Source organism: Catharus ustulatus, chromosome 1 (genome assembly GCF_009819885.2).
Source record: "Catharus ustulatus isolate bCatUst1 chromosome 1, bCatUst1.pri.v2, whole genome shotgun sequence".
Lineage (NCBI taxonomy): Eukaryota > Metazoa > Chordata > Aves > Passeriformes > Turdidae > Catharus > Catharus ustulatus.
In genome coordinates, this window is record NC_046221.1 from 2,021,996 (window position 1) to 2,165,620 (window position 143,625).

A 143,625-nucleotide genomic window follows, 5' to 3' on the forward strand; every position below is an offset into this window, starting at 1 on the left:
GTCCTGGGAGGTTCTGCAGCAGCTAAAGGAGAAAAAAAAAAAAAAACTTTTTGGTGGGTCCCACTGCAGCTCCAGGATTTAACCCTTGCCTGGGTAAATAAAGGAGTTTTTCAGACTCTGCACCTTGGTGTGACAGCACAGGGGTGACCCAGTGCCCTGGGAAAACCCAAGCACTTTTTCTACCTGCAGAAAAAGAGTATAATCCTTTTTTTTTCCCTTTTTAAAAATTTAAAAAAAATAATTTACAGCTGCCAATGAGGCCAAGCCCTGCAGATTTTACTCCCTCCTTACTCCACGGAGCCAGCAGGATTTCTGGGCAGGATCAAAGCCAAGTAGGGCTGTTAAGAGGCAAAGTTCATCAAGCCCTGTGATTTCCTTGCCATTCCCATGAAAAAAACCAACTCCAGCAGAGCCCAGCTCTGCTCCTTTGCAGGCTGCAGCCAAATCCAACCCACATTAAGGGAGTTGCTCCACATTCATATTGAAAAGCGGGCGCTTGCCAACCTTAAACTCCTCGTTTTCAACTGCTGAGCGCTGGCCTGGGGAAAGGATTGTGTGCAGGAATATGTTGGTGCAGTGCCTGGCACTGGGGGTTCTGGCTCATGACTGGGATTTGGAAGCAGCTCCTGCAAGACTTGTGAAGCATTTGAAGTCTGGTTTCCTTGGGAAACTCGGTTGAGCTGATTATGTTGAGCTTCTCCATCCGCTCGTTTCCTCCCCTCCAACTTCTGAACCCCTCGGCCAATCCCAGCCCACGCTGGCAGGAAGATAAAAGTTTCAAGGAGATTAAGTTGTATGAAAATAAGGGCACAGGTAGGGGAGGGGGGAAAAAAAAAACCAACTTATTACTGTATTTGCCTCCTTTCCCCCGGGAGAAAAGGGAGCTCAGCCCTTATCAGGGAGCCCGCAGAGGAAGGGGGAAGGTGCACTGAGCATCATTAGCTGCATTTCCCACTGAATTTCTTGCTGCTAAAGCCACGTTGCTTCATGCCCAGGGCTTGGAAGCAGCTTTTTCAAACAGTGGGAAGGATGGGAGGATGTGGGCTTGACTTTGGTTCTGTAAACACGAGGCTGAGAGCAAAACAGAGAGAGGCACCCCCAGATTTTGCTTCCAAATGCTCCAAATTCCCTCAATCAGATCATATGAAAATAGATGGAATGGAATGGAATGGAATGGAATGGAATGGAATGGAATGGAATGGAATGGAATGGAATGGAATGGAGTGGAGTGGAATGGGATGGAGTGGGATGGGATGGAATGGAATGGAATGGAATGGAATGGAGTGGGATGGGATGGGATGGAATGGAGTGGAGTGGGATGGGAATGGGATGGGATGGGATGGGATGGGATGGAATGGAATGGAATGGAATGGAATGGAATGGAATGGAATGGAATAGAACTAGAATAGAATAGAATAGAATAGAATAGAATAGAATAGAATAGAATAGAATAGAATGGAATAGATCATAGGATGGTTTGGGTTGGAGAAGATCTTTAAGATGATCTGATTTCAGCCCTCCTGCCATGGCAGGGACAGCTCCCACTGTCCCAGGGTGCTCCAAGCCCCATCCAGCCCTGGACACTTCCCAGGGATGCAGGGCTTGGATTCTTGGACATTTCCATTCTCTGGCCACCCTGTGCCAGGACCCTCACAGCCAAAATTTCCCCCTAATACCATACCTAACCCTTCTCTGAGCACAAACCCATCAGTGCCCCTGGGAGCTCAGCCCTTCCCCAAATCCCCCCCTGGGCTGTGCAGATGCAGGCACCGAGCTCCCTCACACCTCACACAGAACCTGCTCCGAGCTATTTTGGGATGCTGGGCCAGAAACCATCTGCAGGTGTCACTCCTGCACACGGATCAGGGCAGCAGGAGGGAGCTGGGGACAGGTGGCCACCCGGCAAGCGCATTAAGACATCATAACTTTGACTAATTTGTAAACAGGCTGAAAGAACATCCACCCTCCCTGCGAGGGGGAGAAGTGGCTCTGGAAACCCTGGGGATATGACCTCTTGTCCTCTCTGTTTATAAGAGGGAGGGGAAGGAGGGGGGAGGAAAAAGGAAAAAAAAAAAAAAAAAAGGAGGGAGAAAGGGAGAGAAAGTCAGACTTGTTGCCGTGTTAAAACCTGCCCCCTCACCATCAGCTTTTGTGATGAAAATGGTGAGGGACACTCTGCAGCTCCTGCTTCTCGCTCTTTGTCATTCAGGCTTTGCAAGGGAGAGCTCCTTTCTGTTTATTTATCAACTGGGAGCCCTTGTCAACACCTCGCCTGACTGAGGTTTTAGCACCTTGGTGGGGTTTTGTGGGTTTTTTTAACTGCCTCAGCCAAATCTCTCTGCTCTTTTCCTCCCCTGGCTGCAGGCAGATCTTTCCTTCCACTCATTTTGCAAGAACTCTTTTTTTCTCTTGGAATGAGATTGTCCTGCAGCAAACACCTGGCAATTTTGGGGAGCACGGGAGATATTCCATCATTCTTTATTTATTTTTTCATTCGTTATTTCTCCACTATATAAATTATTTATTTCATTATTTCTTATCTCACCGTTTCTTAGCTCCCCTTTCCCCACACCACCACAACTTTGCCATAGTGATATTTCCCATTTAACTTGCTTTTAAATTTTTTTTTTAAACAAACCTAATTTAAAAAATAAAAAAAAAAATTCAAATGGACATTCTGCACTTTTAAAACACATTTGAAAGTTTGGACACCTTGACCCAGTGCAGTATCAGGCAGTAACTGTGGATGCTCCTGTGCTCTCAAACCGTGCCCTGTGCTCCTATTAGTGGTTTTAATGTATCTTAATTAACTCGCTCTGTGGCTGGAGAGAAGACACTCCAGTCTGGGCAGTTTTTCAGTCCAGTGCTTGTCAGCAGCCCAGAGTAATCCCTGTTTAAAATGCATATTGATTTGCAAACACGAGGCTGAATCCCAACATTCATCTCCAGCGATGCTATCACTTGAGTTTCAAAGAGGGGGGTGAGGAGCGAGTTCACAAAGGGATCAAATTCTGGTTTAAATTTTAAATTTGTTTTTTCCTTTGTTTGCACCTGCAGCAGGAGTGTGGCCAGCCCTTTGAAAAGGAGTGATTTGAATGGGGTGTTAGAAAGGGATTAGAAAATTTCGACATCAGTGCATCCATGATTTAATAAATGATTGTTCATCTTATTGTTCTTTCTGTCTGGCAAACACTTGGCTTTCCTCTCTTTTTTCTTCCCTTAATCCAGCGTGTATCTCCACCCTCTAAATAAATAAAGAGAAATCAGATGGAGCAGAGTAAAGAAACTGCAATTTTAAAGCCAGTCCTTACTCTAAGTGTGAGTTTGGAGGAAATCTTCATAAAATCACAGAATATTTTTGGTAGGAAGGGACATTAAAAATCACCTAATTCCAATTAATGCTGGACTTCAGCTTTCTTGATTTTGGGCTTTTAGGTGAAGGTAGATAACGAAGCAGTTAATGAAAGAGGGGCAAAAAACAAGGATTTATTCAAGGTTTTATTCCACTCACCAAAGCCTCTTCACTTCCAGGAATTGAACCCTTTTGGAGGTAAAAGCTGCCATCCCTTCAGAGGCTGAAATGGGGAAATGTCCAAAAAGGGGGAGCAGGATTTGCCCCAGGAGCCAAAATACCTGACCCTCAAATGCTTCTCTCAAAGCAAGCAGGCCATGAATATTATTATTATTATTATTATTATTATTATTATTATTATTATTATTATTATTATCAATAATAATATTGTTAATATTATTTTTTATTTTTATTTTTATTTTTATTTTTATTGTTCTCTTTTTTCATTGAAATATTGCAAACTAAATATTTCATTTCCTCAGTCAGGGGCACCCAGCCTCCTTTGAATGGTTGTTTCTGCACTTCCCAGCAGGTTTGGGGCCATGAAGGTTATCAGCTTGCACTGCTGATTAATGGGTTTTTAATCTGGATCTGGCCTGGAGAAGTTCCACAGGAGCAAACACACACTGCACACACAGGGCTCAGGTCATGTCCACGTTTATTGGATTTCCTGAGGGACTGGGCAGGGTTCTCAGCTGAGATTTTGGGTTATTTTCTCTGTGCTTCTGGAGTTCATGTGCCAGAAAAGCAGCACTGCTCCTTATGGGCTCAAATGGACGGTTTGCCTTTGAAATAAATCATTTTCCCCAAATCTCATCCTCTAAGGAACCCCCAAATATCCTGCACAGCTCTGCCTTTCAGAGAGAGATCACAAAGTGACTTCAGCCATCAGCCTGGCTCTGATTCCCCTTGCTGTGACCCCAGGAGGTTGTGGAACATTCTGGAGAGTCACAGAATATAGAAGGAATTGAAGGAACCTCAAAAATCCCCTTGCCATGGGCAGGGACACATCCCACTGTCCCAGGGTGCTCCCAGCCCTGCTCTGGGACAGGAAGGAGCAGCCTGGTGACACCAGCCCAGAGGAGGGGCAGCACCCACCATCCATCCTCATCCCTGGAGCAGCGCTGGGAGTGTGCACCACTTTATTTGTTGTTTGTCTCAGTCTCTTCTGCCTTCACTCAGAGCCAGGATTAAAAAGCACATGAAGGAAATGGATTTTCTCCTGTTTGGGCTTGGTTATTTATTAAAATTTATCTAAAGTACAGAAAGTTCTGCAACACTCCCAGCTACCTGCTAGAAGTGATAAAAAGGAGAGAGATCCAGCTGCTCCAAGGTCTCCTAAAGCTGAGCAGTCCAATAGAGCATTAACACCTATATTATTGATACTTTTAACCCAATATCCAAATTCCCTCAGTGTGACACTGACTGACCAACCAGAAATTACTGCCTGAAACCATGGAGAAGGAGGGAGGTGAACACTGAAAGAGACACTACCCAAAATCCTCCATCCTGTCCCACACCTATTACTCTATTATAAAACCTCAAATTCCAAACCCTTCACCATGTGAAATCACACACTTCTATTTAACTACACACCTGTGATTTTAACTCCATCACCCAAATTTGGAGCCTTCTCCAAGGCCTCAAAGCAGTATTCTCCTGGAAAGGAGAAAGCACAAAAAGCTCAAAAACCCCCAGGTTTGTGGGATCCAACACACCATCACCTCCCAGGGCAGGTTCCTGCAATCCCTCCCAGCATCTCTCTGAGCCCTGTGTCCCCACCAGGGGCTGGGACACATCCCCTCCTTTGGTCCCTGCCAGGTGGGCAAAGGAAAGCAGAGCCCTGGTGCTGCAGATCCCCGAGCTCTGGGTGCGTTTTCCTTGCAGCCTTTTCCCTCTCCAGGTTTGTTCTCCTGCTGTACCACTAGGTGGGCCAGAGCTACACCGGTGACAGGGCAGGTGGCTCTGCCTCACCCCTTGGCCAGGCACGGGGGATGGAGAAAAGGAGCAGGGAGAGGGGGCAGAGAGCCCCAAGTTCCTCCTTGAGTCTGGCTGGAGAAATGTCCTGTCCTAGAGCAGGGACAAAGCCACATCCCAGCGTGGTGACAAGGCAGAGCAGAGCCACCACCCCCTGTTTGTCACCTCCTGCCCTCCTGAAGCAGCTCCTTGGTGGCCTGGATGTTTGTCAGAGCCTGGCATGGAAGGAAGAGCCAGCACTGACACCTGGGGAAAACTGGGGGCACAAAAAACACGAGAGGGAACCCTCCTCAAAAATCACATTTTTGTCACTCAAGGTGGGGTGGCAGAAAGATGAAAGTCTGTGTCTCGAATTCCAAAGGAAGGGATCACCAGCCATGGCAGAGCTGCTCTGCTCTGATTTCCTCTGTTTTGATTTCCTCTATTCTGATTTCCTCTGTTTTGCTCTGATTTCCTCTGCTCTGTTCTGATTTCTTCTGATTTCCTCTGCTCTGATTTCCTCTGTTCTGTTCTGCTTTGTTCTGCTCCATCCCAATGCAGCTCTTTGGCTGCTCTGCCTCCATCCAACCCCTCCTGCTCTCCTGGGCTCATTCCACCACTTCATTTTACACTTCTTGCCACCCTCCGTTTCCCTGAGATCGGAACATAACACAGTTGTACAGAAATTTCTAACCTGGAATCCAGGAGCAGCCGGAATTCCAGTGACACCCGGGATAACCTGGGCACATCCCAGCAATGTCAAAGCTTTGCTGCTCCCTTTCATGTCTGCTCAGGACATCTCTTTGAAGCCTGAAGAGCTGACAAACACACCCAAATGTGATTTGCTCAGTGCTATCAGTGCCCTGTGGGCATCTCGGGCAGCTCCAGCTCCCTGGAGATGGGTCCGGAGCAGAGCCCAGGCACAGGAATGCAGCTCCAGGAGCAGCTCACCCACCTCCCCAGGAGCTGCTCAGGTCCCCCCTGACCCCTGCAAGGTTGGACAGGGCGAGGAGAAAAGGTGGAATCATTGTAGGAAAAAAAAAACTTCCTCTGCAGCATGGAGAAACCTCCAATTCTGGGCAGCAGCTGCAGCCAGACCAGCTGGGGATGTGAATTTTGGTGAATTTAGCACCAGAATCCCCTTGCTCAGCAGTTCTGCCATTGAGTGTCCTCACCAGCCACGTGTTGCCTCCTTCCCCACACAATTTGGGCCAAATTTTTTTTTTTTTTTTTTTTTTTTGGCCCAAATTGTCACTTTTGGTGCTGCTGTGACTCCTGGATGTGGGGATGGCATGGCTGAGATGGATCTCAGTCTTTAGGGACATTAAAAGTGGAATATTAAAAATGGCACAAGCCAACAGCCCGTGGCAAACCCTTCACCCCAGCACCCAGAAATGCAGAATTCTGGCATCTGGATCATTTCATATAAATAAGAGAGGAGAGGTTTAGTTGTATTTTGATATCTGGGTCTGCCACGTGCTCTGGGGGTTCCACAGCAGGGCAGGGTTGCAGTGGGGATTTCCTGGTGCTCCCAGTGCTCCCAGTGCTCCCAGTGCTCCCAGTGCTCCCAAAGAGCCAGTTTGGGCTCCTGGGCACAGCAGGAAAACCAGGCTGTGGCATTCTCCACTGCCAGGGTGGCTGTGCATCCCTGGAGAGCAGAGGGTGACAGAATGAGCAAGTTGTGAGTGGGGAAGATCAACCACAGCCCAGCCAGAGCCAAGTCCAGCTGAAATTTGCAGAAGCAGAAAAATGATCAGAGTTTACCACTGGGGATTCAGATAGGGAAGGAGAGAATCACACTGGTGTTCTCTGCTAAAATTAAATAAAACCTTCTTCCCCAGCAGCCCTCCCTGGTTCTGGTGGGCTCTCCTTGAGGGTGATCTTCCCATCCTGCAGACCAAGCTCTTCCAAGGAGGGCAGAAGTGACTCAGGGGGTATTTGGGAAGTGTGACCAGCCTGGATCCTTCCAGAGCTTCTCAGGCTGTGCCTTTTCCGAGCGTGGGTGAGCTCAGCTGCTCCCTGTGCTGGCTGCCTGCTCTGGGACTCTCTCTCATTTCTAAATGCAGCTCTCCTGACACACTGCAGTGGCCCCTGGAGATGCCAGCTGGGCCATCAGGGTGAGTAAGCAGCACAGAATCAGCCCTGTGACCAGTCCCTGTCCTCCCATCCCCTTTTCCCTCCTGGGTCACTGCACTTGTTCAGCGCTGGTTCTCGTGGAATTACAGAATCCTGCAATGGTTTGGGGTGGAAGGGACCTTCAAGAGCATCCCATCACACTGTCCAGGACACTTCCCAGGGGCTTCTCAGGGCAGTTTCTCCCTTTAGAAATTCCCCCAAAGCTCCCTGGATGTCCATGAGCAAACCCAGGAGAGAAGCAGCCAAAGCCACGCTGCTGTCCCTGCTCTGGGGGCCAGGTCCTGCCCATCCCAGCCTGGGGGACAATGGATCAGCCTGGCCCTGAATCATCCCCTGGGCCCGTGGCAGCTCCTTTACCCGCTCCAATGTCCTGCAAAAGGTGCAAAACCTGCCCCTGGGAGCTTCGGAAGCAATACGAATTAAATATGAATTAAGTCGAACTAATATTAATTAAAATTACTAATAGATAACCGATCACCAGGAGCATTCCTGGGGCTGGGAATAAGCACTGCACAGCCCAGAACTCTTTTCTCAGCATCACTGGAAGCCTGAGCGTGTGAGTGCCCCTGACAAAGTGGATTATCTCCATCCTCCCCACGGCAGCTGCTCGGCACGGAGGGGGAAAAGGGAGAGTGCCTGAATTTGTACCTGCAGGTAAAGCCTGGTGCTTCCTGCAGGGAGGGGCAGAAGCTTTGGGGGATGTTTGGAAGATTCCCCCAGGGACAAAAGGAGTCGGGATTAGAGAGGGGAGCGTGTCCTGCCCGGTGCTGTGAGTGTGAGTGTGAGTGTGAGTGAGTGTGTGAGTGTGTGTGTGTGTTCCAGTCTGCAGCGTGAGCAATTCCACTTGAAAAGACGGAGAAATCCCCTCCTTTGAAAGCCGCAGTGTTTGCTTCTTTCCAGTAATGCTATAATTGGATGGGATTTTCTCTAATACACAGGGAAAGTCCTTAAGATGATTTTTCACACACCACCCCTCCTCCTTTCCCCTCATCCCACCTTATGCAATAAAAACTCCCTCCTCCAGCCCCTTGGGCTGCTCGGGGAGGAGAGGGGGGATGGATTTAATACCCTGGCTGTAATTGCAGCATCAACACGGCGGGGATTTGCTGCGAGAGCATCCGCTCCCCCTCTGGAAGCCGCCGGGATCAGCCCCAGCTCGGCTCCGATTAAATCTCGCAGCACTTGCCAGGGCTCACATTTGCAATCGCTTGTCATCCAACCCGAGAGAAAAAATAATCAGGGCCCGACCCCTGCCAAATTGCCGGTGATTTAAATATCCCCGAATGAACTGCATTTCTAGTATAATTTCACTAGAATGAGGATATCTCTCCATCTCGCTCCACACAAACATATCTTTATATATATGCATGTAAAGCCCTGTGTGTGTAAATAGAAATATTCCCTACTAAGGGAAAATATAAATGCGGCTCTTAATGAGGATGAAAGCGCATTTTGATTTGAGCTAATGCGGGGTTGCAAGGCTTCCCCCAACAAAGTCATTAAAAATTGTACCTCTCTTTGTTCCCTGCGAGCCACAGAAATTTTCTGATTCACAGATAAAATAAGAGCGAGTCCAAGAAATAAATAAAATCTCCTCCAGCTCGCTGAATCCTTTAAAAAAAATAATAAATTAAAAAGGTGGCAAAACCCAGAAAAAAAATTAACAAGCAGCAAGCAGCCACAACCATAAAAAAAAAACCAAATAAAAAATTAAAAAATAAAAAATAAAACCGTGGAAAAGAGGATCGTGGTTGTTATTCCTCGCTGCTGCAGAGCCTCCATCCCCTCTTTTCGCCTCTCCAGCCCCTTTTCAAATGAGCCAGGGGAAGGGGACGCCTGTCAGCTCTGGGTGACACTTGCTCCCAGCCCCAGCCAGCTTTAACCAAATGTTCCAGAGGAGCAGCAAATCCCACCACGGACCACGAACCGAGGAGCTACATCTTCATAATGATATTAATAATTATTCCCCCCTCCCTTTCTTTCTTTCTTTTTTTTTTTATGGAAAAAAAAAAAAGAAGGAAAAAAAAAAAATCCGAATTTTTGGGAGCGCAGAAATCACCCCCCTCCACCGGCACTGAAAAGAGAGAAATGGGGACAATGTGTAGAGAGAGAAATTAAAAAAGAGCTCAAGGACTGGTGCCCTGTGGGGTGGATCTGTGGATGAAGTCGTTCGCAGCAGCGCCTTCCCAATGTCCGGGGCTGGAATTCCTGGAAATTGGGATGATCTGAAGGAGATTTGCACATTTGCATGGAAGAAGTGGATTTTTTAGCAGATGTCTTCAGTGGAGCTCCTGGATCTGCGGCTGCTTGGGCTCCTGGGGCAGGGGGGTGCCTGCGTGCCTGGGTGGAAATCCTCTTTTTTTTCCCATGAAAAAAGGAGGAAAAAAAGCCCCCAAAAAGAGAGCAGCCGAAAGTTTCTAGAAAGTTGGTTCAAATGCATCCCAAGCGTCCCCGTGAGGAAATGGGGCTTTGAGAAGAGGACAGAATGGCAAGAAGGAGAAAATCGAGAAAATAATAATTTTTAAAAGAAGAAGAAGAAGAGAAAAAAAAAAAAACTTTCACACTTTTTTTTTTTTTACTTTTTTTTTTCTTTTTTTTTTTTTTTTTTTTTTTTTTTGCATTTTAGTAGCTTCGACCCAGGGAGTGAAATCCGGGCAGGTTGTTATAGCTACCCAAATCCACAGGGGTCCCCCCTGTCTATTTAAACCCCCTAAATCTTCCTTCCCCTTTTTAAAACTACATTTTATCCCTTGGCTTGTGGGCCAACGTGCCCCCTAATGAGTATTAAAACACTATCTCCTTGCAATTAGCTCATTCCTGACTTCACGCTCCTGATTGACAGAACAAGCCAAAGCATCAGAATTCTCCCTTTGGCAATAAGTGCTGATTGGGTCCTTTTTAAGAGAGCTACTTCAAACTTTTTTTTTTTTTTTTTTAATATTTGCCTTCAGTGTCTTGGCTGAGAGAAGAGTTTTTTACCTCTCTGAGATTTTTTTTTTCCTTGAGAGTAGTAGAGGAAGCAAGAGAGGATTTACCTGGTCGGGTTGAGTTCACTTCATTTGACTTTTTTTTTTTTTTTTAATTATTGTTATTATTATTATTATTAAAATAATCATCCTGCCTCAGAAGAAAGGAAGGTTTTTGGCAACTCTGGTTAAAAAAAAAAAAAAAAAGAAAGACAACTTTTCATCAATGGCCTCTTTTGGATATTTCCTGTTTCTTTGTGGGTTGAGTCAGGCTCTGTCAAGTTACCCAATCTGGTGGTAAGTTTTATTCTTCTTCTTTTTTTTTTTTTTTCGCTCATTTTCATTTATTTTTCCCCTCCTCTGTTTTCTCTGCAACCCCTGCGCTTAAGATGACTTGAAATTCTCCTTTCGTTGCCACTCAGCTAAAGAGGTGGGATTGTTCCAGCGCCAGCAAGTTCTTAGAACCTGCATTTCACCTCTTTTATTTATGCATTCACTTTGTTTATTTTGACTGGGTTATACCTGATCTCTCCTTCTCCTACTGTAAAAGAGAGAGAGCGAGAGGGAGCGATCGGAAAGTTATTTTTTTTTTTTTTTTTCTGAGTGCTTTGATCCTCTCCTGTGAAGAACAAAAGGCGCTGCCTGAATTAAAGAGATAATGATACAAGTTGACATGAGCATTTCAAGGTGATTTCGAGCTAGTCAGGTGGAAGGAAGGGGGGGAAAGGAGGAAAAACTTTTGCGTGTTTATTATTTTTTTTTTCCTTTTCCCCGCGCGCTTTCGCTTTAAGAAATATTGAGGGGTAAATTAAAAATGAAAAAATAAATATAAAATAGAGGGGAGGAAAGAGCAGAGGAAGGAGGGGAAGGCTGGGGAGGCAGAGCAGGGATGGGTTGGGGATGCTCCCGGCGCGGCTCCCGCTCCCCTTGGGGGATGCGGCGATTTTTGGGGGGCTCGCCGCTTTTTCCCCCTCTCCTCGCTTGGCTCCCTACGCCTTTAAGAGCCTTTTTCTCGCTCGGCGCTCCCCCACGAAAAAAGCAAATGGTGCTGGGCAAGGCATGTAACTGCACGATCTGCTCTAATTACCCCGCCGAGCTAATTGGGCTCGGGGAAGCCCTAACGCAGGGAGGCTCCGCGGGATGAACGGGGGGGGGAACAGCTCCAGAGCACCCCCTTTTATCTAAAAAAATAGATATAATAATGATAACCGTGATCGCCGCGCCGCTAATTAATTTTTAAAGCGCTCGGTCCCCGCTCCCCCCGCCGCGGTGCGCGGTGCGCGATCCCCCTGTCCGGCCGTGCAGAGGTGAGGGTGTTGAAGGCAGCAGCCTCTCCAACTATTTCAGGTATGTCTGAAAGCAGGGAATTCGTTGGGATGGGAGAAAGAAAGAAAAAAAAAAAAAAAAAAAAAGAAGAAGCGGAAAAAAAAAAAAAAAAGCAATAAAATGCAAATGTGTTCTTGGGAAGACAGGCAGCGAGAGCACCTGGACGGGAGTCATTAAAAAGCAATCTTTTATTCCCAGCCACCATCTAACTTATAATTAGAAACTCTGCTCGCATTCCTGATTGGAGAAGGGAACGCATTCCTCTAATACCGACATAAATATTCGCTTGTCACCCGGCGAGGGGAGCGCCCCGGTCCCCCCTGTCCCCGGAGCTGCGGAAAAAGGGGGGAAAAACTGGGAAAAAGGAGCTGGGGAGAGGGGCAGGAGGTGCCTCCCGAGCCGGGACATCGCGGGGGACACTCCGGGGTTCGGGGGTGGATTCTGCCCCGTCCTTCCCCGGTGCCCAGCAGCGCGTTCAGACTTTTCTTTCGCAAGGAGAAACCCCCCTGAGGCCATGGAAATGCAAAGGAGCCTTTGCTTGGGGAGGGGGAGTCTCGGGAGATGGTGCTTTGGCTGCCTAAATTCCCCCTCGCCCTCCCCATCCCTTTCCCTGTCTCTTTATTTGCCCCCAACCTTTCCCTCTATATTTATTTACCCCCATCCCTTTCCCTGTATATTTATTTGCCCCCAACCTTTCCCTCTATATTTATTTGCCCCCAACCTTTCCCTCTTTATTTCTTTACCCCCAAACCAGATCTGAGCCCTCGATCAGCCCTGGGAATTTGGGAATGTGGGGATGGGGTCCCTGGGATGCACATCCCACCAGCAGCAGGGAATTCCTTCCCTCCTAGGCCAGCCCAGCCATCCCCAAATTCAGCAAATCGTCCTCTGCTTCATTTGATTTTAATTTAATTTTGTTCTTTTATTTTGTTGTTGTTGTTGTTTTGTTTTGTTTTTTTTTTAAGATAATATTTTTATTCTTTGAACACCCCATCCCAACCATCTCCCCTCTATCAGCTCAGTGATTTGGGTGTCTGGAGCAGAAAATTTGTCATTTCCCACCCCCAAATCGTGCTCCCCCTCCCCACTAATCGTTCCTAATTAAAGCATCCACTCATCCCAAAGCACACGGGGCTGTGGATATTTGCACTTTGAGAAAATCGCTGCAAAAAAAAAAAAGCAGGGACTGAGAAATTCTATTTTCCTGTGGGTTTTGGTTAATTGTTGTCCCAAAATTAGGGGGAATGTGAATTTGTCAGGGGGATCAAGTTGCTGTAAGTTCTGTCTCCCTCTCACTGCTGCTTTTTTGGCTGAGCTGTTGAAGTTGCTGCTCCCACCACGGCTCAGGGCACCTGTTTAAATCAGACCCAGCAGATCCCCAATTCCTGGCAGCTTTGGGAAGAGTTCAGGGCAGGAAAAGGGAAAGGATCCCCATGCTCCATCCCTGCTGATGTTCCCTAAAACCAGCAAATAATGGATTTACAGACTGGGATAAAAGAAGAAATTATGGTGTGGAAATAATCAGAGGAGAGGGACAGGTTTCCACTGGGATTGATGAGTTTTAGGGGTGTGCTGGTGGGGTTTGTTGTGCCACAGGAACCCCAAAGGACTTTCCCCAGTGGAGCTGCTCAACCTGGGAGCAGCAACTTCCACACCCAGGGGGCCAGATTAGCAGCAAAAATCAGAGAGTTTGCAGGATTTGCTGCTTTTTTTTTTTTTTTTTTATATTAGTGCTGTTCATTTTTTGGCTTGTTTAAAAAAATAATAATAATAAAAAAGGAGAGATTGGAATGAGTGAAGGAAGGCTGAGGGAGTTCTGAAGCAAAATTTGTGGTTAAGGGAGGATTAAATGTAACCTGTTCCTTGTCCTGGGGGAGTCTGGGGTCTGTGGGGAGTCACAGGAGCAGCATGCACAGAATTTAAACTTTTCCCAGCTGACTTGCACTGCCTTGACCAACTCCACATGAAATGGAGAAAAAAACCCTTTAATTTTATTCAGTTTATTTTTAAATCCATGCTAAGTGGCCTGGCTTGATCTGAACACAGCCAGTGGGCAGAAATGATTCAGGAGGGGGGAAAAAAAGTCAATAAAAATGAGCACAGAGCTCCCATGATGGGAATCTCAATCTGCTGCTCCTGGGGGAGATGGACCCAGGAGAGGCTGAACTGGAAGTACAGGGAGACCCCTTTGCTGCAGGAAAAATGAACTGGCATCGTTCTCCTGGGTGTGAGGCAGCTTTGGGATGTGTGGGGGTGAATTCTGTGCCTGGAGAGGGAAGAGGAGCTGTGATGGAGCCCCAGGGATGGGATGTGGTGGCAGCAGTGTCTGTCCCCTCTGTCCTGGTGGGGCTCTGTCCCCTTGCTGCTCCCACACCTCTGTCACACCCAGAGTGGTATGGGATGGGCTCAGCCCCGTGAAAAACTGGGAAAAATCAGAGTGAGCAGCGCTGCTGGGGTGCCAGGCCTTTGGGAGAGGATGGAGGGTGTGGGGATGTGTGTGCAGAGATTTCCCTGCCTGGGGCTGGCTTTGCAGCTCCAGCATTTCCCCATCCGTGCAGGATGGAGCTGGGCTGTGCTGCAGGATGGAGCTGGGCTGTGCTGCAGGTTCCCCTTTCCCTGGGAGCTGGGGAAAGGGATCTGACAGCCCTTCCCAGCTGCACTTTGGGCAGTTCAGGAAATGTAAGTTCGAGGGAGCCCTGCCAACAGTGCTGACATCACCCCAGCCATGCTCAGGTGCAGCAGCTGAGCCTGTCCCTGCTCTGTGGCACTGTGAGGGATGAACTCCTGCCCTGTGCTCTCTGTTCTTTCCTGGGATCTCTTTCTTCCCCTCATGGTGGGTGGAGCAGCCCCATTTTAAAGTGAGTGAGATCCAGGCCAGGTTCTGGCTCCCGTTTGAAACCCAATGCCAAGCAAAGCCTGGTTTGGCAGAGAGAGGGGTGAGCATCCCTCCTCAGGCAGAGCCCTGGGAGGTCACCTGAGGGACAGCCTGAGCTGGCACCAGGCTCCTGCAGCAATCTCTAGAGCTCACAAGTATGAATTGCATCTCCCCACTTCTCTGCTCGATTGGCTGGGCTGAGCTGCTGGAATTCATCTTCATCTTCATCTCCTCCCCTGCTGCAGCAGGCTGTGGTGAGGTCTTAAAATCCAGCAGTGTGGCAGTGAAGTCACTCTGAATTCCATCCATCCCTCCATCCATCCCTCCATCCATCCATGGTCCATCCATGATCCATCCATCCATCCATCCATCCATCCATCCATCCCTCCATCCGTCCATCCATCATCCCTCCATCCACCCCTCCATCTCTCCATCCCTCCACCCATCCATCCATCCATCATCCATCCATCATCCCTCCATCCATCCCCTCCATCCCTTCCATCCTTCCCACTCTCCCTCCCTCCATCCATCCATCCCATCCCTCCATCCATCCATCCATCCATCCATCCATCCCTCCATCCATCCCATCCCTCCATCCATCCATCCATCCATCCATCCATCCCTCCATCCATCCCATCCCTCCATCCATCCATCCACACACCCATCCCTCCATCCCTCCATCCATGCATCCTTCCATCCCTCCATCCATCCATCCATCCATCCATCCATCCATCCATCCCTCCCACAGTGACAGTCTGGGTTTGAGCAGCAGTGGAGCAGAGGGAAAAGGGTCCAGGGGATCTTTCTGTGCAGGTCTAAGTGGTTAAAATCAGCTCTAGCCCGTTCTGTCCAGAGGATGCTGTGAGAAAAAGAGAAGGGAAATCATTTCCCATCTCCATCTTCTCGGTGGGAGTGAAGAAACAAACCCTGATGGTGTTTGTGCTGTTCCTGGCATAGTCCAGTTGTGGTGGAGGTTTTTTCTCAGCAGGAACTGAAAATTTTGCAAGGATTTAGCGAGAAGTCCCTGTTTGAAATATGGGGAGGGCTCGGACTTTCCCAGAGACCCAGTGTGTGCCAAAGAAAATTCCAAAATCCCTCATCTACTCAGCTTTCAGGCTCATTTTATCAAATTGTGTTGTTCTGCTATGTATTAATTAATTTTTTCTTTCCATTTTAAGAGGACTTTATTAGATAAATTGACCTGAAAACCAGCAAGTTGATATTCAAAGCATTGGCTGCAGGAATTGCATCCAATAAAAAGCCTTTCCTAACCAAGAGAGAGAAAAGTGAATCCTTTTGCTCCCCAGCTGTTTCCAGGTTACCCTGGAGGTGCAACCTGCCCTTTGCAGACGTTTGAACACCTCTGAAAATTCTCACTGGAAAAGTCTGGAGCACTTGGGGTAGTTGGGGTTGGAAGGAACCTTGTAAAGGTCCTGCAGTGACAGGGACAGCTTCAACCAGGGTAGCTGGGATTGAGGGAAGGGAATTGCATTGCAAAAAACACTTTGGGACTATTCTTTCTAAAATGTTCAGCTGGAGGAGCCTTGATTTTTTATTGTGATGCCTCCTGGAACAGCAAGCCAAGGATTGGTGATTCCAGCAGGGCAAATGAGGCTGGTACACGAGTTCCTCCATCCCAAACCTGTGGGATCCCTTTCCTGCTCACACCCCTCTTCCTCCCTGCCCATCTCCACCCATGCAGCAATTCCTGCATGGCCTGGGCTCAGTGTGGGCACAAAGCAGCAGCAGAATGAGATTATTCCATGTTAGACCTCACAGGGAACAAACATTTTTCCTTTTTGTGCGCAGGAGAATCCCAGCAGGAGCAGCACCCTTGCTCAGGGTTGAAACTCAGGCTTCAAAGGGTTAAATGGGGCATAATGACAGCGGCTGGGGGGGAATCCTGGATATTCCTGTGGGGCTGGAGCACAGGGCTGCTCCTGGCTGTGCCTGGAACCCCATCCCACAGTGGAATTCCTGTCCCAGAGCAGGGCTGGCTCCCAGAGGAGCCCCTGTGGGGCTGGGAAGAGGGGAGGAGGAGGAGCAGGTCCTGGGGGGCACAGCTGGGATGGAGAAGGTTCTGAAGAGCACCCACTTGGTGATTTGTGCCCAGCCAGGTGGCACTGGGGTGGCACTGGGGTGGCACTGCCAGCTAAACCCACTGGGATATGGGGGAAATGCAGGGGACAAACACACAGGTCTTGTCCAAGCCCCAAAGCTGTCCCCAGCCCTAAAGGTCTCTCCAAACCCATCTCTGCTTTGCTGTCACCACCCAGAGACAAAGCCCAGAGCCAGGACAGCTCAGAGAGGCTTAACCATGAAATGGGGGTATCCATCAGGGCTTTGCTGGGTCAGGTCTAGGGCTCATGGAGCTGTCCATGCCAACTGTTTCCATCCATCCTGTGCCATTCATGATGCCCTTTTGTCCCTTTAAAAGTGGCAGGAATTATTTCAAGTCCTGCTGTCGTCTGTAAAAATCCACCAGTTCCTGAGTTCGCTCCAAATTCCACCAGAACTCACAAAAAACAAGGGGAGGGAGGGAGAGCTGATACATTAACTGCCTTGCTCTGAACTCCTAACATAGGGCACGGCTTTTAAAAGCAACCTGGGAGCCAGGGGAGAGCAGCTGTGCATCACAAAGGTGTTGTTTGTCCCTCTTCCTGGTTTGTCACCTGCATATTCACAATCCCCTCCCCACCTGGGTGCTGCTGCTGCCCAGAGGGAGCTTTGCATTTGTAGAGACTGGGCCATCAAAGGAGCTCAAGGTGCCTTTGGTCTCCTCCTCAGCAGTTTCTGGGTGGTGTTAAACCAGCCAGGTACTCCTCCATGGGTACAGTGATAATTATTAGCAGGGATGCTGATGCTCCTGCCCAAGGTGGATATTCCCTCATGCTCTTGGTGTGAAATTCTTTTCTCCTGTTGCACCTCTGCACTCTCAGGCTTCACCAGCAAAGTCCCATCAGAGCCCTGGGCTGTTCCCTTCTCCCATTCCAGGGATTCCAGGGGCCTGGGATGGTCATTTCTCCTCTCCCACGGGGCTCTGCAGGCTCAGAGTGCCTCAATCTCAGGGCATGGCAGACCCTCACATTTCCTGGGGTTCACCACAGCTCTGGGAGCTTCCCTGCTTTCCAGACCCCATTCCCAGTGTTCCCAGTTTAATCTTGCCTCCCTGGAATTGCATCCAGCCCACACACAGGCATGCCTGGGTTCCCAAAGGGAGCCCCAGCCAGGTTAAGGTGCTTGGTGACACCTCAGAGACCTGGCAGGGATTGTGCACAACCCACTGGAGAGCAGTCTGGAAAATCCCAGAGCATCTCAGCATCGCTCCTCATCCCTCTGCAGGCAGCTGAGCAGAGCCCTGGGCTGGAATTCACTTCACCCACCACCCATCTGCAATTTGTCAGAGGTGCCCCCATGAACATCATCCAGGTTTAGTCAGAATACACCCAAAACCAAATCTTTGCACACTTGCCTATTTCCCAGTTGTTAAAATCCATCATTCCTGTTGCCAGGTAAAAATTCAAATGTGTCACATCACAACATTGACTTTTTATCCATCATTTCCCTGTATTTTGTCATCTCTTTAGTGCTCTTGGGGGTATTGGATGGGCGCAGGAGCATTCATGACATCCAGGCTGGTACTAAAAACCTCTAGACCCCTCCTCTCCTCAGGAAATTCATGTTTTGTCCTGTCTCAGCCCAGCTGCTGGAAGCCTCAGCAGATTGAGGGTTTTGAATCTTCCTCTATAATATATTTAATCCTGCCTTTAACCCAGGACACTCCAGAGAACAAATGCATCTTCCTTGAGCTCTCAGACACACCCAGAGCCTCCCACCACCCCCCAATCACACCCACAGACAAGACTGTGACAGAACTTTATCTCAAACCTTCTTAAAGAGAGATTTGAAATGGTTTCCCTGTGGCCCTGCCCTGGCAGGGGGACAGAGTCACAGATGTTTCTGCATTTTGAGAGTTCCTCTGACTTTGCTTTGCTTTTTTTGAAATCAAAGCCTTTTCCCTTTCCCTTTTCTTTTCCCTTTTCCCAGTCTATGCCTCTTAACTTCACTTCCCAGGTTTGTATTTCCTCCACATTTCTGCTGGAAGATGCATTTTCAGGGAAGTCAGCATTATCCAACAGAATCCACACCATGGGATGGAGCAGGGAGGAAAGGCAGAGCCCAGCTCTGCTGAGCCTGTCAGACAAATCCAAACTGCTCTGGGCAGGGCAGGAGCTCCTTGTGCTTCCAGAGGGGTGCACCTTGTCTAATAGAGACATTTCCAGAGGGTGGGAAGGCAGGAATGAGGCTCCTTGAACAGTTGCCAAGCCTTCCATTCAGTCTGTCCCTCTGCCCCCACGAGAACAACAATGGAGCCTGTTGCTAGACAGGGCTGTGTGGGATGACAGAAAACAGCTCTAAATCCTCAGCAGGGAGAAATTCCCTTTTTTTCCCTGAGGCTGCTGTAGCTGGGAGGAAATGGGGCAGTCTGGACAGGTAGGAGTTCATCCAAAACTCAGTGAATGCCAGGGAAATACCACTGGGCATCAGATAAGGTTTGCAGAATTTATTGGGATAAATTTACTGGGATACCCACAGCTCGTCCAGAGACACAAAAATCTGATTAATGCTGTTTTTTGGGAGATCTGTGATTGGTTTTTATCCTTCCTGAACAATTTGCAGTGAAGTTTCATTGGCAGTCAGTGGTGATAGGTGAGACACAGCTCATTGACATCTGTCAGAAATTCACTTTGGGATGAGATGGATCCCATGCCAGCCTCCCAACCCTAGCCTGGAAGAGGATCTGGATGTGTGGGACACAGATATCTCCCTTTAGACAGGTCAGGTTTGGCTTTGAAACACTCCTAAAAGTTAGGAGCACCTGGGCATTTTATGTCTACATAGAGATGTGGAGTGCTGAATGAGGATGTTTCCATTGGAGATCCCTTCAAAATTTTCTTTTAAAAACTCTTCACTTGAAGTCCTGGTGTTGCCTTCCCCACGTGCAGAAGAATTGAACAGAAATCCCATATCTCAGGAGGGCATTTGAAGGGAATTCTTGTGGAGTTTCAGTTTCTTGCAGGTTCTGGGAACAGCCCTGGAGATGAATTTGATGTGGAATAAGTTTCATTAGTGATCCAGAGCACATTTGGGATGGTGAGGAGCCATCCTGAAGGCTCTGAGGACAGATCCTCCTGTGGATCACAGAATCCCAGAATGGTTTGGGTTGGAAGGGACTTCAGAGCCCACCCAGCTCCATCCCATGCCATGGCAGGGACACCTCCCACCATCCCAGGGGTTCACCCATCCTTGTGATATATTCTCTTCTTTTCCTACAGCCAAGGGAATCCCAGCCCAGCCTTTCCCCTTTCCCAACTGTTCTGATTTTGTAAATCTATAAGGAAAAGAACTGGCAGGGCAATCTGCAGGCCCTGGGAGCTGCTCTATGCTTGGGTTATCCCCTGGAAAGATTTGCTGCTGGAAGTGCTCAGACAAAACCAGAGTGGGGAAGGACAGGAGGGAAGTGTGGAGCTGCTTTGGCACAGTTTGTGCTTTATGCCTCATTGCTGCAGTGTGAGCAATTAGCTGATTTTATTGAGCTGCCCCTTGCCGGTGGCTGCTCCATGAATACTCTCAGCTCATTCTCAGGGTGAGGAAAGCTGGATTAGCTCTGTTGCTTTTTTTGAAGTGCTTATTTCCTCTCACACGCTGCGGAGACAGCAGCACAGATTTAGCTGCCTAACTCTCAAACACCTTGGGTTAACTGAGATCCATCCCCCTGCAGAATGAGGCATAACCACTTCCACCACCATTAAATCCAGCAATCACCTCATCCATCCTCACGTGCTCCAGGCTGGATTAAATCTGCCTAACTCAGAGCTCTGGAGAAGTCATGGATATAAGCACTCAGTGAACACTGAGTCATTGCTCACAGGAATATCATCTGCAGGAGGAAGGAGCTCACTGCATCACTGCTTTTTCCTAGCAGGATGGCTCATGGATATTAGTGGATTGATTGCAAAACCTCAAAGTCCCTTGCAACAGAGGGCTGAGGGCACGGTGGGTTTTTCCTGGGAGAGTACATGGCCCAGACAGATGGGGCAAACAGCGAGTTGAAAGAGAATAGATAAGACACATTAGCAGGAGATTGGGGATCAGACAGGGAAATGCTAATTCGTGGCCACTGAAAGCTCGGTGTGAGTTGCCCAGGGGCATGAGGGAAGTCTGTGATCCCAAGGAGCACCGAGTCCATTTGTCCTGCTGACTCAGGGCAGTCTCAGTCTCCTGGGGAAGGAAAGGTCAGGCTCAGCCTAACACAAGGCAGGTGTTCCCAGCACAGCTTCCAGTAAAGCTGCAATTGTCCTGTTGGCCAGAAGAGTCTGAATTCTAACAGAGAAAATCAGGGTTTGTATAGACTGGCTCAAATGTACAGGTGGTGCTGGCTGCTGCTGCTCCCTGACACTGGCACTCGGAATAAACTGAGGAATTCTGTCCTGCAGACTGGCTCCAGAAATCGGGGAAACCAGGCTTGTGTTGGGCAGGGAACATGCAAAACCTTGACTATCTAATGAGCTGCAGACTTTGTGATTAACCAGGGACAAGGTAATTCAGGAGCTAAAACACATCCTGGGGACAAGGGACCTCTGGCCATATTTCTTCTCTGCCCTTCACAAATAGCTGGGTGTCCTGGACAGAGGAGAATCAGAAAGGTGGAAAATGAGAGTTTCCTACAGGTGGAAAATGAGAGTTTCCTATAGATTCTGGCAGGAGCAGCTGCCCAAATCCCACTCCAAGGGACATGTGGGGTCACTGAGCAGAGCCAGGAGGAGAAGCTGGCCCAGACTTACCTTTGACTCACTGTTTAAAAAAAAAACCCGACAATTTTGGGTGAGGATAAAGAGCCAGGGCAGCTGGATATGTGTGAGCCAGCGTGGCAGGGACCAGAGTGAGGAGCTGAGGGATGTTCTGTGTGCTGTGAGGAGCTCAGGGATGTTTGTTCTCTGCTGTGAGGTGCTCTGGGATGCTCTCTCTGTTGCAGAGCTGGGCTCAGGCAGTGCTGACACACATCAGCCCAGCTGAGCTGGGCTCAGCACCCTCCACCTAGAGCTGCACATCCCATCCCATCCCATCCCATCCCATCCCATCCCATCCCATCCCATCCCATCCCATCCCATCCCATCCCATCCCATCCCATCCCATCCCAGGGACTCATCCAAGCTCCTTGGCAGCCCAGCAGTGAGGGCTGGCCCTTCCTGGCTGTGACTCACCAGCCCTATCAGTGCCAGTCTCGGGAGGAAAGGATCTCTCTGTGCTGGGCATCAGCAGGACTGAGATGTCCAGTCGGGAGCCTGGCTCCTACACGAGCAAGGTGATTTCATTCCATCATGCCCAAATCCTTAAGCTCATCCTGCTCTTGGCTCCCATGGACAAGGATTTTGTATTTCTGCAGAAATCCCTCATTTTTGGTTCTGTGGTGTTTCAGTGCAGAGCTGATTCAAGAAAAGTGCTCTTGCAAAGGCATCATTTGTCAAAGATTTAATCATTTGGGCTGATTTTTGTCACCAGTAGTGGAAGCACATTGGCAGAGACCACTCTCAAAACCAATAATGATTCTGATCCTGAAATCCCTCACCAGCTCCTGTTGTCTTCTCAGTTTCACATTTTCATGGTTCTGCTGACCTTGCTGATAAGATCTGAACAAATTTATTCATACGCTTGTGCTGTCTGGTCCTCGAATTCCCAGACTGTTTCTGTTGCTGTGAATGAGGAAGAGTTGGGTTTATCTCAAATTTCCTTGATCTCAGAGATGCCAGGAAAGGTGCCTGGGATTTTCTTTGATGCCAGAAGAACACAGTGGCATCAATATGATGGAAGAGTGAGGGAAGTGATGTGAACTCTAAACTGACTAAACTTCAGGTCTCTACGCAGGTTTTGCTATTAAATCTGTCTGGGTGCTAAGTTAGGCATGAACTTAGCCTTGGGCATTGCTGTGCTGAGTTAGACTTTATTATTAATCTTAGGAAAGAATAGGCAGAGACATCTCAGGTGTAATTTGTGCAATTTTCAGCCATGTTAACCCTTTTTCTGTGAAATTCAGGCCTTCCCAAAGGGTTTTTATGCAGACCTGTAGTTGCCTGTGCAAAGGGACTGATGTCCCAGAGGGGGAGCCAGGCTGGGGGCAAGGAGGAGCTCATGGAAGGGCTCTCAGACCCACTGCTGCTCTAATCCATCTCTCAGAACTAGCTCCTACATGATCCAAGGCTTAAGCAACCCTGCTGCCTCTCTGTCCCCATAATGACATTTCAACCTCTTGGCCCCACGAGCTTCATTTGGCAGAGGTTCTGAAAACTTTAAATATCCACAGATCTCACCAAAATGGGCAGTTAAATGGGGTAGAAATGTGATCAGTGTGAATAATTGATTTGGTGGTTCTGGGCAATGGCATAGTCCATTGGGGAGGGCGTGCTGCTGAGATTTGGGAAACTTGGGCTCCAAACCCTGCTGTGGATGGGCTGAAGGGTGTGAGCATGTGTGTGTGTGTGCATCCATGTTCCCTGGACATCCCAAATGCAGACAGAAATCAGTGCTCAGCAGTTTCAGTGCCCACAGAACTCCTTGTGCTGATTTTTGTTTTCTTCTATCAGCTTTAGTGTCATGGAATTACAGAGCACGGAATGGTTTGGGCTGGAAAGGACCTTGGAGGTCATCCAGTGCCAATCCCCTGTGATGGGCAGGGATGTCACTCACTGCTGGGATGTCACTCCCTGCTTCAGGTGTCAGGGCCCCATCCAGCTTGGCCTTGGACACTCCAGGGATGGGCATCCACGAGCTGATCCAATGCTTCACCACCCTCTGAGTAAAGAACTTCCCCTAACATCTCATTTAAATCTTTTCTCATTTAGTTGAAACTATTTCTGTTTTCTAATCCCTCTCTGGCCATTGTAAAAAATCCCTCTCCCTCTTTTTTATAAGCCCCCTTTAATTACTGTGAGACCCCAATGAGGTCTTCCAGGCTGAACAATTCCTTCCTTCCTTCCTTCCTTCCTTCCTTCCTTCCTTCCTTCCTTCCTTCCTTCCTTCCTTCCTTCCTTCCTTCCTTCCTTCCTTCCTTCCTTCCTTCCTTCCTTCCTTCCTTCCTTCCTTCCTTCCTTCCTTCCTTCCTTCCTTCCTTCCTTCCTTTCCTTCCTCTTCCTTCCTGCTGCTCCAAAGACAGCTGAAAATCTTCCTTTGACTGTCACCAACTTTGGGACAACCTATTTGCCTTGTGTCTCGGACTCTGAGATCCTTCAGGAACCTACAAAGTTGCTTCACGCCTTGATTGTGGGCCAGGAAAGCGCTGCTTTGGAGCAATTCCTTTGTCTCATGTCTTAAGACTCTGAGCTCCTTTAGGTCTTGATCCTTGCAGTTGCTTCACCCTTTGATTGTGGGCCAGGAAAGCGCCGCGTTTGCTTTGTGTTTATCCTTAAATACCATTTCTGCTCGTTTTCTGTGCTTGGGCACACGGGTTGAGATGAAGCCTGGGAGCAGGGAGAGTTTTCCTGTGCTGGGCTGATCCACAGCTCGTTATTATCCATGCTATCAGGGACATCCAGTTAATAATGTATGGAAATTACAGGCATATCTCAGTCCCATCTCCCCTATCCCAGTGCAGGGCAGAGAAGGAGCCCGGTTAAGGCTTGTACATATCTGACAACGTGCAGCAAAACTTGGCTGGGAGCTGGATGGGGTTTTGGGGCATGCAAAGGCAGAATTGCAGAGCTCTGGTGTGTGTCCTTCAGAGCTCCCAAAACCCATCCTGACCTGCAGCCAGCTCTCAGCTGTGATGGAGCTCTGAGCTCCACAGCTCCTGGCTGAATCCAAGCCTCAATAATTGATTTGGTGCTTCTGGGCAATGGCACAATCCACTGGGGAGGGCGTGCTGCTGAGATTTGGGAAACTTGGGCTCCAAGCCCTGCTGTGGATGGAGCAGAGGAAGCTTGTGAAGCTCCTTTTCCCATTTTCCATAACCACCGAGCTGCTGACTCGGAGAGTGAAGGGGACATTGTGTCCTCCAACTTCACGTTGGGAATGGCACCCCAGGGGCTGGGCACCTGAACAAATCACCACCAGCTAAGTCAGGGTGTGAACTCAGCAGATGCCAGTTTTTCTGTGGTAACTGCCCGTGTGAATGCTCTTTCCCTGCAATAAACACGAGGTGGTTCATATTTACCAGGGGGTAAGAACGTTCACATGGGTGTTCACAGGGCTCACACCCTGCTTTAACTCCCAGTAACTTGGGCCTGTGCCTCTAACCTCAGTACCCTTGAAAAGCCATCCCAAAAAAAGAAAAAAAAAAAAATCCAACTCTTCTGCTTTACATAAACCACAATTTTGCCATTTCTTCATTTCAAATTGCAATTATTTCAGTTCATCCTTGGTTTGCCAGGAAGGATTTGCTGAGATTGGCTCCAGTGCTCTGTTTTGGCAGGGAGCTCGAGGTCCTTGAGGTGGCCAGGATCAGCCAACAAGGGCAGATAATCCTACAGACACCACACCAGCTCTTCTTGCCTCATAGTCAGAGACCTTGTGGGCACTGACAGAATATTAATATTCCTGTTTCTCACAGCCAGCTCCCGAGCCCTGAAGAGATTTAAACATGTGGAGATATGAAGTCAGGCACATGAAACACTCTGCAGCCAGTGGAGAAAGGCTGGTGTGATGAGCAGTGCTCCCAGCTTGCCTTGAGGTCACCAGGTGCTTTTCCAAGTGCTTTCCATAGACCTGGGAAAAGGTCACAAAGTGCTCTGAAAGGAAAAACCTCGATTTGCTGAAGGAACAGTGCTCTGTGAGTCTTCCAGTTGATAGAAAGCCTGCCTAGGAGCAGGCACAGCAAAAACGCCTTTAAAATATTCCAAGAACTGGACTGAATGTTCCAGTCAAATAAAAATACCCACAGAACTAACAACCCACTTGCTTAGGGGCTGGGACTTCGTCTCATGATGATCCCAAAGGCTGACTCAAGTTATCTGAGGCATCTCCTCTCAGGTGAGATGGGGAAGATCCAGTTCATCCTGGAGGAAGCCTTCCTCCGACTCTGCTTTGGGAGCAGGGTTTTCTCGGAATGTCCCAGCACACCTCCAGTCTCCAGGCACACAGGAGTGATATCTGTGCTCTGCTGGGTGACAGAGCCCTCCCTGAGAGATCTCTGGACCAGATGGACTCAATTTTAGCCATGAAATGCTCAGCTATCTGAGCCTGCCATCTTGGAAAGCTGGGCACCTTCTGAGGGCGATTCATCCTTCCTGAGATTGGGATCTCCCTAGGGGATGTGATGAATCACTGTCTGGAGTTGTCTATCTTTCTCCATCCACTCTAGAAACAGCCTAAACACCTCCCTTTTAGACAGGCAAAGTTGGGAGGGATGACTGGGTGCCTGAGCACCCCACAAATATCATTGATGTGATGCCAGTTGGTGTCTGGGAGGTTTTTATCCCTATTTTAAGAGAGGCTGATGAGAAACCTGAAGTGTTTGTCAGGTCCTTGACCTTCCTTGTTGATTTGGCCTGGAGAAAAGAGGTGAAAGACCCAAATCTTCTTCAAACTCTTCTGATTTTAACACAGCATTTTTCAATACAATTTTTTTCCAGGCAATATTTGCAGAGTTGTTGCAGAAAATTCTGGACTGTTGTAGTTAATAACAAGGAGTATTTTGGGAGTTTTGTTTCTGGGCTTAAAGTGACATCTGGCTAATGAAGACCAGAATAAGATTTTTGCATGGAGATGATGTTCAATGAAAATCCTATGCAGAATACTTATATATATATATTTTTTTTTTCTGGAGCAGCTGGTTCTGGCCACTCTAGGAAAGGGTTGCTGACCTCATGTCTGCAAATTTACATTTTTCTTTAGGAATGGGGCATTGTTACCAGCCTGGTGTAACCATTTATGGCTGTGCTGGGGACAGCCAAGGCCTTGCAGAGAAAACAGAAGCAATTTTTTCATCACTGCACCCTTCAGAGGGCAGCTCATGGCTGATGGCTTGGTAGAACTTTGACAGTGCCTTGGAGAAATATTGAGCTGTTGACAGTGTTTGTTAATTACAAAATCACTGAAATAATAGAAACAGAAGGGGTTTAATTGGAAGGGACCTTGAAAATCATCTCATTCCAACCCCCTGCCATGGCAGGGACAAGTTCCATGATCCCAGCTTGCTCCAAGCCATGTCCAACCTGGTCTTGGACATTTCCAGGGATCCTGGGGCAGCCACAGCTCTCTGGAAACCTGTGCCAGAGCCTCCCCACCCTCACAGCCAAGAATTTCTTCCAATATCTAATCTAAATCCCTTCTCTTTTAGTTTAAAACCAAGCTGAGAGTTGATTTTAAAAGCTCTCCCGCTGAACTCCCTGTTGGATATTTTATGTGTGTCTATGGTTCAGGAGGAGGCAATTCATTGTGTCAAGCTTTTGTCACCCAGAATGAAACATCTGGTTTATAATTTCCACGTAGAACCCATTTTTAGGGACTAACTCCCCCAGAGGGCATTTCAACCCCACCTATCCTACCCATCTATCTTAGGACAGAGCAAGATGCTCTTCTGTGGCCCTGATGGATGATTCTGTTCAAGGTCAGAGAGGTTTTGGCTGATATCATTAACTGAATTCCTAACTTGAAGGTGTTCCAGAGAGATTAGATGGACTCCATTGAACATTGATTTCTGCCATGAGCATGTGTGAAATTCCAATGAATCCAGAAGGTTTTTTTTTTTTTTTGGTTGATATCTATGGAAGTCCTACAGCCTTGAGAACCTGTTTAGAGGTGGAATGGTGTGAACTGGCAGAGCTCCATAGCCTGGAGGATGGGGACAGCAGGTGACAAAAGTCACACTGACAATGTTACAGGGCAGAGGTGGAAGCTGCAGGAGCTGCTGCTTGCACAGAGTCAAGAAGAGAAGTTTGCTAGTAGCTACACGTCCTCCCAAAATCTAATTGTGCTGCTCCTCCAGCAGCCCTGACTCCAGGGAACTTTCTAACCATGCTCTGGAAGCTTCCTTCTTGCTCTTCTCTGCTGCAAACCTCTCCAGTGAGAAAGTCTCTGTCTCCAGGCTGGTTTCATAAGAGCAGGGTGTTATTTCCATCAGGCTTTTGTGGATGTGTGCTCAGAGGAGGCAGCCTGGACACGGGGAGGGTTCCCCAGAACATCCTAAGCCATTGAGGGATGTCCTCACAACCCAGAGGGTGGCTCTGGTCCCCAGTGACCTCCAGAGTTCCATGGCAACTCGGTTTTTAGGATGGATTTCCCACTCTTACCTTTATGGCAAAAGTGATTACAATTGAATTTAGTACAAAGTTTCAGCTCTGCAAAATTAAAACTGAATTGACCTCAATTTTCTGCAATTGAAACAAATCCATCTGCTTTCCTGTAACTCCACAATGTCTGAACGCTTTTCCTTTTGCTTTCCTGTTCTTTGCATCAGGTTTTCCCTAGGATTTAAGAAACTCTTTCATTTCTTGGTGCAGTGCAATCCATGCCTTGTTTAGGACATCAGAGGGAGTGGTGGGAGCAGCAAGCTCAGCTCTAACATAAAACAGGTTCATATTTCGAGGGCTTTCTTATAAATACTGAGAGCTTGATCCCACAGGTGACTGCAGTCCTGGATGGATAAGGTTTAATTGCCAAATATTCTGTGTACAGTGGATTTAGTACAGGCAGAATTAGTCCTGCTGGACACTTTTGTATCCATACAAAATGATGACCTGAGTCCCATCCCTGGAAATCCCAGCATTAGTGATTGATAGTTCGACCCATTTGAAAGTGGATCTGGGGTGTAAAGGTCTGTGGGCTCATTTTTTAGGATTGCAGTGAGGATCCCACCACATTTTCCCCTATTCACCCAAACAAGCTGAGCTGAAAGGCATTTTTTGGGAAGAGCTTTGAGCTGAGATCTTGAAGATGTTAGCAGGTTGGGAGAATCCATCCTTTCTCTTGAGGGATTTGAATCCAGCTGGGGATTCACTGAGTTCAGCTCTGCTTCTGAGCTGAGCCTGGCTGGTTTGAGTGAACCATCACTGGCTCCCATTTCACTTCCAAATTGGAAAAAATGCCTCATCTAATCCAAGTAAAAATGCCTCATCTAATCCAAGTATCTATTGGGAGTTTGTCATTCCAAGAGCAGTTGGAGTAGGGAATTTCAGGAGTGTCCTTGCAGCCTCTGGATCACTGGGGGTCTGGGAGTGAAGCATTCCTGTGCTCTGTCCCAGGCTGGTCAGGGGAGCAGGACTCTGCTTGTGCTCATAACACCAAAATCACACCTGTCTTGGGAGCAGAGAGCAGAGCTGGGGTGGGAGGGGAAAATTCTCAGTGACTGTCTTGAAAGTTGTGTCTTCTAGCTATAAAGAGGTTGAGTTTGTGACTTAGACCTGACTAGACCTGACTGGACTATCCTGGTACCCATGACTTTGGTGCCATTCATTTGTTGTTTCCTACCTCAGAAGCAAAACCTATCTAAAAACTGATTTATTTGTGAGAAATAAATGCCTTTTACTGTTTTCCTGCTCAGCACAGCTCTGTTACGAGGGATGCTGTCTGCCTCTGGTGCGACATTTGCTGCTCTTTGATACAAGCAGCTCTTAATGCTTCAAGCTGGAAATAGATGAAGGAATTTAAGGGCATTTTTTATCGTCAGATTTGTACAAAATGGAAGGATTTGGAGTCCACCATGTCCCAGCACCTCCCAGCACGGAAGGGCATCGCCGTGACCTCTCTCCCTCTCCTCCACACAACTTTCAGTCAGTTTTGTACCGCCCCAGGCTCGGGGAGAAATTAGAACCCAGGTCTAAGGGTTTGCCTGCATGTGGAAGTTCTAGCAAATTAAACTCCTGATGGAGTTTGTGCTGTGCAACAAGTTACCACACATCAGCTGACCCTTGGTGCCTGGCTGTGCGCTCGCGGCTCGCCTGCAGCAAGGCGGGTAATTAGACTGTGCTTACCCACAATAAAAAAGGGTTAATTTAAATCACATTCACCAGCACTTGCTGTAGGCTAGGGATTCACATGTGTAGCATTGCTGTGGGTCAGCTAGCACCAGGGAGTAATTTGAGCTCGGCTTGCTTGACCATGAGATTGAGCCCTAAGTGGAGGCGGGGGTTTGTCGTGAGCGGTGTCTGAGCTCTGGTTCCTCCAGGACATCCACGCTCAGACATCTGCAGCAGAGACATCTTGTCCTGTCTGCTCTGTGGTCGATAAGGAGGAGAAATGGGTGGTTGTAGTGAGACATGATTGTCACCCTAAAAAAAAATGGAGTGAAAACACCTTGAACTGTGCCCTTAATTCTGTTAATTGCTGAGAGGGAAAGCTGGATGGAGACCACTCCATGCCTACTGGAGTCATCAGAAAATAGATATCACCTCCCATTACAATTTTATCAATTAATTTTGTCTGGATGAGGAGGATCTTGTGCCATCCAAGGAGCCTCCACCTTCTTCCCCAAAGATCTCACACCTGCTGATGTCTCAGACACTGTGGCCTAAACATGGAGCACCTGTCAGAGGAGGAAGAGTTTCTTTGAGACATTCTGGTGCAGATTATTCAGTTGCTGCTGCCTGTTTGTGTTCCAGGGTTTGTGAGGAGCAGGCAGGAATGAATGCACCTCCACCCCTGTTGCTCTGCCGTGGTGTGCAGTGTAGGTAAATCATTAGTGATTTCTATAGGTTTTATAGGTGCTCACAATGACTCAGAGAACTGGAAATTCTCTGCAGGGTGCGATTCCTGCCTTCATGTGAGCCAAAATCGTAGAACTGGTCAAGTTCCAAGGTATTGAGTGCACAGGAGATGAATGAAGAGGCTTTGAGCTCAGAAATAATGACCTGAGCACTTATTTTCTCTTTTAATAGTCTGTACAATGCTGCAGGTTTCCTTTCCCTAACACAGATAACCTTTTCCAAATTTCCTTCCCTAATACAGATAATCCTTTCCATAATCTCACTTTTGGGATTCCTAATTTCTTGCACAATCCTAAGCAGGGAAAAGGACTAAAAGACTTTAGTGCTGTGGAAATAGTGAATTTCCAAAGAGAACAACCTGCTGTGAAAACCCTCCCTGAGAGTTTGATACATTTGGCTCGATGTAGGTGATTAAAGGCATTTGAGATTTCCCTGGAGTCCTTGTGCAGCTTTCCCTCAGGTCCTTCATGATCTTGTCTAGTGTAAGAATCTCACAGAGGGTTTTTCACATGGATATTCAATATTTAGAAAATATTTAGCTAACTGAATTGATTCCTGAGCTTGAGACCCAGATATTTTGATTTGGCTTTCTGCACTACCAGTGCCTAGTGAGTGATTCCAGTCAGTTGTGTATTCAGGAGTGTGCAGGGTCATCCAAACGGATGCTTTGTGTCACCCCAGGGATCCACATGATCTGGGGAGGCAGGCTGGAGCCAGGTGGATGCTGAAAAGCACCTCAAATGGTACTCAACACACCTGTGCTCAAGCAGTTGAATTCCAGCCTGAGAATTCAGCATGTGATAAACTATGGAGGGGGGAAAAATAAAAAAATATCCCGAGAATTTCAAGCAGGCGAGTACAATTTCTCCCAAAAGGCAGCTGTTGGGAGGTTTGCTTTGGAATGTCTCCTTCCTGATTAAAAGTGGTGTTATGTAAAGTGAGGTCAGCTCACTTCTGTGCAGCAATGGGGGTTTGTCCTGGGAATAATGGGAATTGTGGCTGAGAGCTCTGCCAGCCTGGCATGGAGCTCCTGACCATCACAAGCTGTTGATCGTGGAGACAGGGGGATGAAACACAGAATTAGGGAATTCTAGAATGCTGAGGGGTTGGAATGGATCTGAAGGGTTATCCTCCAGTCCCAGTTTCCCCCACCAAGGGCAGGTTGCTCAAGACCTTTCCAACCCAGCCTGGAGAACTTCCAGGGCTGGGGCATCAACAACTTCCGAGGGCAACCTGAAAATATGAAAGAAAAGAATGAACTGTGCTTTGGTTCAGCTGACTTGGATCAGGCTGAGCCAATGTTCAGGGAAGTGGAAGATGTGTGGAGGTGAAGGAAGCCCACAGCTCCCAGACACTGGTGGCTGCCACTGAGCCTAAATTCACTCTGAGTAGTTCTCACTTTCAAGAGTAATCGAGCAGTGCTGATTTGGATCTGGCTCTGGTTATTGTTGGAGAAGAAAATTAAGATGTTTGTCTTGCCTAGAAGGATAAGTGCTGGTGTTACACTGGATAATCTTCCATTCACTACCAGAAGCAGCTGCACTAAAGGCAGGCAGGTTATCAAAGCACTGAGCTTCCTTTGGGATAGAAAAATGCATCATGCTCAGATGGCTGAGTGCAGCAGAGCTGCTGTGGCTTGACACGTTCACAGCCCTCAGCAGCTCTGCAACACCTGTGCATGACCTCAGCTTAATCCAAAGTCAAGGGCAAAGGCAGAGTTTAGGGCTGGCAGTCTCGGTGGAGGCTGCAGCGCACGCATGGACACTTGCAGCAGCTCTGCTGGCAGGCAGCAACTTGTGAATGGCTCGATCCCATTCATTGTGTGCCAATAGCTCGCTTCTCGTCACCTTGGTGAGCAAACAGAGGCAGGCAGAGCCCCGAGTTGCCATGCCTACACACACACAACTGCACAGGAGCCACGGGAGGGGATGGGCTCTGCACGGGCATGCACCCCTAGCCCGGTGTGCAGGGAGAGGTGACAGCCCAGCAAAAGCACCCAGCCACGGCTGGCAGCCCTGGGATGGGGCTGTGGGGTGGCACAGCTCAGGGAGAGCACACCTGGAGTGCCAGGCTGCATCCCTGCTGCTGCCAGGAGGGTGCTGACAAACTGGAGGGGAGTCAAAGAGCCACAGGGCTGGAAGGACTGATGCTGATGAGCAGAGATTGGCTCCAAGTGCTGATCTGGGCCAAGGAAAGGGAGGATAATAGCTCTCAAACTTTGTCAGGTGTATGCAGTAGAGGAAAGCGAGGCAGGATCCAGGGTACAGGAGCATAACTTGGAGAAGGAAAGGAAAAAAAGGGGGGTTAAAGTGAAATATCAGAGAAAATTTGCCAGGATGCTGTAGAATGACAGTGTAGAGTGGTGATGTTAAAACAATGGAAGTACCATAATTTGATTTATTCAATGGAAGTATCATCATTTAATTTATTCAATATGATCCCAAGCAAGATACAGGAATGGGTGATGGAGGTTTCTGTTTCATGGCTGGGTGGTACCAAACAAGGGATGTTTGACTGGGATTCAGTGAGGGTTTTTCTTCTCCAGAGGTGCCCTGACTCCCGTGAAACTGCTGGGAGAGGCAGTGGAAGGGTTGGAATTCAGGATGTGACTGGATGGACTCTCCAGGCATTTATCTGTGCCTCATCCTCACGACCTGGACATTCACTTGTTTAGATACAAAATGGTGAAATTGCCAATTGGCATCCACAGGGACCTGGACAAGCTCCAGAGGTTCAATAGGACCAGGACAAGTTCCTAGAGCTGGGCAAACCCCGGGATCAATCCAGGCTGGGGTTAAAGGGATTGAGAGCAGCCCTGGGGAGCTGAATTTGGGTGAGAGGCTGTAAAATCCAGGGCTGCATCCCCAGAGGTGAGGGAGGTGATGTTCCTCTCTACTCTGCCCCTGGAATGCTGCATCCAGCTCTGGAATCCTTAGGGTCCCTTCCAGTGCCTGGAGGGGTTTGTAAAGAAGATGGGGACAAACATTTCAGCAGGACCAGCTGAGATACGACACATTTTAACGTTTTTAAACTAAGGAAACATTGATTCAGATTAGATATAAGGAATATATTTTTTATTATGAAAGTGGTGATGGCACAGGATGCCCAGAGATGTGGATAACCCATCCCTGGGAACTATTCAAGGTTAACCTGGGCTCTGAACAGCCCCATGTGCTTGAAGATGTCCCTGCTCATGGCAGAGGGGTTGGACAGAGGAGCTTTGAAGATCCCTTCCACCCCAAACTATCCTGTGATTCCACAAATGGGAATTCTCCACTGGGTTGTCATAACTGAGATATGAATGAGTTGCTGCTAATCAGTTACATTTAGGTAAATACATTTTAAGTGGTTTATATTTGGTGAGATGGGTCCTACCTGAGCTGCAAATGAGCTTTGGAGAAGCTCCTGAGTGCATGAAAACAGATAATTCTTTGTCAGAGCCCCTGTGCTCAGTGCTTTCCTTTGGATTTTCCTGAGTGGGGATGAGGTGAGGAACTGACCTTGTGCCACTCAGAGGAGCAGGACACAGACATTCCCCCCTCTGGGCACACCCTCGGTGTGTGAGGTGGTCATTTCTCAACTCCCCACTATTAAAGGGTGTGAAAGGGCTGTACCTACAGCAGAGGTAAAAAGACTCTCAGGATCATCATTGTTCAAGGGCTGTGCTGCTTCTCTCTTTAGCACCCTGCTGATAAGGAACCAGCATGTTCCTTAATCAAAGATTTGGTGTTTGACAAGAGGCTCCTCACAGAAAATGGCCAAAAATGCACATAAATGCAGCAGCCGGGGTTTATTGATTGACCTGACAAGATACTGAGAGCAGGAGGGCATATGGAACTTGCAAAATTTCTGGGGTCTCCACGAGTGTGGTGTCACAGCAAGGTGGGGTTGGTATCTTTAGGGACACACTGGCTGCTAAATGCTGTTAAGGACCTGAGCCCTGGCTCTGTGAGAGCCCAGGAGTGCTGTGTGACCCCACCACAGGGCCTGTCATCCCAGAGATCCCTGGATCCCAGCAGCCTTGTCCTGGCACGGTCTGCACTGCTCCAAAGTGCCTTGGGGTTAGATTTGTACAGAAAGGACAGAGCTGGGGTGAGTTATGGTGAGTTCCAGCTGAGACAAGCTCATGCCACACTTCCCATCCAGAAATCCTCTCCATCCCTGTCCCAGCCCTGGCTGGACCCTGTGGCTCAGAGCACAGGGACCCTCGTGGTCCTCAGGCAGCAGCTCCACAGGGTGGTCAAAAAATGGATTCTCCACCCTCTGGCCAGCTGTGCTGAACTTGTGTCAGCTGGAAGTCACTGTGTGAATGTTCTCCCATCACCTCTGGGATCTGTTCAATTCCAGGCAGCTGGAATTCATGTTTGCATGTTCCCCCATCACTGCTGGGATCTGTTTGACTCTAGGCAGCTGGAAGTCACTGTTTGCATGTTCTCCCATCACTGCTGGGATCTGTTTGATTCCAGGCAGCTGGAAGTCACTGTTTGCATGTTCTCCCATCACCTCTGGGATCTGATCCCAGGCAGCTGGAATTCATGTTTGCATGTTCTCCCATCTCTGCTGGGATCTGTTTGATTCCAGGCAGCTGGAATTCATGTTTGCATGTTCTCCCATCTCTGCTGGGATCTGTTCAATCCCAGGCAGCTGGAATTCATGTTTGCATGTTCTCCCATCACCTCTGGGATCTGTTTGAGGTGTGACACACAGCTCCTCCATGGGAGCTCTCCCAGCTGCTGAATTATCCAAGACAGACTCACTTTTCACCTCCATGGTGTGGTATCCCAGCACTGGGGGTGCATGAGGAGTTAAGATCTCAGCCATGCAACATTTGGGGCTGGAGTTATCCTTTTGCAGGGTGTTGAGCCAATACCTCCTGTCACAGCCCCAGGTAGGAGCGGTGTCAGGCACACGGCAGGAGCTCTGCCATGCATTCCCCAGATTCCTGGGTCATTAAACAGCTCTGAGAAGATCCAAGGTTATTATCAATTATGCTGGTATCTAGATTAGTCCCTGCTCTGCCACCTTATCAGTAGCAGAGCCATAAAGTTGGCCTTTGGGAATCTTATCTCCTCACTCAGATCAAATCCCAAATCTCGGTTGGGCTGAGTTGATCTCGTCTGCACTGGGTACCCAAAAACTGCCAGCAGCTCTGCACAGGGTTCAGGGTGTAAAAACATGACCAGAATCCTGATTTATTTTTTCCAAAGCCCTCTGAAGCCAGCTCTTTCCAGGAAACACTGAAATGCTGCACTTCCAGGGATGGGAACAGGCAAAATGCCTTTTGATTTCCAGCCCTCAGGTGGGGACAGCCTGCTCTCCCAAGGAGCACAGCCTGACACAGTTCCTGATCTGTCTCTGTGAAAAAGAGGAGAAATAGCAGAAAAAACAACTTGAAAAATTATATTCTCAAAAATTAGACATTCGACTTGGCTGCCCCAGTGGTTTTTTCCCACCTATCCTAAAAAAAAACTCCAAACAGAAGCTTCCAAGTGATTTTAAAGGGGAGCTGATAAAAGTAGACACAATAATGTACAAACCACATGCAACAGTGAATTAATTCAACAGTTTAAAGTGAATGTGAGGCTCAGGGATCTAATCTGGGCCATGTTGGTGTGATTCTCTTCAAAGCAAATCTGTTCAAGGCTTTTGTGAGCACCAAATCTTGGACAATTGTTGTCTGAGTCTTCCCTGGGTTCATCTGAGCTTTCTCCTGGATTTTTCCTGTTGGACACCATTTAAGAAGATGCTGGAATAGAAAGAATAGGTGAAAATATGTTAAATATTCACACAGTGCAAAGGCACAACTGTGTCACCTCCCTGCTCTCATTTCCTACCTCAGGGTATTTTTTGTCCTCCTGTTTTGGGCTCCTCTTGGAGTCAGCTCCATCCAGCTGGACAGGAGATCTTTTTATTGGGAATCTCTTACTCTGGAATAGATTTTGGATTAAACTATGGACCAAGCCTTCCTTCTGCATGCCCAATTTTGTCTGCTATTGCTAAAGCATCTCTATAGATCTTGGTCAATTTAGCAGCTGATAGGAATAAATAATACCCTCAGTAAAGAAGTTTTGAATGAAATCTCTCAGTGGATAATTATGGTTGGTAAAGTAGAGCTGAATTTATTGGAAGTTTCACCTGAGAGGGGTTGTGTTGGTTTTGGTTCTGGTTTGCTTATTTATTTATTAAAATTCTTGGAGATTTTCGTGCTTTTAAATGCTGGAAATCTTAAAACACTTGGAGCAGCCATTTCCTCAGAGTAGGGTCCAATGTGACAGCATCTAACAGGGAAACCTGGGTCATGCGTGGGATTACTCATTTTCCTTGCATTAAATCTAATCCTTGTGAAAACTTTGCTTGAGCCAAACACTTAACCACATGTTTAAGCACGTGGGACATCCTGTCCTTAAATTCTTGCTTGTGTCTCATTGATCCATCTCTCAGCTGGGGCATTGGTGAATCAGCAACCAATGGAATGGACCCAGGAGGGAGAAAAGGAAATTTCCAGTTTCTCACCACCTGACCTGTTTAGTAGGGTGAGTTTTTAAAGCTGAAAATCTAAAAATCCCTCAGTGATCAGACAAGACTTGAGAGGAAATGCAGGAAACAACAGAGTTTGGTGTTGTTCCAAGGATTAAAAGGAGAAAATTTATGGATGTAGTGGGGAGGTTCCTACATAGAATTGAAGCCTCCCTCACCCAAAATTGTGATTATAGGTGCCACAGTGGCTTGGAAGGGAGGTTTTCATAAGCACTGACAAATCTCTGGTTATAGGCAGAGACAGGATGTGCAGCTCTTCTCAAGAACATCCACCCAGTGATCCATCAGCAGCTCTCCACTGCCATACAGCTCATTCATTAATAATCCACCAGCTACGTGTCAACAGCTCTGTCCCTCATTCCCTGATGGATGGCTGTTTCCATGGGATATTGTTCCCAATTCCCAGCTAGGAAATTGAGGCAGACCAAAATGCCCCCAGTGCCATGCTCACACCTTAATAACTACATCACCTTCTCTCCTAATTAAAGTAATTTCCTGATAGAATTGATCCATGTGCTGGGATGATTATTATCTCAAATCTAGCGCTGGGACAGTTTCGTAACCCACCCAATCTGTCAGTGCTGAAGGTTCTCCATCCCCAAGAGAGGGATGAGAATTTTTGTTACTGAGGTTGCTTCATCCAGAGCTGAATAATTGAAATTATCACTCTTAAGGTAAAAAACACACAAAAAAAAAAGAAGAAAAAAAAAAAGAAAAAATTCTGGGGAAAATCTGCTGCAGTTCTGATTGGCAGTGTTTGATGATTAAAAACATGATTCATCCCAAAACAACCCACGCCTTTCAGTCTGTTCCCAGAGCTCTGGCGCCAACCAAATTCTGGGTACCCAAGAGACATTTCTGTCCTGTCACAGCAAGCAGCATGGGGATTGCAGCAAGGAATTCCTTCCCTGTGCTGGCACGGGGTGTCTTTCACAACGGGGACCCAAAGTGAGTCCAGCCTGGCTTACAGGAAAGTGCCAAAGCCTTTGTTGAGCAGGATGCTGCTGGACAATGAATGAAAGATGTCCCCAAAGGGCGTTTTTAGTTGAAGACCCTTGCTGATAAGTGATTAGATGCTCCCAACAAAAAGCTGGTGCTAAAAGGATCAAGGAGGAAAGTCGGTGCTGAGTGGGAGCAATTTGCTGGTGAGAATCAACATCCTTATTCCTGTAAGGCTGGAGAAGCCTGGCAATTCCAAGGCATAAATCCCTTTGAGGCTTGCCACATCCCGGTTTCAGCCAACGCTGGGATGGGTTAAAAGCAGGAGGGGCAGCATTGTAAAGCCATGATCTTATCCAAGCCTCATCCAACTCGCTGTTTATAGGGTTGTAGATATATTGCATCCCATTGTCTGCGGCAGGAGCTGGTGCTCAGCCCTTTGAGGGCTTGTGGGGAGCTCTCCTCTGATCAGGGAATTTTACAGCACTCGGTGATAGGGGACTTTGTGACCTGGAGCCGTGCATCAGCTCGGGCCTGATCGTGTCAGATTCCTTCCTGCGAACAATGAGCTGCTTGAGTCACTACTTGGGTGGGAAAGCTCCGAGGAAATCTTGGGATGCCTCTGTATCTTCAGGACCATTAGGAGCAGAGGGCTACACCTTTGTCAGGTCTAACAACCTCTGTTTGAGTTAGAGCATTCAAAAAGCTGCCCCAGGTGGCATTTCCTAAAATTCCTGTTGCTCACATTTAGACCTTAAACATCAGAGGAATTTATTGGAACATCAACAATCCAGAGAGGAATGAATAATTCAATTTAAAACTCTGGTTCTGAGCACCAAGAGAGAAGCTTGGTGACATTCAGAGTATCTCTGTGTGACTTGTTCAGTCCCATGCCCAGTATCCTCCTCTGAGAAGGGAAGGATGATGTGATGCTGTGAACCAGTCATTCCTCTCAGACCTGGGTGTCCTTCTGCTTTTCCAGCCTTTTCCAGGCCTTCAGAACATCTGCCTGTGGCATTTTGGGCCCTGGGTGCTGGGTTGTTCCCCCTGCTTTGGGCTCTCCAGCCCTGCTGTGCTCAGTGTTCCCATCCTGGGGTCAGTCCCCAAACCCCAAACACCAAATCCCAAACCCCAAAATCCTCCTGGAGCCTTGACTTGGCACCTGGGCCATGGCTGGTGCCATCCTGAGCCTGTCTGTGTCCTTCTCTCCTCCCCCTCCAATGTTTCCACATCTTCAGATTTTTCAGTAATATGTGGTGGAGTTTTTTGGGTTGTTGGTGAGAAAGTTCAACAGCACTGAGATGATCTCAGGGAGTTCTAGTTAAAACCAGCCTGGTTTGAATCTCAGCACAGGGACACTGGGGAGTTGTTGACTCCCCTTGTATTTCTTTTTTAGGATCTATGCTGATCCTAAACGTGACCACTTTGAATTCTTTATTCACTTTTTTTCTTTCTATTCTGACTGAAAATGCTGTACCAACATCACTTTTATCACCTCTGTGTAACAATCTCATTTAAAAATTGCATGAAATTAGTTTTCCATAGAACTGTGGTTGCTACCACTAATTATATTAAAACTTTTCCACCCTCTGTGGGTTCTTGTATCACCCATTTCCCTTTTGGGCCAGATAACAGATTTACAGTTATCCATTTGCTCTTTAACAACTCAGTGGATTCCTAACCTATTTGGCATTCTCTTGTTTTCCATCATCACTTGGAGATTTATTACAAATGTTAACAGTAGTTATCCAGAAATATCCGAGATTCCCTTCCTTCTTTATCTCCTTGTTTATCTACAGGAGGTTAATGTATTATTAGGGACTACAAATGTGTGTGTGAATATTCTGCATGTTCTCTAACAACACATTGAACAATTATTTATTGGTCATCCTCGTGTTCTTCACACCACTAACCATGGATTATCCACAATGGGCTTTCCTTATCACTTATCTGCCTTATTGTGTCCTAATTTATATTCACAATTTCCCACTCTTCTCACCTGGAATGGGGTGGGTGAGGTTCATCAGCAGTGCTGGGAGCTGATGGATGACTTAAACCACACAGTGGGATTTCACCTACATTTATTTCCTTTTTTTTCGGTAAGAGTAAAGGTGAATTAGGGAATTGCATTCACTTTTCTTAAACTTTTCATGCTCTGCCTGGACTTTTTTTTTTTTTACCCTCCCACTGTAGTTCAGTGCTCCTGTATCACAATCCCAGTAGAATCATTGATTTTTTAGAACCAGGAAATATGTCCCTTTTTTTTTAATCATTTACCAAACCAAAAAAAAATCTTTCAAAACTTTTCTAGGACCCTCCCAGCCCCTCTCAGCCAGCCTGTTGTCATTTTGCACCTCACCTTTCAAGATCTCCCCTATTATTTATTAATTTGCCTCAGCAGTTGCCAGTTCCAGGGAAGTGGAAAGGTTCCTTGTCCTGAGCACCGTGTGTGCACATAGCAGGAGACAGTCCCTGCCCTGCAGCACTTCAAATCTAATCTAAAGAGACAGAAAAAAAGGTGGGTGAAATGAAGAATTATTAGTATGGCACGATGTTAGCAACTCCTTACCCCGGATCCCTGGCAGCTTTCCAGCCCCAAAAAAAGGACAGGAGTGCAGGTATTTCTTTTCAAGGTAAGAGTAGTGCAGGGGGTTTTGTGGTGGAAAGTTCTCCACCCTGATTTTGCCACTGAGAAAGGGGTTTTTTTATTCAGGGCATTGCACATGTTTGAAGCAGGGGTCTACCAGAGAATGGCTGGGAGCAGCTGCTGAAGGATCTCGTGCTACTGTGTCAAAATAAAATGAAAAAAAAAAAATAGAATCCACATTTCTGCAGCTGGGAAACTCAAGGGAGCATTCCCCTTCTCCCTGTCGAGATTTGACATGTGTGGACACAGACAAGGAGCGGGGTTTGCTTAGGCAAAGCACCAGTGCTGACTCCTGCTATTCTGCTAACTGCTCTTCATTTTCTACTTACTGCTGCCTCCCATCCTACCTCATTCCTGGCCCCTTCTCCCTTTCTTTCACCCCTTCATGTCCTGCCTGAATGCAGAAAATGTGCTTTTTACAGCAGGAATCATCTCCCTGACTCTTCTCCACCGAGCTCTTAACACAATGGGAGCTCTAATCTCAGACTCAGGTTCAAGGCATAATAGTAATAATTATTGTTGTTATCGTTGTAATAACAATGATGGAGAGATTTAGAGAAAGCAGGGGGGAAAAAAATGTTGCTAACAGCAAGGGAAGATTACCCTGATCCTGGAAAGAGGTGTGTATCAGCAACTTTTAATCACCAGATAGGCTTCCTCTTCCAGGGTGGGGTGATGCTGGAGTCTGGGAGCTCTGGTTGTGTTCCCTGGGAGCTGTGTGAGTGGGTCAGGGAGGGTGCCAGAAGGGGTTTTCCTAAATTCAGGTGCTCAGAAAGATGGGGAATGGACTGCAGGCTTCTGTCCAGATCCATCAGCAGACCTCATGGCCAGAGAGGTCAATGTGGGGTTTGGAGTTGGGGTTAACAGCCAACGTGGGCATGTGGGGCTTTCTCCCCGTCTCCTTTCTTTGGAGCACAGCAGATAAATAGCTCCAGGTGAAGGCCTGCACATTCTTTATGAAGCAAAACGTGCTGTCGGTGTAAGGAGGCGAATGTGTGGCCCGGGGCACCATGTGCAATGTAATGTGTCTGAGTCCCTTGCACGGGCTTGTTTGAAATATGTGTCAATAACAGCAGCAGTGTGCTGCTCCGAGAGGAGAAGGAGCTGAGCGTGCTGGGGAGAGAGGGGAGAGCAGTGTGGGGTGGAGGGCAGGTCCCCATCCTCCCCACCAGCCTCCTTAAAAACCCCAAACCTTCCCCTCCACCCTGCTCCTCCTGAGATCACCCTCATTGCAGTGAGCACCCAGCCCAGGACAGGGCCAATGTGTTCCTGACAAACCCATTTTTACAGCAGAAGCACCAAATGATCTCTTGCAGGGAGAGGGTGAAGCCTCTAATTATTCTTTTTAAAGGTGTAAACCAAACACAGGTTAAAAATTATGGGGGACTGGCTGTCTTCCTCTTCTCACTTCCTGTTCTAGACAGGATTTAGTGATTTCAGCAGAGTCCAAATTAGCACCTGCAAGTGCCATGTGTGGGGAGCCACAGTCCTGCTGCACAAACCTCTTTGCCACCACTGCCACAGGAGATTGGCATCAGCAGCTCCTGCAGGGAGGATGGGTCAGCACATCCCTGGGGAACTGGGAGATTCCCCATCTCTCGATATCTCTGGATATCTCTGGATATCTCTGGATCAAGAGTGGGCACCCCTCTGGAGGAGGTGATTCAGCCACGGCCATGGTGTAGAGGAGATGAGCTAATGGGTGGTCTGACTTGGTAATTATGTTTGTTGATGAATCCATAAGATTACAGTGTTGTTGGAAGGGAGCTCAGCAGAATTCCGAAGCTTTTGGGGCTGCCTCTCACCAGTTCCCCTGCCCCAGATGAGGAAAACCATCTCACAAAGAGGCAAGTTAGTAGAATGGGGCTGAACCTTCAGTGCAGAATTTCGTGTTTTAATGACAATGTCCCCGCCTTGGTCTACAGTGGGAATTGCTGGGTTTGGGGCTTTGCTCCTGTATTTGTTATAATTCCCATGGAGGGGGTTTCTACCCCACTGCAGCCCCCCCTTGTCCTCTCAGCAAATCTCCCTGGAGCTCAGAACCAGCCCTTTGGCCAAAGGGTTTGGTACAGTGAACAGTTCTGGGCTCCTCAGCTCAGGAAGGACATGGAGGGGCTGGAGAACATCCAGAGGAGGAACGAGGCTGGTGAGGGTCTGGAACACAAACCTGTGAGGGGTTTGGAACACAAACCTGTGAGGGGCTGGAACACAAACCTGTGAGGGTCTGGAACACAAACCTGTGAGGAGCTGGAGCACAAACCTGTGAGGGTCTGGAACACAAACCCTGTGAGTGCTGGAACACAAACCTGTGAGTGCAGGAACACAAACCTGTGAGGGGTCTGGAACACAAACCTGTGAGGGGCTGGAACACAAACCCTGTGAGGGGCTGGAACACAAACCTGTGAGGAGTCTGGAACACAAACCTGTGATGGTCTGGAACACAAACCTGTGAGAGGGCTGGAACACAAACCTGTGAGTGCTGGAACACAAACCTGTGAGGGGCTGGAACACAAACCCTGTGAGAGGCTGGAACACAAACCTGTGAGGGGCTGGAACACAAACATGTGAGGGTCTGGAACACAAACCTGTGAGGGGCTGGAACACAAACCTGTGAGGGGCTGGAACACAAACCTGTGAGGAAGGGATCTGGGGTTATTTATCCTGGAGAAAAGGAGGCTCAGGGATGAACTCATCACTCTCTACATTCCCTGAAAGGTGATTGTGCTCAGGGCAGGTTGGTCTCTATCAGGCAGCACTGACAGAATCAGAGGACACAGCCTTAAACCTGTGCCAATATATAGGTTGGATATAAGGAAATATAGGTTGGATATAAGGAAAAAGTTTTTTTATGGAAAGAGTCATGAAGTACTGGAATGTCCTGCCCAGGGAGGTGTTGGAGTGACCATCCCTGGATGTGTTTAAAAAAAGCCTGGATGTGGCACTGGGTGCCATGGTCTATTTGAGGTGTTAGGGATGGGTTGGATTTGATGATCTTGGAGGTCTCTTCCAACCCAGTGACTCTGTGGTTCCGTGAATTCTGTGATTCTGTGAATTCTGTGATTTTATGATTCTGTGAATTCTGTGAATACAAACCTCTTGTTCATCACCTGACTAAATAATCTTGAGGTCAAGTGGGATTCCTCCCGCTGGACATCTGCACTGCCAATAACTCACACCTGAGGTGTCACAGAATCACAGAAAGCTTTGGGTTGGTGTGGGACCTTAAAGCTCATCCCATTCCACCCCCTGCCATGGCCAGGGACATTTCCACCATCCCAGGTTCCTCCAAGCCCCATCCAGCCTGGCCTTGGACACTGCCAGGGATGCACAGGCAGCATTACGCTTTCATGGCCAGAGGAGCTCAGCACTAAACTGGACTTAACTCCATGGCTTAACCTCTAATTGAAACTGGTATCAAGGGCAAATTCCTTGTCTCCTAATTGTGTCCAGTTCTTCCCACTGGACACGTGGGACATGTGGGATGGCTGGCTCAGCTCTCTGTTGAATCCCACATCAAGGCTCCCAATCCTGCTGTAGATTCCCAGTGAGACACCCAGGCAGGGCTGGAAGCCACTGCACAGGTCCTGCAGAAAACCTGTGGTGCTTGGGAGCCAGGTTTGATCCCCAAGTGCAGCTGGAAGGGTGTGAGATGTCCCTGTGCACTCACCAAAATGATCCTCCTGAGATATCCCACCAGCTTTTGGAGACTTCACCCACCTTGTCCTGAGCTTCTGATTTCCCAATGTTTTAGTCAGTATTAGTAGGAAAGGAGGTGTAAGAAGGAGTTTCTTGAGGGCACTCTCCATGTTTCTGGTCAATGCTTGGGTGCACCAGAAATGTTCAACCAAGCCTCCAAACACAGAGCTGTGTCCATAGGTGTGTCCCTGCGTGGGTACACCAGGAAGGGAAGGGAGCAGAAGGCAGAGAACATCTGATGGTGGCATCAGGGCTAAACATGTTCCTGTGCTCATGGCTTTGCTTCCACTGCCATTTCCAGCCTTGCAGTTGAGCAATTCCTTCCAGGGAAAGCGTCCTCTGTGCCCTCCTGGCTGGTGATGGATGGGGTGATGGATGGGGTGATGTTGTGGAGGTGAGGAGCTCAGAGACCTTCAAACCCCTGCTGTCTTTGTGCTGTCAAATCTCCAGGGGTTCCTGCTTGGTGTTAAACAACTGAGCCCTTCTTACTGCTGCTAAATCCCCTTCTGTTCCTCTGAACCCCAGTGATAATTTGTGAACTGGGTTCCATTAATTAATTAGTTCAGCATTGTACTGAGCCCCAGAGTTGTGCTCCAAGACAGTAGTTATAGAGCCTCTACACCATTTAGTTATATCTGTAAAATTCCTTTAAAAACTCTCTCTTTTCCAGGCAGTATGACCAGTTGAAAATTCCTATATTACATGACCCAAAAAAAAAAAAGTTGCTAAAATCTTGAGTGATTTGTTCAGTTAAATATTTCTGGCCAGTCAAAATATCTCCTTCAGATTCCTGCTTTTGCACATCCTGCTGCATTTTCACTGGCACAGGCTGGCTGGAGAGGTGGTGGCTCCCATCCCTGGAAATGTCCATGGTCAGGTTGGCTGGTTGAAAACATTCCCAGCCCAACCATTCTTACCCAAGCCATTCCATGATTGTCTAACTGTGTGTGTAGGGTCTGTGAGCACGGGAAATCTGAACAGCAGGGAGTGAGCAGCCTCTCTGATCGCTGTTTGGTGAGACAGAGCTGCCCTGTGGCCACTCAGGCTGCTCAGACCCCACATGGCATCCATGGATGGATCTGCTTGCCTCCCTTCCCACAGCATGGCTTTGTCACTGCTCACATCTCCTGTGAAACCCAATTATGAACGTTGCATAATCCCCCAGATCCAGCAGAAATCCAAGCTGGAAGGAATCCATCTGCTAAGCTGAGTGACCCTGAAGCTTTATTATTATTATGATGATGATGGTGATGAAGAGGAGGGCTCGTCTCTGGTTTCTAAAGTAAACACAGGAGGTATCTTGGCAGAGGAACATGCAGCAGAGAGCTGGGATTGCTTTCCCAAATTCTTGGCCGCTTCCCCTGCTGCATGTCAAAGCTGGTATCTTTGCCTAATAGTGATCACCCCTCCACGAGCTGATCACTATCTGGCAGCCTGTCTGCAGCTCCCCAGCCACTCTCAGAAAGAAATCATTAAGGCTGGGATGCTGCTCGGGGAGATGTGCAGGTGCTGCTCCTGCTGCCTGATCCCCAAATCCGTGGAGGCTCCCTGTCCCAGCACTGAGGAGTTGTTTTCTCTTCACCCAAAATCTTATTCCATCCCCCCTGTCAGATATTTGGGGTAGCTCATGCTGCTCCCAAGGACAATCCCAACCCACTTTCCTCAAAATCTTTCCCCTACTACCTGCAGTGGAAATGGCTCAACCTGGACAAGGGAAGGGTTCAGGGTGATTTAGCTGAAGGGAGCTACAAGAAAGATGGAGATAAATTATTTACAAGGGCCTGGAGTGACAGGACAAGGGAGAATGGTTTCAGACTGACAGAGAGTAGGGCTGGATTAGGTATTAGGAAGGATTTTTTCCCTGGGAGGGTGGCACAGGGTGGTCAGAGCAGCTGTGGCTGCCCCTGGATCCCTGGCAGTGTCCAAGGCCAGGTTGGACAGGGCTTGGATCACCCTGGGATAGTGGGAGGTGTCCTGCCATGGATGGAATGAGATGATTTTTGAGGTCCCTTCCAGCCCAGGCCATTCTGGGTTTCTGTGATTCCATAGTTCTTCCTCTTTCCCCAGTTTCTTTGCCATTCCTCAGCCTGACCCCTTCCAGATGTTTTCCATCCAGGCAAGAAGTTTCCACCCTGGAGAACAATTCTGTTCCTCTGAGGAACATCAAGGAAAAACTCTTCTGCAGCCCCCAGCAGGTTTGGGGAGAGGAGCCTGGAGAGGAAAGCTTGGTCCTGCTCTGAGCTGTGGTGGTACCAAAATGCTCTGGCTGCTTTTTTGGAATTCAGACCAGGTCTGGAGGAACCTGTCACAGAAATCACCTTTTTTCACCCACGAGATTTGGAGAGTGGGTGGCCTCTTATTTGAGAGTCATGAAATCATGGAATGGTTTGGGTTGGGAGGGACCTTAAAGCTCATCCCATCCCATGGGCAGGGACACCTTCCACTGTCCCAGGCTGCTCCAACCTGGCCTTGGACACTTCCAGGGATCCAGGGGCAGCCACAGCTGCTCTGGGAATTCCATTCCAGCCCTTCCCCACCCTCACAGGGAAGAATTCCTTTGTAACACTTATTCTAATTTATATAAATATAAATCTATGGCTTGCTTTTCCAAAACAGATTCTAAAACCTTGACTTCACTTTAGGTCGTTGTCACTGTTCAGGAGTTGCCAAATGGAGGTGATTGTGCTTAGCAACCCAAGAAAATCATTTCAGCCTTGTGGTGAAAGCTCCCTGCCTGTTCCCCTCACAGCAGAATGAATTTGGGGCTGCAGGAGATGCAGCCCATGCATTTCAGTCAACAGGAGGGATCTGCACACAGGGATAGAAGTCAGTGCTGTGAACCAAATTAAAGCTTTCCCTCCTTTCTCTGCACCAGGTTTTATTGCGGTTGTTATTCTTTCTGTTGGGAGAGATGATCTCTGAGAGAGAATTTTTCCCTCTCTCAAGGTGTATACAAATGCCAGGACATCCACTGGCATTTTTCCTGTACCTCTGAGCGACTCATCAGTCTGTACCTCTTTAATTTTACTGAGATCTAGCTGAAACATGTCAAGGAGCCATGAGGATTTTTTCCCATGCAAAGCAGTTTCTTTGCAAAAAAAAAAAAAAAAAGAAAATCCAGTTGTTCTGTTGCAGCAGAAATTGCACTTTCATTTGAGAAAAAAAAAATCCTTTTAAAAGCAGTAAAAAAAGTTTGAGCTTTGGTTTCACAGCAGTCTTGTTGATGTTTTAGTGCTAAATAAGATTTGTTTTCTTTATGGCTCTGATGTTGTTCATGTCCTTCTCCATGTGGAATTTTTATTCTCTGATCCCAGGTCATCTTTTGCTGCAGCTCTTCCCAAAGAGAGGGAAGGAGAGGATAAGGAGCTCTGCCTTCTGCTGCTGCTTCCCACATTTCTCTAAAATTTCTCTAGAATACCGACCTGAAATGCATTTCTGGAGGAAAGTTTGTCTTTCCTGCCCTGCTCTCATGTTCCTTTCCCAGACAAATATTCCCCTTAGTCCACTCTGTGACAGAAATGCTCCTCAAAGAAGGTGCAGGATGTGTTTGTGTCTGTTTCTGGCTCTGGAACAGCTGATTCTCCATTGATCAGCCTTGAATGAGAGAATTGTGACATTTCAGACCAAAGGAGGAGCAGATTCCATGATGAATGAATGATATGAAAGGAAGCACAAGCATAATTTATTGCAAAGTACTTAGAAGGTATTTTGATGGATAGTGCAGGTAGATGAAAAGGCCTTTTGGGTTTGGGACTTTTTTTTTTCAGTTCATTAGTTCAAAGTGAAGCAACTTTTTCACGGTAGCAAAATCAGGCATGTGATCAGAAATCCTTTTTTGTAAAAAATCAAAACATTTCATTTCACTTTTGAGGTTCTGAGTATTTTGAGATAAACATAAAAGATTTTTACACAAAATAATTTTTTTTTTTGCAAATCCGCCCTCCATAAAAATGTTATTTTTACATTGGTCAGAAAAAATTAAGCTTATTGTGAGTGCTTGAAAAATGTGCCAAACTCAGAAGATTTCAGGGTGGATTTTTTTTGTAATGTAAATAAATTGTGCCCAGTCCTAGCTGGCAGTTTCAGTGGAGTTGATAAAGCAATGTAGGAGTTTGCCCTTCCTCAGGTGTTGAAGATTGGGACCCAGTGACAATGAGAAATGGCAAAATTCCCACTGCAACTGGAGCTGTGCTGTGGGTCTGCAAAAGAAACAATCCCTGAGGTTGCCCAATCCAAAATTCTAATTTGGTATCGATAATTAAATTATTAAAAAAAAAAAAAAAAGAAAGCACGTACAAGTGTGACAACAAGTTCCTTATTGACTGTGTGGGTGCAATAAAAGTCCTTTAACACATGCTCACTTTTAAATATGTGCTCAAGCCTTGATTCCAGTGAGGCACTGGCTGAGGTGCTTCTCTAAATCAAGGCTTTCTGCATTTTCCTTAGGAGGATTTTATGACCAGAACAAAAAGTAGTTGTAGGATTCATTAGAGGGGAAAAGAAAAAAAAAAAAAAATAGAGAGAGAGAGTGCAAAAGCAAAAGGAAGGAAAAACAAAGAGGAGGAAACTTTATGGCTCCGTAAACAGCTGTAAGCAATGTCTCTGGTCGGGTCAGACCGGTCTGAGTTGACAAGGCAGTGTCTCCAATTATACAGCATGCTGTAGCCTGTAAAAATGAAATCAATTTGTTATTTTTCTGGGAGAACATTATAGCGTGAGTTCACACATTTGGTGAGCCTGATGAGTCAGTGAAGCCGGAGCAGGAGCTGGAGGGCTCTGTGTGTGTGCCCAGCTGGGGCTCTGAGTGTGCCCAGCACTGCCCAGTGCACATTCACAGCCTGAGAAATTGGAGAAATTTGCTTTATTGGAGCAGTGGACAGTGAAAATCCTGCTGTCCTCCACCTCAACGTGACAGAACTTTCCACCCGTGGCTCTCATTTCAAAACTGCCTTCATCACCGAGGAGTTTCAGGATAAAATTCCCCCAAGCACTTAAGCACTTAAGCAATTTAGAAGTCCAAATCCAATCTTTGCAGGGATCTGAGGTCTTTGAGCCCAGTCCTCCGAGGTATTTAGCACTGACATAGCCCAGACCAGACCTCAGCGCAGGGGGATGAGCCTTAATGAGAGGTTTGAAACCACAATATGTACTTTATATTGCTGATCATTTAAAAAAAGTTCAAGTTGGGATGCTTTAGGGGTGTTGGGGGGGGGAGCTGGGAGCATTAGGATTTAGCCACAGTCCTAATTATTATTGAAATTCAAAGTAGGAATCTAAATATCTTTACATTGTGTAGGCATTTTTCATTGCCTAATATGTTGCTTTATCCCTTCCCTCCATTCCCCTAATTTAGCACACCTGACCCAGAAAATTAGAGCTATTTTCACCCAAAACTTCATTCCAGTGCCCAAGTTATATAAGCATCGTGCTGGGGAGAAGGAGGCAGGTTCTTTTCCAGGCCAGCCAGTCGTTGCCTCACAAACACACATTCTTTCCATTTGTCATGAAACCCTGAGAGGGGTTAGGCTGGGAGAAGTCAGAAGTAAGGCAGCAAAGGTGTTTACATGAAACTTTAAATTGCTCCCCTTTCATTTGCAAGTAACTGTTGTTCCTCGTCCCAGGTAAATTTATCCATCAGCAATATCATTAGATGAGTTCATTATAACCACGAGATTTACAGCGCTCATAAACTGCAGTGTAGGTGGCAGATTAAAATGTTAAGGCTTATACATCTCTAAAACCCTGCACTGCCATCCTGGCACGTTTGATGGAGCTGGATGGAGGCAGATCCCAGCTGGGGAGACCTCCAGGGAGAAGTCCCAGATGTAGGATGTGGTCTGGGAGCAGCACCAGGGTCACTGGGACCTGCACCCAGGCTCGAAAACGTGGTTTGAGGGGCCATTATTCTGCTGCCTGGGTTGTTTTTCAGATGACATGTGTAGCAAAGGAGTTAATTGCCTTGGGTAATTAAAGAGTTCCAAAGGCTTTTTCCAAGGAACCGGGTTGTTAATACTTGTATTCTCTCCTCCTCTGTTCTGTAGATCCTAAGGGAAGACAAAGTCAAAGCAACATCTCTTGCACTTAGAGTGGAAGGTGCTGAGTGTTGTGGTGTGCCTTAGTTCCTGTGGGAATTCTCTGTCCTGGCCAAACCTCAGCTCAGGGAATTTTGCTTTCTTAGCACCCATTTGAAGCTACCATTGAGCTTATTGTTTATCAAATCCGACCTCAAACTATCCAAATAAGCTGTCGTGGTCCAGGTTAGAGATAGCAAAGATTTCCTTGGCCTCCTCTTCCAGCCCTCCAAGGATCTCTGAGATTCTGCCAAAAAAAAAAAAAAAAGGGTGAAATTCCCGAAATTCCCAGCTCCTCCTTTTAGCTTGGGAAAAAAAAGGTGTCCAGTTTATGCTCTTCATTTTTACCCAGCCAGTGCTGCCTCCTGGGCATCTGCAGTGATTCAGCCCACCTATCTGAGGCATCTCTCCCAGCATGGGCAGAGCTGCCCTCTGGAGATGCTGATCTTGCTCCATGGGCTCCGGTAGACAGCGAGCTTGGCCGAGATTCCCAACTTTTAAATGGTCAAAGTCGGGTGAGGTGAGTCCCACGCTCAGAGCTCCTCTGATGAAAGGTGCTGGAGAAAACACAATGCTGCTGCCTCATCACCAGCACCGTGGTTGTTATTAATGCAGGGCAAGGGTGAGGGAATTATTATGGGAGAAAAGTCACCTCCGTGCCTCCGTGTTTGCAGGATTGGACTCGGCCACAAAATTATGTGCATACTTTCAGGGTTAGAGGAGAAAAAAAAGGATTTAAATATAGCCCTTGTGCTGTTCTTGGAGGTGAACAGGTATCCAGCAAGAACAGTTAACCCAGGAGGTTACAACCTTTTTCTTTTCCAGGCTGGTAGAAAAAAAATGTCTGAAAGGACAGACACCTGCACAGTGAATTTGAGGCTTAGATTTATTTTTGTGAACATCTCTGGAATCTCTTAGTCTTGATAGCAAGATGCCCAGAGCCACATATTGAAGACCCCACTGCAATCAATGTGGCAGACACTCATAAATTCTGAATTAAAGTATGACACTTCTCTCATAGGCCTAAGCTTGATTGTTACTGGTCCATACAAAACAACAAACAACCCCCAAACTGGAAAAATATCTTTCATCAGAATCAGTTGCTTGATTCATGTCTTCTAGAGCCAAACCTATCGTTTTGCTGATCTGTGTTAAGGTGGTTTCCAAGTTTTCAGCTAAAACATCAATTAAAATTTTTGTTACTGTCCACATTTTGTAGTTGCTTGGGTTTGGGTTAGTTTTGATGTTATAGAAGAAAACCACCCTGATGCAGGAAGGACATTAGTGAGCAGAACAATTTCCTTTTCCATTTAAAATAATGGAGTGTGACGAGTTCCACTTCCTTTCTTTTCATTCTAAAATTTCTGTAGGTTTTGTTTTCATAGAAAAACAGAGAAAAAACATCACAGAATATGCTGGAATATTGGCATTTCCTGTGAAAAATCAGGCCATTCAGTGAATGTAGAATTAATTTTTCTGCCTGTCCACCCACCTGGCCTCTGGGCTGGTGGTTCAAGTTATAGATTCATAAAACCATAGAGTGCCCTGAGCTGGAGGGACCTTAAAGATCTTAAAGATCATCCAGCTCTACTGCCATGGGCAGGGACATTTCCACTATCCCAGTTTGCTCCAAGCTCCATCCAACCTGGCCTTGGACATTTCCAGGGATCCAGGGGCAGCCACAGCTGCGCTGGGCACCTGAGCCAGGGTCTCCCCACCCTCACAGGGAGCAATTCCTTCCCAAAATCCCATCCATCCCTGCCCTCTGGCAGTTTGAAGCCATTCCCCCTTGTCCTGTCGCTCCAGGCTCTCATAAATTGTCTCTCTCTTGTGGGTCCCTTCATGTCCAAGAAGGCCACAATGAAGAAAGTCCTCTCTTTTCCAAGCTAACAAATACAATTCTCTCAGCCTTTCCTTATGCTCCATCCCTCAAATCAACTTTCTGACTGTTCTTTGGACTCACTCCAGCAGGTCCATGTCCTTACCACATGTCCACACAAGAGTTTTGTGAACATTTGTGTGTCCAGAGTGGGAAAAACCCAGTAGGTTCATCTCCTGTTCCTGGTCTCTACCTCTGGGATATCCTTCCCAGCTTCAATGTTAGATGGACACCACGCTTCATCTGTCTTGTGGGGTGAAGGTTTTGTGGGATTTGGTCCCTGCTGATTTACAGATCCTGCCCCAGGGGCCTCTTGACATTCGGTGCCATTAACGATTCATGGCAGCCTCCATTTTTGGAACCTTCCAGCTGCTCATTTCTCCAAAAAAAGTGGTTTTAGGCACCTCAGATACATGGATTTCATGCTGTCAATTTGAAAGGTTGTGCTGAGACGTGAGAGGGTCCATTTGGGATGTTGTGGGGCTGCCCACTCATCACCTGCTTCCCTGTGAGCCCCTCTGGTGCCAGGAGATGTGGGACAGCCCTTAGGGCTTTTCCTTACAGCTTTTCATGACCTATGGACACTTCTCCAGGCATCTCCTCAATTTCAATATTTTAGGATCATAATACCACAGATGTATCGTGAAAATGCATCTTTTTAGACAAACCACTTTACAAAATTTGTCCCCTCTTTCACTGCATGGCTGAGATTCTTCTAAGGGATGTGGCACCACAGAGGGGCAAAAATAATTTGGAAAGAAACAGAGGCTGAGCTGAACCTCTGGAAAGCTGGATGGATTATAAGAAAGGATTTGGAGGAGGTGTGGCATGTTGCTGTTAAGGGGTTCCCTGCAAAGGGAAGAGCATCTACAAGAGAACATAAATCGTAGCAGAGGGACATCCTTTGATTTAAATTCTTCACCAGCTGGACAAGGAGCAAAGTCACTCCTGGTGCTCAGTTCTCAGCATTTGGTGGGATTTAAGTGCACTCAGGGTCTTATCCTGGGTCATTTAGCAAGTTGCCCCCTCACTGTTCAGCATTAATAAATGAAGTTATTTTCCCTGTGTCGGGGAGCCCAGAAGGACGTCCCTGGAGGAAGCTCTCAAAAGGCCTCTCCAAAATGAACAGCAAAACACAGCTCCTGCAAAGCTCAGGAATGACAGGATTCAGGCAGAAGGAGCAGGTGTAGGAGTCTCCACATGCTGCTCCTGATGTTTCAAGGACTTTTGACACTCTGGGGAGGTGGTGACCTTGAAAAGTCAGTGCAGTGGCTCTGTACAACGAGGTCATCCCGAGCTGAAACCTTCTCTTTTTCTGCAAAAAGCTCTGAGCAGGAATTTCCTGCATATTTCTCCCTCCTAACCTGGCTGGGGTGTCCATTCCAAGAGGGAGGGTACATGTAATTTATTAAGAAGGTGGCCAGGTACTTATTTACAACGGCTCTGCTGAAGGAGCAGATAGATTGAGATAAGGGAAATTAAGAGCTCTCTAGGTGTGTTGGCAAAGAAAAATGCTCACTGGAGGTTGAATTAAACACTTCAGGGCATGCAAGGCTTAAAGATAAGCTAAGAACTTTGGCTGTGGACATACAGAGCAGTGTTTTTGTGGCTCCTCCTGTGCTAGTGGGAAGAAAAGCCTGATTGGTTCGAAAGGAACAACTCTTTGACCCCTTTCCCTTGGTTCAGACTTGAGCAGCGCCTGTTCTGAGTGTGTTTGTAAAATTGAGAGCTTCAGGAATTCTCCAGGGGAAGAGGAGAGGTTGGGGTCAGTGCATGCAGGAAGTGTTGGTGCTCAGGGGGTTTAAAGGTGATGCCTGGTTAGACCACAGTGGATGACACTCTGCCCGTTTCTCGACACCACATTTTCAAAATTACCCACATGAAGGAGATTGTTTAGGAGGAGAGCTCAGGAGAGCGGAAAAATGCAAATGCCAGGTTTGATCATTGGAAACAGCGAGAGAAAAAATGAATGATGAGAGCTACGAGAGAGTTGAGCAACGCTGAAATGAGATTCTGATCTTTATAGACTTTCCCAATCTTTTCTAAAGGTTTGGTTGTTGGGTTGTTGTTGGGTTTTTCTGGGTGGAGGAGAAGGCTGGAAGGTTCGTAGGGTGACGATCAATAATAATGACAGGGAGCTGAAAGAACTGGGTTCTCCTAAAGACAAATTGACTTTAGAGAGGGAGAAAGTGTTTACACCTGGAAGCAAAGTAGAAACCAAAAGAGGGTGCTCGGGGAGATGTTATCACACCCCAGAAGTGCGAGTGAGCCAGGAGGAGGAGGAGGAGGAGGAGGAGGAGGAGGAGGAGAGGAAGAGAACTGTGCTCAGCTCTGCTCAACAGCAGAGCCACTGCTCACGGGCAGATGTTTTGAGATCCCACCCCGCACCTTCAGCTGGAAGTCAAGTGGCTCCACACTGCCCAAGAAATGCCAAATTTGTGTTGCACCGTCCTGGTGATGACACCTTGAGAACAAGGCTCTTGCTGGAGATTGTCTTTTGCAGATTAAACTTTCCAGACTGTAACGCAGATCAAAGTGAGGTGTGACTGTTTGCCTGCTGTATTGAGCATGCAGCAGCAATTAGAGGTATTTCTACATGTTTTGGGCTTTTTTTTAATCTTAGATGATCTTCCCAGCAACGGAAACGAATAGTTGAGGGCACCAACCTATAAACTCCTCTTCCTATGACTGGTATTTTCATTTTACCACTGTAGTAACCACCAAAAATAACCCCAGACACAGGCTTGAGTTTGACTGTTCATATGGTTAAAGTTTATGAGGTTGGAATCCTAAACTTCTTCAGGGTCCTGCTGAAATAGCTCAAAAAATTCCTTCAACAACGTGGTGGATGGAGCCTGCAAAAAGCTGATGGAAACTCAGTGGGTGCTTTATCTTTGTTGGGAACTGGGTAGGAGATTTTCGAAAGCTTTGGGAAGGTCACTGCAGTTGAAAAACTCGACAGATGTTCCCATCAAAGTTAACTTCAGACACCAGAAAACATCCCCATTTTAGACTCTATGTAGTCCATGGCTGGAGGATGAGTTGGAACAACTAAATTCAAATTCAGAGAATTCAATGAAGCCTTCTGTCCACATGGTTTACAGAGATAAGACCACCTACCTCCCAATCCTTAAGCTGTGAATGGTCTTGGTTCCATGGATTGAGTTTTGGGTATGTGGCACCTTAAAACTCCATTCCCAACAAAGTGTCAGAGGCAATACACACACTCAACAAGTCCTCTGAAGCCTTTTTAGTCCAGAAATTGTGACCCAGTGTTCTGTATAATATTTAGCAGTGAAACAGAAATGTACCCTTGGCATGGGCTCCATTTCACAGATGGCTTTCTGCCAGTTGTGTGCCTTGAATTAATCTAAAGATCAAAAAAAAAAAAAAAAACAAAAAAAAAACAAACCAGAAAGCAATATCTGGCCACTGAGATAAGGAAAATGAGATTAATGTGTCCTTTCCTCAGTTTTCTCCCATGGGCTCCTGCAGGAACTTGTCTCCTTCCTCCAGCTGAGCTCTCAGCATGGCCATCAGCACAGGGCTGGACTTTCCTGGGTGGGACTGTTTCAAGGAACTCATCCATCCTCATTGCCAGGGATCATGGCATGATTCACCTGGAGCCTGCCCCAGTGCAGACATGCCCCACTCCACAGTCACCCAGGGGCTCAGAGTCTCGCCAGCACAGCCCGTGGGGGCAAGGCCATGATTCACCCCAAAGCACACACCTCACCTGGGCAGGGGAATCGTGGCATGGAAGTGTCTGCTCCTCTCCACTGGCTGACTGCAAAGCAGCCCTGGGGTGAGCAGAGGCACAGTTTGGGGTCAGGGTGAGCTGCCTCCCTCCCTTTTAATGAAATGGGAAAGAAGGGGTGCTGCTGGAGGGCAGCTCGTGCCATTTGTGTCAGCTCCCCTCCCTGGGGTAGGATGAATTGTCCTCTAATGTTGAGATTCATCATCTCCCAGAAGTTCAGCAGAGGTGGAAAGAGACATCTAAGTTTAGGAAACCAGCTAGAAATCCTCTGCTTTTCTACACACCTTGTCCATCTAAAGTTCATCTACTGGAGGGCACATTCTTGGCTGAGCTGATTGTCCTGCCTCTAAACTCCCATCTGGAACCCTTTGGGATCCTGAAATGGATGTCTTTATTTGCCTGGAAAGGATGGATTGGTAAAACTCAGTCTGCAGATAGCAAAGCCCATGGGATGTGGCTCCTGCCACCTTCCTGTCACTTCTGTCCCCTCTCAACCAGGACCTCCTCCTCTCCTCCAGGACACGAGTAAATTGGCTGCAAGGACCCTTCTCTTTGAAACAAATTTAAAATAATTTTTATCCCAGCCTAGAGAACTGCTAAAGTCGAGTTTATTTTCTTCTGGACTTCAGCAATGATGGAATCCTTGTGTTATTTTTTAAGTCAGAGCAAAAGAGAGGGAAGGCTTTATTCCCTGACGGCCCTGTTGGTAATCCAAACACAGCAGGCTGTTCCCAAATGAAAACCACACAGCAAAAAAATGAATGTAAACAGAAATACACACTGCCCAGGCAGGTTCCTCTTTGTCATTAATTCAGGGCAGAAAAGACAATCAAGAGATTTAATTAGAAGAAAAGGAAATTATACTCTAAAAATCCCTTCAGTTTTAGTAATCAAGGTTATTATTAGAAGCACCAGTAAAAAACACTTTTAAAATCTATCTAATTAGCTGCATATCTGCTGATCTCCCTGCAGAGCTGGCTTGTTTGTCTCCAAGGCTTCACCAACATAAAGGTTCATGGACACTCCTTTCAAGGCTTCCACTGGGCTGAGCACAGAGTTTGCACTCAAGTTTAATTGGGATTGGTTTTTGGTTGTTGGTTTGGCTTTAATTTCACTCCCCTCACTTTAACCAAAGCCCCACAGAACGATGTTCCCCTTCCCAAATTCTTGGTGTTGTCTTTGCAAAGACAACAGAGCTTGATGGCTTCTGCTGCTGGAGTTATTCCTTTGGGTGGCTCTGAAAGTGCTTTTCAGAAAGATTGCACTTCCTCAGCTGCCAAAATTTCCTATAAAACATCTTCTAGAGGTGTGCTTGTGTCTCAAAGAAAGAAAAACGTGTTTGACCCCCTGGTTGAGAAGAAAATTAGGAAGGAAGGAAGGAAGGAGGGAAGGAAGGAGGGAAGGAAGGAAGGAAGGAAGGAAGGAAGGAAGGAAGGAAGGAAGGAAGGAAGGAAGGAAGGAAGGAAGGAAGGAAGGAAGGAAGGAAGGAAGGAAGGAAGGAAGGAAGGAAGGAAGGAAGGAAGGAAGGAAGGAAGGAAGGAAGGAAGGAAGGAAGGAAGGAAGGAAGGAAGGAAGGAAGGAAGGAAGGAAGGAAGGAAGGAAGGATACATTTCACAGCACAGTGATGGATTAAGGCTTTGAGAAGAGAAAGAAAAGGGAGGGAAGATATTAAAAGTTGAGGTTTTTTCCTTTCTGGGCCTGTAGGGTACTTCAGGAGATATTTTGAGGAAGGATAACAATGAAAATGATGTTTTCTGGTGAGGGGAATGCAGAGGAACCGAAGACATCGATTTTCTTTCCTATTCTTCCGAACCAAGTACCAAGGTGAAATCCATCCTGAAAACATCTCTTTTCCCATTTTTTTTTGCCCAGGTCCTTGGCAATCGGTCACCAGTATTCCTCCCTGGGCACTCAGCCCATCCTCTGCGGGAGCATCCCGGGCCTGGTGCCCAAGCAGCTGCGCTTCTGTCGGAACTACGTGGAGATCATGCCCAGCGTGGCAGAAGGGGTCAAGATTGGGATCCAGGAATGCCAGCACCAGTTTCGAGGGAGGAGGTGGAACTGCACCACGGTCAACGACAGCTTGGCCATCTTTGGGCCCGTGCTGGATAAAGGTGAGTGAGGGCTGCAGGTTTGGGAAGGTGAATGTCCCTGGTGGAGTGGCGGCAGAGATCTTGAGAAAGCTCTTGTGAGCTCATTCCCTTCATTCTGTCTCCTGCAGGAGACATCCTTGAGCTGGGTAAAGGAGTGGGGTTCTGTCAGCTCCAGCTGGGAGCAGGAGGTTGGACTAGAGGTGTCCCCAAATCCCTTTCAGCACAAATGATCCCATGGCCCTGCAGCCCTGGGAAGGAAGGATTGTTGTGTTTGCAGTGCTCAAGCTGGACCTGGCCCCTTTTCTGACCCTGTGCTGTAATTCCAGCTCTCTAAATGATGGCAGAGGGGAAATGATGGACTGTTGGGGATGGACTTAGCAGACAACATCAGTTTTGATACTTTTATGAAATACCATGAAGATCAAAGGCCTGGGGAAATCACCATCAATTAATGCTTCTGCTTTCCTTGGTTATGAACACAGTAAATTAGGACAGGGTGCAAATTCAGGCAACAGGGGTGTTTCTGCACCCCTTGATAGAAGTGGGAACTCTTAGAAATGTTCTGCCCTAGGTTGTTGAATCTTGTGAGATTGAAGCCCTAAGCCAAGCCTGAATATCTGTTCCTTTCCCTTGTAAGTTGGTAGGAGCCTGTGAGAGAGAACTCCTTTATCCTTCTTTGCTCTTGTGTGTTTTTTAAAATCCAGTCTGGTCCTGCTGGTCTCACTAAGTCTGGGATAAGTTTTGCCTTTCTTTCCTTCTTTCCTTCTTTCCTTTCCTTCCTTCCTTCCTTCCTTCCTTCCTTCCTTCCTTCCTTCCTTCCTTCCTTCCTTCCTTCCTTCCTTCCTTCCTTCCTTCCTTCCTTCCTTCCTTCCTTCCTTCCTTCCTTCCTTCCTTCCTTCCTTCCTTCCTTCCTTCCTTTCCTTCCTTTCCTTCCTTTCCTTCCTTTCCTTCCTTTCCTTCCTTTCCTTCCTTTCCTTCCTTTCCTTCCTTTCCTTCCTTCCTTCCTTCCTTCCTTCCTTCCTTCCTTCCTTCCTTCCTTCCTTTCCTTCCTTTCCTTCCTTTCCTTCCTTTCCTTCCTTTCCTTCCTTTCCTTCCTTTCCTTCCTTTCCTTCCTTTCCTTCCTTTCCTTCCTTTCCTTCCTTTCCTTCCTTTCCTTCCTTCCTTCCTTCCCTCCTTCCCTCCTTCCTTCCTTCCTTCCTTCCTTCCTTCCCTCCTTCCTTCCTTCCTTCCTTCCTTCCTTCCTTCCTTCCTTCCTTCCTTCCTTCCTTCCTTCCTTCCTTCCTTCCTGGAGAAGGGAGCATCTGGAATAGTTTCAGGGAATCTGGAGTATATATTTGGTCAATGCCCACCTTGGGGTGTGTTCTGATTATTTTTTTTTTTTAATTTTCTCCCCTGCTGCATTACTCAGAGCAGATTTGGGAATTTTCCTCCCCCAGCCCAGGTTGCTCCAAGCCCCTCCAATTTGAGATCTCCCAGGGATGGGGAGCCCATGAACTCTCTGGTGCTCTGGGATTAGACACCCCCACGTCCTGCAGCAATTATCCTCGTGGATAAACTGCCCCTCACCTCCCTGCTGACCTCAGGAACCCCAACCCCACAACCTGCCAAATTCTCTTCTCTCCCAGCAGTGCCAGCACAAAGGGTCTGTCCCTGCTCCAGACTGGAGGCTTTCAGTAGCCAGGCTCAGGGAGGGAGAGGAGACTGGGACGATTTCATAACTGAAGAATGTTGTTCCTTGAGGGAGAATCAAACCACCCTTCAGTTTTGCTTCACCTACAGCAGGAGGGGGGGCTGAAAAAAAAAACAGCTCAGTCGCATTCTTGTGCGGCAGATCCCCCAGGGTAGGAACATACTTGAGCTCCTACCCAGAAAGAGAGAAGGGGAAAAGGAGAGAGAGAAAGCAAGGAAGCAAGAATCTGTTTTGCAGCTTGGATTTTGTCACTCAGGATCTGAGTGCAGCTCTTGTGGGAGTCAGTGGGAACCCATCCTCACTCAGCACAAACCTCAAGCATCTCCCTTGCCTCACAGACCATCTGCACTCCTTTCACTGAAAAGGGCTGATTTTAATGCCTTCAGGAAATCCTTTCCAGGCCCAAATCGCTGAGGCTGCCCTTGCTGCTGTGGTACCTCATTGCTCATTCAAGGCTCGAGCTGTGATTCAGCAGTGCCAAACTGTCACCAGACTCTGGTCCTCTAAGAGCCATGTTCTGGTATCTCATCTAAAACCAGACCCTTTTCCCCCATCAGCCTTTTTATGGAAAAAGATCCCATGTATTTTAGCTAAGACTATATTTATACGTAATTTTTTTAGCCAGGCCTAATGTCCAGAGGTCATTTCCAACCCTAACAATCCTGGGATTTGGTAATGAATCACACATTAAACAGGGAATGGTGATGTCCAGGGAATCCTGCCCTGCTGCTGTTGAAGGCAACACTTGACAGGCTTGACCCTAAATCCCTCTTGCTCTTTGCATGTCACCCAGGACAGAGGAAGAACAGAAATTCTCCATCCCACCCTATTTAACTGTTTGGTTTGCAAGCCCTTGACTGTGGAATAAACCTTCCCTATTCCATTATCCATAGAAGTCTGGATTTTCCATCCCCAGGAGTGTCCAAGGCCAGGTTGGATGGGCTGGGAGCAGCCTGGGACAGTGGCAGGTGTCCCTGCCTGTGGAGTGTTCCTGCCCACAGCAGGGGTGGAATGGGATGAGCTTTAGGGGCAGGGCTGTGGAACAGGGCTGTTCTCCTCCTCTGTGGTCTTGGGAGTGTGTGGGCAGCTGTGCAGCTTCATGGAGAAACATTCAGACACTGAAACATTCACTGCAAGTCCCCAGGAAATGGGAGTTGTGGTCAGTTTGGACTACTTGGAATGCCAAAAGCAGGATTCCTCTATGGGGAAAGAATTTAGTCTGATCTTTCTCTCTACCTAAACTTTACCTGCTTATAATTTCTTGTATAAAGACATTACAACTCGTTTCCCAGAAGCTCAAATCTCAACTGCTGGACAGGTGAAAGAACCTCTCACTTGAATTTTTCCAATAGTAATATCAAAAGAAAAAGTACTATTTGTTTCTCCACCTGTATTTTAAGAAGTGGAGAAAAACATGGCAATGGCCACACGACCTGAAGTGACCACCTAAGCCACAGCTCATGCTCAGCCACTTTCCTGAGAGGCCTGGCAGTTTTTAATGCAGTTGTTGCATCTCTCAGCTTACTGAGGAGAAGGGAAGATTTTTGAGTTGCCTCTAAAAATACACAGGATAAAACTTTGGAGGAGGTAGGAGAAGGACACCCCACCACTGAGAGCAGAAAGTGAACAGTGTGACCTGACAGGCATTTTCCATCTCCAGCTGAAGTGCCATGCACTGGGAATTGTGCCTTTTGCCTTTATTTTAGCTTTTGTGGACTGAAGAGGCTGTTCATGCTTAAGCTGTGAGTTTAGAGTCTCTCGTGAGCTCTCTTTGAAACTCCTCTGGGCAGAAATATGAACCAAGCTCAAGAGGAGTAATACAATAAAAGCTTATCATGGCCCTGTCTCTTTAAAGGACCTCAGCACATAATTAAGTCAAAATAAAAGTTTCCTCTCTCTCCTCTCCCCCCATTCAATAAAAGTAAATTACCTCCAACTATTTAAACCCGCTGTTCGTTTAAATTTAAAAAGGGAGCCCTTGTCTATCTATTTCTTTCACTCACTCCCACCTCCTTCTGCTAAAGACTGGCCAGGGCTTTAAACCTGCCAGCTGGGCTGAGAAATGGTTAATAGTTATTGTGGAGGAGCAGCTTTTAATGAACTATTGAAGAATGATACATTGATGGAGTAATGGGAGTTTAAGTCTCTCTGTAATGAAACAGGTTCTCAGCGCCGACCCATTGTGGTGTAAATACAGCACGTCTCTCCCACTGTTTGGTCAGGACTAAATAGCAGAGGCCAAGGGGGGTCTGCTGATGGGCTCTGCGCTTTAGTTAATCAATCTGATTGGATTAGGGTCACTGCGATCCCTAATAATGTCAAAGGTTACGCCAAACTGGATTAAATGCTTTGTTGGAGAGGGCTGGGCTCCTTTCAGCCCCGGCCGGCAGGGCTTGTTTATTAGACTTTAGCGCTCGTGTGCAGCCTTGGGAAGCTGCTCTGCCCTCCTGCAGCCCGAGGGGTGGGAGCCAGCCGGGCTGGGGGCGTCCCGCGGCTCTGCACCCATCGGATGTGCCCTGCCAGGACCTGCCCAGAGGATAAATGAGGGCCTGGAGGGTGAGCAGGGGCTGGGAGGCATCAATCCCTTCCGGAAATCGCGGCTGAGCCGCCGACCCCGCTGCAGGGAGAGTGGTGAGAGTCGCGGAGCGGCCAAGGCACCGCTCGTGTCCAGGGTTAATCCTGTCTGGGCCCAGCAAAGCCTCATCCCCTCTGCTGCAGTCCTGTTTGGGCTGGGCATGGATGAGAGGTGGAGGATTTAAGGCCACTAGATTGCTTGGACTGGGGAGGTTTTGCCTTCCAGCGCTTCCATCTCAAATCGAGGTGGGATGGGATCTCCTCATCGCCTTGATCGCAAAGCCTAAAAATTTCCCTCCCTCACCACGTTCCTGCAGATGCCACTGTCCTACAGACAGTGTCCTTCAAACAATGCCCTTGAAGGTGTTTCCAGCCCAGATCTGAATCCCTGCATCTCCAGGACCTCATTCCTTCCCACAGCAGAGCACACAGTGCTCAATGTTCACGGCCTGACCTGGCTGTCATTATCCAAGCTGGCTTCTCGCATGATCCAGACTGCAGAATTTCCCCTGGAGACTTCTGGAATGGAACCAAAATCTGAATTTGACTGCAACATCTCTTCCCAAAGGACGTTTTGCCTTGACACATCACCAAGACACAGACAGCCTCTTCTTCACAAACCTCCACTGCTCTGCTGTTGACAGCCAGCCCCTCTAGTTTCTCTTCTAGCCCTGACCATTTTCTTTGCTACTCAGGCTTCCTAAAAAGTTAAAACCTGGGCCTGCAGAAGAGCAGTGGGTCAGCAAAACTTTAGGTCTTTTATGCCAGAGAGGGAGACAGGTGAAGGTTGTTCCAGTTGTTGTGGGGGTCCTCCAGGGCGTGATTCATCTGCTGTATTCCAGACAGCTGGGATTAAATCATTCTCACCCTGACTTCTCCATCTCTCCATCTCACTGAGGGAATTCAGGGAGACTGGCTCTGGATGAGAAGACTTTTGCTCCCAGGGACTGCATGAAGGGCAGAGCAGGCACCTGGCTGGCTCCTGAGAGATGTGGCACTCAAATCACATCCAGTTCTCAAATCACATCCAGTTCTCAAATCACATCCAGTTCCTTGTGGAACGCTGGGCACTGTCACCTTTGCCGCCAGGCTGACTTGTGAAGTTTGCTTTATTTTGGACTCTGACATTTTGGGGATAAACCCCATGTGTTCTTTCTCTTAAGAAAGCCCAAACAAAGCTGTGTTGGAGGGTTGACTCTTTACCATTGTGGATGAGAATTCTCATTTCATGTCTGGTGAAATCCATGTGAGTTTTCCCCCAGATTAGGCAAGAATGGGACCAGACTTTTAAATTCAGCTATAATCCCTCGGAGACATGAGTCTCCTCCGTATTTTTTTCTTGCTGTGTCATAACAGCATCTCTCCCCAGGCTCCCTGATAGGCCTGATCTCATCTCCCAGAGTTAGATGTCGAAGTCTGAGCGAGTCACCCCAGGCTCCCTTTGTAGTCAGTGGAGAGCAATCGGCATCTGCAGGGAGCAATTCATCTGACCTATCTCAGACACCTATCTCAGGATAACATGAATCATAGCAAGATGTTTATTTCTCTCCATTGACTATAGAGGGAGCCTAGGGCTACAGCCTCAGACTTCCATGGGTGCTTCTAGAGGCCCTTTTTGGGGACAGATAGCTCCCACCCCTCACATTTCCCCTGTTGGGAAGCAATCCTGACATCCAGCCCCAGCTGGAGAAGCCATTTTAGTACTGGAACCACATGGCACATGGAAAAGATCTCCTGGACCACTGAATGCAGGCAGCCCCTTGCTATTCAAGGCATAATAACATCTCATAATGATTTTAAATTAACACGTTTAGCAGATCTCATCATATTTCCCTGATGGCATTCTGGCATCTCGGTTGTCTCCGAGCCAAACGTTTTCCCCTCCTTTTCCCTGCTGTGGATCAGCCTTCCCCACTTCTGCAATAAAGTAAGGCATGAGCAGAAAGCCACAAGATACTGATCCATCCAGGAGGTTTGTTACATGTAAGAGGTGCTCTCCTCTCTCTCATGAAACTCTTCCCAAGAGGATCTGATTTCCAGCCACACCCCGTCTCCCTCTCCGCTAATGGCAATTTGGGCAGCTGCCCTGGTATCAACAACGGAGATCTACAAACTCTGCCCTGTAACTATGGGGAAGGAAACTGGAAGGAGCAGGGCTGAAAATGGGACTGTGCAAGCTCAGCTCAGCCAGCAGGATGCAGAAATCCTGCGGGCCAGAGGTTTGCTGGGGAAAGGCTGGCACATCCTGGCTCCGGACAGGAGCACCACTTGGGTGGAAACCGAGCTGGGAGTAGGGCTTGCTGCATGGGTGCTGCACTGCTGAGTCCATTCCAGCCCAAATTCTGGGTTTTGGATAGCTAACTCAGAACAGACAGCGTTGGCCAAGCACTGGGGAGGTCAGCATGAGCTGCAGCAGCATCCCTGGTTTGCAGCCATCACAATCTGGGGGATTTGCAGCTTCCCCTGAGCCTTGGCAAGAGCTGCAGGTTGCAAGGGCAGCAAGCAGAGATGCTGAGGAAAGGTGCCAAGGTGTTGTCACTCAGCTTTTGGCAGCAGGAGCACAGGGAGGTGCTGAGGAGCTCCTCTGGCTGCTGGAGCCAGCTAGGACCAGCAAAGGAGTCACTTCATCCTCTTGTGATTTCTGAGGTGTCCGAGGGCATCCTGGGCAGGGATGGCACCCCTGTGGTTAACATCACACCTGGCTGCATCCTCCCCTCCATCCCCAGTGCCCTGGGGTCCGTGTGCCCCAGCGATTTTGGGATTTCTCAGAGGCTCTGACCTCATCACCTCCCTACTGCACAGGGATAAAGGTCTGGCTCCCGTGCATCTGGGGAGGAGACAGCCCGTGTGAACAGCTGCAGACAGCTGCAGACAGCTGCAAACAGCTGCAAACAGCTGCAGACAGCCAACAGCCCGGCACAGGCTGCAAACCCTGAGAGGAGCCACGGGGAAAAGGAAATGGCAGCAATTCCAGGAGCCCGTCCCGTTTGCTGTCTGTGCTCCCTCCACCTCCCACCCATCTGTCAACCCTGACATGCAGGGACTTTTTGGTTGTTGGTTTTTTTTTTTTTGGTGTTTGCTTGGTTTGCTTGGTTTGTTGTTTTGGGGTTTTTTTGTTTTGGTTTGTTTTTTGGTGTGTTAGGTTATTTTTTGTTTGGGTTTTTTTGTTGGTTACTTCTTGGTTTTGGTAGGGTTTTTTGGTTTGTTGTTGTTGTTTGGTTTGGCTTGTTTGTGGGTTTTTTGTTGGTTTGGATTTTTTTTTTTGTTTGGGTTTTTGTTTTTTGGGGTTTTTTTTGTTTTTGAGATTTTTGTTCCTCTTCTCTTCTCTTCTCTTCTCTTCTCTTCTCTTCTCTTCTCTTCTCTTCTCTTCTCTTCTCTTCTCTTCTCTTCTCTTCTCTTCTCTTCTCTTCTCTTCTCTTCTCTTCTCTTCTCTTCTCTTCTCTTCTCTTCTCTTCTCTTCTCTTCTCCTCTTCTTTCTCCTCTTCTTTGTTTTCTGTTGGGTTTTTTTGTTGGTTTTTTTGTTTGTTTGTTTTTTTGTTTGTTTTTTTCCTGACCACTAAACCACCAGACGAGGGATCAGGGAGGGGACAAGCCCGTGGCTACAAACCCACGGTGGCCATGGAACCTCCTGCCGGGGCTGCGCTCACAAAGCTGGCAGGCAGCAGAACTTAGGGATTTCTTTCCTTCCCCCCTTCCCCTCCTTCCCCTTCCCCTGCTGGCTCCATCGCACTCCCCAGAGCGGGCTCAGCTCGGTTCCAACCCCGAGCTCCCTCTGCCGCATCCCGGAGTGCCAAGTCCAAGCGTGGGAGCTGGCCCTAGACAAAAGGCAACAGCAGAGGGAGCTGAATTAGCATCCCTTTGTCCCGGGAGAATCCCGCTCGGGCCCTGGGCGCTCCGCAGGAGGCACAAACACACACAAACACACACAAACACACACAGGGATGGAGAGCAGCCAAGCAGGGAGCAGCCACAGCCGAGCTCTGTCGCCTCCATCCCGGTGCTGGGGGAAGGGGACACGCTGCGGGTTTGTTTGGGGATGGCTCCAGAACCGGGACCTGGGTGGGGTTTGGTGCTGGAGGGGATAAACGTGTCCTGTGTGCCCCAAAAAGTGTCCTGACAAAGAGGGGTGTGAGGCTGTGAATGTGGATTTTCTTCCCCGGGAGATGCGCTGGGAGCTGGCAGTGCTGAACAGAGGAGGGGATTTTAGGGACAGGAGGGGCTGTGCGATTATCTGGTTGGATTCCTGTGTCACCAGCAGAGATTTTCCTCCTCTCCACCCTCCAGCAGATAAGACAGGGCAGCCAAAGGAAAACCAGGCTGTATAAAGATGCCCTACGAGGTTTTTCCTGCGATGGCAGGGGAATGGGAGTGTCTCCTGGAATTTTCCAGCAGGTTTGACTTTACACATTCCCTGCTAAGCTCTGGTGCAGCAGGAACCCTGTGCCTGGATGGTTCAGCCCCTCTCACTCCTTATTTCCTCAGCCTAATCTTTCTGGGAGCATCTCCTTCAAAGTGAGGACTTGCCCAGCCAAGAAATCCACAGGGTTAAGAGAGAGGTGAGGGTCAGGCCCCAGGAGAGGGAATGGCTCCAAAGGATTGGGAATTCTGCTTTTCATGTGAATGATGTGCTCCCAGGAATGATGAGAATGAGGAGAGGGAATGGCTCCAAAGGATTGGGAATTCTGCTGTGCATGAGAATTATGTGCTCCCAGGAATGATGAGAATCAGGAGAGGGAATAGCTCCAAAGGATTGGCGTAATTCTGGATTTCTGGTGTGAATGTGAATGATGCACTGCCAGGAATGATGAGCACCAGGAGAGGGAAAGGCTCCAAAGGATTGGGAATTCTGCTGTGCATGAGAATGATGTGTTCCTAGTAATGATGAGAATCAGGAGAGGAAATGGCTCCAAAGAATTCGGAATTCTGCTTTTCATGTGAATGATGTGTTCCTAAGAATGATGAGAATCAGGAGAGGGAATAGTTTCAAAGGATTGGTGTAACTCTGGATTTCTGCTGTGCATGTGAATGATGCATTCCCAGGAATGCTGAGCATCAGGACAGGGAATGGCTCCAAAGGATTGGGAATTCTGCTTTTCGTGTGAATGATGTGCTCCTAGGAATGATGAGAATCAGGAGAGGGAATGGCTCCAAAGGATTGGGGAATTCTGCTGTGCATGAGAATGATGCACTCCCAGGAATGATGAGCACCAGGAGAGGGAATGGCTCCAAAGGATTGGGAATTCTGCTTTTCAGGTGAATGATGTGCTCCCAGGAATGATGAGAATCAGGAGAGGGAATGGCACCAAAGGATTGGGAATTCTGCTGTGCATGTGAATGATGTGCTCCCAGGAATGAGAATCAGGAGAGGGAATAGCTCCAAAGGACTGGTGTAACTCTGGATTTCTGCTGTGCATGTGAATGATGCACTCCCAGGAATGATGAGAATCAGGAGAGGGAATGGCTACAAAGAATTGGGAATTCTGTTGTGAATGTGAATGATGCACTTCCAGGAATGATTAGCACCAGGAGAGGGAATGACTCCAAAGGATTGGGAATTCTTCTGTGCATGTGAATGATGTGTTCCTAGGAATGATGAGAACCAGGAGAGGGAATGGCACCAAAGGATTGGGAATTCTGCTTTTCAGGTGAATGATGTGCTCCTAGGAATGATGAGCACCAGGAGAGGGAATAGCTCCAAAGGATTGGGAATTCTGCTTTTCATGTGAATGATGTGTTCCCAGGAATGAGAATCAGGAGAGGGAATAGCTCCAAAGGACTGGTGTAACTCTGGATTTCTGCTGTGCATGTGAATGATGTGCTCCCAGGAATGCTGAGCATCAGGACAGGGAATGGCTCCAAAGAATTGGGAATTCTGCTTTTCGTGTGAATGATGTGCTCCTAGGAATGATGAGCACCAGGAGAGGGAATAGCTCCAAAGAACTGGTGTACTCTGGATTTCTGCTGTGTGTGATGTGCTCTCAGGAATGAGGGCACAGCAGACTCGAGGCTGAGCAGTGAGGACAAGAAGGGGCAGGAGGAAAGCTCCAAAATCTTGGAGGATGCAAAGGTGTTGGAGAGCTGATGTAGGTGGGGAGATTTCCTGTGCTAGGATAGGTGAAGGAGGTGCACAGAAGTGGCATTTTTTGGAGACCAGCAGGAGATGGGTGAGGCTGGGGCAGCTGAGGGCTGTGTGAAGCTGAGCCCAAGTCGAGCAGCACTGAAGTGTGTGGTGCTCTGCCTCCTACCCACCTTCACCCTGCTCCCAGGGGTCACAGGGATGCTCCTGGAGAGCACTGCCCACTCCAAACACTGCCAGGGGGGTCCAGAAAAGGGAGATGTGGGTGTGTCATAGTCTGGACATGCTCCAGGGAAAGGCTTGAAGGAAACTCTCATGGGTTGGTTTTGGTCTGGGCAGGCTTTTTAAGGAGGTGGAATGGTGAGTTCAGGAGCTTTGGCTGGAGGTGACCCTAAAATCTGATGGCAAAGCATCTATAGGATATGAATTCTATAGATAGGAAGTTCTTTACTCAGAGGGTGGGGATGCCCTGGCACAGGGTGCCCAGAGGAGCTGTGGCTGCCCCTGGAAGTGCCCAAGGCCAGGCTGGATGGGGCTTGGAGCAGCCTGGGACAGTGAAAAGTGTCCTGGACCATGGCAGGGGTAGAGTGGGATGATCTTTGAGGTCCCTTCCAACCCAAATACTTGGATGCTGCTGTGAAAACACAAAATGCAGAAAGCCTCCAGATGCTGGGAAATGCAGAGCTGGGAACAGGTCCTGACTGGAGAAACAGAAAGCACCTTTCACTTTTTATTTCATTTTGACTCATCTCAGAGAAAAGCAGTTTGCAAAGCACTCCTGACCCAAGCAGGACCAGTGGTGGGGAGCAAGGCAGAGAAGAGAGGTTCTGGTTCTGGTTCTGAATGGGCAGATCCTCCTTCCTCTGCCTCTCCATTTCCCATGGGCCACCACAGAACCGCCTGCAGATTCCAAAGTAGGTCACACATAGGGCCCTGCAGCTCTTGCAACACAATTTTGGAACTCCCCTCGGCCTCCTCCTGAGCTTTTCTCTGCAGTTTGATCCACAGGGCAGCAAACTCTTCCCGGTGAGGCTGCAGCCTGCTGACTCAGCACCTGGCACCATCCCCTGCCCATTATTTCCAGGTGCTAAATCACCTCCAATGATAGCTTCATAATGATGGTTTATCCTCTCCTCATCACCTTTCCCAGGGCAGCTGTTGCCACAGGGATGTTGTGGGAGTGTGGATGGGTGGGGAGGGCACCAGGAGATGTTTCTGTTCACCCCGAGCCATGAAAAAGTTGGAGACCCCCTTAGGCTAAGCGCACGAGATCCAGCCTAGGAGATATTATATCTCGTCAAAAATGTGTTTATTTATTCTTCTGAGCCAGTTTTTTTTCCATCTGAAAAGGGAGCTGCACCAAACTGGAGATGTTTTGTAGGTTCCTCTTAATTTCCAGGGAAAAAAAATAAATCACAACTCTGCTTTTTTCCTGAAAGGTTTGGGTTGTTTTTTTTTTTTTTTTTTTTTTATTTTTTCATTCAAATTATTGAGAATGAGGTATTTTATTTCTTTTTAATTTTAATGTGATCTTATGCTAAAATCATAAAACCACCATAGAATCACACCTTTAGTATTTTATAGAATACAGAAGTGTTGTTTATGTTATTGAGGCTGAATGATTTCATCTTCTCAAACAAGAAAAAAAATCTGACATTAACGAGATAAAACCCTTAAATCAGCCTGAAAATTCAGACTCTTACATGGTCCATCAGATTTTCAACTCTTAAAAATGAAGCAAAACAGAATTTCCTAGAATGTGTTAAGTTTTTTTGGCCCTTGTTAATAACCTTAGCTGTGATATGAGCTCCAAACTCCTTCACTCTGCCTAAATCCAGAATTAAAGCTGAGCAGTGATCACCTAAACACAGCTTATTTCCATAATTTTCATAAAACACAGCTCTAAATTCACAAAGCAGCCTCACAGCTCTATAAAACCAGGACCCAAATCTGTGGCTCATTCTCAAGTTCCAGCTGCTGAATCCTGAAGATGCTCCCCTAGAAAACTGCACAGATTTTCCTTAAAGAAAAATAAAAAGTGAAAATTTATTTCAGTGCAGTTGGGTTTGGTGGAGAAGTTTGTTTCTGTTCACACAACATTTCCAGCCTGCTTTTCTGATGGGGTTTCAGATAGAGATTCCTTGAGAGGTGAATTTGAAGATGTAAATGAATCCTGAGAGGGGTAGATGGGAGCTCTGTGGAGCCCAGTTTTTATGGGAAATATTCTGTGGTACTCTGGTGAGGTTTATATTTGAGTTATAATCCTTGGTAGTGCCTAAAAATAAGAATATTCTCTGCATTTTGCTCCTCTGAGTCTTCTCATTCAAGATCCATCTTTTGCACACTTCAGACATGGTTTAGTGACTCTGAAGGCAAATATTAAGTAAAGTTGTGTTTATGGCTTTATTAATTATCAGCCTGCTATCATTGATCTCTGTGGATCAGGAGAATTAAAGAGGATCCAAATGTTTTATTGTCAAATTCTCCATCTCACAGTTTTTCTGTTGGGAAAAACAATGGATTTTGTCTGCTGGTGTTGGTTCTGAAGAGAACAGAAGCTCTGAACTTCCCAACCAGCAGAACCTCAGCTCTCAGCTCTGTGTTTCCATTGTTTTCCCAAGGGTTCAGTAGCTAAATCAAATAATCAATAACCAATATGTGAGAAGAATCAGGTCACAGAAACATAAAATGGTTTGGGTTGGAAGGAGCCATAAAGATCATCTATTTCCAACAACAATACAACAAATTTAAAATTAAAAACCCTCCATAAAATCTCCTCACTTCAAGCAATGCCAGCCACCAGACATTCCTGCCCACCACTCATTAACTCTTCTGTTCATTTATGGGATGGTTTGGGTGTGAAGGGACCTTCAAGGGCCACCAAGGCCAAGCCCTGCCATGAGCAGGGACATCTTGAGCTGGGTCAGGGTGCTCAGATCCCCATCCCCACTCACCTGAGATGTTTGCAGTACGATTTAAAGCTACTGTGACATCCCTGAAATCCCCACAGCAATCTGACAGAAAGCCAGTGATTATTTTAAAAGAAACAGTGGAGTGCTGAAGGTGTTTGCTCTGTGGGTTGATTTAAAAATAAATTCCATATTTAACCTGATTTTTCACATATATTCTTTAGCAGCAGATTGTACTTAGCTCTAACAGCCACAAGCCTCTTGCACTGGTGCTGGCCACAAAATATTAGTTATTCCAAGCCTGGAGAGATTTGAAATCACCTGGATCAGCATTCCAGCTGGGAAAGAGCCTGTAATCACTGGTGCTGTAACTCAGTGAGGTCACTGCATCAAGCACTCCAGACAATCCCCTACATGAATTTCCCCATTTTATGGGGCTGACCACTAATGTGGCTGGCTAAAAGCTGGAAGTGCATTGGGCTTTTCTTGGTAGGGATGGGTCTGGTGAGATTTAAGAGCTTGCTGCTGGTCTGTAAATGCAGGGCTGCACCTTCTTTTGTGAGGTTTGTGAATCGTGGTGCTTTAGGCTTTTATTTGGCTCCATCAACGCTGCCAGAATAAACAGGGTGCTCTCAGCTCAGGCTGGGCAAGTGGGGAAGTTAGCCTGGCTTAAAATGCCAGAGGAGCTGAGCTTGGTCCAGATTGGGATCAGACAGCTTGGGATGAAGCTCAGTGTGGGATGGTGGATCCTGTTCCTGCTGCCATCACCACAGTGGTGCTGGTGGTGCACCAGGGCTGCCCCAGAGGGTGGTGGTGGCTCCTCTGAGCTGCAAAACCACATCCCAGAGTGACACAGCCCTGCTGCTGCTGGGCTACACCACCCACAGCCCGGCCAGAAACCATAAACCAAATATTGGAGAGCCACAAGTGATCCAGGGAGTCCTTCCAGCCTTCACAGTTGGAACTGCAGCTCCTCCTGTGACCCAAAATAATCCCCAAACCTGCCTTGAACTTCAAGTGCACAAACTGCCCTGCCATCAAAACTGGTGTAACCCAACTGAGGTTAACCAGCTTGGGTGAAAGGTTTGTCTTCCTTGTGTAAAAGTCACCATCTGGGAGCTCTTCATCTCAGTGCTTGACCTCCAAGCAGCTCTGTGAGACCGTGGGGATCTGCAGATTGTGGGCATTTTATTTCTTGGGTTAAAAAATGTGTTTACTCAAGAGGGTCTGAGCCTCACAGGCTGTGTGTTGCACTCAGCATTGAAATAAAGGCAAAGTCAGGCCCTGAAATTCAAACAATCCCTGCAGATCCTCACCCAGATCTCTCTCTGCTTTGCTCTGCTGAGCTCTCAGCTCCTGAACTCTCTGTAGGCTTCCACCCATCCCCAAAATCAGCACCAAAGTTCGTGGTGATGCCCAAAGCACCAAAACAGAACAAAAAGCAAAACATCCCAAAATTCCCAGGAAACAGCACAAAAAATTGTGTATATTCAAGAAATCCAGGAGGATGGTGGGAGCTAGGAGTGATTTATGGTGGGATATAACATTTCTTACCAGCACTGGAATTGTTCTGCTGCAGGACAGGACTGGGCAGTGTGGGTGACCCAACCTGTGCCTCCTGCACACCTCCATGGCTGAATTTCTGAGGGGTAATTCTCACCTCCAGGAACAAGCCAGGAGCCAACCCTGATTTCCTCCACCCACGAGGAGCTTTGCACCCTGCCCAGCCCAGCTCCATTGTCAGCCCCACATCCCTTTGCCATCTGTTTAATCCATTCCTTCCCGCCCCACTGCCAGCACAATAAAACCCCACTGAGGGGATCCACCTCCAGGAAATCCTCCTGTAACACCCTCCAAAGGAGCAGCCTGATTTATCTCTGCTGTTGCTCTGGAAAGAGAAATGAGGACTCATCTGTTCTAATCCCCTCCTAAGATTTCCAGCTCCCATTTCAGCATTTTTTGGCAGCTCCTGTGTGCCCTGCAAGGCTCCCTGCAGGGAAATCACCCAGTGCAGGACTCCCTCTGAAGGCATAGCCTTTGCAATGACCCCATAACAATTCCCCAAATGAAGATTTGGGTGAAATGAGCCTGGGGATCTCCAGAATGAATTTCCTGACCCGCCCTTAGCTGGAGGGTTTGGGGGTTGTTCCTTCCATGGGTCACACAGCATTTTCATTGCTCTTGTTTTTGGCATAGCAGATTTTGAGATTTCCCAAAACCAGACCCCTGGGATAGTTTGGATTGGAAGGGACCCTAAATATTATCCACTTCCAGCTCCCTGCCATGGCAGGGACACCTTCCACCATCCCAGGGTGCTCTAAGCCCTGTCCAACCTGGCCTTGGACATTTCCAGGGATGGAACCTCCCCAGATTCTCCTGGGCACCCTGTGCAGGGAACTGAGCACCCTCTGAGTGAAGAACTTCCTGACATCAGGAGAATTCTGTAGGTGGCTTTGCCATCTGGCTCTAGGGGCACCTGCAGGGGATGGGACATTCACAGGCTTTAGCTGAAGGGGAAGAGAGGGAGATGGGATTTTGGGGGGAAATTCTTCCCTGGGAGGGTGTGCAGCCCTGGCACAGGATGCTCAGAGAAGCTCTGGCTGTCCCTGGATCCCTGGCAGTGCCCAAGGCCAGGTTGGACAGTTTGGATCACCCTGGGACAGTGGGAGGTGTCCCTGCCATGGCAGGGAGCTGGAATTGGACACTCTTTGATGTCCCTTCCAATCCAAACCATTCCAGATTTCTGATTCTGGGAAATCTCAAAATCTGCTATGCCAAAACAAGACCAATAAAACGCTGAGTGTCACATGGAAGGAGCAGTCCCCAAACCCAAACTGGATGATTTCCAGTTCCTCTCCAGCCCAAACCACTCCATCATTCTGGGATTCCAAAAAATACCAGTATACCCCCTGAACTCCTGAATGATGCCCACTAACAAGACTGTTTGGAACATTTAATTTACAACCCAGAATTTTCACTCCTCCCAGCTGACCTGGGAGAAGCATCCCTTGGTTGGATGCATTTCCAGCCTGGAACCACCAGCAGCCCTGTGGTGCCAGCACAAATCCCAATTCCAAACCTTTGGATGTCACAGTGGATGTGAGCCCTTTGCATGGTCAGAGCTTGCTGGACCAAACTGATGAGGAAGATCCAGCAGGTTCTGCAATCCCAGATCCACTTGGGATCTGTGGCATGGAGCTGGCTTCTCCTCAGTCACTTCCATGGTTCCTCCAAGAGCTGGAACTTCTCAGGATTGATCTCTGCACCTGCACAGCGAATTCCTCTGAATATTGTTGTGGTTTTAGTGGCTTTTCCTTTACAATATCAAAACTTGATGCTTTGATTAGCGATGAGGAGGTGGTGGGGGAGGAGGGGGTGAATCTGACAGTGTTCTGGCATTTAGTCCCTAATTGAAACATCACCTTGAGGTGTTTATAAAAAAAATATTAAATTGGCCCAGATATTTTTTTATGAATAAGGCTTTAATTAACTTTTTACATATTAAATGCACCTCAGTGGAAATAGTTAGACAAATAGCAGGGGTGTTAGTCATGCAGAAGCAAAGGGATGATTCAGTCAGGGACTGTGTGCTACAGCAGGGCACATGTGAGAGATGCTGAGAGGGAAGGGAAATTAGCATCAGAGATGGGAGCCAGCGTGGAGAGGGAACATATTTTCAAAAAGGCCAGGAGAAAGGCGAGGTTCCCAGTGGAATTAGAAATGCAGGGCTCCCTTGCTCAGCAGGAATAACCCAGGGAGTGCAGGGAGCTGAGCTCTGCTGCACAACTGCAGAGCTCCCTTCTCCCCTTCCCTTCACCCCCAGCCCTCCCTGGTTTATCTGACAAGTTCTGCCCCAGCTCCAGGGTTTGGGAAGGGCAGAGAAAGGGGAGAGCAGAGCAGGGATGGCCCTGAGATGGGAGCTCTGAGATGGGAGGTTTGGGAGAGCAGGACAAACATCTGTCAGGGATGGCTCAGGCACAGTGGAGGTGCCAGGTCCCAGTAAAATCTGGGATTTTTAAGTGTTCTGGAACATGGGCTGAGCCTGCCAGTCTATCCAGGTATTAGTGCAAAATCAAAAGTGTGTAATAAACAAAAAAAAGAAAGTATCTTCATACCAAGATGCACCCCTAATTAAACCGGCTTAACTTTTCTGCCACTTCCACTGAATTAGATATAAATTACTCTGATTTACACCAGGCCAAGAGGAGAATCAGGCCACGTGCTTTTCTGCTGATGGCCAAAATATATATTTTTACTTCCTCAATTTATTCAGTACCTGATTTGCATAGACATTTCCGAAGGCTGCTCGGTTGTTCTTTTTTTTCCCATTTTTTTTGCACTTCACATGTCATCTATCCCCCACTCATCACACAGGGCAGCAGCAGTGTTGCCACCAAGGGAGCTCACATTTAACAGCAAGAGAGGAATCTTCAGCAATTCCCATCCCAAGGGGCCTCGGGATGCAGAGCTTTGATTTTGTTGCTCTAAGACAGGCAGGGATGAAAGCAATGTGCACTGGCAGTAAATCCTCGAGGTGCTGGGTTCCTCCAGCAGCTCAACAAGTGCCTTTTCCTCCCACAAAAGTCACCAAAAATCAGTGCAAGCAGAGCAGGTCATCACTTCTCCTGCTCTCCAAGTTAATATTCTGGATTTTCTATGAGCTGTTCCCACCAAGAGAGTTCCTCAGGAACCTGTGACAACATCAGATGTCAAATCAGGAATGAAATCATGTCCAGTCCTCAGGGTTGATATAAGAGCAAGCAGGCATTTGGTGAACTGGCAGCAGCAGGAATGAGAAGTCAGAGTTGGGAGTGTGGGTTTGCAGCTTGGCAAAGCTCTGGAAAACCCTCACAATGTGAAAGAAAAGAAGAACATGCACTGAAATGACACAGCCTGAGCAAGGGAAGGGGGCACAAAGGATCATCTGGCTTTAAATGGGTGAGCCCAGAGACAGGGAGGGAAGCTGGATGGAAACCCAGAGCTCCTCCCTGCTCTCCCCATCCTCTCCCAGCCCTGCTCCCTTCAGACTCAATCCCAGCCCAGGGTTTATTCCCATTCTGGGTCCTCATTGCTTTCCTTGCCTGGGAGGGCAAAATCCATGAGCTGGGAGAGATCATCTCCAGAGAGAGGATTTGGGGAGGTGAGGGCTGAGCATCTCTGATTAAAGGGGGTCATTATCTGAGCTTCAGAAACCTGGGTGAAAGAAAGGAAGCATCAGATGAGTGGAATTGGTTTGTCTTGTGAATACAAATGATGACTGATGAAGAAAATTATTGCAGGTGTTTGGTATCCTCTGCTTCTGCAGCAGGTTATTTGATTTTTGGGGTTTTTTTGAGGTCACTCACATTGGTGAGGGCAAGGTGAGAGCTTCACTTTTCTAAATCACAAGCAGATACAAGTTGTGGCTATTTTAGTGCTGTTATTATTAATATTATTTAACCTCTGTCTCTGATTTGACAGTGAAGCCAACAGAGAATTTCCACAAATCACATTTCTGTGGTCTTATGTTCACCAAGAACACAAGGAGCTTGTTTTATTCAGGGTGTGCCACATTCCCAGCAGGTCCCCATGCCATGTATTCACTTCTGGCTTTTATTCAACTTCCCAAACCCAACCAAAGCCATTTTCAGCCCAGCACGATGGCAGGCTGGCTCCTCAGGGTGGCTGAGATGAAATGTGATCAGGACATGATGCAGGCCCACTTTGAAATTGTGGTCAGGACAATTCCCTTCACTTTTTAAGCACTAGGACTCATTTCTCCACATCTGGGACCAGCACCAGGCTGATCACCAGCTCAGAGACTTTTCTCAGCAATGCAGAACAATGTAAGGAGGAAATTTATTTTTTCCACTTTTTCTGTTCTGATTGTTTTGACTGTGTCTTCTTAGGATTGAAAGATTTAAGGGAATGCCTCAGAAGAGGGGTGAAAGACAAGCCCTGATAGGATAAGGGGGATGGTTCAAGGTGGAGAGGGAAGGGTTAGATGGGATTTTGGGAAGGAATTCCTGGCTGGGAGGGTGGAGAGGCCCTGGCACAGGGTGCCCAGAGCAGCTGTGGCTGCCCCTGGATCCCTGGAAATGTCCAAGGCCAGGCTGGATGGGGTTGGAGCAATCTGGGATAGTGGAAAATGTCCCTGCCCATGGCAGGGGGGTTGAAACCAGATCTTTGATGTCCCTTCCAACCCAAACCACTCTGTGATTCCATGGGTCTCTGATAAATGTCATAAGGTCCATAAAAATCCATGCATGACAAAGTTCTGAGTGTTAATCCTGGCCAGGAGATGTGTCCATGGAAGGTGGAGCTGTTTCCTCCTGGAAAGGGAGCTGGAGCTGAGTTTGTGGGGTTTTCCCATCCTCAGGAACTGCCCCAGCAGTGTCCTCACTCCCACTGGAGACATTTCACACAAGTGCTCAGTGCATTCAGCTCCCTGTTCTGCTTGAAATTTCTACACAGCTCCAACTGTAATCAGAATTTCTGTCATCCACAGCTTATCTGCTGACTTTAAATTGCTTCTAAACCATCCAGCCAGTGTCTGGGGCTTTGCCTTTTCCTTATTCCTTGGTGTCTAAATAGATCTGAAACTCCCCAGCATTGTTTGGGATTAGAAAGTGGGAAGATAGTGATGGTTCTTCATCTCACAGGTGGGCAGCAGGGGTAGAGGAGCTGTTTGAAAGTCATTTTTTGTAGGACTGAGCCCCTTCTCCCTTAGGAACCACAGAGCCAGCCTCCAAACCATGCTTCCTCTCACCAGCTATTTATAAAAAGTGGCTTCTATGCTGTGGGAGCTACACCAAATTTTTTTTGCTTCCCCAACGGGGTGAAACAGAAACCCACAGAAAATAAAAAAAAACCAAAAAAACCCCAAAACCAAAACAAAAACAAAACAAAAAAAACCCAAAAAAACCCAACAAAAACCCAAAACCAAACAAACAAAAAACCAAAAAACCCCAAAAAACCCCCCAAAAAACCCCAAAAAAACAAAACAAAAAAAAAAACCAAAAAAAACCCCAAAACACAGATTGCCCAAGCCTGCTGCAGGGAGCTGAGCAGCTCCTCCAGCACCCAGACCCCCTCCCTTCCCCAAATGGAGCCTGCAAAGCAAAAACTTCTGCAAGCTGAAAAATTGCCTAATTGCCTCAAATTGATTCCATGGTTTTATTAAGATATTTTCCCAGCTCTATTATGGTTAATTATTTGTATTACAGTAGACTCTGAGGCCCCAAGCAGAGATCAGGGCCCCATTGTGCTAAATAGTGTACAAGCACTTAATAACAGAACCATTCCTTGCCCCACATAGCTTGCAATTATGTGGGGGGCTGCAGTGGAAACACACCACAGCTCATGGGAGCAGCTTTTAGGAGAGGTTAATGTGGATTTTGCAGCCCCATTCCTCCTGCTGAGCTTTGCTGGGAAAACCTGGAGGGAGAACCTTGATGTTCAAGCAGGAGATGAACGCCCCACCTGGCTTAAGGCTTTGAGAGGGGAATCAGGAGGAAGGAAAAGAGGGGAAAACTGAGCAGGTTCCTGTGCTGCTTTCCCCTTCCTTCACCTTTGGTTTGTGCTGTTTGGGAAGTTCATGAGGGAGCTTGTTCCCCTGGGGATTTCCAGCCTGGTCTTGCAGAGGCAAAGCTCTCCTGTGCTCAGGTGAGTGCTGGGATGAGCAGCAGCCTTGCAGGACCCTGCTTCCTCCCAGCCCCTGTGTGTCCTTCTCCCTCCTCCCAAAAATCTGCCAGATCTCCTTGGCTGCCTCTCACCCCTGTGTGGGTGTCAAGGGGTCAGCACTGGGGGAGCTTTTCCACACCTTGAAAAGAGTGGGGAGAGTTTTGGGACCTTGGAGCCTTGCTGGAGGTGATTTTGGGGATAGGAGTGTGACAAATTTGGGGAGAGATTTGAGACCTTGGAGCCTTGCTGGAGGTGATTTTGGGGATAGGAGTGTGACAAAATGGGGAGAGTTTTGAGACCTTGGAGCCTTGCTGGAGGTGATTTTGGGGATAGGAGTGTGACAAATTTGGGGAGAATTTTGAGACCTTGGAGCCTTGCTGAAGGTGATTTTGGGGACAGGAGTGTGACAAATTTGGGAAGAGTTTTAGACCTTGGAGCCTTGCTGGAGGTGATTTTGGGGATAGGAATGTGACAAAGTGGGGAGAGTTTTAGACCTCGGAGCCTTGCTGGAGGTGATTTTGGGGATAGGAGTGTGACAAATTTGGGGAGAGTTTTGAGACCTTGGAGCCTTGCTGGAGGTGATTTTGGGGATGGGAGTGTGACAAAATGGGGAGAGATTTTAGACCTTGGAGCCTTGCTGGAGGTGATTTTGGGGCTGGGAGTGTGACAAATTTGGGAGAGTTTTAGACCTTGGAGCCTTGCTGAAGGTAATTTCGGGGCTAGGAATGTGACAAAATGGGGGAAATTTTGAGACCTTGGAGCCTTGCTGGAGGTGATTTTGGAGCTGGGAGTGTGACAAATTTGGGGAGAATTTTGAGACCTTGGAGCCTTGCTGGAGGTGATTTTGGGGACAGGAGTGTGACAAATTTGGGGAGAATTTTGAGACCTTGGAGCCTTGCTGAAGGTGATTTTGGGGATAGGAGTGTGAAAAATTTGGGGAGAGTTTTAGACCTTGGAGCCTTGTTGGAGGTGATTTTGGAGCTGGGATTGTGACAAATTTGGGGTGATTCAGGCCAGGGTGTTGCTTGTACCCCAGGTGCTGCTGAGTTCCTCAGGAGCTGCACATCTCTGCATTGGCCACCTCTCCCCAGGGCTGGGAGGATATGAAAAGCAGCACACTGTAGCCCCAAACCAGGGAAAAAAAATCCAATTGTTTCCAAGCACTGAGCTCAGGACTCAAGCAGAGCAGGAACCTCTGGAGATAACGCCGTGCCTGTGTGTGTGTGAGTGTGTCTGTGTGTAAAACTCACCGAACCCCCCAGCTTTAGCAGCGCTTTCAAAAAAGATCTGGGTGGTGATTCAAAATCCAGGTTATGACCTGTGACCTCTGGATGAGAAATTGTTGCCATTTAGGATGTGTTAGGAGGTCCATCCTTTTCATCAAATGCGTGTTTCTTCTTGCTGCGGGAGGCAATCACACCGGTATATCATTAACTCGCAGAAAAGGAGGCTGTAAAAGAAGTTGATGGGGGACCTTAGCCCACACCCTGCTGGGGTCTGCTCGGAGCACAATATCCCAGCGACCATGAGATTAAGCTAAAGAGAAAAGTGAAAATGCTTTTCACGATTCACACGCCCTTTAGATTGTTTTATTAAACCATTTGAATAGGGATTTCCCTTTCGGCCGACAACGGGGCCCGGCCAATGCATAGTTCTAGGTTGCTATGACTTAGTTGGTGCTGGCTAATCACAAGTGAGGGCAAATTTCATATAAAATATCTGGGGCCATTGTCAACCTAATGCAGCGTGACAGTGGCAGCACAAAGGGGGATTCATTCCCCCCAGCAGGTAATAAGGACGATTTGCCATACCAACCAGGCAGTCTCGAGGGGGGCTGTCAAATGCGATCAGAGCAGCGAAATGGAGCCTCACATTCCATTCTCAGGTGGGCGAAGGCGATCCTTTTGTTCGACCATGTTGCTTCTGATAACAGAATACAATTATATTCCTTTTTTTTTTTTTTTTTTCAGTTTTTTTGCTTCCCTGTATCCTACTGACCGTTGGGGCTGTTTTGCATAGTTTTGGGGGCTTGCCTTCTTTTTCTTGCCTTTTTAAATTTTTTTTTTTCCTCAAGGCCAGGAGGGACCTCCATGATCCTTCAACCTGGAGAATTTCACCCCTCTCCTTTCCCACCTTCCCCTTTCATGAAGGGCTCAGTCCTGCCACAATGAGCATCTCTGCTAATCACACAGCTTCCCTTTGTCCAGAGCCTCCCAGGGATGTTGGGGAGATGAGGGATTGGGGTAATTCAGGGCAGATCCAGGGAACCATGCTGCTCCATGGGATATTGGAATATTCAGGACAAGGACTGATGGGATGGAGGGAACGGGGGATCAGACACCACCCGAGTGTTTCACACATGACCAAGCCAGCAGAAAGGCAGATAAAGCATTAAGGGCAGGTAGGGAGATACACACGGTAATGATTCGATCAGCAGAGATAGGCTGATAGGCACAGAGATAAGGGAATGTTTGCTCTGCGGTATCAGACTCGTTACTGATACCAGCCCATCCTGCTGAATCGCCTGTCTTGGGGGTCTGCTTACCTGTGACATCACCTGGGGTTGTTTTGACAGTCCCTAATTAACGAGAGCATTCCAGCCTTCAGCCCAGCCTGGCTCAGGCTCACAGGGGCTCAGAGGGCAGCAGGAGCACTGGCCCTGCTCCCAGGGCTCAAGGCTTGCAGCCTGCCCTGGCTCTGGCAATCTGGCTCTGCCTGTTTCAGGTGCAGCCTGAAAGGTTTGGAAGTGCCACAAAGGTTTGGAGGTTTGAGCAGCACAATGCTGGAGGCTGCAGCTCTGCTGTGCTCCAGTGCAATGATAACCACGAGCAAACAGCAGAGAGAAAGTGAGAAGAAAAATAAAAAGAATGAGAAAAGACCCCATCATTCAGATGCTTTGGGGAAACTTGGCCTTCAGGATTTTACAAACTCCTTCAATCCAACATTCCCTCTTATCTGTATCGCCTTCATGTTCCCTGGCAGGAATTGCCCATTTAATAATTTCCCTCCAATGAGCTGAATCACAGCTAATCTGATCAAATGTCTTTTTAGGGCCTTTCATCTTCCCAGGGATGTGTTGACACTAGCACAGCTGGTTCAGAGGAAACAAGAACTCAATCAGAACTCCGTTCAAAACACAGATGGAACCCAAACCTAACCTTTCCTTTAAGATATGCAAAAGTGTGGTTAACTTCTTGTTATTATGCATTTTGCATAAGTCTTTGCATTTAGGGGCCTGATTTTTAAGTGGTTAAAAAAGCCCAGCAAACCCTGGAGCTGGATTTTGATGAGAACCTGTGCAGAACCAGCTGGGCACGGAGCTGCCAGGGCTCTCTGTGGAGAAGGGGACAGGCTGTGGTGTCACACAGAGCCATGGGGCAGCTCCTGCTTGGCATCACCTGCTGTGCTGAGGGTGCTGAGACACCCTCATCCCATTCCAGGTACAAGGCAAGGGCAGCAGGAGCTTGGGTTTCGCTGGTGAGTGACTCCAGGTCATTCAGGCCAGTCTGCAGAGCTGTGTAGAGACTGGAATTGTGGATTTCCCACCCCTGGAAATGTTCAAGGCTGGGCTGGGTGGGGCTCTGAGTAACCTGGGGTGGTGGAAGTTGTCCCTTTCCATCCAAACCATTGTGATTCTATAATTTTCTGATAGCAGTCTGACAAAGTGATCTCTGAGAAATGCAATTTGTGATCCTTCAGAATCCACAGGATCCCATTTAGGCTCTGATCTTGTCCAAAGGTTCCCAAGTAATCAAGGTATTCAGGATAAGGGGATAAGGATTTATATAACCCTGGGCACACCTCAGTGCAAGGCAGAGCTGCCCTGGAACCTGCTGCAGCTGCTGCCAAACCTGTAATAACCAGATGGGGAGCTGGTTGGAAAGTCTCCATGTCACAGAATAATGGAATAGTTTGGGTTGGAAGGAAGATTGAAAGGTCCTCTAGTGCCAGCCCTTTGCAGTGAGGTGACCACAACTCAGCCCAGAGGCAGCTCCAGGTTCTCCTGGAAGGCCCCATGGATAAACTGATCCCAGCAGCAGCATCACCAGTAACCACAAGGGCTCCTGGCTGGTGCTGCTGGGGTCGAGCAGAGCTCTGGGGTCAGGGCATGTGGTGGTTTGGAGTGACCAAGGACGAAACAAAAGCTTTAAACATCTCAGAATCTCGGGATCTCCTCCTTAAGCTGTCACTTAGGAAAGTATTTCCCAACAAACCAGGAATTACGCTGCTCCCACTGCAGAATTTGGGAATGTGCTCTGTGGAATGAGCCTCCCTCCCACCAGAGCCTGACTTGTCCTCTCCTTTTGTAGGAGCACATCCAAGGCCACAGCTTCCATCCTAGAGGGTGGAAAGCCAAGGGTGGGACAAGGACCCACTTTTAGGGAGTAAAGGGGGAATTGAGAAGGTGCCAGGTCAGAGGTGCTGCAGGAGATCAGATGGTGAGGATGGGTCAAGGGAAATGGGAAAAGCCCTGGAAACAGGGACCTCTCCAGAGGGAGGCTGGAGGCTGAGCCAGATTTGTGTAAAACCCTTCTGTTGTTTTATCTGAGATGGAATCCTCTCTTGCCACATCCCAGGGGAATGTGGGGAGCTGAAGCTCACCTGCCTTGGCCAATATTTGGTTTCCAACGTTCCCAGTATTTTCCCCTCGAGCACTGCCAGGGTCCCAGCAGCCGTGACACCTCTGTGATCATCCTCCTCCTCCTCCTCCTCCCTCCCTGTGATGGGAACAATTCTTGTTCCCCTCCAGCACTGTGGATGGATCTGTCAGGCAGGGTGTGCCAAGGAGTTCCCTGTTCTCTGCCTTCCCCTGGTGCTCGGCCAATATTTAATAGTTCTGATTGGCAAATGATTTTCTTCTTGGTGATCATTCAAAAGAAAAAAAAAAAAAAAGTTTTTAACTTTTTTTTGCCCCACTCATTTCACTGGGGAGAAATATGTCCTGTGAAAATGTGAACCTTCATTTCTTAGGATGGTTTAGGTTGGAAGAGACCTTTAAGGTTCATCAAGTCCAACTCCCCTGCAGTGAGTGAGTCCAACTCCCCTTTCCAACAGATCAGGTTGCTCAAATCCCCACTTAATTTCACCCTGGCTACTTCCAGGGATGGAGCATCCACCACCTCTTTGGACAGCCTGTTCCAGTGCTTCACCACCTCTATCATAAAAAATTACTTCCTTGTGTCTGGATCCACACCTTTTTAGTTTAAAACCCCTATTTTAGTCCAACAGGCTACTGAGAAGTCTCCCCCAGCTTTCTCCTCAGCCCCCAAAGAGCATTGTGAGGTGGGGGACACCATCCCCATATCCTGAGCTCTCACTTTTTGACTTTCAGGGTCTAGCAAGTTTAAAACCAAGTTTAGCAGAGCCCAGCTGTGCTGAGGGGCTGGAGCATCCTCTGCTGGAATCTGGGCCAGGCTGGGCTGCCCTGCTCCTCCTGCACGTGGATTCCAGCGCCAGCAGGCAATGCCATTTGTGTTGGTATAAGCCAGCAGTGATGCCTCCATGTGCTTTTGCAAATCCTGGGAGCTCTGACTCACCAGTCCCGCTGGATTTCACTCCTGCTGCTCAGAAAGCAGCTGTGCCTGCAGGGCAGCCAGAGCCTGGAGAAACTCCTTCTCCCAGGAGCCACCAGCTACTCAACAAACCAGCAGCTCATTTGTCATTAATCTTTTCTGGGATCCTTCTTTTCCATCCAAAGTGATGCAGTGTGAGCTTTCTTTCAAGCCCTTCTGGTTTATCCTCATGGAAATGTTCGTGGGTGACCAGCAGGGAATGGCACAGCTCTGCCCCCGCATCCAGGGAAGGTGTTTCCCTTGGTGGATTCAAGCAGGAGAGCACAGAGTGCTGAGAGCAGCTGGGTGGTGATCTTTGCTCTGCAGCCAAAACCCAAATTCAGCTCACCTCGAAGGCTGGGCTTCCAGAGCCCTTCAAGATTCCTCACCACCCTTTTCCACTGGACAGCACCTTGCAATGCTCCTGATGCCACAGGTGCAGGAAGGACAGAGGAACCAGGGACAGCTGAGCTAGGACAGACCCCCAGTGTAAAAGGCTGGGCTGTGCTGCTCCAAATGCCACACACATCAGGTTGGTCCCAGCTTTATTTCTTAGTTCTTAGGGTTTATTTCATTTATTTGGTCGGGTTTTTTCCCCTTTTAATCCAGAGTCAGTGTGGTGTCAACTGTTGTGCAAATCCTAACTGACAGCTGTGGGTTTGTATCCCCTGGAGCCAAGGAGGGAATTGAAACCCTTCCTCACACTCCCTCATGTTCTTAGGGAGTCTGCCCTAGCAGAGAAATGTTGGAAAGCCTTTGCACCTTCCACTCCTCAAAGATGGGTGTCTCCAGTAGCTTTTGCAGAGTTTTAGCTTTGAAAAACGAAGCTCAGGGAAGCCAGCACGACTCCTCCCCACAGTCCTGCTAAACAGATAAACCATTTCCTCTGTTTCACTCCATTTATAGCAAAATGCCTCTCCCAAGGACCCTCCAGAAGTTTGTGGTGTCACAAATTCAGAGCTCACAGCCACACCTTCCCAATGTCTTTCCAATCATGGAACAGGGAGCAGGATCCTCTCCTCAAGAGCAGACATGGCTGGGAATTCTTTCCTTCATTATCTGGGACAGTTCTATTCTTCTCTATGTTGTTTATACATTATCCAACCCAAAAAAAATACACTAAGTCAGTATTTCACTCCAAATAAATGTTTCAGAAAGGGAAGATTGAGAGTGTCAGGAATGGGGACAGCAGGGCTCAGTGTTTCAGTACAGATGTGGTAAAAAGGGATTTTCAGAGCAAAATGAACCATTATATTCATCCTACTACATCACCATGGTGCATCTTGCCACATATCTGGGATACCTAGCTGGTATTAATCATTTAATTATGATTAATGGATTATAATTGACCTGAGGTTAACAATTTCGTCATTCAGGGAAAGATTCAGGGAAAATAAGTCACTGTCTGGGCAGAAGAACACACGAGAGCAGTTTTCAGGTCTTGGACAGCTGAGATATTTATGCAGTTATTCATTTACCTTCCTCATCCCAATCTGAGAACCCTCTGCCGGGCTGCAATTCCTTCTGCCTACAATCCTGAAGACATCACTGAATTTAGCATTGCAGACTCCAGGGGAGATAAGCAGGATTGTCCTCGGGAGTGCAGATAAGGGAGCAGAAGCACACAGTGACAAAGGATTTGCCCAAAGTCACACAAAACAGCCCTGTCACAGCAGGACAGCAATTCTTACATCACATCATCCTCAGGCCTCTGGATTATCAAAATTAAACCACTCAGCCAAGGGTTTTTGCATCTCAAGATGGGTTTGGTGCTGGGACAAGTGGTCAGAAAGGTTCTGCACAGGATATTCAGTTTCTCAGATTTCAGTCTGGGCTTCTTAGGAAAACCCTTTCCAGAAGGGATCAGTGCCCTGGAGACCCCTGCTTTAGGAGACACCCCTAAAGGCACTTTTTCACTGATATTCAGTGCCCCTAGAACGGAAAGGGAATTGTGGAGAAGCGCCAGACATCCAAACCTCAGAGCCCTGCAGGGAAACTCGGGAGCAGGCAGGAATTCAACGAGCTGGACCCCGAGCTTCGGTGACCAAAAGAAAGAGGTTTAAATGCTCTGAAGTCAACATCCCCGTGAGATATCGGTCCCTGTTCACCTCCTCCTGCCAGGTGACTTCCCAGAAGCTTTCTTCAAGCCCTAACAGCTGCTACCACCCAGAACCACCCAGCGAGGAATGAGGCGACCTGACAAATACGCGGCACTTCCCTGCTATCTCCGCTAAATCTCTTGCATTTTTATATGGCACCTTAATAACCCCTCATTTCCATTACAAGTGCATGCTTTCCTTCTGCTTATCTCCATCTCCATGCGCTCCTTCTCCATTCCTGCAGCCGCAGCGCCTCCGGGGAGATGCGGCAGGGTCAGGGATGCTCAGAGAAAGGACAGAGCAGGCAGGGTCAGGGATGCTCAGGGAAAGGCAGGACAGTGCCAGCAGGGTCAGGGATGCTCAGGGAAGGAAGGACAGAACCAGCAGGGTCAGGGATGCTCAGGGAAGGAAGGAACAGGGTCAGGGATGCTCAGGGAAGGAAGGAACAGGGTCAGGGAGGCTCAGGGAAAGGCAGGAACAGGGTCAGGGATGCTCAGGGAAGGAAGGACAGAGTCAGCAGGGTCAGGGATGCTCAGAGAAAGGCAGGAACACGGTCAGGGATGCTCAGGGAAGGAAGGACAGTGCCGGCAGGGTCAGGGATGCTCAGGGAATGGCAGGAACAGGGTCAGGGATGCTCAGGGAAGGAAGGACAGTGCTGGCAGGGTCAGGGATGCCTAGAAAAAGGCAGGAACAGGGTCAGGGATGCTCAGAGGAGAAAGGACAGAGCAGGCAGGGTCAGGGATGCTCAGGGAAAGGCAGGAACAGGGTCAGGGATGCTCAGAGGATAAAGGACAGAGCCAGCAGGGTCAGGGATGCTCAGAGAAAGGCAGGAACAGGGTCAGGGATGCTCAGGGAAGGAAGGACAGAGCAGGCAGGGTCAGGGATGCTCAGAGAAAGGCAGGACAGTGCCAGCAGGGTCAGGGATGCTCAGGGAAGAAAAGACAGTGCCAGCAGGGTCAGGGATGCTCAGGGAAAGGCAGGACAGAGCCAGCAGGGTCAGGGATGCTCAGGGAAGGAAGGACAGAGCAGGCAGGGTCAGGGATGCTCAGAGAAAGGCAGGAACAGGGTCAGGGATGCTCAGGGAAAGGCAGGAACAGGGTCAGGGATGCTCAGGGAAGGAAGGACAGAGCCAGCAGGGTCAGGGATGCTCAGAGAAAGGCAGGACAGTGCCAGCACGGTCAGTGATACTCAGAGAAAAGCAGGACAGAGCCAGCAGGATCAGGGATGCTCGGAGCAGAAAGGACAGAACCAGCAGTGTCAGGGATGCTCAGAGAAAGGCAGGACAGTGCTGGCACGGTCAGGGATGCTCAGGGAAAGGCTGGATAGTGCCAGCAGGGTCAGGGATGCTCAGAGAAAGGCAGGACAGTGCCATGGCTCGGGGAGGTGGCAGGACGTGATTCACACCATGGCACCGCTCCATCTGCGTCAATATTGAACCCGCTGCCTTAACTTAGGGGTAGGAGATGTTAAACCCAGTGCCCTAATTCCCGTGGAGTCATTAAGAGATCGGCCGCGACTTTCTCAGGAGACAGAGCTGCTCAGTGCCCCGGGGGCAGATCCCAGCTGCTTTGCCCTGCCCGCCTGCATTCCCCAGGTAGTTACGATCAGATACAAGGCGATTTGCTTCCTGTTGTGTGCTCTTAAGTGGTGGCTGCATTTCAAAAGCAGGGGAGTGATTACGTCCTGCCCGGGCTGTAAAAGGCACCGAGCGCTTTCTGGGAAGAGAAGAGCTCGATGTAATTGGTGCTTCTTAAAGCAAATCCCATCAGAACCCTCCTGGCTTTCGACAGCGCCTAAAAACTGTGCGGAGTTTAGGTGATGGAGCTGAGATTTAGGGTTTGGAGTCCAAATCTGCCTGGAACTGCTTGTTCTGGCAAACACAGAATTCTCCAGGCTGTGCTGCCTGAAGATCCCTGGATTGTAGAATCCTTCAGATCGGAAAAGACCGACGATTCGGTTTAGTTTTATAATTTAGAGGCTTCTGGAAGTGCATTTTTGTTGCTTGACCCTGGGTATCTCTCTCAGCTGAGTGTCGTGCCCAGCACTGACAGTCTTCTCCAAAGCATTTTGGAGTCTCCAGAATTGCTTCCACTCCTCGTGGGAAGCTTCACGTGCAGAACTAAAGCAGTGAGGATTTAATTTTTGGAGGGGATTGCAGAGACAACGAGGTCACTGAGCCCAAACGTGAACCCAGCACTGCCACATCCATTGGTATCTCATGTTAAGTGCCAAATCCCTTTAAATCCCTCCAGCTGACTCCAGCACTGCCCTGTGCAGCTGTGCCAGTGCCTGGCAACCCTTTCAGTGAAGAAATTTTCTCTAATATCAAACCCAAATATCCAAATTTCCCCAATATCCAAACCTAGACACAATTTGAGGCTGTTCCCTCTCCGCTGTCCCTGTTCCCTGGAGCAGAACTGAACATCCCTGGCTGTCCCCTGCTGTCAGGTGCCCCCTGAGCCCCTTTTCTCCAGGCTGAGCCCCTTTCCCAGCTCCCTCAGGAATTCTCCAGCCCCTTTCCCAGCTCTGTTCCCTTCCCTGGACATGCTCCAGCCCTTTCTTTTAGTGAGGGGAATGCACAGGGAATGCTCTGTGCTGGACTGAGCTGCTGCTGAATCCAAGCTGGGATCACCAACTGGGCTCCCAAGCCAAGGCCACCCCCTCCCACACCCACCCAGGAGAAGTTTCCCTGCACAAACACCATTTTCCTTTTGGTCCAAGCTTGGCAAGGCACAGGGGGTCTCCATGAGGTTTGCAAACATCAGTTTGCACCCCAATAAACCAAAGGCCTGGATCAGACCTCTCCTGAGCAGAGGAAAGGGTGATTCCCAGGAGATGAGAGCTGACTAAAAAAGCACATCATCCTTGTCTCTAAATTGGAGATACCTGGATGTGCTGGATGGAGCACCTGGGAGGTCAGGAATTGTCTCTATGGTGGCACTCTAGGAGATGCTGTGGTGTTTTTTGGGGCTGGTGCTGGGCTGGCACTGTTTGTTGGTGACAAACTGTGTTCTGCTGGGTGGAGAATGGGGTGGAAGCAGCCCTGAGCAGAAAAAAAACTGGGAATGTTGGAACTACATGACCTTTAAGGACCTTCCAATCCATTCTGTGATTTTATGGGAAGGTTTTAGGAGTAGTTGGGACACACTGGGGGGATGTGAGAGGTGTGTCAGCATTTCTCTGGCCAGACACTCCCACCTTTCCACCTCCCTCCCAGATTGTAATGGCACCTACCCCACCAACTTTTATTTTTCACAGACTCCAGGGTTGGTCAAAAATGTCCTTGGAGGTCTCATATGAAGCTCTTCACCCCCAGAATTTGTTTCTGGATCCCACCTGGACTTAGGCAAGCACAAGATGCAGAGTCCCCAGCCCTGTTTGAACAGGACTCTCCTGTTCATGCTCACAGCTGAGCTTTCACACTCAAGAACTGCATGGTCATCGTTTGCAGGGTGCTGGGATCCTCCAGGCTGGACAGATGCTGAACAAGGGCTTTTCAAAATCACACTGGGGACCTGAGGGTTCCTGCATTTTTATTTATTTTTTTTCTTTTGGTTGTTGCCCTCAGTGACTTAATAACCTCCCCAAGTGCCCTGACAAGCATGTTCCAGGACATTGCTCATCCCTTCAGCCTGTAAGTTCATGCACATGATGGGATTTGCATATTGTTGTCTTTGGTTGCCTTCCCAAAGCAAAGCTGGAGCTCTTGCTCAAGCCTTCAACCCAGCCAGGACTGCTCCCCCGTTGTGATTGCTCCCCAAATAACGTGTTGAGTTTTTGGCTTGGTGCATTAAACTCTCCTCACATTAGTAAAGCCTGGAAGCATCTGGAAGGGCAAAGATTAAGCCAAAATGCCCAGGGAAAGCTCAGATCAGCAAAATATGGTGCAGGGAAGGTTTGAGTGGTTTCTGAGCAGTCAGCTGATACAAAGCTCAGTAGAGCTTTGGTGAAGGTACATCAGCTGAAAATGTGACCTTGTGCCTTTATGGGTCCATTCATATTTTAATAACCCAGTGGAATCATTTGAGAAGTGTCAGAAACAACACAATTTCAATGATAACTGGTCTGTAAGTGTGAGGTGAGTAGGGAATTGTACAGGAGGTTATGGGAGGCCAGTTATCAGAATTATTTTGCCTGCTTAGAATTGCCTCATGGGTTTGAGAACAGCCCTGTTCACGGTAAAAACCCCATTTTACTGCAGCCAAAAAGCAGTGCTGTTTTCTGAGGTGTGGTGTTGAACTGCAGGGTCATTTCTTGTGAGTGAAGAAATCAAAACTTCAAGGAGAAAGGGAAATAACAATTGGTATCTTGGGGTATTCCTCACTTGAAAAGCAGTTTTAAATTTTGGTTTTCATTTTTGGCACAGTGTGGAAAAAGCACTGGAATCCAGGAAAGCTTTCCCTGGACACATCCCTGGGATGGAAGGCTGTGATGGAAGTTCTCCACAAACACTAAAACTCCTCAGTCCTTAATCAGGACATCTTCAGGCTGATCCCACCTCAGTCTGTGGCAATGGGCACGAAAGAAAAGCTCATTTCCAGTCCCGTTGGCAGGGACCTTGATTAGGAAAGTGAGAAAAACTTGGGGCAGGTTCAAGGTGCACTTTGAGTACTGTGACAGAAAGAGGAACAGCCTTGGGGACAAAGGGATGGAGGGTGTGGACAGATGGAGGGTTTGGTTTCCATCCTGAGGATTGAGGATGTGACCGTCCTGGCATTTTCCTGCCTTCCAGCCACCAGCACCTCTCCCTGACAAGGAAGAGGAGCTTTACCTGGAGCTGGTCCCACCAGCATAGGCTGTCATTAAAGTGCAGAGCTGCATTTTCCATTTTTTTGGGTGCATACCCAAATTCTGTGTGTCTGAAGCAATGCCCACAGTTCAGGGACTGGCTCTGTGATGCATTGACTGCACAGCACCATTCAGAATATTCCATGTGCCCCCTGCAATTCAGGATTGCACAGCTTTCCCTGGTGCCCTGGCCCTACCCAAAGACCTGAGGATGACCCCAGTCAGAACTTTTTTGGCTGACCTCAGTAGCCTTGAATCAAGTCCGCACAGGAGCTCATTTCCTCGCAAAATAAAACGTCCTTGGAGCAGCTCCAAGCCAGACCACAGGGAAGAGGAGGCTTTGCTGGCCTCCCGCCATGCCCTCCAGAGAAGGGCTGATCAAACCCATCCTTCAGTGGCCCTTACTCGCTGCCTTCTCTCTCCACAGCCACCCGCGAGTCAGCCTTCGTCCACGCCATCGCCTCCGCCGGCGTCGCCTTCGCCGTCACCAGGTCCTGCGCCGAGGGCTCGGCCACCATCTGCGGCTGTGACACGCGCCACAAGGGCTCTCCTGGCGAGGGCTGGAAGTGGGGGGGCTGCAGTGAGGACGTGGAATTTGGCAGCATGGTGTCCCGGGAGTTCGCGGACGCCCGGGAGAACCGGCCCGACGCTCGCTCGGCCATGAACCGGCACAACAACGAAGCTGGAAGGACCGTAAGGACACCTGAGAGTCACCTCTCCTGTTGTTGTTTGCTTGCCTGATGGTGGGAGGGAGTTAAGGGGCTCAAAAGATCAAAATCTGGGCAAATGTGTGTCACAAAATGGTAATAGCTGTGCTTGATCTGTGGAAGCTCTCATAAATTCACCCACACAGATGTAAAACGCCTGCCTTGGATCTGCTGTCCAGATCTCTTCTAGAGGAATGGATTCTGGCAGGTTTAGGGTGGGATTTCATCCCAGCTCATGAGGATAGCTTCCCCCAGAAGTTGTGGATGCCCCATTCCTGGATGGATCCAAGGCCCAGGTTGGACAGGGCTGGAGCAGCCTGGGATGGTGGAAGGTGTCCCTGCCCATCCCAGAGTGCTTGGAGCTGATTTTTACTCTGATTTTTAAGTCCCTTCCAACCTAAATCATTCTGTGATTCCATGATTAGAGTTATTAACCCAGCTAATAACATCCTAACTGTGCCTGTTCCCTTCCATGAGTGTGGGGCACCTGAAGTTTGGGTGCAATTGTCCATCCCCCTTCTCTGCAGCCTTGAGGGAGGAGAGCAGCAGGAGAGCTTTTCCCACAACCCATCTTCCCAGCCCTGTGCTATTGCCCAGGAAATATTTAAACAAAATTAGAGGCAATATGACTCCTGATTAAACTTGGATCATGCCCTAAAGCTGTTTTTACTTCAAGCAATCCTGGAACAAAATATGTTGGCGAAAAGAAAGTACAAAATCTGCCTTATACACAATTTTTTTTCCCTAGGTGGAATAATCCCAAAAGGAGGGAAATTTCTTATTTTTTTTTAATCTCAAGAATAGCCCATAATGCCAGAAAGAATGTAATTTGTGGGAAACAATCTGTAGAACTGAACCACAAAGCCCTTCTAGCAGAGATTATGCCACAACTTCTCTGAGATAACAGAGAGGAGGTTAATGTGGTCTTGTCCCCTCAGCAGCAGATTTTGCACACATCCAGGAGGACATTGTGCAGTGAGCTGTGGCAAAGCCACCACAGTTGCTGTGCTGGGACACCTGGGCAGGCTGGGGTTTCTTGAGAGCTCCTGAAGTGGATCCTGTGAATTCCCAGTGGTGTTATCCCACCTCACCCCGCAGCAGAGCTGTTGGAACACAACTTTTGAAAGGGAAATACCACCAGAAACCAAAACTGTCTGCAGTGGAGACAACCACAAGCAATAATGTGGTTTCCTCCAGCTCGGCCTTAATTGTCCCAGGTACCCCCAGGGATGGGGCAGTGCTGGTGGCAGTTCTGTACTGGGAAAAAGAGGGCTGGGGAGAAGCTGTGTGGAGTGGAAAGGAGGGATTTGCTTTAAAGTGAGAATTTGCTTTAAAGTGGAAAAAAAAATGAATGAACATCCCTGTGATCACAGGCCTGCAGAGGTGTTTTTACTCTGAGTAAAACTCCTTGACTCTGTGTTCTTCTAGGACGCTCTACAGGTGTCAGAGATTAGAGAGCAGATGCCCCACCATGACCTGAAATCCCTCTGTTTTGGGAAGCACTGGTGTTTTCCATTCTCACCGTGCCAGCACCCATAGGACAGCTCTTCCAGCCCTCCACACTCAGTGCTTCCAGCTAAACCCGACCACGGGCTATATTTCATATTAATTCCCATAGGAACTCCAACCCTCCTGCTCTGACAGGAGTTTTGATGAAGTTCAGTGTGATTATATGAACTAAACCTGCTGTGGTTCTCTCTCATGGCTAATTACAACCTGCTGTGTGGCGGGTGGCACTCGTAAATAACACAGGAAAGCACCTGGTGAGCACCAAGGTGCTGATTCATGGCAAATCTCTTGGCTCAGGCTGGCACTCGCCTGTTCACGTACCCAGAAATTTGCTGATCGCTCCGAAAATGCAGATTATCAAGCTGTTGCATAAGGCTGTCTCCCACCTCAGAGTATTTGGTTATTTAAACTCAGTTTTATAAGAGGTAAAAACAAGTAGGCAACTTCTGGGATCAATAATCATCCTCCCATTTGTCCTGGGAAAGTGTTTTGTGTTGAATGCCTGAGCCTTTCAAATCAAAAGTTGGGCTCTTATATTTTTTCCCCTTTGAAATTATTTTGGAAAAATCATAACCCTGGCTTTAAAATAAAAATAAATTCCATTTCAGTTTCAAAATTAGCTATAGCAAGGCTTAAACCTTGTTTAATTAAACACAAAACGTGTAAAGGATGGAGTTCTGTTCTAGATAGTTAGGACATTTCATTTTCCTTTTATTTCCAGCAGAAAAGCTGCATTTTTCATTTATGAAGACATTTTTTGAGTAGCTTTGTGTTCTCTTTGCTTCTGTGCCCAGATGTGTTTGAATTCTTTTCCTAGGTGAACACGAACATTGATAAGACAGAAGTTCATAAGCTCAGAAATTTCCTTGGTGGAAGTTTCTGGTAAATCCTTCGAATCTGAGATTGGGAATCAGAACCAGTCACTGAAAATAGTGAAATACAGGAAATTTTATGGCTTAGACCCAGCAGAGAGCAGGGCATTGGCTGGGGGATAAGAGGATTTGTGTTCACAGGAGTATAAATATATATTGATGTAAACATTGCTAATTCCTTGGAAAATCATGGCTAAGCAGCAGAATGTCGTGTTTTAATTACAGATTAACGTGCTCCTCCTCCTTTGCCTTTCTTCTCTTTTGCAGTCCATCATTGAGCTCATGCACCTCAAGTGCAAGTGCCACGGGCTCTCGGGCAGCTGTGAAGTGAAGACCTGCTGGTGGTCCCAGCCAGACTTCAGGGTCATCGGCGACTACCTCAAGGACAAGTACGACAGCGCGTCGGAAATGGTGGTGGAGAAGCACCGCGAATCCCGCGGCTGGGTGGAGACCCTCCGGCCCAAATACAACTTCTTCAAGGCCCCCACTGAGAAAGACCTGGTTTACTACGAGAACTCTCCCAACTTTTGCGAGCCCAACCCCGAGACAGGCTCCTTCGGGACCCGCGACAGGATCTGCAACGTCACCTCAGCACGGCATCGACGGCTGCGACCTCCTGTGCTGCGGGCGGGGCCACAACACGAGGACTGAGAAAAGGAAAGAGAAGTGCCACTGTATCTTCCACTGGTGCTGCTACGTCCGCTGCCAGGAGTGCATACGAGTCTACGACGTCCACACGTGCAAATAAAGCAGGCAAAAAACCCTTCGCCGGGCTCCGAGTGGAGAAATGGAATTTTTCGAGCCTACTTCCTCTTGAGGTTGCAGACGTGAGAGAAGTCTACTGTTTTGATATTAAAAGAATAAAAACTGGACAAAAAAATAAAATAAAATAAATAAGTAAAAAGGCTAAAACTGGTTGGATAGAATAGGTCTAATGACTTCTGGGCTATCCCGAGGTACATCTGGCAGTCACTCAAGTTCTGCCCCGACGCCGAATGCCTCCGGCAGGAGAGCAGCTTTTTCCACCAGCTGGAAAGAAGAGCATTAGCAAAAGCATGGATTTGCTCTGCTCTCACCCACCTGAAGTGACTCGTGTGATTAAGTGTCCTTTGAAAGACTTGCATCTTCCTAAGCATCTCCTTTTCCCTCAGCCAGGCAGAGGCTGTGCTGAGCAGCAGCACTGAGCTTTCTGAGAGATCTCTCTGCAACCCAAATGGCCAGACTGTGTAATATGAGCAGCAAAGAAATAAAAGCAGCTAAATTAAGGATTTTTTAAAATAAAGAACATGACTACTTCTTTGCTTTTGCTTGGAACCAGAGAAGTCTACAAACATCTATCAGAGCTGGAGAGTGGGGCAAGCTCTTGATGTGAACTTTTTAGCACAGTAGCTTCTGTCAGATTTGACACAGGATTCCGTGACATCTGTAGAAAGGGAAGGAGGGAGAAGAAGGAGGGAAAGAAAGAGAGAAAACTGCTGATGGCTTCCTGCAAATGCCCTGCTGGTGATGTGCACAGTACGGAAAAGTTCAGTGTCTCGTGTGTGAAGTGAAGAGGCTCTGTGTGCACTGAGAAGGACACAGCCCCACATTCTGGGAATGCTGCTCCAGCTCTCCAGGCTGAGATGTGGCTCAGACAGCGAGTCCTCCTCGGAAACTTGCCGTGCAGGGAGTCCTGGGGCTGGACACTCACCTCCTGAGCACAGACACCCATCTCCTCAGCACCCCAGGGACAGGATGGGAAGGCAAAGCATTCACCCTTCCTCCTCATTGGGGAGTTCTGTCTCCAGCAGTGGAAAGTGCACTTAGTTCATCCACTCTCTGCACCTGATGCAGGCTTTCTGGGTGCTTGCAGCAGCCTGAGCCCACAGGTCTGTTGGGAACATGGATCTGAAGGACTCTTTGTCACCCATTAATTTACACAAGGATGAACCCACCCACCGCCACCACCACACCCCACAAGCTGGAGCAGCCTCAGCCCCACGCCAAACCTCGTCCCACACCTAATTCCTACAGCCATTCCCACCTATAAAAGTGGCACAGATTAAAATGGACAGAACCCCAGAGTCTGAACCAGCCCAGAGTTTGGGTAAGTTTGGACACAGAGCCAAATCCCAGCTTTGCAGGGCTGGCCCATCTCTGCTGCTCAACCCTGGCTCCCCATCTTTGCATGTTGCTCTGCTTCCAATTCCAGACCAGGATCACAGCTCCTCCGTGGGCATCAGGACTTCCTTCAGGGTATCAGGCACAAACTCAAGCCAATCACCTTGGTATTTACAGCACTGAACCCTGCTTGGGTTATTCCTGGGATAGATGAGGGGGAACCAAGCATGGAGTCACAGCTGGTTTTAGCCCCAGATGCACTTGCCCTGTGCCCTCTTTGCTCTACCCCTGCTTTTGGGTTGCTATCCTGGAACAAGGACAATGGATTGGTGTTTATTCTGTCTCTTCAGCACAGGAAGGGAAGCAGGGCATGAGTTAGTTCCCATTTCATGGCAATGTCATCATGGCTGCAGGTTGGCTCACTCCTGGAAATCTTTGTAGAGAAATCAGAGTGCTCCTCTCCTCGTGTCAGCCTTTTCCCAGGAACCAAAGGAGGGAGCATGCAGAAGAAGAAGGGAACAAACAGAGCTTAATCCCATCAGAGAGAAAACAGGAGGAAATGATGCCTCTGAGGGTTGGCTCTGAGTCACAGGCGTCTCCTGGGACTACTCCTAGGCTGGTGCAGTTTATGCATCACCCATTTGTCTCAGGGCTGTGCCCAGGGGCACAACCAAGATTTGCTTATTGATGGAGGCACTTCTATCAGTGCTTTGCAAAGAGAAAAAAAAAATAACTGCAATGAAATGAGAACAGAAGGAGAGAGGAGATCAAGAGAAGCAAAGAAAAATATGGGGAGAAAATCAATCTGTGATATCTGTCTGTGTAAACACTGCACCCCACTGATGGCCACACAGCGAGTGGGGAAGGCAGTAGATCACTGAGAACTTAAATAAAGATCAATTAATGACTGATTTTCATAGGGCAGGAGGAAAGGAAAACTTAATCATGGGAAATAGAGAAGGAAGCCACTGCAGGGGGAGATTGCACCTATAAGCAACATTCAAACACAATCCTGTCAAGAAAGCAAATGCTCCAGAAAGCCACGTGTGGGGTGGAAGGCATTGATAAATTGGAGAGGATGGGATAAGGGAAGATACATCTGATTTACTTAATATGATGCAGTGCAAGCAGCCACAGTGAGAGATGTCAGACACGTCCCACCAGGAGCTTCTGTCAATAACTGGTGACCCAAGAGTGAGAATTCAAATCATTGCAGGCCACAGTCCCTTCAATTCCACTGACTTCAGCGGGGTCACACCCTCAACTGGTTTACCCTTAAAAATCCAATGGTTTCAAACTCCTTCTACACACACCAGTGAAGAAATGGGTTGGAGGTTTGGCTTCCATGTGTGGGAGGCTGGAATCTGAGCCCAGCCCATGCACAGCAGTTCACATCCACCATTTCTGCTTTTGCACCAGAACAAGCCCAGCATCACCAGCAGGTGAAGCTTTTTGGGAAGCAGAGGGAGAAAAAAAATTGAAACTGGGCATTTGCTGAGCAATTGCCTCTAGATGTGAACAAATTTTGACTGCAACAGTGGGATGTATTTCATCTGGTCTAAGCTATTTATCTAATTTTCTGCTGGGATCAATGGCAAGAAACAAATGCAGAAGGTGATTCACTTGTACTTAGGATGGTACCTGAGTTGTGTTTGGTTAAGTGCCCTCTGGGTGTATCTCTGACTTCAGCTGCTGGGCTCAGAGTGGATGATGAGCTCTTCCATGGCTCCAGACTGATGATGTGAAATCCAGCATGAGTCAAGGAGGTGAAGCTGCCACCTGATCATCACCTGAGATGGGCTGGAAGTTGTGCTCCTTCCCTCCAAGCTGGGGTCAGGCTTGGACCAGCTCAGTGGTTGGGGACTCCCCCCCATTCAAGGGGTTTTTAACGAAGCTATGGGTACCTGTTTGGGTTTGTTGTGTAATTAATCATCTCTGTGATGATCCAATGTAAGGGGTTGAGCAGCTGCTACTAAAGTCAATGAAAAATGCCTGTGTGAATTCTGTTCATCACCCCGAGGGGTTCCAGCCCTGGGTCTGATCTGCCCATCCCTGAGGGGGAAAAAAAACCTGTGAGGGGTCTGGGAGCTGGGCCTGTGTCTGACCCCCTGCTTTTGGAGAGGGGGCTGGGGCCATTGCTCACTGCTGCACGTGAATTTGGGGGGAATTTGGCAAACTGAGATCCCTCTCCACTGCCTGCACCGGCTGTCTCGAGTCAGGGTTTGCACTGCACTGCTGAGAAAAATGCAGCCAGTGATGGGTGAGGTGCCATCCTTCCCCACAAGAGATGCTCTAAACACCTCCCAGAGCTGCCTTCTGCCTCAGGATCTAACTCTGAAAACAGCAGGACCTTATGGAAGGGTCTTGGCATTTCGCTCAATAATACAAACATCTGGTGATGTATTTGTATTACAGGTGCCCTACAAGGTTCTGTTGGGGTCCAGATGTTGTTTCAATGGCCTAAGACCCACACAAATCATAAACCTGGGCAGCCAGAGGATGCTGGGTATCCAAAATGGCCTGAGATGTCTTTGTGTAGGCAGTTGAATTGGGCTCTTCCCTGGAAATAGGTTTTCTGTCAAACCTTCACCCCCACCTTGGTGTAATGCTCCAGTTTATAATGAAAAGGAAATCATCATTTATTTCCCTTCTTCACCTCTGTGCTCCCTGGTTCCCTTCAGTGCCCACTGGTGAGGATTGTCCTCAGGCAGATGGTTTGTACCAGGCAGGACTGGGGACAAGGGACAAGATGTCACCCAACAAAGTAACAGATGTAAAGAATAAAAGTGAAAAAGGACCATAATTCCATCCTCTCACATGCTGCTATCCAACCTCTCCTTTAGCTGAACAGATGGGTCAGATGGACCCCATCAGTTCCACATCCAGCTTATTAAAGACAGTGGAGTTACCTGCGAGGGGTGAATTTGGCCTCATCTCTTTTCTTTCTATGAAAGAAATGGAAAGTTTAGGAGCTTGGTTGCTTTTTCTTTTTTTTTTCTTTTTTTTTTCTTTTTTTTTTCTTGGTTTGATTTAGTTTTAGAGTTTGGGGGGCTTCTCTTTCTCAGAGAAAATAAAAACATGGGGAGGGAAGTGCATGACATTTTTGTTGCTTGACCCTGGGAATCTCTCTCAGCTGAGGGTCGTGCCCAGCACTGACAGTCCTCTCCAAAGAATTTTGAAGTCTCCAGAATTGCTTCCACTCCTCATGGGAAGCTTCAGGTGCAGAACTAAAGCAGGGAGGATGTAATTTTTGGAGGGGATTGCAGAGACAACCACACCACAAAATGCAACATGGCCCAGAAATCCCCGAGTCAGCACTGACCCTGCAGCCCTGCAGTGCTGTCGTCTTAGCTGAGCATTTCTGTATTAACAAACCTCAGAAAACAACTTCTTCTGCCTCTCAGTCTCAAATATTTTTGGATGTTTTCATTGCATTCAGATCTATTCCCACAGAAATGTCCGTGGATTATGTTACATTTGTCATATGTGTTCATATCCTTATCATGCCCATCCTCCTTAAATTCATGTACAAGTAGAAAACACTCTGAGCTTTGGATCATTTTTTGTTTTAGCTGCAAAGATTGGTTTCAGTGCTGAGAATCTGGTGCTTGATGTAGTTGGGGATATTCAGGGTTACAGCCTGAGCACTCTGCAGGAGCTGGGAGCTGTGAATCCAGCCCTGGGATCTGCACTATGGAAATCACTCCAGACTTCCCTTGATGCTTTAACGAAATCCATTTGGGAAGATGAGCACGGGGCCATGAAAGGCACCCAATCCTCCTGCCCTGCAGATATCAGCCCTGTCAGGCACCTGGTTCCACGGGCTGCCCCCAGGGAAACAGCTCCTGGCTCTCCCAGAGCCCTGCTCCAGGGAAGGGATCACCTTCACAGGGAGATGTTGGCTCTGAGCTCTCGTTCCTGAGCTCGAGCAGCTGCTGGGATGAGATGTGAGAGGGTGTTGGGATGATGGGAGAGAAGGTGGGCTGGGCAGGACAAGATCTCATCTCTTCTTCATACCTGTAGTTTCCTATTTTCTACCTCCCTCCCTCCAGCTGAATCTTGGCTGTTTCAGTAGTGACTTCTCATTATGGGAGTATCTCTTTTTTTTTTTAGATTTCCCCTCTCTCACTGGAGCATCTGGCTGAACTGTTCTATTCATGGTTTAACCCTTCCATCCTCCTGTTTCCTGTGATCTCCAGCAAAGGTTCCTGACCTGCAGCTCCTCACTCCCAGCTCAGGTCTCTGCTCACAGCTCTGGGGTGCAGATTCCTCAAGTTTGGTGGGAAATTTCAAAGAAAGGGTGTTCAGTCCTCATTCCTGCCTCCCAGGTCTCCATGGCTGGCAAATCATCTGCTCCCACTTTGCTGCATTTTCCAGAGGGGTTTTTGGTGCATCTCCACCTTGGAGGAGGAGATTTTTCTCAAGCACTAACAAGAGGCCAGGAGTTGATTCCCAGGCAGCAGTACCTACAGTGGGATTTGGAATACAAAGTGAGATGCTTAAAGGCAGGTATCTACATATGTGCTTAAATCCCCATACAAACCAAATTATGGGCTCCATTTGCCTAAACTTAGCGTTTAGGGCTGAACTAAATTATTGAAATAGGTGTCTAGAGCCATCTGGGATGCTCCAGGGTACCCCAGTGGCTCCTAAAAGCTCCTCTGGAAGAATGTGGGCTTCCCTTAAATCTCAGGGCATATCTGCAGATCCATGCAGATGCTTCTCAGTCAGAGATGGGTGTTTAGATGTCTGACTCCCATGCAGACACATCCACAAGTGTGTGTCTTCATCCATGAGCAGGATCCCACCCCAGATTCCAAACTCTTTAGATTTTCTAAGGTGGGAAACTGTTCATGGTCTCAATTCTCACTTAAACTGACAAAAATCAGGTGTAAGGGTCTCAAGGGGAGCAGAAGGTGGACTTATTCTGTAAAAATAATTATTTGAATCCATTTTACTTTGTCATGGGTTGGACCCCAAGGGAGCATCTCTGCTCTTCCTGTTGAGGAGCACACAATGGAAATGGAACAGGTCCCACCAAGTCATCCACGGCAAAATCCTGCTCTGAGGTGAACACACCCAGGTAGAGAAAGTTCCTGAAGCCACAAGGGTCTTTTCCACAGTCTCTGTAGCCCTTTTCTTACACATGTTCTGCACACCAAGGGAGGTCATGGACAGCCCCTGCATGGAAAAGGGAAAGTGTGAGGAGCTTTCCCCATTTCCCTTTCTTTTCCAAGTTTCTTCTTATTATTTATTAGTATTTATTTATTCTCTCCATTCATTCCACTCCACCAAAAAATCCTGAAGGCAGATCTGCTACAGAAAGCAGCTGAGTGTCACCCATGGTTTTGAGGGATGGCACCATCCTGCCAGAGCTCCTTCCCAACATTTGCCACCTGCTGCTACCACTTGGAAAGCACAAGAGGTCTGAGTTCAGCCTCCCAAAAACTCCAAAAGACTTCTGTACAGAAAAAAATTCTCTGGTGTAGTCCTGGCTGTCCCACTGCCCCCTGTCCCCTCAGCCTCCACCTCTCCATCCCCACTCCATCAATCCCCTGTGGCATCACTTTCTGTCACTCCCAGGACCAAACCTGCCCGACGAACAAGACCTGTCCTAGCTTTAGACTCTCTGACAAGCCCACCAGCAGTGTGGAAGACATAAAACACAAACCTGCAGCACCCCAGGGGATTCCCCCACGGTACAAAACATGCTTGTCCAGCAGTCAGGGACAAGTATTTTCTTGTGAGTGGGTTTTTTGCCGTTGCTTTCCCTTCCCACAGACTGTCTGCCTGATTACATCGCCTTCTTCAAAGCCCCATCACTGTCTGTAACCCCTGCCCTCACCCCACCCCAGCACCCCTGTGTACAGATTGCATGTATGATACAACCTGGAATTCCAAAGCTATTGTACAAAGTAGAGTTGTCACCTTTTTTTTTTTTTTTTTCCCGCCTCCTCTCAGTATTTTGTTAAGTCTGATGATTTTTTTATGATTATTTATTTTATGAATAAATGTATATATTAGTAAGAGTATATATTTGCGGAAATAACTCATCGGGACAGTGTTGTTGCTCTGCTGTTGTGCTTGTGACCTCATTGGCTTTTACCCTATTTTCTACTGACAGCACATTAGCAATGTCTTGTAACTGTTTTTTGTTACCAGTTAAGTTTGATAGATGTGTTAACTTTATAATGAAAAATTTAAAAAAAAAAAAAAAAAAAAGCATTAATTTTAACCTGTGTTTGGGTGCTTTTTCCCACTGTTCTGTAGCTTTGACAGGATGGGATTTCATATCAAATTCAACTGGGGAGAAATAAGAAATAATATGCCTTCCTCTTGTGGGACAGAGTTGTGTGCTTTGAAGAAGAGATGTCACCTGTGCTGTCATCATTTAACCCATGCACAGCTCCTGTGGGAGGTGACAACCCAAATATGAATAAAAGAAATCCTCTGAAACTGCCACGAGTCCATTTCTCAGCTGAGCATCACCAGGACAGGGACCCAGAGCAATAAAAACCCAGCATGGCAAGGGATGAGTTTTCACAATGGCTCTGGAAGGCCCTAAGGGATTTTGTGCTGGTTTTGCAATTTCAATCATTCCTTCTTTTCTTCCTCTGATATTACTTAAGTTGGGAGCCTCTTGGACAGTCCTGCACCTTCCAAGGCTGAATTATGCTGGAAAAAGGAATATACTGCAGGGATGCAATCAGGGGGAGACACTGTTGAGAGGCAAAATAGGGAAAACCATGGCTGGGCTTCCATTGAACCTTCCATGGGCTGTGTGCCGATAAATCTGCTCCTAAAAGGAGCCCTGAACCAGCCTTCCCCATTGCCCTGTGCTCAGTGGGGAATGGTATTGAGCAATGGGTTCAATGATCAATGGGACCAGTGGGACCAATGGGATCAATGGGATCAGTGGGATCAATGGGATCAATGGGACCAATGGGATCAATGGGATCAATGGGATCAATGGGATCAGTGGGATCAATGGGATCAATGGGATCAGTGGGATCAAGGGATCAATGGGACCAATGGGATCAATGGATCAATGGGACCAATGGGATCAATGGGATCAATGGGATCAGTGGGATCAATGGGACCAATGGGATCAATGGGATCAGTGGGATCAATGGATCAGTGGGATTAATGGGATCAGTGGGGTCAATGGATCAATTGGATCAGTGGGATCAGTGGGATCAATGGGATCAATGATCAATGGGATCAATGGGACCAATGGGATCAATGATCAATGGAGCAATGGGAGCAATGGGATCAGTGGGATCAATGATCAATGGGATCAGTGGATCAATGGAATCAGTGGACCAATGGGATCAATGGCACCAATGGGATCAATGGGATCAGTGGGATCAATGGCACCAATGGGATCAATGGCACCAATGGGATCAATGGGATCAGTGGGATCAATGGCACCAATGGATCAATGGGATCAATAGGATCAATGGGATCAATGGGACCAATGGGATCAATGAGATCAATGGGATCAATGGGATCAGTGGGACCAATGGGATCAGTGGGATAAATGGGACCAATGGATCAATGAGATCAATGGGATCAATGGGATCAGTGGGACCAATGGGATCAGTGGGATCAATGGGACCAATGGGATCAGTGGGATCAGTGGGATCAATGGATTCATTGATCCAGGAAGTAGCACAGCTTCTCTTTGGACTTTCCATGTGACTGGGTGGGATTGCAGGGGGCTGGGTTGGCTGAGTGGGCACAGGGCAGCATTTCCAGGGACTCTGTGCAGATTCACCTCCCTCCCCACTCAAACAGAAGTGGATCAGATCCCACAGGAATTCCTGGGACCTTCACTTCTGGAGAGTTCCAAGCCACCCAACTTTACCCCTCACAGACCAAGAACCTCCTCTAAAAACCAGTCTTGATGATTTCTTTGTACCTGATGCAGGGATTAAAGCACATCCAGAGATTTATTCCAGTTATTTAAACCACAGACCTGAGCTATAAATCACTCCTGGAGAAATCTGTTATTCTTACAGAGGCTCTAGATGAACACATCTATAAATGAAAAAACAGCTTTTCCCTGGGAAGGGAGGTGGGCAGCACACTGGGACACCCCAGACAAAATATCCCCTCCCCAAAAACACCCCCCATGCCTGGCTTTGAACAACACAGGTCAAACACCCGGAGAGCTTTCAGCATTCCGGACCCAGCATATTTTCCAGAAATAAATGATAAACATTCTTATTAAAGAGCACTTGAGATAAGCCTATTTGTTAAGCTGTGTTGCCTGCTTCATCGGTTTGAGCAAGAGTCTTTTTTTTTCTTTTTTTTTTTTTAACCTAAATAGGGAAAACTAAGAAATGAGTGGACATCTCAGCTACTCTCAGTTTACACATGCTATTAACCCCCTCCAGATCCTTTTAGAAATGAAACAAAACAAGGTCTTGATAACTTATTGCTGCCTCATGACCTGGACTTTTCATTATTAGGGGAACTCTTGAAGTTTCCTTTTATTTTCTTAAAGAGTTATTCCCCCACGGGAAGGCAGCACAAACTGTGGCCACATTTAGCCATGGAAATGTCCTTTGCTCAAGACAACCCAGGTCACTGAAGTCACCTAAAACTCTTCCACAGCCAAGTGGGAGATATTTGGCACAAGAGCCAGGAGTCAAACCTCATCCCCAGCCATAATTTAAGGACTGATGTGCTGCAGAGGGGAACCAGATACCTGACAGCCAGAAGAGTTGGGAGCTCCATGTTCCTTTGAGAGGCAGTGCACTGAACTTGGTGAGGCAGCAAAAAAAAAAATCATAGAGTTAGAATTAGAATTAGAATTAGAATTAGAATTAGAATTAGAATTAGAATTAAGATTAGAATTAGAATTATTAGAATTATTAGAATTATTAGAATTATTAGAATTATAATGGTTTGGTTGGAAGGGACACTAAATTTCATCTCATTCCAATGCCCTCCCATGGGCAGGGACGCCTTCCACCATCCCAGGTTGCTCCAAGCCCTGTCCAGCCTGGCCTTGGGCACTTCCAGGGATCCAGGGGCACCCACAGATCCTCTGGAAAGCCTGTTCCATGGTTTCACCACCCTCACAGGAGAGAATTTCTAACTTAAATTCCTCCTCCTTGAGTCTGAAGACATTTCCCATTCTCCTATCACCACATCTCCTGATGAAAAGTCGTTCTCTAGCTTTAATGCAGCTGCTCCAGACCGTGGAAGGAGCTGTGACCTTCTCCTCTCAACAGCCTCAAATTTCTGTCTTTCACCTCTGCACTGACTGATGGCAAACCATGGCCAGGTTCACACTTCTGGTAGCACTTCATCCCCTCTCCTGTGTGCTTTCCTTGCATCCACAGTGCATCAAACCAGCCTGGGATGTGCCAGACCAATGGGAACCATGTAAATCATTCTGTACCCGAGTTCTCTTGTCCCAGTCTGGTGGAAACCAAGCTCCCCCAATGTGAGCAAGGCACCCAAAGCTCCATGAGGAGCCAGCCTTGCCACACAGGCTCTGTGGGTCACAGGGAGTGGGGTTCAGCTCCTGGATTCACTCACACCAGTGAAGGTGTCCAGCACAGGCACAGGGATGTCCCCTGGGCACCCACAGAGTGCTCTGCCTGTCCTCTGGGTGCTGCCCAGGAGAACCACGGGTGTCCTGCAGGTCTGGGCTGTGTCTGGGAACTCCAAGGAAACATCTCAGATCCCCTGGATCTGTCACCAGGCATTGGACACTGCAGCCAAGTGTCTGAGCCCAATTTCCCTGGACTTTAGATCAGACTTTCAAGTTGCTGTTACTGTTCACAAGAGATTCATTTCACCATAAGGGCTGAGTGCTGCCTGTATCCCTTTGGAAATCTGAATGTCATATGGATTTGGCACATACAGCCCCTCTGGGAGGTCCAGATTGGCAGGGGGATACCCAGAGGAATCACACTGAGGCACCACAGATGGTTCTGGACACCTGGGCTCAGTCAAGCACATGGAAAATCCGATCTCCACTGGCTGTAACAGGACTCAGAGCCTCCCAGCACATGCAGGCAGCACTTTGCATGCTGCCACCCAAATTATGATGTCTTAATCTGCAAGCTGAATCCTGCTCGAGCAATCAGTCCAATCCAACACCCTTTGAAGCTGCGAAATCCAGCTGAAAGCAGCTCCTGACCAGCAGCTCACCAGGCCATAAAGAAACACACTGTGACCCAATAAAATCTGAAAGCTTTGCCATCTCATTGCTACCCAGCCTGGCTTTGGAATTTGCTTACTGATGTCTTTTATTTGCAGGTGTGGAAGGGTTTTTTCCCCCCATCATGCAGTCATTTGGAGGCACATAGCCAGATTTGCATTCCACAGGGCTACAATCCGGTCTGGGATTTGCCTGCGAGTGTCAACAGGTGAAGTGTTAACTAATGAGCTCGGTGGTGGTGTTAGGGTGAGGTCAGCTCAGTTTCTCTTCAAAGTTGGTTTCGTGCAAGGACAGCAAGGTTAAATCACTTCAAGGGTGATTTAAAACAGATCTGTGGTCTGGGCCCGACCCTTTGAATCCTTGTGCTTTTCTTCCTGGTTCAGGACCATCCCAACACCCTAAATTTTATCTACTTTTTAGTCAGAGAGGAGGTACAAGGCTGCGTTGGCTACATCTCACCAATCCCTTGAGCTCTCAGAAATACATTTTCCCTATAATTATTTTTTTTTCCTGGAATATGTGAGATAATTCCCAATTCTGTGTGTGGGAAAGAGCGGTGGTAGTGAGGAAGTGCCAGCTTCACTACAGCAAGAATTTCTTTCATGCAGGAATCCTGGGAGAGCCTTGAACCTGTTTGTTCTGTCCTAATCAATGCAGCTGGTTTGTGCAGGAAGTGCCTTTCATCCTGGGAATGTCAAGGTCTTTGTGGCAGCATATGGAAATCCAGGTAGGAGCCTGCCCTCCCTATCAGACAGAGACCTGGAGCCAATGCCCTGAGTCACCAGGCATCTCCCAGGGACTGATAACTCCAGCCTTGAGCAACCCCGCTGGAATTCCAGTTTCAACAAACTGCTGCTTTCCAGAAGGACAAATGCCTTCCTCTGGAATTTCTGTTCCTCAAGCTGCTCCTTCACAAAGCAACACACCCACATTCCAGAGGCTATCAAAAAATAAAGAAGTAGCTTGGGTCCCACTTACTTCTCAGACCCAAGGAGAATTTGGTTAATCAGGACGAATCAGGGGGAGTTTTTGTGACAAAAGATTGTCACTGTGAGTGCAGAATGCAATGAGACACAGCCCCTTCAAACACCTCCAGGTGGTTTTATCTTCCACATTCTGTGCCAGGGCTTTGCAGGGGATTTCTCTCTGCTGTGCTTTCCTCAGTGCCCGTTGGGACAACGCAGTGTCTCGATGAAGTGGGGAGGGCAGGACAAGTAAACAGCCCTGAAGTGGCTGAGGGAAGGACTTTGGCTGACATGAACAGCTAAATCAATAAGGAAACTTGTTCCTGCTCAGCCGTGGAGTGGGAACACCACCCTGTCAGCCACACAGGAGGAGCTGGGCACACGGAGGGCTGGCAAGGAGCTAACCTTCAGCATTGTTAATGAATGATAACTGAGTGGTCCTCAAGAGCTCTGAATAAGTTCCCTGGCTCCCAGCTGCTGTTCCAGGCTGGCAGGGGCTGCTTGACACACCTTGCCTTAGCAGCAGATGTTGTTCCTGCTGGGGGAAGAGAATGGTTACTCATTAAAAGGCAGCAGACACTCCAAAAATGGGATAAAATTTGACCAAAAGACGGCTGTGCAACCTGGATGGATTGGCTTTGCTCCCCTTTAATTAGGGTGGTTTGATAGCTGGGGAGCACAATGGGATCCAGGTGTCATTGTTGTTATCACAGCCTCCATCCCAATGGCAATCCTTGTTTTGTGGTGGTGCCCCTGGGCTCCTCACCCCTGAAGACCATCCCAAACACAGCCCAGGGTGCTGGACCCTGTCCTGAACAACTTCCAGGCCCAGTGATCTGGTTTTGGCTATCTCTGTTTACATCCATAGCCATGCTGATAAATAAAACCAGCTCCCAACCACTGCCATGGCTGCCTGAGCCAGTTTGTAAAAACAACTGTGCCCAAGGAGGTCACACAGCTCTACATGCCAAGCACATGTCTTGCAAGTCATCCAAATGCAGAAAAACATCAGATTATTAACAGCACAATGACTGGTTAACTAAAGAAAGACAGGTCCACCTTTCAGCATCATTTATCCAACCCGTAATGTCAAGGAAATTACTTTTTTTCACTTGTGGCTTGCAATTAGCACAAGCCAATAAAAAACTTAACGTTCTGCTAGCTCATCAAGCGGGTGGTTAGAGCTTGCTGGCACGAAGAAGGTGGGAACTGCTCTGTAAGCACAGGTTGTGTGGTGCAAGCCAGCATAATCCACCAAAGAAATCCTTGGGGCAGCCAGGCTTTGGGACACAATAGTGCTGAGAGGTGAATATGGATCGAGCACCCACATTTCTCATCATATTACACCCAGGAGACATCCACTGTAATTAGGTTGAGAACAACAGAAAAGAGGATTTCTGCTCGTGGGGTTTGAGGGTAGAAATCTCTGCCACAGGGAGCTGTAGGTATTTAAATTTATCTCAATTTAAGAAGCAGCTGGGCAGTGTTCACCAAAGAAAGACACGTGAGGGGTTTTTGTACTGAAAATAATAATTTTCTATTGGAAATGGAAATGCCAGCTGAGTGGAGGTGTCACCCTGGGTTTGTCCTGTTCTGCTCTTCCCCAGTCACACCTGGCCTGTGTCAGGACAGGAGATGGGACCAGCACAGCCTGATCCACCCCAGCATCACCAAAAAATCAGATATAAACATCCATGAAACACATCCACAATAAACCAATATTCCTTCAACACTCCAGGGTGCAATGGCTTTCACAAAAAGGTGATTAATTCTCTCAGTCTGACTGGAAAAAAATGAAGACAGTGGTCATTTCACCTGACTTAAAAAAGATTAAAAGCCTGACAAATCTTTACAGCCAAGGAGAGAGCGGGACATGTCCAGCAAGGGATTTTCATGACCAACCTTGGGTGTCTGTTTTAGGAGATGAATCTCCCCCTGGGGCTGACTCTGCTCTGCCTTGACCACAGAACAAGCCTGGGCTGACTGACTTGGACCTGGGCATCTCACTTTTAGAGGTGTAAATTAGGGCTGATGAAACCTTCCCAAAATTGCATGCCTCACCTCAGATTTGCAGGGTTCTCCATCGTGAGGTGGAACTTAAAAAAAAGTGTCCAAAAAAAAGGTATAGAACACTAAAGAAAATGTACATATGCTTCAAAAGTGCTTTGCATGGTTTAAATAAATTTTGGTATCAAAATTTCCTTTGAACATGTCAGCTCCTGGCCCAAAAATAATTCTCCCTGAGAAGTCTAAAATGCTTTCCATAGGAAGGAAAAATTCTTAATAATCACAGGACCTGAAGAGTGAAGGCCACTGCTAACTAGGGAGAAACCTGCAGCTGAAGATACCAAAACAAATTCCATTTTTGACCAAAAAATGGCCTCAGTGTCTGCCCAGAACATGAAATAATAAATCCTTAATGGCATTAATCTGAACAGCTGCTGAAGAAGCACAAAAGGCTCGAGTTGAGTCAGCTGGATTTCGACTCTGTGGCTGCAAGGAAGAGTCAAACCTTGAAGGTGTTCAGAGCCAGCCCTCGCCTTGCTAAACCTTTCCCAGGGGTGGTGAGTGGGCTCCTCTTCCAGATCCAAAGTCATCAGAGCTGTCCCCTTTCACTGGCACAAGGATTTCTGTTGGATTCAGGAGCTGGCTGTAAATCCAAACTGGGGGTGACTTCGAAGAGTAAATTTAAATGACTCTGACTCCACAAGTGTCACAAACTCAGTTCATACTGCTGTTTTTAAAGAAAAACATGAATTTTCCATGGGGAAAGAGAGGAAATTTGGGACATTTCATTCCTTACCTGCTGCAGAATTGGCCACCAAGCAGAATTAAATGATTATTCCCATTGGGACATGAGGTCAGTCATGATTTGTGAGGACAGAGGAACTTGCACTTATTCTAGGCCCATGACCTCTTAGTCTCAGGAATTTGCAATTCCATATGAAATTCCCCATTTGTTGGTCTTTATAAACTTCTCAAAACAAATATAAAGCAAAAGTTTCCTCAGGCTTTGGATAGTTTGAATTTTGGCTATCTGACGGATGAAAAGAGGTTTGGAGAAACAGTGGAGGTTGGAACTGAGTCTTCTTAGGTGTGTTCTCCATGCTCCAAACTCATGGCTGGATGTTCTTTGGCTACCCCACTCCATCTGGGACACTCCTCACCTTGAAACCCCTTCATTAGAAACCACCCCTTCCCTAAACCTGCTCTGACCTCCAAAGGGACCTCATTGGCACCAATCTTCCAACAGTGCCACCAGGGGCAGAAAGAACTCCAGAAACAATTTATTGCAGCCCTCTCAACCCATGGAGATGGCTCAGAACCCACCCCTGGAGCAGAGAACCCACCAGGGTGGTGAAAAACCAACCCCAAGTATCTAGTTTAACCAAAACAAGAGTGCAAATTTATAAATAAGCGTTTTTCCATATGACTTGGCTTCCAGTTTTGTCCTCCTTGTTCACCAGGGCAGCATGGAGAGACATCTGCTGGCTGAACGATTTTCTGCAAGCAAATTGCAGGAAATGTGCGTTTGGGGACGTGTTTTGGGAAGGGGGATGTCCCAAGGACGTGTCCCCTAAGACACATGACAGTTCACACAAAGCATCATCGTGTGCTGCCACATCTCCCACTTCAATATCCAACCTTCCATTCATTCTTTGGGGCAAAAAACGTGCCAAAATGTGTCTGTTGAGACAATGGATCTTTTATTGGTGCCCCAAAAGTTGGATTTCACTGTATCTCTCATCCCTGTCCTCTCTCATTTTCAGGACATCCAAAGGGTGATGATCAATCCCGTCTTGATTTCTCCTTTTCTAAATAAAATATTGGAGAAAAAGAAGGTTTTCTCCCTCCAGGCTTCCAAAGAAGCTCTTCTGCACTTGGCAGTAGAGGTTCAGGTGGGACAGAGGGTTGGTTAATCCCTGCAGTCCTCCAAGACAAAATCTGGCCAAAGAGAAGAGCTGCAGCACTAAAACCAGGATCTGGAATTTAATCCTACAGAGACACTGTAATAATTCCTCCAAATTCTCCACTCCACTTCTCAAGAAGTTCAGGTGTTAGAGCTGAGCCATTGATTCTCCATCCAGACACACTTGGTTGGCTGTAAATCCCTCCAGACTCCGAACCCAAAGAGTTTAAACCAGCACAGGAGTTTGATTTGGAATTTTCCTCTCAGAGGATGAAATAATAGGGAAGAAAAGGTGACCCAAATGAGCTTCATTCTGCACTGTTGCCCCACATTTCATTGTTTTCCTGTTGTTCCTGGCACTCCAAGAACTGAAGCTCAGCATTTCCATTATCCCTGTTTTTTCCTGGGATTTGCTGAGGTACCTGGATCCTCGATGGCTGTTGCATGCTATGAAGTGCCCATCACCAGAGGTGCTTCCACAGTGACAGAGAATCTTTGCTCCTCTGTGTAGGACAAGGTTTTTAGATCAGCATTTCTGTCAGGTTCAGGGGACAAAGAGGCAGCACAGTGACAGCCAGAGCTGCTCACAAGGTCAGTTTTGGGCACAATCAATACCAGGGACAACAGTCCTGCTCGCTTTTCCACCACAGTTTCTTCTGGCAACAAATCCTGGGCAGGGACACTTCCCATTCACCCAGGCTGCTCCCAGCCCTGTCCAGCCCAGTCTGGAGCACTTCCAGGGCTGGGCAGCCACAGCCTCAGCTGTGTGACCACAGCACACCTCATGTTCTTTAACACATCCACACCTTCTCTGATGGAACACTGGCTGCTTAACTTTATTTCACAAGTGAGGAGCAGAGGCACAAAAAAAACCCCAAAAAAACCACCAAAAAAAACCCCAAAAAAGCCAACCAGAATTTTATTTTTTCACTTGATTTTGGTCTCCTAAAACTGAGGAGTTATTCTCTTGCTGCCCTCAGGACAGGCAGATGGAGATGTCTCATTCTTCACAAGCTGCTGAGGGGAGGCTGATGTCCCACACCAGGAATCAGAGTCTTGCTCTGACCCCAACATGGATGAATAAATCACTTTCCAGACAACCAGACCTCTCTGATTTCAGAAGGTGAAACATTACCTTGGATTAGACATTAATTTTTGGTAAATAATGTGAGATGGGTCCCAAATAACACCACAGGGATTGAATCCCCACATTCCAAGGGCCAACCCAGCCCCTGTAAGATGCTTTTTGCCAATATTTGATCCACATATTGGGTAGGGAAAGGCTCTTGCAACACCCTGGGCTTGCAGCCTGTGCTCTGCAGAGCTGTCCATCCATATCCTCAGGAATTGTACAAATGATTGCAGCAGGAAAAGGCCCCTGAGGTTCATTCTGAGCATAACTTGGTGAGATAAAGCTCAGCCTACGTCACCCATGGGAGGCTGCAAACCCTTCACCACCACAGGGCACAATCTAATCTACTGGCTTGGTTTGTCTGATCTCCCCTAATTTTTACTAATCTAGATGAGAAGAAGATCCTGTGTACCCAGAAGCACATTTCTCTGCTCTGGTCATATCAGATGGCCCAATAAAAGATATTCCCCCCCTCCATAAATTCTTCAGTGGCCTTTATCCATTGCAGGGTTGATTTTCCCCTGCATTTATGGAGCATCTTTCAGTACAAAATCAGGAGCTGGACTAATTTCCCCAACAACACTTGACTGGAGAAAACATCCTCACACTTCCCTCCCCCCAAAAAGCTAAAATTGTTTATTTTTCATCAAGCTGGGAGAACCTATGCAGACATCTCTCCTCTGGGGCAGTTGATACAGAGGTTCTGTGGCTCAGAGATGCTGCCTGAACATGCTGTTGTTTTTATCATTCCCCACGGGCCATACATGGTCAAAAATCCAGAATCAGCACCTCCACCAGAGACAGGATGGATATTTCTGCAGTGCCAAGCAGTGGGGGGCAGTTACCCAGGCTTAAAAATATTTTAAACCTGCACTTGGAGGGAACTGAGCCACACAAACAAGACAATGTTTGGCAAGGGGTAACAGTGTGGGGGAATTCATGAGAAGGTGGCAATTTCTGAGAAACCCAGACATATCACTGAACCTAGATTTTGTGCACAGGTGATCTGCTGGCATCTTAAATGTTTATCTCAGGGACTGCAACAATTTTGTCTGAGCTGTGCTGGCCCTGAGAGCACAACTTATATGAACTGGCAGAATGGGTCTCACCTCCCATCTGAGCAGAGACGACACCTGAAGGAGGATTTGTTTCATCACCACTCTCACAGTTCTGGATTAAACTCTGAGTTTTGGCTTCTTTTCTAATCCAAGAGGGGAAAAATTTTATACAAAACAATTCCTCCACCCAAAGACACTTGAACCAGCTGAGATCCTTGTGGAGGAGCCTCTCACCCCATTCCTGATGAGAGAGACGAGGTGGGCAGCTCGTGCTGGACAAGGAATTTTAGTAAAATACATTTAAAGGAGTGTCCTAGTTTGGAGGACAGGTGTCTGCTGAGAAAGGCAGGAGCTTCTCTTTGAAATGGAGAATGGAAACCCCCTCCCTCCAAATTATTATAATTTTGAAATCAAGCAGCTATCAGACAAAGATATGGGAATTAGGAATAACAGTTCTTTACTGGGGAAATTAAAATAGAAATACAGCACTACAAAGAACAAACCCCAAACCCTGACACAGTCAGAGTACAACCTGACACCCGTCAGGCAGGGTGTTGGCAGCAGTCCCATCCCATGGTGGCTGCATCCTCCTGCAGTGACAGATGTGGCTCAGTTGGAGCAGTGCTCCTGTACAAGGTGCAGTTTCCCTCAGGAGCTCCAGTGGGGATGTGGAGAAATCCGGTTTTCCTCTGGAGTCCAGTGGAGAAAGGGGCTCCCTTAGTGTCCCAAACCCTCTGTTTTTATCTTGGTAAGAAATGTTGGGCTCTTCCCCCTGGCTGGAGCAACTCCCAATGGGATGCAGTAATTTTATCAGTGCCACAGTGGGACTCAATGGCCATGAGCAGAAAATGACTGGCTGGAGGAAGGATGGGCTGTGAAAAGATAAAGAACAATGCCCTGCCTGGTTTCAATGGATGGCCCATTAGCAGAATATCTCCCATTGAGATCAGGATCACTGCCCCCACCCTCAACAGATGGTGATAGAACAGATACCTTTTATCACACCCTGTACTGTAACCCAAGACAAGGAGGAACACTTTATTTTCCCCACATGATGCTGCAGAGAGCACCATGATCTGATCAGGGCATTAACGTGGCCTTGTCACATCTGCCCCTCTCTCTGTCACACATCTCTGCAGTTACCGTGGGCTGTCCTACACACAACATGTTTTATCTGCAGAGCAGCCAGCGCCTTCCTCAACGGGGTAATTCATCTGGAATAAAATCTCTTTCCTCTGGAATAGTGACACCATAGAAAGCTAATTCCAAAATAGCTATTCTGGTCACATTTGCCATGAAGACAAGTCCTAAGGAGATGTAAAACTGGCACCAGAGCCCTCGGCGTCGTGTCCCCTGTAGAGAATTTCTCAAAGAATGTCTATTGTCCTGCCTGCCTCTGACTGAGAGATGATAAAACCAAGGAGCACAGAAAGGAAAAGCTCTGCTGCCTCGAGTATTCCACGTTGCATGGGAAATCTGGGCTCTTTTCTGGCAAATGTATTTTAATTACCTCCTTTTGTTTCCAGCACCGTTTCGTGTAGCACTGCCCTTGCCAAGCAGCCCAACAACCTCTCCAGGCATTTCTCTGCCAAAATTACCAGATCTGTTTAAACATCTCAGAAGTAATTCATGCAGGATCCATGCAATTTTTTTTTTCTGAGTTTTGAATCCTCACGGGGATATTTCTCCAACCTGGTTCTGAGTGCTAAAAATCCAGGGAAGCGGTTTTGTTTCTTTTCAGCTCATTTATCACAGAATGTAAACACAAGGAAAAAAGTCCAGATACAAAAAGTGTGCAGTTGAATCGTAAATTGCCATAAGCAAGAAAAAAAATCAGGCAAGAAGTAGCAATAATACAACAGGGCACACAAAGTTATGCAAAAAAATAAATTAAAATCATATTTGTTCATCCTGATGTTGATGTAGGTAGAGGAGACACCTTTAATAATTCCTGTCCAGTGAACACTGCAAACAAATGTGTGAGAGTCTTGGAATGAAACTATTCAACTTTTTCTAAGGTTATACAAAGCCTTTTTTTATATTGCAAAGAGATCTAAAAATTCTGTCAGTGAAATCTCTGCTAACTCTGGCTTTAATGGCTATCCAATAATGATGACATCTGAGATTTGTACCCACAGAAAAAAATCATCTGGCAAATTCTCTTTGCCAAATTGTCTTCCTTAACCAGAGCCTGCCTCAGGGAAAGCAGCCAGAGGCTCAATGCAAGGGGAACACCCTGGAGTAAAACTGATTCCAGGGAAATTCAGGAGCCATCCCAAACAAAAAAACATATTTGTGTGAATGAACAGATGAATAATTTCTATCTGGAACTGATCTACTCATGGGCTACCCACAAATGAAAAAGAAAGAGGAAGATTTGTTGGATTATTTCTGCTCTGCTGGGAGTGCCAAGGCTTTATTGCTGTCCTTGCTTTATATTCCATTTATCCAGGATGCTCCTTGTGCCTGGAGTAGCTGTGCTGGGCTCTGCAGGATCACCTGTGCCAGGCAGCCCAGGAAAGCTCTGATCCTGCAGCTCTCTCCAGGCAGGGACCTTTCATTTCCAAATTGTTCATAAAGGGACGCGCGCAGCACCGGCAGCCACCACCCACCTATTTAACAAACTGAACTGTGAAATTGGATCCTTCCCCTTCAGCCTGCCTTTGCCTTTGATGCAGTTCCAGAGCTTAGGTTGCCTTATTTGCCTTTAATTTCTAATCCAGGCATATAGCCAAGTTTAGGACGCACTGTCTCTGGCATGGCAGCACCTTCAGCACGGGCTGTGGCAGCTCCATGAGCATCCTACAGCTCGAGAAGAGCCCTCATGGATCAACCCTGAGCTGCAAAACTCATCACAGGGCACTTTGAGAAGGGTTCCTGTGATGCTCCTTGTCTGATCTTGTGGTGAGGCAAGCTGAGTGTTCCCAGGATGAGAAGTGTCCTTGAGAGGGTTTTGCTCCAACAAACACCCTCAGTCAGCCCTGCTGAGCCCTTTCCAGGTGTACATCCTCCATCCTGAGCTCAGGTGTCCAGCAAGGGGTGCTGGGGAGTGGCTGAGGGGTCAGGAGTGGGAATCACAACATGGAAATCAATGGGCAGTGCTGGGTGTTCTCTGCTGGGTACCCACAGGACGTGGTGCTCAATGAGGGATTGGTGACATTCCTGAACCATCCCTGAAAATGGACAGTGCTGGGTGTTCTCTGCTGTGCACCCACAGGACGTGGTGCTCAATGAGGGATTGGTGACATTCCTGAACCATCCCTGAAAATGGACAGTGCTGGGTGTTCTCTGCTGTGCACCCACAGGATGTGGTGCTCAATGAGGGACAGGTGACACTCCTGAGCAATGCCTGAAAATGGGCAGTGCTGGGTGTTCTCTGCTGTGTACACACAGGACGTGGTGCTCAATGAGGGACAGGTGACACTCCTGAACCATCCCTGAAAATGGGCAGAGTGGGATCCAGGGCAGCAGAGTAATGGTGGTGAGGTTTGGCCAATGAGGAAAAGGAGTGTAAGGCCATGAGCTAATGTCTGAGGGATCTCCAGGCTAGGATTCCTTAGAAGATCTCCTTATCACCTGCTCTGAAAGATCCAAGGATGTTTTTACACTGAGAAGAGCCAGGAGCAACATGACACAGAGGTGGCTGGAGCGTTTTTCTGGGACATGACCTCAGATGGAAAGCACAATGATGCTCTCTCCTTCCTGGGAGCAGACTGAGGAGGAAACATGCTGGGGTGGGGTGGGCAATGAACCTTCTCCAGAGGAAGATAACCAACAGCTTCTTGTGCCTGGCTCATCACCAGGCATGTCAGAGTCCTGAGTGAGATCACCTGAGTCACTGGTGACATCCCTCAGCGCACATCCTCCCTTCTCCTCCCACCCTTGTAGGGATCCAGGCAAGCAGGGGTGGAATTGTCCTCTCAACAAGTGCCAGGAGAACCAGAAAAATTCCCCTCCCAAGCCAGGATTATGCCAGGGATAGGGAGACAGCTCTATCCCACACAGGACACTCAGCCCCAGAACACACCAGGATAATGCAACGCCTCCCTCCTCCCCTGGCACAAGAGCTCTGAGTCCCTGTGCCTTCCCCCAGTTCAAAACATCTCAGCCTTCCTGACTGGGCTTGGCTGAGGGCTGAAAACATGGATAAGCTTCCCCTGTCTGAAAGCCAAGTGGGATGGGACCCTTGGTTTGCCATGGGGAAACAGCTGGAACAGCTCCCCTGGAAAGGCAGAAATCCTGTTTGAAACCCTGCACACACAACCCCAGCCCCAAACACACAGACAGCCCCAAATCTGCCCCATTCACCATGACAACATAGCTCTGTGGCCAGGTTAGAGCAGGGCAAAGTTGAGGGAGAATATCCTGCTGGTATCAGGATATAATCAGAATTCTCCCTCAGAATATCCCAAGATGTAGGATCTCCCACCATGGGGCAGTGAGTGCATTTTAATTTTCACCCCCAGCCCTGATACTGGACATTCTATCAATGTTATAACTCAGAGGTTAGGGGATTGTGCTGTTTACACCCAGCTTAACATCAGAAAATCTGCCACTGTGCTGGATCCTTGGTATGGAGACGTTTTGTCTTGATAATTCAATTTTTTCCCTCCCCTTTTCCTACTTCTGCTCCATTCCTGGGACAGCCTGGAAAATGTGGGAGCCACTTGGTGCCCCAGCAAAGGAGCTGTGCCCATGGGCTTCCAGCCCCAGGAAAGCTGGGCAGGGCAGATTCTCTGGGAGCTGAGGCACCCACACTGTGTCCTTTTCCTTTTCCTCCCTTCCCTGCGAAAATGCTGCTCCTCAATGCATTTGGGATCAGTGTGTGCAGAGGAAAAACGGCCCAGAAAAGAGATGGATCACATGTGAAAAGCTAAATAAATTATTAAATGGCTTGTGTGCATCTTCCCTGATGGGTTGAGGATGGACAGACAGACAGGCAGACATTTCCTTACTGATCCTTAATGCCTTTACAATAAGCTAATTAAATACTTCTCTAAATTTAAAATGTATTGACATTTAAAAACACGACACATTTTACAACCAACCCACTGAACAACACGCTGATGGGTTATTAACTGCTTCTAAATGTTAAAAATAGGAGCTTGAAAGAAAACGTTTCCCTTTCCTCTTCCCTTTTCTGGTGGCAACTGTTAATAAAGGATTTAATCACCCATTTTACATCCTGTTTAAAAAAGAAGGGGCTTTCCTGATAACAGATGCCCCTCTTGCCAACTGGCAAGGAAAAGGGGAATGTATGAGGGATATAAATGTATTTCAGAGGACAGCCAACAAAAAAGAGGGAGAGGGGGAGAGAGAAAGAGAGGGAGGAAGAGGAGGAGGAGGAGAAGGGGGGATGGAGCAAAAAAAAAAAAAAAAAAAAAAAAAGAACCTGAAAGGATTAGAAATTAAAAAGAAGGTATTTTGTGCTGAGCTAAATATTATTTTGTTTCCATTGAAAGGGTTAAGAAAACAAAGACAGAGTTGACAATTTCTCCCGACTGGAAGCTGGGAATGGCCCACGGTGGCACAATGCTATTATTCTTGCATGGGCCCATTCTCACTGGATTTTCCACAAAATCTTTAATAATTTGATTCTTTTCAGCCTCAGCAGCCAGCTGAGCTCTTTAAGAAACAGTAACAAAAACCCAGAGAAAAACCCACTACTGAGAGGGGAGCTTTGGCGGAGAGCTGAGCTGAAGCCGATTAGTTTGGCCTGAATAGAGGCAGCCGGGTCCTCGAGCTCCTGCTCAGCCTGGAGCCCTCTGTCTCATTCATTGCAGTACAATATCACCACCAGAGCCCAGGCCTAGACACTAAATTACACTATTATAAAACTAGATTGATACACAAACTTTCCCTCCCAGGCTGAGTAGGGGACTTTTTTTTCAACAATTTTTTTTTTCTTCTTCTTCTTCTTTTTTTTTTTTTTTGGGTTGGTTTTCTCTCTTTTTTTTTTTTTTTTTTTAATAGTGGTGGGGGTGAGCTCGGGGTCTATTCAGGCATTTTGAAGTATGGCCATTCATATAGAGCATATCAATTCTTAATGGTGCCACACACACCAACTGCCAGCACGGGAACCCCAGGGGCTGGGGGAGGCTGGGGGGGCTCTGCTGGGGTTCTCTCCCCCAAAACCCAGCAGGGCAGGAGCTTTTCAGCAGCCCCCAGCAGCTCTCATTGTGTCCAGAAATTCCAGCCAGGGATGGTGCTGGGAGGGAAAGGCAGATGTTGGACCCTGAGCATCCCTCGGTGCCACCTCTCTGCATCCCTTGGGTGGGTGATTTTCCTAAATGTGCATCCCTGGGGGGTGAGGAGAGAAAAATAAACATCCTCCAGGTCCCCTTTAGAGACCCTTTGCTCTGGACAGGCAAGTCTGGGTTTGGCCACATGAGCCCAAAAAACAGAAATTTTTCAAGGTTGGCTCTGGTGTCTTGAGTTTTAACCACCCAGCAGCTGGGGGTGGCAAAATCTGATTAAATCACACAGATATTCCTAATTACACAGATATTCCTGCAGCTCCCAACCTTCCTACAGCTGCTTTTAAACCCTGGAGAAGCACTAAATCCTTCTTTAGGACACACAAGGGTCCTCAGCATTGTCACCTCCTCCAGCCTGCAGGGAACCTCCTTTTGCAGCACGTTGCTCATTTTGGGCTCTAAAACATCGAATTAGGAATGCAGCTTTGGAAAGGAGCGAGCTGGAAGTGGGGAGGGGAGGGAAAAGAAGGGATTTGGAGGAAAGAGGGGTTTGTAAAACATCCCCATCCCACACAGCCTCATCCTCATGGACAGGATGCCAAGCACCATCCCAGCACACAGGACACAAAGATGTCCATGGAAAGCTCCTCTTTATATTAATTTTTTAATTTTATATTAATTTTCCAGTGTATTTTCTAATTCTTCTGATTAATCTTTACCTTGAATTTATCTACCTTAATCCCCTGCCTAGCTGCTTGTTTTGGTTTTTTTTCCTTGCCTTTGTTGCAATTATTTCTATTAAAGCAGATACTATTTTAAAAGGAGGAAATACAGGGTTTTGCTTATTTTTACTGGGAAAAACGAATGTAAAAAATAAATCCTCCATTTCCTTGCCTGTGCTGGTGCTTGTGGAATTTATTTTCCCCAATTTTTCACTTTCTTTTCTCAAAGCCACATCCTTCAATGAAAACAATCTCCCCCTCCTCTGCCTCCAAACCTCCAATTTTCTCCCCAAATGCTCTGAATATATTAAAAGCAGCACAAAAAGAGCAGCAACCCAACATGCAAATTAAATTAAAACTTGCTCTCCGCAAGGGGGAAATAAACAAACAAACAAAACCCCCACAGCTTATATCCCCACAAAGAGGAGAAACTCAAGGAGATTTAACAGTTGGAGGAATTTGGACTCTTGTCAATGGTTTTTCTGAATGGGACCTGTTCCATGACATCAGCACCAATGCTGACATTGTCTGCAGGAGAGAAGAGTTTTCCCCAAATCATTCATTCACTGGGAAGGGCTGGGAGCAGTTTCCACTTGGAATATTTTGGATATTGTGGCTGCAAAACAGCCAGAAAGGAATTTTTTGGCTGTTATCATTCCAAAGTGTTAATGGGGCAAATTGGGCACATGGCTGCAGCATGGAGCTCTCTAATTAAGACAGAACAATTAAGAAATGGCACAACCCATGGTTTGCTCCCTTGTGTTTTGTTTTGGGTTTTTTGGGGGTTTTTTTGGGGTTTTTTTTGTTGTCCTGAGTGTGGCTATGGGGAGGGTTTCTCACGTGGTGCTGCATGGCCTGAGTGCCTGGGAGTGATATGGAAAACCCAATTAGGGGCAGGAGAAATAATTAGCATTGCAGCACATGGAGGAATGACCCTAAAACATCTGAAAGCTGCGGCTGCTTGCAGAGAGAAACAAAGGAGCCCGAGAAGGGAAGAAAGCAGCAATTAGAAAGGAGAGAATGGGCTGGGGTGTTGAACCACAGATCTGTAAATGGACACAAATTGTCTTGATTTTCCTTTTTTCCCCCTGCTTTCCTCGCAGGGACAGCAGTTCCAGCAAAAGTCATTTAGGCAGAAGTAAAACCCAACTGCCAGGATCCAATCTCTGCGTTTCAAGGCTGAAGGTTCTCGGATTTTCATAAATTAATTCTAATATTCACCAAGATCAATGGAATAGATGTCTGGGAAGCAGCCAGGCATTTCCTTTCTACGTTTATTGGGCAGAGTACAATTCCAAATTTCTTCTCAAGATCGTTCTCCACATTTCAACAACTCCACAGCTTGGAGATTAAATGATTCCTGGCAAGAGGCAGAGGAAGAGGGGCTCCTGACAGCATCCATCAGCGAGCTGGCTCGGGGTCAGGGCCACCAGGTAGCTCCCAGCAGGTGCCACAGCAGGATTCTGTCCATCCAAAAACCCATCCTGACCCCAGAACCAGCTCAGTGCCATTCTCAGCAGCGTTGATTCCGGTGGTTTGCTTCATAATTAGGGTTGGCATCCCAAAAGAATCCAAAATGGGAGGGAAAAAAAACCAAATCTCTTTATTTCTGGACATCCCTGCCATAACCTGGTGCCCATAGGGGAAATTAATGGCAAAATTCTTCTTTTGCTGGCAGAATAACCAGGTCTCAAGCTAACAACAGGTTCACCTCAGGGAAAACCACGGTGGGAATCACTGGGGAGGGCAAGGTGGGAATGCCACAAACCAAAGGGTTTCACTCTGCAGAGAAAATGGGATTTTGCATGCAGCAGTGGGGGGATCCCAGCCAGGCTGGCAAGCAGGGATGTGTGCTGCTTCCCAATCCCCCACCCTGGGACACCCAACTGCCCTGGCAGGGCGTGCTGGTGGCCAGCTGGACCAGTGCCCGGGCAGGGAAAAAGGGCTCATTGTGGGGATGTGGATCAGGCCTGGACTGTCTGCCTGTGTCATTCCAAAGGGCTCAGCCAGCTCAGGTCCCCTCCCCATCCCTCTGGGGACATCAGGGAAATCCAGGAATTTGGAGATTCTCCCATGCCGAGCTGTCCCGGTTTATCCCTGATGTGCAAAATTAGGGGTAGCTGTAAAAAACTCCTCACTTATTCCCTGGAGCATGAGCACTTGTGAGCTTTCAGAGGTCCAGGCACTCCTTTTACTCCTGTTAATCCCTTTATTTCTCTGGTTTTTTCCTCCCCCTTTTCTCTTTTTATGATGGCACAGCAAGGAGCTCCCAGATGGGGACACAACACCACAGCTGCTGATGGCTTGGGCTGGGTTTGCATCCCTGATTTTCACTCTGACAGGAGCCCAGGTGATCCATCCTCTTCAGGAATGCTTTTCATACCACAGCCCTGCCTCTCCTTCCAGAGCTGACTGGATTTTTTCCCCCCCAGCTCCTTTTATGGAGCTGCAGCACCACAAGACAGGTCGTGCCCTGTGTGAAATCCCCCAAAATCTTTGGTCTCCCAGAGCCCAGGGGAGTTCAGCAAAGGGCACATCCAGCTCCTGGGGTTCTGGGTGGCCTCATCCAGCAGAAAAAACCTCCTGTGTGACTCCCAGACAGAGCCAGAACAGGGTCCCAAAGTGTTTCCTCACACCACCAGCCCCCACACCCCCACAATTTATTTTTTCTCTGCATTTTTCTGGCATTTCCCAACGTGTTTTTTCTTGCGTTACATTTCTCGAGGAAAGCTGCCTGATGAGCAGCAAATCATTATTAATTCCTCAGGTATTTGTCCTGATACAATTAACCCCCAACACCCCAGGCTGCACTTTCCCAAAGAACCCCCTGGTCCACATCCATCCCCAGCACCTCCAGGGTGGTGCCTAAAACCCAATCCATGAACAAAAGAACTCAGAGAAAATGATCCAACCATTTATCTCCTCTGGATATGGAAATTCAGAGACACTCTAGGAGTCCATCTCAATTTTTCCAAGGTTTTTAAGTGACATGTCCCAGGCTTTGCACCCACAAATCTTGCACTGCCCTCCACAAGAGGCATTGAAGCCACTCGGGAGGATTTCCCAGTCTAAAAAGTCAGCTGCAAAATCCCTATTTCTCTTCTGGGAAAGCCAGTGCACAAGGAATGACACAGCCAAATTTTGGGGGAGCCCAGACAATTCTTGCTGCCTTATCCAGGTCAGAAAGATGTTCCTTTAGACTGCCCTGATAACAGGATTTTTTTACAGCTCTTGCAGTGCCTCTTTTCTACAAAATCCAAAGCTTTCCCTAGAAAATGGAGGTGGGTGAGAGGTTGGAGCAGATGATTTTCAAGGCTTCTTCCAACCCAAACCATTCTGTGATTCCATGGTTCTGTGGAATCTCTCCCTGTGTCCCTCAGAACATTTTGGTGGGAGTTTTCTGAGCACCACAAGGGGAATTTTCTGCCCTGGGATGGGGATTTGGTGTCTGAGCTGTCACAGGGCAAGGAGGTGAATGGGAAAGGGAAGGGAACAGGCACAGGTTGGAGACACCTCTGGGTGTCATCTCAACAGCACCTGGAAGAGCTCAGAGTCAAGTTTCCATGAAAAAATCCCACTGGGATAGAAAATTATTCAAGATTCTCCTGCAATGGGTGATGCAGGAGGGGACAGAACTCAAAGGTTTCAGACAAAGCCTCAGTGCAGCTCAGAGCTGTTCCTCACCTTCCTCCTTCTCCCAGGGAGAAACTGAGGCAGGGACACTTGCTCAGACAGCAGGACACACCTGAGAGCTCAATTTACCTCTGAAACCACCCTGCTCCCAGTGACCTGAGGAACTGCTCATAAACACCATTTTTTATTGTGGTGGTTGGAAAAACCAAGATGATCCTTCCTGTGTGATTTTTCCTGAAACCACTCTGCTACTTTTCCAGCAGCCACAGCTTTAAAATCAGGTTTTTAGAGAGCAGAGCCAAATCCAGCTCCTCTGAAGATTTTTGCTTGGGAAATTACAAATTTTTCACTACACCATCCAGCAATTCCTAAAGGGAAAATGTGACAGCAAAGGATGGGAGGGGAGAAAACCCTGTTTCAGATCTGGGATGCTGGAATTGAAAGGAAATGTTGGGAATTTGGGCCAAAGCCACTGAAACAGCCCCAGATTTGGGGCTGAGCCCTCCTTGCTGGTGCTGCACTGGGAGCACAGCTCACAGATTTTTTGGGAATGTGCAGACAAAGAGCAGGATCAGCCCCGTTCCTGGAGGGCAGCTGGGCTCCAACTGCTCCAGGCTGGCAGCTCTGGGACCCTGCCTGGTGAACCTGGAGCAAAAAAGCAAACTGGGATCCCTCCAGCTCAAAGATAACCCAGCTCCCATCCCCTGCCAGATTTCCTCAGCATCTCCACAGCTCTCCATGAAATCATTAAATTTGGAAAAGACTTCTCACCGAGTCCTACTGCATTTCTTGAGCTGCACCACCCCAAAACTGAAGGAAAATGAGAATTTCCAGCCCTTTTTTTGGCTGCAACTCCCCAGCATCAAGGAGCCTGCCCCAAGGTGGGGAAATCCCAGTGAGGACCTGGAAAATCCCAAAGGATGTGGGACTGCCACCTCCCCAGCCGTGTGGGTTTGCTCCAGCATCCCACAGAAGGGGAGATAAAGGAGCTTGTTGACTTTTAACACCACCTGGGAGAGGGGGGAGGAAGCAGAGCAACAAACCCAGCGAAGGAGGAGGAAAACAAGAGGTTTACAGCCTAAAAGCCCTAAAAAAAAAAAAAAAAAAAAAAAAAAAGGAAAAAAAAGGAATAAAAAAAAAAAAAAAGGAGTGACATTCTTGGCTCCTCTCACGCCTATTAGCTTAGGAAATGGGACCCGGAGTCCGCTGGGACCTGGCTGAGACCAAAGGCAGGGACCTGTTAGCAGATACTTGAGAGAGGAGGCGTCAGGAGCCCCCAGAGCCTCCCTAATGACCATAAAAAAGGCTCGGGGGGCAATCAGCCCCCATCACACCAACCCTCGGCCCCAGAGCAGCATCCCAGAGGGACTGCCCTGCATATCCAGCCCTGCTTTCCCAAGGAAAACGGGCATGTGTCACACTCCTGGGATAATTGAGCCTTTGATGTCTGCCAGCATCCTTGGGCAGCAGCTGCCTCTGCATCCCAGATGTGCATCCCGGGATAAAGCCAGCCCAACCCTGCACTTTCCATAGAAAAATTGCTCTTGGACAAAATAAAACGTGTCTAAGGAAAAAGGAACTGTTTTATTCCAGTATTTCCAAAGGAAAATATGCAGTTTCCAATCTTCAAAGTGACTCGATGCCATTTCTGTTGTCAAAAATATATTTTCATTGCTTTAAACAATTTATTTTCAAATGGATATTTGAAATGCTCCCCCCCCAAAAAAAAAATTTGAACTGATTTATCTCAGCCCTTTTTTCCCAATCATTTAGTTTATCAAGAATGTAATTTTTGATTTTCATAGTCACAGTCCTTTTTATTGTTTAGAGGATAGATTTTCACTGAATGAAGAGAACTCTCTCTTTCACCATAAGGCAACTGGATCACTCACACTTGTGCAGGGTCTAGGAGGTCACACCCATCATCCACCATCCAAAATCCAACCTTCTGTATCCACCTATGCTCAGTGAGAACACTCAGCCCCCCAGGTAATTTAGACACCATTTTCCATCTCTTTCCCCATCCCCTGTCCCCAAAATTTACACAGAGCATTGTATTTTCCTTCAAAATTAAATGTTCTTTAGCATGAGGGATGCTCATGGGTCCTAAACACACAAATGCACCCCGGGTTTTCTGTTCCAGAGAGAAGCCAAGGTTGCCCTCAAAGACCTTCCCACATCCAGGGGGTCACTGGGGCTTTTGGAAAGGGCTGGATCAGCAACCTCTCCCTCATCTTTTGCTGAGATGCAGATCTGCATCTCCCATTCCAAAGGTGCAGAAGTCAATAACCCAGCTCTGGTTTTATTCCTGTTTCAGTGGTCCTGATCCCCCTATCCAAGATCAGATCCTGGGCAGACATCAAGTCTTGCTGTGCATGGATTTATTTTGTTGTTGGTGCAGAGGAAGGCTCAGTTTATGATCCCAGGCTCTGCCTCAGCATCTTCTCCCTGGCTGTTAAATGGCATCCCAAGCATTGTCTGTTTAAATTCTGGACATTTATCCTGGCCAAAAGATTGTCCCAAATCTTTATTTTTGCTAGAGGCAAACAGCTGGGCTGGTTCTCCCTCCTGGGGCACCTCTGCCTTATTTATATTGTGAATTAATCCAAATTTTCATCTCCCACTGCCTGGTTTTGGGCTGATTGAAAAGCCTTTGAGCAGTGCTTGTTCCCCAAGGCACCTTTCCCCACCATCCTTTGGAAAATCCACAAATTCTTCCCAAAGGATGGTGGGGGGAGGCTCTGGAGCAGAAAAAGGTGGCAGAGAGGAGGTGGTTTGGGGAATGGAGCCATCACCCCAAGGACAGTGGCAATGCCACCAAGGCTTGGCTCTGCAGGACATGGGGCCCAAGGAGGGTCCCAGTTTAATGATCACCCTGATGAGCCCAGCCAAGGGGAGCTGCTCAAACTTTTGCCTCCAGATCTCGTTCCTAGGCTTGTTTTCTCATTTCTGACCCCCAAAAAATTGCCTCCTAATATGATCCTACACTTCCTTCCTGTTGTGCTGCTCCCCAGGCAGATCTACAATCTGTCAGAGCAAAAGTCACTTGGGTCTTGTGCAAGGACAGGTCAAAAAAAAAATCCCCAGCCCATAAATAAATGAAAAAGGAAGTATAAAAGGCAAGGCTTTCTCAAAGCAATGGCTTGCAGCTAAGCATTTTCAGTCACCTCCACTGACCAGACAGGTTACTGGGAGCAATTCCAGCCCTGGAGATGACATTTGACATGACATGTACATGAGATGTACCACGGAGGTCACCGTGCTAAAGCAGCAGACACCCCCCCTTCCTCCTCCTCTGTGCCCCTGGGGGCATCTCAGAGTTCAGGGGCTTTAAAGCTGAATTCCCTGCACAAGAGTTCAGCACCTTTCAACCTTTCCAGACCTATTACAGGAAGAAAACGGAGTGGAAGGAGTAGGGAGGGCCAGGCGTGGTTTCAAGGCAGGTTATTTACAGGCAGGTTTGGAAGCTGGAGAGAAAAGAGGTTTTTTTGCATTGGTTGGGAGGGAGATAAAAGTCCCTGGGATGGTTCATTTCCATGGCCAGTGGCAGAGCACAGGCTCCTCCTAAAAACCTTAAAAATGCACCTTTAATTCTGCATAATTCAGAGATAAAGGCAACAGAGTGGGCTATTGTGGGACACTGGTTTGAAATTAAGAATAAAGACATCAGGGGGTGGAAAAAAGCAGCACAATCTATCCAGCCATGATGAACTGATTCAGGTTTGGGGGAGTTTGTGCCATGGTCTGGCACTGAGCAGCACTTTGGGGTGGGGAGGTGCTCACTGAGTCTCACACAAAGCCATGCCATGATCAGACCAGAGCCTGCTGTGGGGGGATCACCCATGCATGAAAATCTGTTGGGATTCATAGTTCATTTTATTTTATTTCTCTGCACGCATTTATGTAGTTCTCTAGACCTCTCAGCTCAGAGGGATGTATAAAATTATTGGTTATATGAAGGATACAGCCCTGAGTGGGGTCAATCCACAGGACCACACTTCCCACACGAGGGAATCATGGAATTACCACCCCTGGAGATGTTCCAAAATCGTGTGGCTGTGGCACTTGTGGGCATAGTTTAGTGGTGCTGGATTAATAATTGGATTTGATGATTTTAGAGCCCTTTTCCCACCCTTGCAATTCCACACTTCCATGAAATAGGAAGGGATCAGGAGCTGCAGGAGGCAGATGGGACATTGTGCTGGACAAACACTCCCTTGTCCCACCAGGAAGAACTTTCTGGGCCCATCTGTGGCTGCATTTGCAAGGAGCACAGCACAGGGGCAGGGGGATGGAGCTGGAAGGGAAATGGAGGTGCTGCCCAGCTGTCACCCATGTGCTGTTGATGTCACCTCCAAAGCATGGGATTTCTGCCTGGCACTGGCTGGGAGCCTCAAGAGGTGACAGGGAACAGGATGGACCTTCCAGGGAGTGTGTCCACCTGTCCTGAGGGGAAAAAACAATTCAGGGCCTTCCAAAAGCATCCCAGGGTATTGGGGATGCAGCTTGGGTCCCTGCTGCTCCCCACTGCAGCTCCCAGTGCTCCTGGATGAACCTTCTGGCTGTGAAGGACTCCTGGAGTTCTCCTGGAGTTCTGGGAGCAGGAGGAAACATCGCAGGCTCACAAGGGATTTTTTGAAAGCTGGACACAACTGTTCCAGAGCAATCTTTGTGAGAGGTCCCTTCTCCTTGTCAGAGACCAGAGATGATCCAGACACGGATCCATCACACCTTGGGGAGGCTCCCACACAAGGGAAATGAGTCTCCATCCATGTTTTTTTCCCCAGGGTTTGTCCAACTCCATAGGGCTTTAACCAGGAATCTTTCTCCTGTTTTCCTCATGGTTTGATTCATCCTGCAGGATTCACTCCCCCGACAGACCCAGCTGTGGGACACAGGAACTGTGTTCCAAATTCTCCAAGCTGCAGCTTCCTTAGAAAACAGAACATTCCCTGCTCCATGGTGTTCCTGCCCTAATTCTGGCCACACAAGCTGCTCTCACACTTGCCATGCCCTTGCATTCAGTGTCACAAATATCCTGACCACTGTCCAGGGCTCATTCCTTAAAACTTCAGCTCTTGTTTGGGTCTCAAGCTCCCTATTCCCACCAGGCTGCTCCATGTGGATGAGTTATTCCACATTTCAACATCCCCATGGGGGTTTATCTCAACCCTGACCAACCTGGGTGATTCTCATCAACTTGGAGCCTGGAGAGAGACTCCAATCCTGGATTTTAAATTCCATGGACTGAGAGTGGAGAGCAGCTCAAGCTCCAAAGCACCATCCATGGACAGTTTGCATCTTGGGAGGTTAACCAAGATCAGCAAAACCTCTGCCAAGTGCAGCACGTGTTTTGGAAGGGAACATCTTTGAGTTTGTCCAAAGTTGGAAACAAATTCAAGCAATCTGTGGTTGTTCATACTTTGGGATTTCATAGTGACAATTATTGGTTATATTGGCCTTGTTCAGTTAAGGAGAATTAATCCAAGAATTTCATCCCATCTGAAGGGCAGAGAAACCTCCTTAGAGTTGCCTTTTTCTAGTGATTGGATATAAAAGGAACGTGGGGAGCCTTGTTTGGCATTAAATGTTTTCACAGATGAAGACAGGTAAAGTTTTGTAGCAAAGTTTCTGGAATAGCAGGTTTCCTTTGCAAGGCATTTGATATTTTGTGGCTTCACCCCACGCTTTTCTTGCTCTGTCCTAAATGTATCTTCAGTATTTTTCTGTCCCTTTCCAATGCCCATAGGAGCAAAGCACAAATTGCTTCCCCTTCTTGTTTCCAGAAAGCCTTGGAAAAAAAGGGATTCTCAAGGTGGATAAAAAATATGTAAATATAAACCTGAAACTCTCTGAATGCTCTGTGCTAGAAATGGGCACAGCTTCCTTTCAATGTAATTCCTTGGGTAGAAAAATTTATGTTTTCCCATAATCCTTTCACCTAGACCTTCCACTTTTGGTCAGGTTACCTTCACATCTCACATTTAATTTCTTTCTGCTGCCTTTGAGACCATGGACATCTTTTCCTCATGTCCTTCTACAGCAGTACTTGCTCCAATCATGTTTTCCAAAGCCCACTCAGACCCTTTGGAGACCTTTTGTTGACCACTGGGCTTGGAAGCAGAGGGGGAACACCTGTGTTGCATCAAAAAAAATAGCAGTATGGAATAAAACCAAAACAACAGTGAAGCATTTCTCTCAACCCATCTGCCAGATATAAAAGAGCATCCATAATCTAATTAATCTGAGCGTTGCCTGTCACGGCTGGGAGGCAATTTTGAAAGACTATCACCCTGTGTTTTACTCCAAAAGTTAATCTCCTCAAAGCACAGAGATTTCCCAGCCCCACAAGCCTTCATCTCTGTGCTGAACCAGGCTGGTGGATGTGTTTGGGTGGCTGGATGGAGGAATGTGGAGGAGGGAGGCAAAAAGAGATTTGTGAGAGGAGCTGCTGCTCACCCCAGACTTCTCCCTGTGCCAATCACCCCCTCTCCTCCATCACTTCTTTGCCTCTTCTTTTTCTCTCTCCTACATTTTTTTTTTTTGGTGAAGATTAAAAGATCTCACGTTCTTGGAGAGAAGAAAGAGCCTCCAGTCCATCCCCACCTTGTCAATTATAAACGAGGGGCTGGGGAGGGCTGCACGCTGTTATTGAGTTAAGCACTTTGGAAAGGTCATCTCCAAGGTCTGAACCTTCCCTTTGCCACTCCAAGCTCACCTGGGCCCATTAAGGAGGAATTTCTGGTCCCTCCTGCGTTTCATTTTGGGCCCACTGGCACTTCTGAGGGCTGATAGACAAGGTGGGGAGGGAGGAGGTGGGATGGGGGCACCGAGGGGAAAATGAAGACAGGTGAGGGGAAAGAGAAGTCATTGAGAGACTTCAAAGTAGAACAAAGACCCATCCAGATGTGAATAATTGCTGGGTCAGCACGTTAATCACAGGCAAGGGCTGCACTGCAAGACAGCCCTGGTCACTTCACAGGGCCAGGGAGGGGAGGGGGGCACAGAAAAAAAGGCAGAGATATGGAAACAAAGCTTTGATACAGCCTGAGAAAAAACATTTTCCAGGTGATTATGGGAATAATGGGCCAGGCTGTGTTTTCTGAAGGGCACGGGCAGGCTGTAATTGCAGAGGAGCTGCAGCTCAGGGGGCAGTGATGGACTCAGCACCTCTCCCATAGCCCCATCCCTCTGCCAGAGCATTCCCTGCCCTGTCCAGCACAGCAGTTGGGCTCTCACACCTCAGCCTGGGCTTTTCTTCTGGTGCCTCTGGGTGAATTATGGCTCCAACAGCCTCTAACCAAAGGTTGGGAAGATGCTGGCTCGTCATCTTCGCTTTTTTTATTTTTTTTTCCTCCTTTTTCCCAATCCCGTGTTCCCGTGCCACAACACCAGCTGTGTTTATCTTGGAAAGGTCTTTCTTCTAAATCAAGCCACAAGGTTTCACTCACTGCAGACAAAACACCTTCCCACGTGGCTCTTTGCTGTGTAAATAAACATCCAGCATCTAAACAGCTCGGGGAGATGCCACACTGCTGACGTTTGCATGTTCTCTTATTATAAAAGGAGTTTCTTATTGCAATTGCAATATTATTTCAGGGCAGCAGCTGGTATCTCTCCTTCCCTGTGCTCATTTTTCAATTGGTGTTTTTTTTATTTGAAAAAAATCTTATTTTTATCCAATATTTTTATTATAATATCTTTGCAAATTTACACCCCTTTCCCAGATTAAATGACTGAATTAAAGTGGGATCTGTGCTTTCCTCCACAGATATGTTTGGAGGGGGGATTTAATTCTGGTTGGGTTGTCACTGCTGTTTTCAGTGAACGCCTGCACAGGGTCAGTGCTAGTGAGGACAGAGGGAAGGAGTTTGTGCCTCTGGAGCAGGGGACATTCCCTGCTGGCAGCAGGATCTCTGTCCTGGTGCCAGAGCTGTGAAATGCCATTTCTTCATCCTCCCCTTCAATCCCCTTCCACCCTCCAGCTCCTGTGCTGGCATCCATCCCTAACTTGGGGCAGTTTGGACACAGTCACTCCATTGTCAGATCCTCCTTGGAGCCCCCCTGATCCAGCTGGGATCTCCACACAGCCTCTAAAACTCACACAGCAAATTTAAATGAGGTTCCTCCTTTAGGATTCCCCACCTCCATCCTGAGCAGAACAGTTTGTACCAGGAACTTTCCAGACTGGACCTCACCTGCCCCAAAGATCTCAGAGCTCTGATCCACAAAATCCTGGAATCCTGGATTTGTAAGGAATTTGGATTTGTAAAGGAAGGGCAGAGACTCTTCTTGAAGTGATTCTCTTTCTATATAATTTGTGAATGCAGACACCAGGGAACTAAAAAACCTGGAGTCAAGAATAACCAGAAAAGAGAGAAGCTCCTGACTTATAAAAGTATTTCTTTTCCAAAAAATTTGTAAGTGAACAGAGTTAATGGTTTCATTTTGGACACACAATTTTAAGTAAGAGGTAGACAAGCTGGAAAAGGGTAGAGAAAGGAAAATTCTAATGTACCTAGGGAAAAAATTAACAATAAGGAAGCTTAGAAGAGATTTTAGTCTGGGAAAGAGGAGGTTGAAAAGAAGAAGCAGAGGCCCTCACTCAGCAGAGGGTTTAAGGACCTGTGTCTGCCCAAAAAAAGCTTGACTTTTGATGGAAGACAACTATTGGCAAAAAATGTTTCTCCCATCAAGTCCTTGCCAGTTTCAGGCATGTCCTTTCCATGGCCAAGAGCTTTGTAGGACCTCTACAGGATGATGAAGAACATGATGTCTGCAGATATAAAAACCCCAAGTCATGTTTGTGATGATAAATGTTATAAAAATAAAGGTTGGAAGCACAGGAGGCCTCAAAATACAAGAGGAGAAGAGCTCAGGGGGGAAGATCTGAAACAACACTGCAGTTCCTACATGAATTTGTAAGGACAGTGAAGAAGCTGGGATTTCATGGTGAGGACAGGACACTATCCACACTGATTATCTGTAGAACACACTCCTCATCTCACATGAGCTTTTCTGCCTTCTTTGTAATGAGTTTCTTTGCAGAGAGTTTCTTGCTCAGCTGCCAGGACCTGGGGAGGATTCAGCTCCTGCCCATCCATCCCACTGCTGGGTTAATTGTGCAGAGCTCCTCATCACAATTCCCAGAAAATGCAATAAGCTCCCTGTGAGCCTGGAGAGATGGGGCTGTGCCAGTCATGGCTCAGAGGTGCTGCTTGCCTTTGGCACCACCACTGCTCATAAACACCTCCTTGGCCTGCGCCTCATCAACATCTCATAAACAACTCCTTGGCTTGCTGTGGGTCTCCAAATTAGTGTTTATAGCCATGCAGAGAGCCAGCTGTTTGCATAAGTAATCCTGAAGCAAATCTTGCCTTCTCAGCCAAAAAAAACCCCCAAAACCCCCCCAAAACAAAACAAAACAAAAACAAAAACAAAACAAAAACAAAAAACCCAAAAAACCAAAAAAGAGGAAAAAGAAAATAGCTCAGCTGCATCTCCTGATGGGGACATCAATGCCACCAGCTCCCACAACTCGAGGGACAATGCTCTCCAGGTTCTGATTCCTCCAGTTAAGGAATACATTTCATTTCCTGGTGGATCATCTGTGCATTCCAGGTGCCTGGGAATACTGGAACCATACAGAGGTGAACAAGTCTGGTGTTGAAGCTGGCACAAGGCAGCAGGGATGGGAATCATTGCAGCTCACCCCAGATGGGAACTGCTCACACAAGAACCCTCCCAGAGTCAACAGGAGGGAATAGGAATTAGAAAATCATTTATCTGATTTGTCTTAGATGATTGGGCTTGGGCAGATAAACCCAAACCAGCAGTGGAGAAAGAGGAGCAGAAATCCAGAAATGTAGGAGCAGAGATTGCAGCACTCAGGGGACAGAGTGACAAGGTTTGGGATCCATTTCACTGCAGCAGAGCTGTTTGACTGCAGTGAATGTTTTCCTTGAGCAGGTCTCCGCTCCCTGAGCTATATGATGATGAAAACTTCATAAAAAACTTTATTAAAACAGTCAAGTTGCTGCCATTTGTTGGTTCAAGTGCCATTCTTGGGCTCAAGGAAACTGCAATTCACTCCAAACACACAGCTCTCATCTAATTTTTATTTCCACCTGTGTGGTGGGGTCAGTGTTGCCATTTGTGAGTCTGGAAGCAATTCCTGACAATTTGTGGGATATCTGTGCCAGGCCCACCTGTGCTCAGGGCAGAGCTGTGTCCTTCCTCCCTGAAATAAATACAGCCAGGAGACCAGCTCCTTTGTAAGGAATTTATTGAAAAATCGGCTTGGGCGAGGAGCTCGAAGGGTCGCGCACGCCACTGCTGCTCCCAATGGATGAGTCGGAGGAAAAGGAGGAAGAGGAGGAAGAGGAAGAAGAGCACAGCTTCATCTTCTTAGGCAGAGATGGGGCTGCTGTCCTTGTGAGAACTCCAAGAAAAGCCACTGTTGGTGCCTAGTCCAGGGGTGTCATGTTGGTAGGGTGCTGTTCAGGTCATGGCGACAGAATCAAAGCAGCTCAGGATGATAAATTCGTGTTCTGTGTTGTTTTCCCATCCTGGAGACACTATCTCAGTCCCAGATGTCATTTTGGGCTCATTGTTTTAAGGGTTTTTAACTCTGAATAGTGTCCCAGTGTCCTTTGCACCCCTTCATTTGCATACAGATCGATCACGTCACCCTCCTCCCAGGCACCATTCCAGGGGAGCAGCAGCAGCGTTACCCAACGGAAGGGAAAGAGCACAGAGGTGAGAACTGGGGACTGGAACAGAGTGAGGCCAATAATTTAACATTAACAATTAACATTAATTAGGAATGAGAACAGGGTAAGGCTTGGTATTTAACATTAACAATTAACATGGAAACAGAACAAACTTGGGAACTTGTTCCTAACATTCCCCATCACCCCCCAGGGCTGCAGAGTCACAGAATCACAGAATGTCCTGAGCTGGATCCACAAGGATCATTTACCCCCAACTCCTGGCCCTGCAGAGGACAGCTCCAAAACTCCCTCCATGTGTCTGATATTCCTGGAATTATCAGATTTGATGCCACCATCACTTCCCTGGGGAATCTGTTCCAGCCTGGGCAGCTCTGACTTGGCAGCTTTGTCCTCAGCAAGAAAAAAAAACTAAAACACTGTATGTAAAATCACGAGAACCTATGAAATATATTGTAATTCCTGACCTAAATCATCCACAGCATGAGGTTATTTTTTCATATTCTTGTTGGAGCTCTGAATATTTCTACAGCCAGAGATAATTCTGCTTAGAGGAACTTGGAGAAATCTGCTCCCTCTCTCTGCTCTAAGCAAAATTAACTCTATTTTAAATATAAAATCCCCTCAAGGATGTCCCTAATTGGCTTGTTCCTATCACAGTCATTCCATTTCTGCAAAACAGCATGAAAAGGGTTGGTTTTTCTTTTTTTCTTTTGCTGTCAGAGAGGAAATATGACTCATTATGATGCATTATAGATTAGTGCAATTAATTGTCCTCTCAGAAATTTCAGTTTCTGTGACATCACTTTGTCTGCTCATCACATCCTCCCTTGGAGAAGAGAGTGCTGCATCCCAACCTCTAAGAACCTTCAACTGAGGTCATGAATGGGATGAAGGAAATTACAGAAGGACATGAGGGTTTGACTTCCCAGCTGGGATGAAATGAAAATTCTGTGGTTTTAACTGTCCCTGATATCCTGGAGCAGTTCTGGTTTTAAAATCCATCAGGTCACAACCTAAACAAACAGTCCCTTACAAATGCCAGTAATTAGTTTATTCAGTTTAGGTGTTTTGAGATGGAGTCAACTTTAATTTTAACCCCCCCTCTCTCTGCTCATGGGTCAGGCAGTTCTTTCAAACAAATCCTTTTTAGCAAATTTCCCTTTTCATTGCTTGAGTCCCTCCTTCCTAGGCTTGAGTATTTACCACAACAAACAATTTTCCCAGTTTACTATAAAATTTAAGTGCTGGTTCCACAGAGCCAGGATCAGTTTGGATCAAGTCATGTTCAAAAATTCCCCATCTTGAACCATAAATTCATAAAACTGGTTCCACAGAGCCAGGATCAGTTTGGTTCAAGCCATATTCAAAAATTCCCCATCTTGAACCATAAATTCATAGAATAACTGAGATAAAAGAGGCAGAGGTGGCCCTGAGCTGAGGTTTCATCAGCATCTGGGAGAAAAACAGGGATCACCATTCCCTCCATGCAGAAGAAAAGAAGATGCCAGGGGGTGCTGATGGTGTCTGAACAGAAATTGGGGTTTGTGGGAGCAATTTCTTTTGTGTGAGACTCTTCTCACATCATTTCTACCTGCTGGAAAGGTGTCCCTGAGGGAAATGCTCTTAGGATTGGAGCTGCGTTTGGGGTTCACCTCCTCCTCTGAGATGCTCTCTCTCTCAGTGGATCATTTGGATCCCTCCTGGAACCCCCAAATTCATAATTTCAGATTCTCTGCTATGTGTGTGCCATGGCTGTCAACTTTCCTGCCTGTTGTGGATCCTCCAAAGCATCTCAAAGAGCTGTAAAAATCTCATTTTGGATAAATCAGCGTGGTTCCAGACTCTGGGGAAATCATCCTGCCTCCAGAGGATGTGCTGAATCACAGAATTGGATTGATCCCAGAATGTTTGGGGTTGGAAGGGGCTCTGGGAGCTCATCCCACCCAACCCCTGCCATGGGCAGGGATCTCCAATCTCCAAAGATCAGGCTGCTCAGGGCCTGGAAATCTGTACACAGTACAAACTGGAATACTCCTGGAATATTTCCAGGAATGGGACATCCACCAGCTCTCTGGACAACCTGTTCCACAACTCTCATGATAAAAACCTTCCACTTTAACCCTAAAAATCACCCTCCCTGTCTCCATTGACCACGGAAAGAGCAGCTCAGGTGCAAAACTGAATTTTCAGGGGGCTGAGCTGACTTTTACCTCCCTGATCCCACCTTCAGGAGTGGCAGCTGGCTCGGTTAGGGCTGCAACCACAAGAGTCTCACTCCTGCTTGTGCTCTGGGGTATTTGCCTGTCCCTTCTTGCTCCCCTGCCCCGGGGCTACCAACACTTCCTTTGTTGTCTCCTGTGTCTTATTTAGACTCTCTCCTCTCTCCTTTGGAGCACCTCACCCGCAGGACTCGGATCATGGCTGCAGGAGTAAATAATAATAACATGCATTAGCTGCTAAGTAGGGGAATTAGGGGTTAGCTCATGTGTAAGCACCGTGCATGCTCTAATGACATCCTCGTGCTTAATGCAACTGGATCCTTCCATTATTAAAGCAGCAGGAGAACTGATGTTTGATCTACAGGGCTAATTCTAGTTTTTGGAGACATCAAACAGCTGCTTTTCTTTTTTTTTTTTTTTCTTTTCTTTTTTTTTTTTTTTCCCTTGGCAAATGCGCATGCTATAAGCAAATCTGAAATTACCAGGTTCACAAGTTGAGTTTCATGCAGAGAAATGTTTACTTTGATGCCAGAGGACCTGGCTCATTTCCATTTACAGTAAATGAGGAAGAAAATTGATTTGCAGCAGCAGGAGGGGTGTCAAACCTTTATTGCTGCTCAGGACATGTATGCACTGCTAACCAGGAAGATAATTAACCTAAATTAACCTTCTGCCTTGAGATGAGTCATAGTTTGGGGAGGGGGGAGGTGGGAAGCGGGGGTGGAGAGGGTGTAGGGAGGGGAACAGTGCTCAGGAGCTGTATGGACACGTCCTGTGCATTTCCAAGCAAAAACCATGGGCCCATGCAGCAACTGATTCGATTTAAATGGAAATTCTCGGTGGGCATGAAGGAATGAAATAAAACCCCTGATGTTTAAATTAGGGCTGGACTGTGAATTGCATAAATTGTGCTGTAAAGTGGGGCAGAAAAGTGCATTTCCAGGTGCTGCTGAGCCAGGGAATGGCAAGGTCAGGTCTTGAAGCTGCCATGATTTTCTGAAAGCTGCAGCTCTGAGCCAAGGGTGGGGTGGGAGTCTCTGCTCCAGACTGCTTGGATGAGGGGATTCCCAGGTGGATGTCAAGGCCATGTTGCTGTTGTCCACCTGCCCAATTAATGAAATCTGAATTTAGTTGTTAATTCAAAATAAATAACCATATAACCATTCCAGGCAGTTATGGGTGATGGAGGTGGAAAATTGGTTCTGTTTCAGTTTTGTTTGAAGTAAAGCCTAAAACCTGGATCCTTCATTTGGGGATGTTTGGACATTCTAGATCCAGAAAGATCCAGCAGCCAAGGGCTCCATTTCTTAGGAAATCAATCACCAAAACTTATGGAATTATTAGGGGTGGAAAAGACCTCCAGGATGCCAAAAAGCTGTTCCATGACAGCTCCAACCAGCAGCAGTGGGGCTGAAATCTTTATCTGGATCCAGGCCCTGGACATCATTTGGGAAGAGCTGAGTTCCTGCTTTCCACTTCCTTCACCACACAATCCCCAACAGCTCCAAGATCATCGAGCCCCAACATTGACCCAGCACTCCCAAAGCCACCTCTAACCCATGTCCCCAAGTGCCACATCCACATTCTTTTAAATCCCTCCATCAACCACTTCTCTAGAAAACCAGGCAAATTCAAAGCCAGAGCTGGATTTCTTTTATTTAGGGGTTTTTTTTTGAGTTTTTTTTTGGAGCAGCCTAAGGATTTCAGATGGCCAGATGCCTTTGGCACAGCTCTGAAGGAAATCAGAGTCCTGGGATGGAGGAGAGATCCCTGCAGCCACTGAGGGTTGGGGCTGTCCTGACTCCCTGAGGATGGGTGTCCTGTGAGGTTCCATGGGAACAGCTCTGGATCTGTGCCCCCAGCTCTGCACACCCCACACACCCTCAAAAACACCCCACAAAACACCCCACATTCCCCATCTCCTGGGAAATCCTCCATTCCATGAGGCTGTGCAGAGCTCATCCCAAATCAAAGCTCGTTCCACATTTCACAATTCCTCCCCTTCAGAGGTGGAACCCAGGATATTGGGCACCAAACTCCTCTTTCAGGGATGCCAGAGGCATCCAAAGGGACAGGCAGAGCTGACCCAGGAGCTTTGTGCCCAGCCTGGAGCTCACAGGGAGTCCCACAGAGGGACAGGTGAGCTGTGGGGATCCTGGAGACAATCCAGGAGTGAGGATGCAGGCACTGCATGGTGATGAGGAGTGGCTCAACACCTCACTGTCATGGCCAGCCAAGCCTCCACTTCTTCTCTCTCCCCCAATCTGTGAAGGGGAGAATTTATCAGAGACCCAACACAGTTTGGACTCACCCCAGGTCGTTTTATGGGGGAATTTATGATGATTAAAACAAAAATTCAATTCCTCTCTTAGGGAGGTGGGGGGACATCTCAAAAAAGTCAGGTCTTGGTTTTGTTTTCACCAGCTGCTTCTTGCCTTTAAAGAAAATCAAATATGAAGTGATTAAAAGCACCCAAAGCTCAGGAGCCAGAATGGGCCATTCTGGAGGCAAGCACGGCGCTCCTCTCATCTCGAGGCAAAACGGTTTTGACGTTTTTTGGTTCTCTGAACAATTTGGGAAGCCAGTGAAGCAAAAAAGCAGCAGTTGTGTGCACCACCCTCCACCTGGGCAGCACAAGCACCAACAGCTGAGAATCCTGACGTGGGAGCACGTGCATCCTGCACCTCTGGCGGGATGCATCCAAACACGTTGGCTCTCAGCAGGGATTTGGGGATTTTAAACCACCCAGGCCACCCTTCATTTCCCACATTAACCTTTTAAGCTCGGTTTTGGCTAAATCCAGCAACAGTTCAGCAGTCCTGTTGATGGAAGCCCCTCCACATCCATGGATCCGTGCAGGACCAGCAAGAAAAGTGCTGCACCCCCTTTCTGAGCCCAAAGCAGGGTCTCCCCTCCTCCTGAGACAAACAGGATTCCTTTTGAAGTCTGAGTGTCTGTTCCTGGGCCAATAAAGTGCCTCATTTTCCCAGCAAGAAGGTAAAGGTGGTGAAAGGTGTTAGAAGCACCTCCTTGTGAAGTGCAATTAGCAGCTGGGTGAAGGGGGGAAGTGCTGGCACAACAAGGGGAGGCGATGGCAGTGTCACCTCAATGGCAGTGTCACCTCAATGGCAGTGTCACCTCGCTTGGGATGGGCCAGATGGGCCAGGCAGGAGCCCAAACTGCAGCTCTGGAGACAGGCTGGAGCCCTCCAGGCGGGCAGAGGGCTTTCCTTGCCCCATATCTCATCCTGCTGGTGACACTGGAGAGGGTTGGATGAGCAGGAGCTGCTTGCAAAGCAGATGTTTGGTGTGACTCCGAAAACAGAGCCATGGAAATCTTCTGTGGCTGTTTGGATAAAGAATTGGCCATAAAACCAGCCCCAAACCCATCTGTATCTACAGGAAAATACATCCCTCACAGTCAGTAAAATCTGTTGTTTTAGGTCTTTCTTGGCTCCTCTGTTGTGTCCAGGGATGTGGCTGTGGAGGGAAACAGCTCAGAGCCAGGGAGGATTCAGAACAGAGGAATAAGTGTGGCTACAGTGAGGAAAAGGACATGGAAATGTAACTCTGTTAAAGATATTCCAGGCAGTTTTCCAAGGTAGCAATGCTTCTCTGAAAAAACAGGGAATGAGAGGAAAATAGAATATAATGTAGTTTCTGGTGTCTAATCCTCCAAAAATAATCCAGACAAGGTTGTCACTGGAGATGGTGGCAGTTTTGGTGGCAGACCCTAAGAACACAACCTGCTGGGACTGGAGCCTCCATCTGATCCCACCATTGAATGAAATCAGTCTCGAGCAAACAGGGGAGCCCAAGGACATCCCTAGGATCAAACCTTTAAACCCAAACACCATCACATCCACACTAACCTTTACACCAGGCTGCCAGCTGGGGAGAAAATGTCTGGTTTTGGGGCTCAGGTGGATCAAACATTCAAGAAATCTGGAGTTTGCACATCTGCTTTTATCAGCAGACAGTTCACTTGTACAAACACATCCAGTCCGAGGGCAAGGTGAGCTCTCTTCAATATTAAGCCACTAAAAGACAGGGGAATAGGTTAAGGACTGGCTAGCAGCCAGTGAGGTTTGCAAAACAGTGGAATCTAATAAAAATAATTGAAATATTTAAAGGCAGTTGCTTCACTTTATAAAGAAGCACCTGCAATGATTACCCAAAACATTTGCAGGTGGAAAAAGGGCTGAGCACGTCATTGGTGTTAATATCATTTATGCTCAGAGGGCAAATTAGGCATTGTAATTGTCAGGAACCACTGGAGCTATTTCAATAATGGGATGAGTCTGATAATAAGGGATGATTCCTTTAGATCACCTTCAGTGTGTAACAGTGCAAAGCCAAGGCTTGGGTCTATTAAAAACCTGACATCAAGGTGAAAGGTGTTCTCTGCAGTGTGTCCCAAGGATCACTTACCTGCTTCAGCCTGCCTTGAGAAAACAGAGGTTAATTCACCTCAGATCCCTGCAGCCAGCCCTGCTGCAGCTCAGAGCATTTCCATGACTCCTGAAGGAAGCTGCCCTTCCATTCTGGATTTTGGGTTGGGTGCTGACCCATCACGTCCCAGTGCCTGGGAGCACAAAGGTGTCACCCCAAAGAACAAACAGAGGACAGAGATGCACAAGGAAGGGGAGCTGCACATCCACATCTTTTATCCAGATGGAGCTACACGAGCAGCCAGGCCCCAGCCATGTCACCAAACATTTTGGGAGCAGAATCCCCTGTTCTCTTTTAAAATAAGTGTATTTATCACACAGCCCACCCTCACTCTCCAGGGTTCCCAGCAGGATACAGCCACCCCTCTACAAAGCCCACTTCTTTCCATGGAGAGACACTTTATTTCCCATAAAATTTATACTAAGCACTATTAAAATTCATTTCAAGAGCTGGCAAGTAGGAGGAGTGACCCTGTGCCACCAGGCAGCTTCTTGGCATCAAAAGATAAATGCACTGAAGAGCCTGGGGCACAGAAAATTTTGAGCCCAGTTTGTGCCACCCCAGAGCCAAATAATTTAGGAAGTAAAATATAGAAGAGACAGTCAGATGTTGTTTGATGCCTTGCTACCATTTTTTAAAAATTCTGTTCTACAGATGGTGCCTTGGGAGGAGGATGACTGGAGAGGAATATTCTTTCACCTGAGGAGCACTTCAGCCTTTATAGAGGACTCAAAAATTTAGAAAAGACTTTTTATACAGAAGCTGGAGAAGACACTGTACAGACATCATCTGGCCAAGCACAAAATTGAAATAAAGCCCTGTGGTTTTTTTCTGGCCCTCATGGACTCCTTTGAGGGACCATGGACATCTGGACAGAACCATCAGTAGGACATCAGCAGGAAAGCTGAACCTCATCCCTAATTCCCAGTGGATCTGGAAATCTGCAGAGGGGTGAATTGTCCTGCAGGAAGCACAACAAACATGAATTCCAGAGTATTTTCATAAATAAACTCAGGGATTTCTTCCCAGCTCTGGCAGTGGCTGACCAGTCTCCCCTGCTGAAGAAGCACATCCCAACATCACCATCATCCTTCCAAGGAAGATGTGTCCGAGTCCTTAAAGTCCTTGAAGACTTTGAGCTGTTGCTCATCACTTTAACAAATCAGTCAAGAAGGGCTTCAAAGATAGTTTAACCTCAATTTAAGAGACTAAAACCTCTACCAGGCAGTTTCCCAAAGTTGTGGGGTGGGTGGAAAGGTTGGGTTCACCTTTTCCTTTGAGGGTTTGAGCCTTGGTACCCACAGGTGGGCACAGGGGGACAGCTAAGCCAGGAATTCAGCCAGATTTTGTGTGTAGCCACCAACCCTTCCCAGAGATCTGTAAATTCCTTCCTAAAGCTAATATCTAAAATTAAACAGATGACTCAGTAGATCAGCTGGGGCTAGAAATAAATAATCAGCTGCAGCTTGGAGTGGAATTAATCTACTAGTTAATGAGATAGATTCATTAAATCATAGAATGGTTTGGGTTTGAAGGGATTTTAAAGATCATCTCACTCCAGCCCCCTGCCATGGGCAAGGGCACCTTTCACTGTCCCAGGATGCTCCAAGCCCCATCCAACCCAGCCTTGGGCACTGCCAGGGATCCAGGGGCAGCCACAGCTTCTCTGGGCACCCTGTGCCAGGGCCTCACCACCATCACAGCCAAGAATTCCTTCCCAACATCCCACCTAAACCTGCTCTCTTTCAGCTTGAAGCCATTCCCATTAATCCCATCACTATTGCTTGAAAAACCAATGCTGTCCTTTTTTCCTCAGACAGATTTTGGATTGGTATTTAGAACTTGCCCCTGAAATACCAGGTGGGGCTGGTTTTGTGTGATGCCAGGGATCACAGGATCCTTTGTGCTGTTACCCACCAGTTCTAGGAGTCTAAAAGTTTGATTTTTTTATTCTTAACTATT

The 143,625-nt window shown here is 47.6% G+C and overlaps 1 protein-coding gene across 1 annotated transcript; it reads left to right on the forward strand.

Annotated features, from left to right (window-relative positions):
• The first annotated feature begins 10,636 nt into the window (after positions 1 to 10,636).
• WNT3A (Wnt family member 3A) lies at positions 10,637 to 95,605 on the forward strand. The gene is given in 5 exon segments (XM_033068002.1): positions 10,637 to 10,707; positions 57,705 to 57,946; positions 91,703 to 91,968; positions 94,631 to 94,954; positions 94,956 to 95,605. Coding segments are annotated over 5 exon segments (1,059 nt in total). The 3' UTR covers positions 95,112 to 95,605.
• The last annotated feature ends 48,020 nt before the right edge of the window (positions 95,606 to 143,625 follow it).